The following is a 144,179-nucleotide window of genomic DNA, read 5'->3' on the forward strand; positions in this document are numbered from 1 at the left end:
GGTACTTGAATTTTGGTTTTTTGCCTTTACTTTTACTTTGACTTGAGAAACTTTTTCTCTGTTTCTGGTTTTTGCTTGATGTGTGTGGGATTGGGTAGTTTTTAGATCCTGAATTGTTTTTTGTTTTTTCACGCTTTTGAAAGAGGACTGCACGTTCTGTTTGTAACACAGTGCAGACATCCCCACACTGTTGCTTTACTACACAGAGCGGTACCGCACCTGGTTATACCGGATGCCTGCGGACCCTGTCAAATTTTTGAAAAAACATAAAATCTATTCATCCAGTTAAGCTTAGGATTTGTTTATGTTTTTAGCCTCTGCCCAGATCTGCATGTGTCTTGTCATAAGCTTCTTGTAGGTGAGTTCTATTGGCATTTAGGTTTTAGGTGAATTTCTAGAAGTTTTGCGTGCCTGGTTTGATTTTCGTTTGGTTTTTGTAGTAACTCAGAGTTTAGAAGCCTAAGAAATGTAGGAATTTACAGGGTAAGTTCCACAGAAGAATACCAAAAGGACACCGCTCACAACCAGATCTCAAATCAATACACCAGTATTTTTGACGTGGTTAAAACCCTCAGAGTGCAAGGAGGGAAACAGTCCACGGCCTGTTCCAACGTGGGTACAGACAATTTATTAATCAAAGAATGAAAATTTACATAAGCTTCTCTCATGCACGGATTACCCGAACAATGACCCTCCATGCGCTTTAAATAGAACTCATGGACCAATCGGGTGTCAAGCCACGGATCAAGTGTCGGTAATACCGAGGTGAGAGTGAACCGTCGGATCACTACATATCGTGACCGTCGGATTGTAAGTTACAAAATGTACAACGGTAAAGAAACACACTTTACCTAACTCTAACCTAACTCTATACTAGACCAAGTTGAACTTAACTATATCCTATGTGTCGGAATATCCTAACATCCCCCCTTAAGAACAACTTGGGATAGGATTGAAGGATTTACAAATATGACACAATAGGAGAAGGAAGGAGGCACTAGAGCCTATCCCCCCTTAGTGACAACTTCCTGAACTCCAAGCATATATCGAAGTTTAGTGAACTTCGCCTCTGTGAGAGCCTTTGTGAAGATGTCTGCAACCTGATCATCCGTTGGACAATATTGCACTTCAAGAACATGGTCAAGAATGAGCTTTCTGATGAAGTGCATGTGTAGTTCAATGTGTTTGCTGCGCTGATGCTGGACTGGATCTTTGCATAGCTGAATGGCACTTTGATTATCACACCAAAGTGTGGTTGGATGCTGCTGCTCAAAGCCAAACTCTGATAGGATCTGACGAAGCCACAAGGCTTCCTTACTAGCTTCCACGGCACCACGATACTCTGCTTCTGCTGACGAAAGAGAAATGGCAGCCTGTTTCTTACAAGCCCATGTAATAGGTCCTGAACCAAGAGTGAAGACATAACCGGCAGTAGACTTCCGATCATCAAGGTCACCAGCCCAATCAGAATCAGTGAAACCAACTAACAGAGGAGCTGCTTTGGCACTGTAATGAATCCCAAACTGTATTGTACCTCGAACATAACGAAGTATTCTTTTAGCTGCTTTCCAATGACTTTCACGGGGGTTTTGCATAAAACGAGCAACAAGGCCAACAACAAAGGAAAGATCAGGACGAGTATGGGTTAAATACAAGAGTTTTCCGACAAGTTGACGGTATAAGGTAGCATCAACTTCAGGAGAAGTACAAGAGACTGAAAGTTTGACTCCAGACTGAAAGGGAGAAGGGGCTGGCTTACAGTCTTCCATGTGAAAATGACGAAGAATATCACAAGCATACTTGGACTGGGAAAGGAAAATACCCTCTTGGGATTGCAAGACTTGAAGACCGAGAAAATAGTGTAAGTGTCCTAAGTCTGTCATTTCAAATTTCTTTTTAAGGCTGGACTTCACATGGTTTATAAGGTTGGGATCACTACCAGTAAGAATAAGATCATCAACATAAAGAACAAGGATGATGAGAGAGTTGCCCACTTTCTTGGTGTAGACAGTATTGTCAGAATGACACCTAGAAAAGCCAGATTCTAAAAGAAAGCTATCCATTTTGGCATACCAAGCTCGAGGAGCTTGCTTGAGGCCATAAAGGGATTTCTTAAGGCGACAAACGAGGCTGGAGTCTGTTTGTATGAAGCCAATGGGTTGTTCCATATAGATTTCTTCCTGCAAGTCCCCATGCAAGAAGGCAGATTTAACATCCATTTGATGTACTTCCCATTTTAAAGAGGCAGCAAGGGAAAGAACAAGGCGGATAGAGTTCATTTTGGCAACTGGAGAGAAGGTTTCAGTGTAGTCAATGCCTTCAACCTGTGAAAAGCCCTTAGCAACTAGACGAGCTTTATGTTTGTTAACTTTCCCATCTGGTCCATACTTGGTTCTGTAAACCCATTTGCATCTAACAAGTTTGCGTCCCTTTGGTAGAGGAACAAGATCCCATGTATCATTTGTCATCAATGAATGATATTCTTCATTCATAGCTGTTTCCCAATGTGGATGGCCTGAAGCTTCTGCAAAAGTGTCAGGATCATGATTCACTGGAGCTTGAGCCAGTAAAGAAGAGGCTCTTTCAAACTGAGAACGTGTACGTCGCTGATCTGTAGGATCACCGGCAAGATCACCTGCTGCATCCCGAGTAGCACGGACCCATCTTGGAAGTTGAGGATCCTGAGAAGGTGGGGAAGGATTATCATCCTCGCTTTCATCATCAGAAGAAGAAATGTTCTCAAAGATAGAAGAGATGGGAAGAGGTGGCACATCCGCCGGACTAGGCTCGCAGGCCGATTTATTTTCATCAAATTTTACATCTCTTCTAATGATAACATTTTTGGACTTAAATGGAATAAGTCTATAGCCTTTTACATCTTCAGAATATCCAACAAAAGTACATTTCTCACTCTTAGGTTCTAAGGCTTTATGCTTTTCATCTGGAATATGGGCCCATGCTTCACTTCCAAACACACGAAAGTGACTTACATCTGGTTTAATGGAACTCCAAGCTTCTTCTGGAGTGATATTCTCTAGAACCTTAGTAGGAGTGCGATTGATTATATAATTTGCACAATTAATTGCTTCGGCCCAAAAACTAAGACTGAGTCCTTTAGATTGCAGCATACAATTAGCCATTTCCTTTAAAGTGCGATTTTTCCTTTCAGCTACACCATTTTGTTGTGGAGTGTATGGAACAGTATGTTGCATTTGAATGCCATTTTCGGTGCAAAAGGTGATGAATGCATTTTTAACATATTCTCCACCATTATCAGTTCTTAGCTTAAGAATTTGATGTCCAGATTGTTTTTCAACGAATGCTTTGAAGGCCAAAAAGGTGGTAAATACTTCGCTTTTGAGTTTTAAGAAGTATACCCAAGTGCGTCTAGAGAAATCATCAATGAAAGTTAAGAAGTACTTGCAGCCAGAGAATGAAGCAACAGGAAGAGGACCACATAAATCACTGTGCACAAGCTGTAAAGGGGCTGAGGCGTGCCAAGAGGCACGTTTGTCAAAACTGTCCCGATGATGTTTTCCGAGTACACATCCGGAACAAACACCATCTTTGCAAGATACCATAGGAAGACCTGTCACCATGTTTTCTTTACAGAGATGCTGAAGGGAGCGATAGTTTAAGTGACCATACCGCTCATGCCAAAGTTTGCTCACTTCATCATTATGAGCAACAAATACTGAGGGAAGATGGGATGACCCAAAGTTGTGAAACTTATACAACCTTTTGGAATCATCAGCAAGACCAGTAGCTAGAATCTGTTTAGGATCTTTTAGATCCTTGATTACAACATCATGAGGTGAAAATTCAACGATTTTACCTTCACCTGAATGAGTTATCTGATAGACAGATAGAAGGTTGCAGGATAAGTTTGGAACACATAATACATCATTGAACTGACCATTGTCTAGATGAACAGTTCCAGTCCCTACAACATTAAGAGATCTATCATCACCAACATATATATTTTTGGTGTTACAATCATTTAAAGAAGAAAACATGGCTTGGTTTTTGGCCATGTGACAAGAGGCTCCAGAATCAATGAGCCACTCATGAGAATGAGAAGAAGAAGAAGATACATTTAATGCATAACTAGACTGAGATGATTGACGATGACATGCAGAAAATGCCGTTCCGGAAGTTGAAGTTGAAGTAGGCTCCAGATGGATGTTATGTTTCTTCATTGCGGCTTCCAAGGCTTCCATCTTCTTAAAGCATTTAGATTCTAAGTGGCCATCTCGATTACAAAAGTTACAATGTCTTTCAGTCTTCTTCCATTTGTTTTTATTGGGCTTATCATATTGCTGAAATGATCTTTCATCTTGAGGCTGAGTTGGTTTAGGACCATTCCTTTGAGGATAAGACTTCTTAGGATTCTTTGAATTTGGATACTGCTGGGCGGCTAACGCTTTTGTGGAAGAGTTTCCAAGATTAAGAAGACCAAGGTGTAAGAGTTTTTCTTGTTCTCTTATTAAGGAATCACAAAAGGAGTCAAAGGAAGGGGGCTTGTAGTCTTTGCCTTGACAAATGAAAGCTTCCCTGGTAGAATGGAAAGTGGAAACAAATACAGAGTAGGCTGGCCCTAACTTAGTGAGGATGGAATAAATAAGGTTACCATCATCTTTCTTAACTTTAACACCTTCCAAGAGATATCTAAGGTTCTTGAATTTGACAAGAAATCTTCAATGCAAGAAAAATTATTAGGATCCAAAGTAAGCAGCTCATTTTCAAGTTGATGGGATCTAATTTCATTTTTAATCCCAAAAACTTTAGCAAGTTTTTCTAATGCTTCATGAGGAGTTTCAATTTCTGCAATGTGGAATCTAAGATCAGGAGAAACAGACATTCCTATCAAGCCACGTGCTTGATCTTGTCGATTTTCCCATTTTTCGGCCTTGTCTTCATCTTTGGGTTTCTTCTCTTGGTCTGTGGCTATTCTGAAGAGACCTTTACTTCTAAGTAAATCTCCCATGTAGGCGACCCATTGGAAGTAGTTAGTGCTGTCAAGAATGACTTGGCATGGACTTTCCATTTTTGAAAAACAACTGAAGCTGAAGATGCTGAAAGTGAGTGGTCCAATGGATAGATCTCGAAAAAATAGGCGGTTTTAAAAAAAACGGCTCTGAAAAAGGCTTCCGGATGAAGAAGTTATGGCTTTTTGAAAAAAAATTGTTGACGTTGCCGGCAAAGTGCGCGAATGTGCGGGAATGAAAAAAAATCCGCCCCCACAAAATGGAGACTTGAACCCAAGACCTCTACTCTCTTAAAAGGTCTTTGAACCAATTGATCTATACAAAAGATTTGAGAGAGAGAGAGAGAGAGAGAGAGAGAGAGAGAGAGAGAGAGGGGGGGGGGGGGGGGGGGGGGGGGGGGCCTCGATTTGCGTGCTTGCCTTGGGAAGACTCTTTTCCCCTACAAAACACAAAACACAAAACCCAACACGAATATCCAAAGAAAAACGAACCTTACGGCTCGAAGTTAGCTTTAGCCAAAAAACTAGAAATTTTAAAAAAAATCTCAAAGTTAGCTTTTAGCCGAAAAACTAAATATTTTCCTCAATGTTTCTGATTTTCCGAGATCACACTAAGGTGCAGGGAAAAGAGCATACGCATGAGAAAAATCCTTTCTTTCTGTTTCTGATTTGCCCAGATCGCACAGAGTCGCAGGGCAAAGAGCATACGCAGAAATGAAAGGTATAGCTCCGAAAAAAAAAGGCTAAATAAACCGAAACCGAAATAAGCAGAGAGAAAATGACAGTAAACTGCAAAAAAAAACACTGTATACCTCCCGATCTGAAAAATGACGCAGCTAGGGCTACCGGAAACCTTTTCGCGTGAAACGAAAGGGGTTCCTCACTGAAACAGATGCTCCGAATGCAACAGAGCAGTCCTCTCGGCCCGAAAGCAGTCAGAAACAGCAGATCTAGGAAACGACAGCCGCATGCAGTTCTACCGGCTTCAGATTTGGATCACCAACGGACGCGGCCCTCAAATAGCTCTGATACCATGTAGGAATTTACAGGGTAAGTTCCACAGAAGAATACCAAAAGGACACCGCTCACAACCAGATCTCAAATCAATACACCAGTATTTTTGACGTGGTTAAAACCCTCAGAGTGCAAGGAGGGAAACAGTCCACGGCCTGTCCCAACGTGGGTACAGACAATTTATTAATCAAAGAATGAAAATTTACATAAGCTTCTCTCATGCACGGATTACCCGAACAATGACCCTCCATGCGCTTTAAATAGAACTCATGGACCAATCGGGTGTCAAGCCACGGATCAAGTGTCGGTAATACCGAGGTGAGAGTGAACCGTCGGATCACTACATATCGTGACCGTCGGATTGTAAGTTACAAAATGTACAACGGTAAAGAAACACACTTTACCTAACTCTAACCTAACTCTATACTAGACCAAGTTGAACTTAACTATATCCTATGTGTCGGAATATCCTAACAAGAAACCTCAGATTACCCTGGTTTTTGCTGGTCTTCTTTGTGAGTCTGACCGATTTGTAAAATCTGCCTTTGGTGAGGAATACATCTCGTTTTCTCTTTGCAAAGCTTTGAAAGAACCTGTTTTGAGAGTTTTGAATTTCATTTTTTAAAAAAGAAAACATAAGATGGGTGTTTTTTAATTAATTTGTTATTCTGAACGAATTAGTCCTTAGTTAGTTCAAAAACTAAGTAAAATGTCCTCGAAAAGAAATTTTGTAAGCTTTTGCTTCAATTAGATTTTTAGAAGTTATAGATCTCAAGATTAGATTTTTAATAACTTTGAGTGTTTTCTAGAAATTTTAGAATCTCTTTTGAAAAATTTGCTTTTTGTAGTTTTTGAGTGTTGAAAAGAAAGGGATATTTTTCGTGAGCATAATTAGTAGTCTCGTTTTTGAGTTTATTGAAAAAGACAAAAAAAAAAAAAAAAAAATTCATTTCATTTGTTTGTTAAGGAAAGATTTGTTTTTCAAGCAATTGCATTCTCAACTTTTTCTTTAGCTAGAAATTCATTGAAAAAAAAGATTTTTTATCATCTTAGGTGCATTTTTAGTGTTTTGGAGTTGAGTCTTCACACCATAAAGTTTCATCTCCACACCTTTTGAGTTAAAAAACAACCAATAAAACTAGCACTTAAAGTAAAATTTATCTAGCAATCTTTTTATTTCTAGGGCTCTTTATCACCAACATAGCTTAGGCTAGTATCTTGGAGTAGGGATTAATTAATTCTCCAAGATAGTTACAATAAACAAGTAGCTATATCTTGCGGTAGGAGATAAATTCCAATTGTTACATCTATGCTCTGGGAAGCTCCTCTTAAAGGAGTCACGCACGAGATCATATCCGAACCAGTGGGGTAATCAATCCTTCCTCATTGGGAATGATAGAAGATATACACGTATTAAAAACGGTAAACCTCAGATTAACCATTGTCGAGGAGCCTGGGGTCAGTTGTTGGTAAACCTTGGATTATGTCAAGGAGCCTTCAAGGGGATTGAGCTTTGTTACTCAGCCCTTGCATGTGTATCGGATCACAGACTGTTCCCCCAGGTATATTTGTTTCTGTTGGTAACCATAGTGACCATAATCTATAGGATTCTTTCCTAAGGTGACGGTGGAGGGAGGATCCCACTGTACCTGGACTCTCTGGGGGGTTCTCTTCACTCGAGACGGTTTAGTGAAGAAACTTGTGCCAGTCTGTTTCATTAAGCAGGTTGTCGGGGTAACTGTTCCAACCGCCATTTCGGTATTGAATTCTGCGACGTTGGATTTCATCACCAACTAGTGTTTTCAGTACGGAAACTTACTGTTTGTGTGTGGTTTGAACTCCTAGATTCTTTAGGCATGTGATTCAAATTGTTTGGTTCTTTAGAGACTTTAGGTGGTTTTATTGAGATTTTTCTTTGTTTGTGTGTGAAGTAATTAAAGTATGTAATCGTGGCTGAATTACCGAGACAGTCCCGTAGACTTCGGGGGCAACCTCCCGAGTATTCACCAAGCTAGCTTGAAGGGCTACGAGCTCTTGTAACTCCTAGTGATAGTAGAGTTGGGTCACCAGAAGAAGGAGAATCTTCTTTAGTTGTTCATCCTAATTATCAAGTTCAAGCAACAGAATATATTTCCGAACCAATTTCATTTTTCAAAGTTACTGGTAGTGTTTCCTCTACTAGTGAATTAGTTGAAGAACCTGAAATTTCTAAACTTGAAACTGAACTTGCTGCTACTCCATCATCAACATGCTTCTCCAACTTCCAGTGGTCCTGGTTCACCCAGGGTAGGAAGAATCATTACCCAAAATCTTCCTTCTAGACTTATTGCTATTGAAGAACTTGTCACTCTGGAAGAAGGTATATCTATCCCTGAAAATCAACCAACTATAGAACTTAGGGAGCATGAATCGATCTTTTATAGTCCACCTAGGAGGGACGCTTGGTATCTTTCATTGACAAACTTTTTAGAAAACCCCGGTCTAAGTTTTTTGCCACCTCGCATTCCTTTTCATCCAACACCTAGAGGTTATTATCCTCCTTTGAATATGTCGAGACAGACATCCGTGTTTTCTCAATCTCTGGAAACATTTTTATATGGCAGTCCTTCTGTTCCTTCTGGGTATCAGTCACTTACTAGTACTTTTTCAGGAGCATCTCCTCAACCTGTTGAACATGGTTTATTAACTGGCAATAATGGAACTAAACTGTTGAGTGTAGAAAACATTCTTATGATGTCAGGTACCATTCCAAATCCGCAGCCTCAAGGTAGTCAGTTACTGCCTGGGGGGCAACCTCAAGGTCCTTGATTATCACCTGGGGGGCAACCTCAAGGTACCCAGTTACCCCCTGGGGGGCAGCCTCAAGGACAGTACATACCTTCGAGACAGTACATTCCTCAAGGTCAACCACAGACTCAGTACGTACCTCAAGGTCAACCCCAGTATCAATATATGCCTCAAGGTCAACCCTAGTTTCAGTACGTGCCTCAAGGTTATCAACCTCAAGGTCAGTACCCAACCCAAGGTTTCTAACCACCTTCAGGTCAATCATTTGTCCAAGGAGCTGGAAATGTACCGTTGAATTATCAACCCTATCCTCAACCCGGTTATGGTCCTCAATATGCTCAACCTTCTAAGGGTCCATACCCCGGAATGAACGTAGTGTGGGATCCATCTCAATCTTAATAGATCTTGCAACCGAATGCGCAGTTGTCATCTCAATCTGGACAACCCTTGGTTTCTGGTTCAACCCAGCAACCTGTCCAGCCTACTATTCAAAGTTCTGCACCTGCTGTAGTTTCTCAGCCTGGGCCTAGTTCGCCTCGAACTCCGCCTCAAACGACTGTTGCAACTATAGCAGCATCTGTTCAATCTACCCCACCTACTTCTGGAGTATCGGCATCTCCAGTTTCTACTGTTCCTACATGAACTCCTCAAGCATCTTTACCTCAGTCTGGACCTACAATTCAGACTTCAGTTCAGATGCCTATAGGACAACCTAGTCCAAGTACGGTTGTCACAAGTCAACCTCAATTCACTTATTAACCGTACCAGGGACAGTACCAATTCAGTCTTGCTGTGTAGAACCCAGTCTATCAGTATCAACCATACCCTGGATATACTTATCAGCAACCTCAACAACCCCACTACGGTCCGGTTAATCCTGGTTTTCCGGGAGGATATAATATCCCAAATGAAATTCCAATTCCAAGTTATCCTGGATATCCTCCTCCTAGGGCTGGTCTTATGACCCAGCGTTTTTGAGACCCTAATCGTCAGTTACCATTCATTGCAACTTTGGACTTGCCTGATTTGTCGTGCCTTACAAATGATCCAAGTAATTATCTTCTGTTTTGGCCGCCAATGCCAAATAAGTTTCCTAGTGATATCCCAAAGTTTGAAGGTAAATCAAGAGAGGATCCGTCAAACCATGTGATGACTTATCACCTCTAGTGTGCATCTAACTCCATTACAGATGATTCAATTCATTTACATCTTTTTCAACGCACTCTGATTGGTCTTGCGGCCAAGTGGTACATTGAGTTACCACGAGCCACTTTTTATAATTTTAGTTAGCTAGCTACTTCATTCTTAACTCATTTTCAGTTGCCTGTCAGATATAACAATGGCACGGAATTATTAACTTCATTAAAACAGTCAACGTCCACTTATATTTCGGATCACATTCATGAATGGAGACGTCGATGACATTTAGTGAAAGTTTTTATTTTGGATCAAATCTTAGTAGAATGGTTTGTTAAATCATTATTACCTAAAATCACTCAGGATGTAGCTAAGGTAGGAGTTGTTACTGAAGAGCAAGTAATTGCTCAAGCTCAGTACCTAGACCTCGTTTATACGCAGTTGGGTACTTTACATGAGAAAATCCCCAACCTTCCGAAACAAAATCAAATAACTACAGCTCCTTCAGGGTCTCATGCTGCTGACGGTATGATTGGTTCAATTAACACCAAAAGTAAGAAGAAATCTTCAAAGAATTCTTCTCCTATCATAACTCTACCAGATTCCCTGACAAGAGACTCTTCCACTAAAATTCCTGCCGATATTCATGTCGTAGAATCATCTACGGCCAAATCAAAATCCGATGTTAAAAAGAAGGGGAAGAAGAAAAATAAGCAAAATTCGAAAGAGAAATCAGATAAGAATCTACTGATGAGAAACGTAAACCTCATTATCCTTGTCTCATTTGTGACGAAGAGAATTTTACAAGAGACTGCCCTCATTGCGCTGAGGTTGTGAAAATTGTCGAAGGTTCTCAAACTCCTGCTGTCTTGAAGGATCCTTTTCCTAGTCAAGATAGTAAGATGATTGGTTCTTCCTCAAATGCCTCAGAAGAACCCATAATTATGATGTCCCATGTTGGGATTGCGACACGATCGCAAGATTATGGAAGTAAAAGTCCTATTGGTGGTAAGGAAGCAGAATCTTCTAATTCAAACCCATCAACTTCAACTCCTAGTTTTGATCTGCTACAGATCGAGAAACCTAACCCAGACTTAGTAATCAAACTGCCTGCTAAGGGTATACTTTGAAAGAAAGCTTTCAATCCACATGAGAGAGCTGCTCAGAACTATAACATTGTTGAAGCTTTAGCTATTTCACCTTTAGCAATGTCAGCTTTGGAGGTGCTGCAATCATGTCCAGCACAACGTAAATTACCATTGTCGGCTATAGGAGTTGTTGATATTCAGGACTCGAACCTTATAATCTTCAATTTAGAAAATAGTACACCTCGCTTACCTCATCAAATGGCTTTCCAGATTCCAGTGTTAGTCAAAAACAGACCTTGCTTTAGGACTGTGATTGATGAGGGACCAACACTGGATCGACATAATACACATTGAGGAGATCGCTTGGTTCTCCTACACTCAATCAATCCCCGACGATTCTAAAGGATTTTGATGGCCGTGGGTTCCATCCTTTTGGCATTCTATAGGATTTACCTATATTGGTTGAAGACAAAACTGTTAATCTAGATGTGGAAGTGGTTGATGCCCCTCTAGATTACAACCTTCTCTTGGGTCGTAGTTGGTCTTACACTCTGACTGTTGTTGTTTCATCGGTCTTTCGACTTATAAAGTTTCCTCATAATGGAAAGATCATAACTATAGACCAGCTAACTTACTATTCATCCGACCTTGCCTCTTCTGAAAGTATCCAACATGTCGGCAAAACAACTATCCCTTATAAGGATGTTGGGGTAGGATTGGTTAAAGATTCTGGTTTACTAGGAACTTTTTACTTTCCTCCTCCTATCGTATCGCCTTCTATTGCAACCATTCATATGATTTCTTGATACACTATTGTTTATGATGATCCTTGGATCGTACCTTCCGACTCTGAGGTGGATTCATTTGGTGATGCTATGCCTTTGAGTCCCTATGAAATTGCGTATCAGGCTGTACAATCGTTTTCCGACCCTTCTTCAACCAAAATTGATCTTATGAATGTGGTCTATGGAGAATCACTTTCAACATCAAACTCAGAATCAACAAGCTTTTCCGAGATTGTTCATACTGATGAGAAAATTCTTGAAATTTTGTCTATTGATGATTTACCATGGGAAGATCTTCATCATCGATATTCGTTCCTACCTGAGATTGATCATTTTGAAAATGATTTTTCATCTATTTTTACTACTGATTTCATCAAAGAACCTCAAAATCCATTGCAAAATCCTGATTCTGAATTAAATTTGGGAAATATTTCTTGAACGGTTCCTATTGACATTTCAGTTAAACTTGGAATTATTGAAAACATTCATATAGGTGCCTCCTATGTGGAAAATGAACTTCAAACATATAAGGCCCTATTTCAAGAATTCCGCGACATGTTTTCCTGGTCATTTGAAGAAATGCCAGGAATTGATCCAACAATTGTTTTTCATGAAATCAAAACTTACCCGAATGCTAAACCCGTCCGGCAACGTTTGCGTCAGATCCACCCGCGAAAAGCTGCTGCTATTAAAGCAGAAGTTGAAAAATTACTTAAATCAGGTTTCATTTATCCAATTCCCTTAACAGATTGGGTATCGAATATTGTTCTTGTTAACAAAAAGCAAGGAACGATAAGAATATGTATCAATTATAGGGACATTAATCGAGCTTGTCCCAAAGACAATTATCCAACTCCCTATATCGATCAAATCATTGATGATTGTGCCGGCAGTGAAATTTTCTCCTTTATGGATGGTTTTTCGAATTACAATCAAATCAACATTCCACCTGTTGATCAACCAAAAACAACTTTTATTTGTCCATGGGGGACATTTGCTTATTGAAAATTACCTTTTGGGTTGAAAAATGCCAGAGCAACTTTTCAAAGAGCTATGTCTTACGCATTTCATGACATCAAGCACATTGTGCAACCTTACCTCGATGATTTACTTACTCATTCATTACGTAGAGCTGATCATGTCATTCATTTATGAGAAATCTTTATGAGATGTAGGCATTATCGAATTAGGTTGAATCCATAGAAATGTTTTTTCTGTATATAAACAGGTCGTTTACTGGGATTTTTTGTTTCGAAAGCCGGCATTTGTGTTGATCCCTCGAAGGTTGAAGCTATTGTCAAATTGCCTCCTCCTTCGACTCTTCGCCAACTCCAAAGTTTGCAAGGGAAAGCAAACTTTTTACGTCGATTCATTTCTAACTATGCCGAGATAACAAAGGGTTTTACCAAGTTGTTGAAACATAATACTCCATTCTTTTGGGATGAGATAGCTGACAAATCTTTTGATGCACTTAAACACACGTTGACCCATACACCATTATTGCATCCTCCCAACTACAACCAGGATTACTTCTTATATCTCGCCGCCTCTCATTCCACCATCGGAATGGTGTTAGTTCAGGAAGATGAACTCAGTAGTGAACATGTGATTTATTACCTTAGTCAAACTTTGAATCCGACTGAGCTAAAATATTTGCATGTGGAGAAATTGGCCTTGGCAGCTGTTCAAGCTGTCCAAAGATTTTGTCATTACATCTTACTACGCAAAACTACTATAATTTCTGACTGTAACCCTATGATCTATATTTTGACCAAACAATTGCTAGGGGGCAAGTATTCCAAATGGATTGTTATCCTGCACGAATTTGACTTGGAGTTTGAAAAATCTAAGTCAAAGAAATCTTTAGTTTTTGCGGAGTTGATGTGTGACTTCCCGCGTGCTGATACTAAAACTGTGGTAGAAGAGCCCATTGCAGATGAATCCTTGTTTCTTTTCATCACTCTTGATTCATGGTATGTAGATATCATTGTTTATCTCCAAACCCAATCTTTTTGGTCTGAGATTTCATGATCTCAGCGATGGAAAATACATTTCCAATCCCAACAATACAAGATTATTGGAGATACACTCTATCGTCGTGGGGCAGAATTTGTTTTCCGACGTTGTTTAACTCATGAGGAAGCTGAAAAGGTTTTAAATGAATGTCACTCTGGAGCGTGTGGCAGTCATATGTCTGGGTATGCCACAACCCAAAAGATATTGCGCGCTGGCTATTTCTGGCCATCTTTGTTTAAAGATTGTATTGACGCGGTCCGAAAATGCCACAATTGTCAAATTTTTGATCGAAAGATGCGTGCTCCACCTGCTCCTCTCCACCTTATAATTGTCGTCGGTCCTTTTGTAAAGTGGGGTATCGAATTTATTACATGTAACCCTCACTCGGCTAGGGGGCATGCGTATTTCATCCCTGCGATAGATTATTTTACCAAGTGGGCCGAGGCAATGCCTACATTTTCGGCAAACAGCAAAACTGTTGCGATTTTTGTTTTCAATCATATAATTACTAGATTTGGTGTTCCATAAGCGATTATCATTGATCATGGGTGTCATTTTCAAAACATCATGATGACTGAACTAACAGATCAACTTGGCCTGCGTCACGATAGTTCTACTGCATATTACCCACAGGCTAATGGTTTGGTTGAAGCCATCAACAAAGTTCTAGTCATTATGATCTGACGAATCATTGGGATTCATAGGTCAAATTGGCATAACATGTTATTTTCAGCGCTTTGCGCGTATCGAACCTCAGTAAAAACATCAATTGGTTTCACTCCTTTCCAACTAGTTTACGGTTTGGAAGTTGTGTTACCCATTGAATGCAAAATCCCGTCATTGCAAATAGCCATAGAGTTACTTCCAACCACTTCCAAAGAGGAGAAACATTTGTTGTACTTGGCTCAGCTAGATGAAAATCGACGTGATGCTGCACTAGCAATCGAAACTCATGCCAAACATATTAAAGCTCGGTACGATCGAAATGTTACACCTCGTAATTTTTTGGAAGGAGACCTAGTCTTACTATACAATCAAGAAAATGATAAGCTAGGCACTAGAAAATTCGTACCTATGTGGCCTGGTCCTTATGTTGTTAAGCGAAAGCTGATAAAAGGGACCTATGAATTGGTAGATTTTGACGGTGTCTCTTTAGGTAAACCTAGAAATGTTCTTTATCTGAAGAGATATTATACTTAAATCTGGGTGTGGAGATTTTAGTTAGATTAGTTTTCTTTCTAGCTGGTGTGTTTTAGATTAGAAAAGTGTGATTAGTTTAGAGGGTGTTTTTGTCATTATTCCTGCTTATCTTGATTTTACTCTTGATATTGTAGATGTCGACGTCTCTTCAAACATACATTGGTTTTGCTGATGGTGTTTGTCGTAATACATAGAACATTTCTTACGCAGCTTGGGTTATCTATTCACCCTCTAATGAGTTGGTATCTATGCATGGGGTAAGCCTCGGTCAAACAACGAACAACATTGCAGAGTATAGTGCAGTGATTGAGTTATTATCTGAATCCATCTCATTTGGGATTCGGAGTTTGATTGTGAGGTTAGATTCTGAACTTGTTGTATTGCAGCTTAATAGAGTTTATGCCATTAGAAATCTAGCGTTATTAAGATTATTTTTGAGAGTTCGTCTCTTGGAACGTGAATGTGACTATATTGAATATCATCATATTCCAAGATATTTAAATACATTAGCAGATGCAATTGCTTCTTGAATGTTAAGTAGACATTTGCAATAATCAAATCATAAATTTAAAAATAGTCCATAACATGTTTTACAAGATAACTAGTAATAGTGATATAGCATAGCATAGAAGTGTGTCAAATATACATCGTCTTCGATCATAGGTTGAAAAACACCTTATGATCGGCAAAATGATAATACAAAAAGCAAAATTGTCATATGAGTCTACAATAGGCGATCATCCTATCACTGGTGATGATCACGATAAGAAACCACTTCTCGGGCCACCCTACAAAGGAACCTCCTGAAAGGTCCTGGGACCCCAATCACATAGCGCTGTAACCTAAGAGGAATATCATCTATACTAGTCTCTGGAATGTCTTTTGTTAAATGCTCTAGATGGTTTTCCAATTCAGCCAGGGTCTCTGTGGATTCGTCCCATGGGGCTGGTACTGCTGCAGATGGGTGTTTCCTCTCATAGGGCCTAAGAGTGGCTGGTCACTGTGGACCCACATTTGCATTTGAAACTTTTTACTATCAGTTTTGGGACGATTTAAAAAAAAAATAAAAAAAAAATTAGAAAATGTTGAAAATGATTTTACCTGAGTCATCCCATTGCTCTCCTAGTGGAAGAGCCATGTCTGGGTCACCACGATAATCCATCCCAGCATAAGGAAAATCCTGAATTGCGAAAACTTGGTTCTCCAACCAATGAAAATACTCAGGAGGAAATCGAACAACCTCTGAACCCTCCTCAGGATGACGGGCCATAATTGCAACCCAACGCATCAGTTTGGGCTCTCGGGGAAGTCCAGCTCCAATGGAAAGATGCTGTGGGACCAACATTGGGACCCTCTCTAGACCAAAGCTCACAACTAAGAAACCATACCCAAAGTTTTTTAGTTGTCCGTTCTTTGCTCTAGTCAGTTGGCCTTTTACATTAGCCAACACAGCTTCGCACCAGTTGAAGATGATGCCTCGATAACAGTCTACTGCCATCCGCATTTGGGATCCAGTGGCCATATGCAGTGCTGCGCTTCCGCAGAGTCTAGTGACAGTAAATGCAATCACTTCGAGTTCAGGATGGGAGATGGTTTTGATATCAATCCCTTTGTCCTTGGTTTGGTCGTTACAAAACTCTAGCCGGAGACTATCGACAAACTGGCCACCTAGCCTAGTCCCAAATAGAGTCAATTTTTCACCTCTCTTGGGCAAACTAGTGAAAAAGTAAATGTCCTCTGGCTCCATTTCGAGCTAGTGGCAACCAATAATGAAACATTGGTCCTGTATATTCCATCTGTCCACCAGCCATTACAAAAAGTCTACTTGGGCCCTCATGCCAGGTATGGCCCAGACTTTAAATAACACGCATGCCTTCAATGCATCTATCAAAGGTTGATGATTAATTGCGGTGAGGTCCACATCTTCGTGCTCCCGTTCCTGCCAACTAAGCATGGTGTATATCCTACATTGAAAGAAAAGGCGGATTAGAACATTTTAAATCAAAGTTTTTGGGCGGAAATTGAAGAATTTGAAATTGTAAAACCTATGTCACGGGGACCGCACTCTCCAGTTAAAGACAGTGCGTAGGTCCTCACTCTGCCCAAATAGCAGGTGCGGGCCCTTGGCTCTTTCCTGTGTAGGAAAAAGTCGGGGTCCACAGGTTTTGCATGCTGCACCTGCGGACCCCGACGAGCGGTCTTTTAAACAAAATTATTCCTAAAAATCAAAATAGAAACCTAAAAACGAAATTCAAACGGTTGAAATGCAAGATTAAAGTGATGTGGATTACCTGGAGATGACGGTTTTCAATTCCAACGGACGGATTTTCCGCAATCTTCACTGGAAGTTTCTTACCCAAAAGCTCTTTTTTTTCACTCTGAAGTCAAACGGTAAAAATGAATTTACAAAAGCCCTTTTTATAAGTTTTCTTGAATAAATGAATTTTTAATTTTCTTATTTTTCACTTTAAAGAGGTAACTTTTTGATGCATTTTTATCTATTTTAAACAAGTATGAGTAATGTTTGAGTTTTTGTGCAGAATATCAGATTTTTTAGGCAAAATTGATCATTTTCAACAAAAAACATTAGAGTCATCTTTAAGCTCTTTTCTGACTCCTAAAATATGAAAAGATTGCCAAGTTTTTCTTTTTAAGCTCGTTAAAACGGAATTAAAAAGACGGTCCACTTACAACTCTTTTTTGACCATATAAAAATGAAAAGATTTCCAGATTTTTGTCATTTCAAATTCGATATTGGTTATAAAACGACGTGTCATTGATCGCTTTTTTACTTTTTCAGATTAGAGACACTAATTATGAAAAGTACTCCTTGATCGTAATGGTAAAGCGGTTCTCTCAAGTATTATTTTATACTTTTTCGGGCTTGGGAGACACAAATTTACGAAAAAGGACAACCATGGAGTTTTCTTAAGTTTTTCTTCTGACTCCCTAAAATTGAAAAACACCGAGTTTCTCCTATACTGGACTCGTTAGAATTTAACAATAAAGGACTTGTTCAATTACAAACAAGAATGGACCACTCCTTCTTAGGGTTCGAATTTTAAACTAAGTTGGACTCATCCGAAGGATGAGCTTATAAGCAAGCAAATGTTATCCTCCTCAAGCTTGTTAAAAAATAAAGAGGTACTTACCAGAAATGGTGGGGGAAAAGAGAGAAAAATGAACCTGTTTGTTATACTTTGTCTCTCAGAAAAGCATTCAACCACTCTTGAAGACGACACTTTTTGTTCACCTGGGTTGGGAAATCCTTTGCCTAACAGTTAATCAAACCATATTGAAAGTCTTCAGCCGGTTTCTGGGTATTAGCTTTGGGTTAATTGTCACCAAACCATCTACAGTGTCGTTATGTGTTCAAGAGGTCAGTGCAAATAAATCATTCATCTGCAAAATATCTGGCATCCATCTTGACCATCCCTGAGTCAGTCCTTGTAACATATTTTTTCAAACTTGATCTATGATTTCGTGTTGTGGGCTTGCCTACGACGGATCGCTTTCTATCGACTTCATCTCATTATCTAGAAAGATGATCTAGAAATCGTCGGTACCTTGGAATCTGCATGCCTCAATGGCAGGTTTCTCGCCTTCGACGATAGGTTGCATCATTGACCTTCGATCAAAGGATTCCGTGACATGTTCGACATCAACACATCTATTCACATTTCATGGATTGTACTGAGTACTTTGAGAGCCATTGACATTACTGGTGGTTTCTCTCACACTTGTTAACAGTTTACATTATCGACTGGTAATCAAGTGGTTTCTACCATGTTTGACTTCGACACATTCATTCACATGGGTAGAATCGTACTATTTCGGGAAGTAGAAATCAAGACCCTGGATCTAGTTTCCACCATCCAAGCTGTGAGGAATTTTGTTATTCATTATACAGTGGACTATTCATAAACAGATGGCTGCGTCCATACTGTGTCTACATATGTCTATACTTGTGATGTATTACAAGATCATTCCTATATCAGAGCAGTTTTCTTAGTTTTCTAGTCAGTTTTGATCTGAGTATGGGAATGTCTACCTCAGCGATGATATGATCACATATATATATTTTGTATTGAATGTTTTTACAAGTTCCAAATAGGCTCTCCACAGGACGATCCTCAAAATGATAAAGTACTTCACTCTTCTTAGATGACAAATACTATCTATTATAGACTTCGCACTTTAGGGGGAAATCTGTTGCACAAAATATTGTCACCATGACATTCTGCAATCAGTGTGAGTCTATCACAACTCATACTCTCCTCCTATGCAAGTCTTAAACCTCAGCTCTTCATGTCAAGCCTTGAAAAATGAGAGAAAGTCCTTGAAAATCTCTAAAACTCTGGTTCTGCACTTTCTCTTAGCATTACCTGTGGTCCCGCACCTCCTAGTCATGTTCCCTACGGACCTGCCCGCTCTGTTTCTGTGTAATGGGTGTGGACCCCTGTAAAAGTAAAAAAAGGCGCAAGTACCTTCTTAAAAACTCACTTTGGGTTATTTCTGGAAGCTTCTAGAGGGAATCTTGAGGTGGTTAGTTCGCTCCTAGGTGGTTCATGCATCCCATAACTAAAGGAGCTAACCCCTGATGTGAGGAGCTTATCCCTTTGAAGGAGGACTCTATCCCTTTGAAGGTGGACCTGGTCACTTGCTTCCTTTGCACTATAAAATGAGGCATTGGGTTGGTTACTAGGGAGGTTGAAAGTTGAATATTTCTGAGGGTAAATGCTGTTGGAATTTAGACTTCCTAATTGAGCTTGAGAGGAGAGATTACATACCTTTTGATCTCATTAGGAAGAGTGTGAAGCTTGTCAAAGTAGAAGAGATTCTTGCTAGCCCCTGGGAGGAGCTTGTACAACATCAAGACACCAAGGTTGTAAATTTATTCTTTGTTTAAAGTTAATACAATCAAGTTCATTTTTCTCAATAAGTTGTCTTCTATGGTTTATTTCATGAATTCCTTGATCATCATGATAAATATGATTTATTATATTGGTTACGCAGGTGTTATTTGATGTGTGCTTGTTTGTGTTTGCAGGTTCTCTAAAAGGAAGCTCATTTGGATGGTCGAAGTGTGGCTACCACAAACTAGCGTTGGATTTATGGTAGGGTCTAAAACACCTCTTGGCTTTTATTTATAAATCGCAATATTTAGAGAAAGATAGAATTTTCTTGTTTTGCTTGTCGCTAGATATCTGTAGATACTAGGGAGATCAGTCTTGTCCACAAGAACGATTTATCCGGCTGACAGCAAAGGAAAATGAATTAAAAGGTAAAAAGGCATTTTGGTACATTTATTTATGAAAATAATGCAAAATAGGAGAAAATTAAGTTGATAGGTCACAGGTTGCATGTGAGGAGGAAATTGAAGGAAAATAATGGAAAATGAAGAAAATAGAGGCCTCATTCATAAAAATGTGTCCGAGGATCAGTTGATAAGCTTTTGTCAGTTCAAGTTTGGAGCTCTTTCATTATTCTCTCTCTCTCTCTCTCTCTCAATCTTGGTCACATAGAGTTCTCTTAGAGCACTCTAGCTTTGGATCAAGGAAGGAAAAACAAGCAAAGGGAAAGGAAGGAAAGAAAGGATCAAGGAAGAAGAGTAGGATCAAGCATTTTCAACAAGAATACTTTCCTGAAACCTTTTGCATATGTGATTTCCTAACTAGTTTGGACATGCATGGCCTTCCACGTTGGTGTATGGTTCTCTTGTTATTAGTGGAATTGTTTTCTTGGGTTATAATAGTGGTTTTCAGCCTAGCCTTGCCTTTTTTCTAGATGTCATGGTGTTGGGATGTTTATTTCAATTTTGAGCTTTGGTTTTCCAGATGGATTTCAAAATCCAGTGTAGAGTTGGTCTCAAGGTTCATTCCCAAAGGTCTAGGAATCCCTTGACCAGTTTTGGTGGGATACACATAAAGCCTAAGGGCGAAGTATCGGTTTAGGGCCTAGTGATATGGGTTTGCATTGCGATAAATCCCGATAGACTCTTCTCGATTTAGGGCCTAGTGATATGGGTTCGGATTGCGATAAACGCCGATAGACTCTTCTCGATTTAGGGCCTAGTGATACAGGATCAGATTGCGGTAAAGCTTGAGAGACAAGGAGAGATAAAATTCCTCAAGGATAGTGATGGATTTTAGATGGAATTCTAAGTTCGGTTCAGTTGTTGTTGTAGCACCGGTTTTGGTGTGATCATGCTTTGATGAGGGTGGAGGTTGTTTAACTTCTAGATTGCCTTCGTTGTTCTTGGATTGGTTGTTTTATGGGATCCCACATTCATTCTTGGAATATGGCACGTCGGTGACTAGGTGAAAGAGAGAATTGGTTCAGCCATGTCTATGATTGGGTGGTACATGGAAGTACAAAACCTGGTCATATTTTCCTATGATTAATAAAATCTAAGTTCTCTTACTTTCGTACTTGCTTATATGTGGATTTAATGGTTGTCATATGTCTGATATTTATATGGTTTAATGATGGTTATCAGAATGGTTATGTGACTAGTTCATGTTAAGGTTATTTCATGTATTTACTTGTAATTATTAAATGGATGGATGCAAGGCCTAATTGATGGTATGATATTCCAATGGAGAAGGAGGTGATCCTTCTAGTTATGTTTCATAGGTTATTTCAATCATTTAGGCTTTATCTTGTATCCTATACCTATAGGTTGCATTGATGCCATGTTTTTGACAGAATGCCAGTCCCGGTTGGGGATGCTCAAGCCTAATCCTAAGGTTGATTTTGAGTATTCATTATTGTTACCATGTCTTTGTATGATTATTAAAGTTGTATCAAGTTCTGGGCAGATGCTATGCAACCAGCTCCCAAAATAGAAGAAAGAGAGATCAACGACTTCAAAAGTAGCCTCTTCAAGGGGGAAACCTCCTTTACATTACATAAAATGAACAATTCTTCGATGATACAAATGACAAGACCTCCTTTCTATATATAGGACTCTAAGGGGTCACAATATAATTATATTTAACATAATAGTAATAATGTAAGGGCACAACAGTAACAATAAGGGGTATAATGACAATAATAACAAGGGAATACACTAGTATTATAGGGACCTAAAATCCCCCTCTCCTTCAAAAATGTGTTTTTCTCAACACTTGAGTAGTTCTAGATGCTTCTGTATAAAATTCTCATGCTTCCATGTGGAATCTTCAATGGGTAAGTTCTTCCACTTGATGAGATACTCTTAAATTGATCGATTTCGTAGCTATTGAGTTCTTGTTTCTGTGATTGCTTCAGGTTCCAATATCATTTTTACTTCCTCGTCAAGTTATAGAAATATTGTTTGAACTAGGAGCTCGTCATCTATAGCCTTCTTTAAGCATGAAACATGGAAAACTGGGTGCACTCGGGAGGATGCACGAAGTTCCAATTTGTATGCCATAGTACCAATCTTTTGCAACACCTTGTACGGACCATAATACTTTGGTGATAATTTATTATCCTTCTTAGCTTGTTTGAGTTACATTTGTTTGTATGGTTGTATCTGTAGAAATACCCAGTCACCTACATCAAGAATTATTTCACTGCGATTTTGATTTGTTTGTTGTTTCATTCTATTATGTGCCAAAGTGTGTTTATCCTTCCAAACATTTGTTCACTAGCTCATTTTTCCCATCATATTGAGGATGATAAGATGATCTATGAGCTAACTAAGTATCCAAACAAGAAAATAATTTTGTCCAAAAATTTCTGGTGAAAATAGGATCTCTGTCACTCACAATAATCTTTGGGTTTCCATGTAGCATTTGAATTGTTTCCATAAATGCAATTGCAATTGTACCATATTTAAATGGATGAGATAATGCACAAAAGTGTGCATACTTGGTAATTCTATAAACTACCACCATGACGACACTATTTCCTTTGGACTTGGGTAAACCTATGATAAAATCCATTGAAACCTCCTCCCAACGTTGACTTGGAATGGATAAAGGTTGTAATAGACCTGGGGTCTTAATTGTCTCAACTTTATTTTGTTAGCAAACCAAACATTTTGCCACAAACTTTTGAATATCAGATTTAAGGCCATCCCAAAAAAAATTCCTTCTTAACCCTATGGTAAGTTTTAAAAAATCCTGAATTCCCTCCTAAGGGAGATGTGTGCAATTCCAGAAGAATATTTTGTTTGAGTTGGGAATTCTTACAGCGGTATAAGCGACCTTTCTACCATAACAAATCATTTTTCCAGCTAAATGTATTAGATGTACTGGGATCTTGCTGCAACTATTGAATGAGTTCCCACACTTCTTCGTCATTCTTCCATTCATCCCTTGCTTTGTTTATCAAATCTAGCTAGATAATAGAAATGGAAAAAAGAAATGCTTCCACATCCTCATCATTTCTTGAGAGTGCATCTACAACAACATTTCTCTTCCCTTTTTTGTAGATGATTTGAAAGTCATAACCCAAGATATTTGTGACCCATTTTTGTTGCTCTTCTAAAGATAATCTTTGTTCTAAAATGTATTTAAGACTATCATGATTTGTTTTTAACTTGAAGTGTCTCCCCATTAGGTAAGGTCACCATTTCTTAAGTGCATGTAGTATTGCCAACATTTCCTTCTCTTAAATAGATTTGTTTAATATTTTCCTTTGATTGGATGACTTTCGAAAGCAATGGGTCTTTCTTCTTGCATTAAAACAACACTAATTCCATTTCCTGAGGCATCACATTCCACAATAAAGGTTTTTTTGAAGTCTGGCGTAGCTAAGACTATGCTTGGCACATTCCCTCTTTAAGATGTTCAAAGCCCTTCGTTGCTTCTCGAGTTCAAGAAAATTCATATTTCTTTAGTAATGTTGTTGGAGTTGCCACTATTTTCCCATAATTCTTGACAAACTTGCGATACTACCCTATCAACCCGAGAAATCCTTGCAGATTTTTTATGGATGTGGGGATTTTCCATTCCTTAATGGCTTTAATTTTGATAGGTTCTACCTTAACACCTTCATGAAATACAACATGACCCAAATATTCCACCTCTTGTACTCCAAAGAAACATCTGGAGGTTTTTGCATATAATTGTTTCTCCTCCAATAGTTTGACACTTTGTCAAAATGTTGAACATGATTCTTCCAAGACTTGTTGTAGACTAGTATATCATAAAAAAAATACTAACACAAATTTTCTAAGGAAGGGTTTGAAAATGGAATTCTTCAAATATTGAAATGTAGAAGGTGCATTGGTAAGGCCAAAAAACATGAACAAAAATTCATAATGACCTCATGAGTTCTAAATGTTATTTGCGGAATGTCTTCAGTCTTCATTCTAATTTTATGATAACCTAAACGAAGGTCTAACTTGGTGAAGTAAATTTCTCCATGAAATTCATCCAATAATTCATCAATCATAGGAAAAAAATGTAAACTTTGAAATGGGAACTCATACTATTACCCGTTTTGTAGAGATAGCAAAAAAGTGACCCGATTTTGAAAAGGGGTGATGCAGAACACACATGTGTTTTTTAGAGCATAGTTTTTGGCACTATAAATTTTTTTATGTACATCGCATTTTAGAATGGTAGTGTTTTTTATGCTGATTTAAAAACGTGCTAATTCTACACTAGACCCTTTTTTAAAAGACTTTTTTTTTTTTATGTATGAAATGTAAATAATTATTTTGTAAATTTAATAATTTTTTAAGTGTTCTTTTTCTTCATATTTTCTTGTTTTTATTTTAATTTTTTTTTTTTGTAGTGATGTTTTTATTGTTTTGCATATATAAAGAAGAAGGTCGATATTTTGAATTTTTGATATTCTACATATTTATACATCGTTAACTAATTTTTCAATCCACAAGAAATAATTATTTCTAAAAAACAATATTTTTTAACAATGGACATAAAAATAGCCATTTTTAACATAAATATAACTAAAAAACTACACATTTTGATAATTTTTTGCTACAATTGACATGCGAAAATCACAATTTTTATAAGAAAATTTTAACTAAAAATAGTTAAATAATAGTTTCTTTTTTTATGAATTTCATGTCAAAAAAAATCATAATAATCACTTTTTTTTCAAAAAATAATGATTAACTTAAAAATTAATGCAAAAATCACATATTACAAACATTGAACGCATAACAGCCCCCTTTCGGCCTACCCGCCACCCCTACCTCACACAGCGCCAGCATCCCCACACTCCCCCTACCCGCCCCATCCCCCCACACTCCCCTCCCTCACCCTCGCCACACCCTCAGGCCCTCCCCCCTCCGCTCACCCCACCCGCCCACTCTCTCCTCCCCCAACCCGTAATCGGTCGGCCACTCGCTTCCCCCCCCCCCCCCCCCCCAACTCACCACCCTACCCGCCCCCCTCTCCCCACACTCCCCTACCCTACCCGATCCCTCCCCACTCTCACCCCCCCCTTCCCCTCACCCCCCACCCATACCTCACCCCTCGCGCTCCTCCCTACCTGCCTCCTAACCCCTCCCCCTACTCCCCACTGTATCCACCCCCTCACCACATTCCCCTACCCTACTTGCCCCCTCGCCCCTCTCACCGCCCCCCCTTCGCCCCACCCCACCCCTCACCCCATGCACCCCCTCCCCCCCACGCCCCTCCCCCAACCTGCCCCACCGACCCCCACATGCCCCCTCGCCCTACCCGACCTTCACCCTACCCGCCCTACCTTCCCACCCCCTCATGCCCTCCCCATGCACCCCATCACACCCTCCCCACCTTTCATAAAATAGGAGAAGGAAAAAGGCACTTCAATGTTGTATTTTAGTAGCTCCCCAACTTCAATGCACCTTCATGGTGATGAGGGTTAACAATTGGTTATTTTCTTGGCACCCACACTCGTATGGTGATGAGATATGGCCAATGGGTTGTACAATTACTTCCATTCTATTAAATATGATTTCCAGGTTAGAGACTTACTCTTGGAGGATGAGGGCATTGCCAAGCAATAACTCAAACTAAAGAAAAAAGCCTATAAAAATGAAGGAAAACCCTAATCTTCAATTGAGTGCTCCACTTGATCATGAGACTATTTTTGTAAAGAAAGCAGAGCATTGTTTGTGTTAATGGTTTCCACTACAAATCTATGTAATGGCCATTTGTATAATTGATTTTGTTGTTTTAATTTATCCTATGCATAATGTACATATAATTATGCAATATTCAACTTTATGTTTCATATACTTCGAATGTGATTATAAATAGGTTTTGGAATGGACGCTAATTCTATTTTTTCAATATTAACATATGATAAATTTGAGACATCTATATCTACACTCTTTAAAGTGATCCTCATTTATATGGATTACATTTTTTTTATGAGCTCAACATGTCACTTATCAAATATAACCTGAGGGAGAATAGCATTCCATTCCACAATCACTCTAACTAAACCCAATTAATAAATAGATTACACACCAATAAACATCAACCAACTCTCACTTTCCTCAGCAATGATGTAAAAATATATATAGCCTATTAAATGTGTTTACTGACTCTCACTTTCCTCAACAATGATGTAAAAATATATATAAACTATTAAATGTGGACCATTAAAGTGACCTTACGTATGTAAACATGAAACTAAGAACATAATAGATACACATTACTTTAAATTTTAATTTTAAGATTTAAAAGAGGGAACCAAATATAATTATTTAAGGTTACTATTCCATCTATGCTATGTTAGGCACATCTCGCTTCTGTGCTTGTGCCTCTGGATGAATTTTTGAACAAGTGTTTGTAATGCAAATGTAGAATCGGTCCTAGTTGTTTTTACTACAAATTCAGCTAGTTCAAATGCAAAGTTGGTCTTAGTTATTTTTGTTCATGGTTTTTTTTTAAGCATAAATTCCGCTAGTTCTTCTGATAAATCGCTAGTTAGCCATAAATAGCCACAAATATTGAGAGACTTGGTAAATTCTTTTAGCCATAAATCCATTTGCACTTCTGAACATAATTTTTTTCTTTGTCAACAAGAAAATCTTGTAGGGCTTACCCTTTCGAATGCCATTTTATTTAATTGATGACCAACTCTACTACATTCCTTTTCATAAAGATGTGTTCATCATGAACCCTATGAAAAGCTTTTCCTGGCTTTGAATGTCCAAACAGAACCACAGTATTTAACAAGTCATCAATTCAAAAGTTTTAACTACTATTTCAGAAATGTATCACACAATCGAAAATGGAAATTTAATAATCCGACGAGCCCATTGAAAATCATATCCAGAAATGATCAATTTTCATCTTCTATCCAAAAGTCCCCATAATTGCTAGCTCTATAAAAACTGACTCATTTGATTTTCATGGCCACTGAGTTGTGAAAACATATTTTTATAACTAATGGAAATTGCTATTTCAGAAATGTATCGCACAATCAAAAATAGAAATTTAATAATCCGACGAGCCCATTTAAAATCATATCTAGAAATGATCAATTTTCATCTTCTATCCAAAAGTCCCCATAATTGCTAGGTCTATAAAAACTGACTCATTTGATTGTCATGGCCACTGAGTTGTGAAAACATATTTTTCTAACTAATGGTAGAGGTTGCCACCTTCTATCCACCTTCTATCCACCTATATTAATCCTTCGACAGACTGTTTTTGCTTGCAGGTTTATTTTCAGGGTAGATATTGCTTTTGCCTTGGTTCATATTTGGGCAGAGTAGAAATGGTTTACCTAAGAAAGAGAATGATTTGACTTTTAATTAAGAGATTGTTAAAATTTGAATGTCAGATGTGTATATGCAAAATAAACAATTTTTTATTTTTTATTTTGATGGTTCTTGCTCCAGAGTTCGGGAAAAGATTAATGGAGTTGTGTTTTCTCGAATGGGTAGAAGGGAATGGTGTGTATGTATTCGAGCTGAACTCTGTGGTAGATGTGATTCTCCAGAATGCAAACACACTGACTGCAGATAACTCTGAGATCCATCCATGGCACCTGCACGTTCATGATTTTTGGATCCTCAGCTATGGTGATGGCACATTTGATCCCCTAAAAGATCCAAAGAAATACAACTTGGTAAATCCTGCACTTCGTAACACGGTGCCGCTGTTTCCTTACGGATGGGATGCACTGCGGTTCAAGGTAGAGAATCCGGCACAGAATTTGTAAAGAAAAAACCACTCCATCACAATCAAAATTAACTTTGGAATCACAGGTATCATCAGGCACAGAATTTGTTAGTGTGGAGAATGATTCATCAAAAGTCTTGGAAAATACTCCGCCCTTGGTTGATGGCCAATTCTGAGAATCAACCAGCCACCCCGGGTGGGCGAGTGGGCTACCGGGGTGGCACTGGGTGGGCAGCGCTGCCCACCCCGTGCCACCTCAGTGGCCCGCCCACCTGCCCGAGGTGGCTGCCTGATTCTGAGCCGGGGTGGCACCACCCACCTCGCGCCACCCCGGCGGCCCGCCCGACCGCCGTGGTGGCTGGCCGATTCTCAGAATCAGCCATCAACCAAGGGCTGAGTGTTTTCCAAGACTTTTGATGAATCATTCTCCACACTAACAAATTTTGTGCCTGATGATACCTGTGATTCCAAAGTTAATTCTGATTGTGATGGAGTGGTTTTTTCTTTACAAATTCTGTGCCAGATTCTCTGCAAAAGGGAATGGTTCGGAGAAGATTAATGGAGTTGTGTTTTCTCGAATGGGTAGAAGGGAATGGTGTGTATGTATTCGAGCTGAACTCTATGGTAGATGTGATTCTCTAGAATGCAAACACACTGACTGCAAATAACTATGAGATCCATCCATGGGACCTGAACAGTCATGATTTTTGGATCCTTGGGTATGGCGACGACGCATTTGATCCCCTAAAAGATCCAAAGAAATACAACTTGGTAAATCCTGCGCTTCGTAACATGGTGTCATTGTTTTCTTACAGATGGGCTGCACTGCAGTTAAAGGCAGAGAATCCAGCACAAAATTTGTAGTGTAGAAGAAGCTACGGGGAAGTCAAGAATGCACCATAGGTGATGCTTCATCAAATTCCTTGCTCTGTGGTAAAGTGGAGGAAAATCGTCCATAGATCATGTGCTCTATTGTGTGTGTTTTCCCACCATCTCTCTGGATGGGGGGTGCCCACACTTCGCCTGCGCATGTGCTTCACCACTCAGCAAGGGTAGTGGTTTGGGATTTGACTTCACATACATCTCTTTTAAGAATTTTGTATTGTTTAAATGCTCGGACTGGTGTTACTATTCCATCTATGCTATGTTAGGCACATCTCACTTCTGTGCTTGTGCCTCTGGATGAATTTTTGAACAACTGTTTGTAATGCAAATGTAGAATCGGTCCTAGTTGTTTTTACTACAAATTCAGCTAGTTCAAATGCAAAGTTGGTCTTAGTTATTTTTGTTCATGGTTTTTTTTAACATAAATTCCGCTAGTTCTTCTGATAGATCACTAGTTAGCCATAAATAGCCACAAATATTGAGAGACTTGGTAAATTCTTTTAGCCATAAATCCATTTGCACTTCTGAACATAACTTTTTTTCTTTGTCAACAAGCAAATCTTGCGGGGCTTACCCTTTCGAATGCCATTTTATTTAATTGATGACCAAGTCTACTACGTTCCTTTTCATAAAGATGCGTTCATCATGAACCCTATCAAAAGTTTCCTGGCTTTGAATGTCCAAACAGAATCACAGTATTTAACAAGTCATCAATTCAAAAGTTTTAACTGCTATTTCAGAAATGTATCGCATAATCAAAAATAGAAATTTAATAATCCGAGGAGCCCATTTAAAATCATATCCAGAAATGATCAATTTTCATCTTCTATCCAAAAGTCCCCATAATTGCTAGGTCTATAAAAACCGACTCATTTGATTTTCATGGCCACAGTTGTGAAAACATATTTTTCTAACTAATGGTAGAGGTTGCCACCTTCTATCCACCTTCTATCCACCTATATTAATCCTTCGACATACTGTTTTTGCTTGCAGGTTTATTTTCAAGGTAGCTATTGCTTTTGCCTTGGTTCATATTTGGGCAGAGTAGAAATGGTTTACCTGAGAAAGAGAATGATTTGAATTTTAATTAAGAGATTGTTAAAATTTGAATGGCGGATGTGTATATGCAAAATAAACAATTTGTTATTTATTATTTTGATGGTTCTTGCCCCAGAGGTCCAGAGAAGATTAATGGAGTTGTGTTTTCTCGAATGGGTAGAAGGGAATGGTGTGTACGTATCCGAGCTAAACTATGTGGTAGATGTGATTCTCTAGAATGCAAACACACTGACTGCAAATAACTCTGATATCCATCCATGGCACCTGCACGGTCATGATTTCTAGATCCTTCGCTACAGCGACGGCGCATTTAATCCCCTAAAAGATCCAAAGAAATACAACTTGGTAAATCCTACGCTTCGTAACATGGTGCCGCTGTTTCCTTATAGATGGGATGCACTGCAGTTCAAGGTAGAGAATCCAACACAGAATTTATAAAGAAAAAACCACTCCATCACAATCAGAATTAACTTTGGAATCATAGGTATCATCAGGCACATAATTTTTTAGTGTGGAGAATGATTCATCAAATGTCTTGGAAAATACTCCACCCTTAGTTGATGGCCGATTCTCAGAATCGGCCATCAACTAAGGGTGGAGTACTTTCCAATACTTTTGATGAATCATTCTCCACACTAACAAATTATGTGCTTGATGATACCTGTGATTGGGCCAATGTATCTTTCTCATCATGAAAAATGGAAAGAGATGTAATTGACGAGGCAGGACTTTTTTTCCAGAATCCACTTAGATCATCACGAGTGTAGAATTGAGGCTCTGAATACCATTCATGCCTATCAATAGTGACAAGAGCGGAAGTACTTGGATGACCATCTTCGTGTGTCACAAATCCTAGCGGAACACATGATCCTCTAGGTAGCTTGCATAAAACAGATATAAAATCTTCAACTCTTGTGATTTCCTTCCATGTATATTGAGAAATGTGGCATCTAACGCTGGCAACGAAGATCAACTGTAAAGACTGCCCTTATGTCAGACGCAGATAGTAGATATTTTTATATTGAGAAATGTGGCAGATACCATTGGATAAAATGTGAAAACATAGAAATCAGTTTTAAGAATAGAAAATTATCTTTAACATTATTCTGGTTTCGCATGCAGATGTGGGAATTTGTAAAATATCATTTGACTGTTCCTGTACATTAATTTTTTGAAATATTTAAAATCAATATAGCAGAGTTAATTTAGTATTTAGGTCAGCGATTAAGTGTCTTCAGGCATAGTGAATAGTGTGGATCCTTACACCACGATGTCCACAACGACATTGCGTTGGAAATCCGGGAAAGAATCAGACAACAAGATCAATCTCTCGTTGACTTGTCCATCCTTACCACTTTAAAATGTTGGTGGACGCTATTAATTATGAATGGCATAACCTGGAATTTCTGTTTTTTAAGAGAGCAGATCGGTTTCCTCCCAGCCCTGACGAAGCTTACGAGTAGTAGAAAAAAGTCCACGCCACCCCGACAGCCTACCCGCCAGTCCGCCCGCTTGCCCAAGGTGGCTGGCTGATTCTCAAAATCGGCCATCAAAATCTTAAAATTAAAATTTAAAGAAATATTTATCTATTATGTTCTTAGTTGCATGTTTACATATGTAAGGTCACTTTAATGGTCCATATTTAATAGTTTATATATATTTTTACATCACTGCTGAGGAAAGTGAGAGTCAGTAAACACATTTAATAGGCTATATATATTTTTACATCATTGCTGAGGAAAGTGAGATTTGGTTGATGTTTATTGGAGTGTAATCTATTTATTAATTGGGTTTTGCTAGAGTGATTTTGGAATGCAATGCTATTCTCCCTCTCAAGTTATATTTGATAAGTGACATGTTGAGCTCATAAAAACAAATGTAATCAATATAAATGAGGATCACTTTAAAGAGTGTAGATATAGATGTCTCAAATTTATCATATGTTAATATTGAAAAAATAGAATTAGCGTCCATTCCAAAACCTATTTATAATCACATTCGAAGTATATGAAACATAAAGTTGAATATTGCATAATTATAAGTACATTATGCATAGGATAAATTAAAACAACAAAATCAATTATACAAGTGACCATTACATAGATTTGTAGTGGAAACCATTAACACAAACAATGCTCTATTTTCTTTACAAAAATAGTCTCATGATCAAGTGGAGCACTCAATTGAAGATTAGGGTTTTCCTTCCTTTTTATAGGCTTTTTTCTTTAGTTTGAGTTATTTCTTGGCAATGCCCTCATCCTCCAAGATTAAGTCTCTAACATGGAAATCATATTTAATAGAAGGGAAGTAATTGCACAACCCATTGGCCATATCTCATCACCATACGAGTGTGGGTGCCAAGAAAATAACCAATTGTTAACCCTCATCACCATGAAGGTGCATTGAAGTTGGGGAGCTACTAAAATACAACATTGAAGTGCCTTTTTCCTTCTCCTATTTTATGCAAGGTGGGGAGGGCGTGACCAGGTGGGCGGGTAGGGCCGGTAGGGTGAGGGCCGGGTAGGGCGAGGGGGGTGTGAGGGGATGGGCGAGTAGGGCAGGTAGGGTGAGGGCCGGGTAGGGTGGCGAGGGCGTGAGGGGGTGGGTGTGGGGGGGTTGGGGGAGGGTCGGGATGGGTGGGGGAGGGGGAGTGTGCGGTGAGGGGTGGGGTGAGAGGGGGGCGGGGGGGATAGGGTAGGGGAGTGTGGGGAGGGGGCAGGTAGGGTCGGGAGTGGGGGGAGGGAGCGGGTGGCAGGTTGATTGCGGGTGGGGAGAGTTACCCTAAAAAAAAAATTGACCCTAAAAAAAAATCATCGTTGCAGTATCATCACTTTTTCGTTTTCAAGTTGTATTTTGCACGAAAATTTTGTTTTCACTGCCATTTTTAAAACATGTTCAAAATTGTCCCTAAAAGAAAAACATCATTCCAGTATACACACTTTTCATTTTTAGCATTGTTTTTGATGTTTTTTTGGTGTTTTCTTGGCTAGAGTTCCCGTTTTGAGTTTATAGTTCCTGTTTCAAAGTTTACATTGTTGGAATGGGAAATTTAACTTTAATAGTGAGCTTTTTGAGCTCCCTATAATCTGGACACAAGCACAATGATCCATCCTTCTTGTGCACCAATAGTACTAGAGCATAGAAATAACTTTTACTAGGTTGAATTATACCAGTTTCTAGCATTTCTGCAACCATACATTCAATTTCACTCTTTTGGGCATAGGGATATATGTAAGTCCTAATGTTTGGAGGAACACTTCTTGGACTCAAATGAATAGCATGATCATGATCACGAATAGGTGGGAAGCCTTTGGGAGTCTCAAATACACTGAAATGATTGTCCAAGGCCTTTTGGAGATCTTGAGAAATAGATGACTCCAATGTGGGAACCTCTAGCGAACATAATTGTGCAATTACGCCTCATTGTTCTTTCTTTAAAAGCTTTTTCATGATGTTAGAGCTAAATATCTTTCCCAGTTTCCCTGTAATACCCCTTAATTAAACTCCCTTTCTTCTGAAAAAAATTCATGAAAATTTCTTGAAAATTAAAAGCTATCATACCCAAATATTGTATCCATTAGACTCCTGGTACAACATCAACACCACCCATTGGAATCGAAAATATTGGACTATTCAACACATATTCTCCCATGTATAACTTGATATTATTGCACTTTCTAGAGAAATTTATGGTTCCTCCATTTGCAACCATCACATGACACTTTGGTGCTGGATATAGGAAGCAATTCAATTCCTTGGCTATCTTACAATGAATAAAATTATGGGTACTGCCCAAATCAATCAACACTATTACCTTTTTCTTCTTGATATGTCCTTCTATCCTGATAGTTTGAGGAGTGGTAATTCCAACCAATGCCTTACAAGATATGGTTGAATTCATTTATTCTTTCTCTAGGGTTTGTTCCTAGTGTGTATCCTCTTCTTTTGATGTTCCTTGTTCCTTTTCTTCCTCCTCTTCACAATATATGTAAAATATTTTCTTCTCAGCACACTTATGAACTTTAGTGTATTTTCTATCACAACTGTAACAAAGCCCTTTTTCTCTTTTTCTTCCAATTTTTTTGGTGTCAACCTTGTAGGTTGTGGAACGCTAGGGGCAACAACACTTCCATATTTATAGTTTTGAGTGGTAGGATTCCTTGTTGCCATAATTTTTCTTTTAGTTTTTCTTGCCAACCTGAATGCCTTGCCCAATGAATCAGGTTCCCAAAGGAAAACCTCATGTTGGATGTTAGCCTTTAAAGTCCCAATGAACACATCAATCCTATGCTCCTATGGAATATCTTTTACACTTATATTCAATTTTTGGAAGTCGTCAATGTTATGAAACCAACTCACAAAAAGATAGAAAAGATAGATAAACACCTTAGAAATAAGCCTCTTTGAGGGGGCTAACCTTCTTGACATTACACAAATGAACAATTCTTGGATGATACAAATGACAAGACCTCCTTTCTATATATAGGAGTATAAGGGTTCATAATATAATCAGAGCCGACATAACAATAATACTATAAGGGCACAATAATAACAATATGGGACTACATGGGAAAAACAATATAATAAGGGATTTGTACTAATAACAATAAGGGGTTACACTAGTATTATAGGGACCTAACATGCTCCTCTCCTTCAAAAAGTGTTGTCCTCAATGCTTGAGTAGTTCTTAATGCTTCTGTACAAAATTCTTGTCCTCCAGTGTGGAATCTTCAGTGGGTAAGTTCTTCCACTTGATGAGATACTCTGAAATTGATCGATTTCGTAGCTGTCGGGTTCTTGTTTCTATGACTACTCCAAGTTCCAAAATGTTTTTTCTTTCCTCGTCAAGTTCTAGCAATATTGTTTGAAATGGGATCTTCTGTAGCTTTTGAATGAGTGGCCACACTTCTGCATCCTTCTTCCATTCATCCCTTGCTTTTTTTATCCAATCTGGTTGGATAATATAAATAGCACAAAATAATGCTTGCACATCCTCCTCCTTTCTTGAGAGTGCATCTGCAACAACATTTTGCTTCCCTTTTTGTAGATGATTTCAAAGTCATAACCCAACATATTTGTGACCCATTTTTGATGCTCTTCTAAAGATAATCTTTGTTCTAAAATGTATTTAAGACTATCATTATTTGTTTTTAACTTGAAGTGTCCTCCCATTAGGTAGGGTCGCCATTTCTTAAGTTCATGTAGTATTGCCAACATTTCCCTCTTATAAATATCTTGCTTGAGATGTAGCCGTAAAAATACCCAATCGCCTACATCAAAACTTCTTTCACTCCAATGCTAATCTACCTGTTGTTTCATTCGATTAAGTACCAAAGTGACATTATCCTTTAAAAGTTAAAGAACTTGTCGTTGATGCTTGATGTGATCTTTCACTGCTTGAATCTTTTTCTTCTTGTTATGTCCTTCTATCTTGAGAGTTTGAGGAGTGGTAATTTCATCCAATGCATTACAAGATATGGTTGGATTCATTTCTTGATGCTCAATGTGATCTTTCACTTCTTGAACATTTTTCTTCTTGATATGTCCTTCTATCTTGATAGTTTGAGTGGTAATTCCGGCCAACGCATTACAAGATATGGTTGGATTCATTTCTTATTTCTCGATGTGATATTTCACTTCTTGAACCTTTTTATTCTTGATATGTCCTTCTATCTTCAGAGTTTGAGGAGTGGTAATTCTTACCGATGCTTTACAAGATATGGTCAGATTCATTGCTTCTTTCTCTGGGGTTGGTTCCTGGTATATATCCTCTTCTTTTGATGTTTCTTTATCCTTTTATTCATCCTCTTCATAATCTATGTAAAATAATTTCTTCTCAGCACACTTATGACCTTTAATGTATTTGTTATCACAATTGTAACAAAGTCCTTTTCCTCTTTTTTCTTCCAATTGTTGTGGTGTAACCCTTTTAGGTTGTGGAAGGCTAGGAAAAACAACACTTCCATGTTTATAGTTGTGAGGGGTAGACTTCCTTATTTCCATAATTTTTCTTTAAAGATTGTAACAAAGCCCTTTTTCTCTTTTTTCTTCCAATTGTTGTGGTGTTGCTCTAAAGAAGGTGTTGCTCCTTGTATCCTCATAATGTGTTATTATTTCCTCTGTGAAAATTGACCACGTAACAAGTTGTTTATGAGAACAAAGCCCTTTATACCATAAAAATTGATCTGGTTCTAAATATGAAGATGCAATACATACCTTTTGTAACAGTTGTACACCATGTAGATCAAAATATTGCTCCATCTGCAGTATCCAATTTACCAGATCCTTGCCATCAAACTTCCTCATATTGCCTTTTCTTGATTTTAGGAGCTCGGTCTTGAAATGACTGTAACTCTGTAATTTTATATCTCCAAGTTCTTAAATTTATTCTTGTGGTAGCTCTCTGGGTCCTCTTTCCAATGCCACTAGTCTGAACGAATTTGGATTCTCCAAGAATGAGCTATGCACAATCTCCCAAGATGACCTGATTATATACCTTTTCAGAAGAGTGAACTTGTATGAAGTGCCATGTATCACTGTTTTGACCTTCGGATCTAAAAAATATACACATGAAACTAAAATCCGTCCTTTGTATTTAACTTCTTACGAAATTTCAATCAGATGCCCAAAACAAAAGTTATGATGATTTTCCCCAGTTCACCTGTTTGTAATGTAATTCGAGAGTCTTCAAAATGCCAACTTCCTCAAATCATATCTCTGCAAATATAGCAAGACAAGATCTGAAATTTGGACCTAAAGTTTAGAATGATTTTGGCCCAAATGGGTTTTTTTTTTTTTAGCTTCTGAAACGTCGCAGAAAACAAGTTATAGTGAAAATTCCATGATGACCTGTTTGGAGCAGCGAAATCCTAGAATCCAAAGCTCTGATACCAAATTTTATGAAACCAACTCACAAAATGATAGAGAAGATAGATAAACGCCTTATAAATAATCTTCTTCGAGGGGGTCAACCTTCTTTACATTACACAAATGAAAAATTCTTGGATGATAAAAATGACAAGACCTCCTTTCTATATATAGTAGTCTATGGGGTCATAATATAATCAGAGCCAACATAATAATACTATAAGGGCACAATAATAACAATATGGGACTACATGGGCACAAAAATATAATAAGGAGGTTGTACTAATAACAATAAGGGGTTACACTAGTAGTATAGGGACCTAACACTCAATGAGGTCCACCATTGAACCTTGTGTTTGAGATTTATCAATTGGCTAAAAAACGTGTTGCTTTTTGTATCCTAATAATGTGCTATCATTTCTTCCGTAAAAATTTCCCAAGTGGTGGTTTTTACGAGAACAAAGCCATTGATACCATACAAACTGATTGGGTTCCAAATATAACGATGCAATGCGTACCCTTTGTGTGTTTTTCACATTATGCAGATCGAAATATTGCTCCATATATAGTATTTATGTTACGGGATCCTTGCCAACAAACTTCCTCATATCAATTTTTGGAACATTGTGGATCTTAAATCCAATGTTAGAGTCTATGAAATCAAGAATAACATTTCTTTTGTTCTCATCATGAGTTTCCTTTACTACCCTTTTCCCATTAGTAAGAATTTCTTGTAGCAACTTTGTCAAATCTATCTTCAAATCTTCCATGTTGCATTTATGTTTTGCTTCTATACCATCCATCTTAGCTTCCATGCCATCCATCTTAGCTTCCATTCCATTCTTTAATCCATCTATCTTAGCTTCAGTTACTTTTTGTGAGAGCAAAATTTGTTGCAATTGGTCTCGTAATTTTGATATATCATGTTGCATTTCTTCCTCTTCATCATGTGTCATATTAGAGATTTCAGGTTGCTTACTAGGTGTTTCCATTTTCTATCTTTGGGCCATCAATTAATTCTAATTATGCTTCACAATGCCCTTTGAATCACTTCAAACTACTTTCTCAAACAAGACTTACGTAAATTTAAAAAGAACTTAATGAGTTCAATCTTGAAATGACTGTAACTTTGTAATTTCAGATCTCCAAGTTCTAAAATTTATGCCTGTGACATCCCTTTGAGTCCTCTTTCCAATACCACAAGGCTTATCATAATTGGATTCTCAAAGAAATAGGTATGCCCAATCTTGCGTGAAGACCTAATTATAGACTCCTTCAGTAGAGCGAACTTGTATGACATGCCAGGTGTCACTGTTTCGACCTTAGGTTTTGAAAATGATAACCAACAAACTACAGTTCGTCTACTTTCCATCACATCTTATGAATTTAAATAAGACACTCTGAGATAAAGTTATGATGATTTTCCAAGGTTACCTATTTGAGATCGAATTCAGGGGCCTGCAAACACCCTAACTTTCTCAGTTTATATATCCGAAAATACAGCGACACAAGATCTGAAATTCGGTCACGAGGTTCATAACGATTTCATTTGAAATGGGTTTTAAATTTAGCTTCTGAAACATCGTAGAAAAAATGTGATAGTGAAAATTTCATGATGACTAGTTTGGAGGAAAGAAACCCTAGAATCCAAACCTATGATACCAATTGTTATGCAACCAGCTCACAAAATAGAAAAAAGAGATAGATCAACGACTTCAAAAGTAGCCTCTTATAGGGGTAAACCTCCTTTACATTACTTAAAATGAATAATTCTTGGATGATACAAATGACAAGACCTCCTTTCTATATATAGGAGTTCAGGGGGTCACAATATAATTAGAGCCGACGTAACAATAATAATGAAAGGGCACAACAATAACAATAGTGGACTTCTATGGGGCACAATAATAAAAATATGGGGACAACATGGTCACAAGAATAAAAATAATGGGTATAATGATAATAATAATAAGGGAATACACTAGTATTATAGGGACCTAATAGTGGAGCCCAGGATTCTGGGCTAGAAAATGGCTCAAATCTCGAGGTCGCTGGCAGAGGTTTGCTGAGAAAATTCCAAATTCGCTTATGAGAGATACTTTAATTTTTTATTGTTGTCTTTCCTATAGCATGAGAGTGACTTTGGGTTAAAAGGCTTAAATCATCAGTGGGACTCAAGGACAGGTTATCTAAGTGGTTAGCATGTCTCCTAGGGTGCAATTGCCGATGTGGATGGGTTTTGTTTGATGACTTTCATTGATTCCATTTCCTTAAGGTTACCAAGGAGATTGAACCCCTTATAGTAACCTCTCTCATCACATGTGTACCCATCTTGTTGGCTTCTTGGGTGGACCTGCGAGGAGGGGGTGTTACAAAGTGTTACAAGGGCGTGGTTGCGCTCTCCTTGGGTGAAGGTGCTTGGTGATGCATGCATGTCAGTTGCATGTGTGTCTCGTACACTTGCATTGCATCATGTTGGTCATGATTGTAGTAAGGTTGTCATGTGGAGCTTCATGTGATTTTGTGGGATGCATCATCAGAAGTTTATGACTAGTTACATATGGTTATATGTCGCTTACATGTTGATTATATGTCGTTTGCCTACATCCTTGTATTCCAGGTGCATTGTTGAATATTTTGATTACATGTATCAGTCTTGTAAGTTGATTACAAGAATTGATCACTTATGCTCAACTACACGTGTTCATACATATGTGTAGTTGATTAGTTACTTCTTATGCATGTTGATGGTTGCATGTGGAGATGTGTGCAATGGAGTAATGATTGTTTTCATGCATGAGGTGACAACATGCATTGTTGATATGGCCTTGCATTGATGATTGGAACCTATCTAGAATGGTTATTATGCGTTGATACACTTATTTGATATATTTCTATATGCTTTTATGATTATGTTATGCATGCATCACGTTGATTTGATGATTTTGCAGACAAGCTATCCTCGCTGAATTATCCTAAGGTACATTGGTTTATTGTGATTTGGTTTAGATGACATAGCATGCCTTGTAGGAAGGAGATCAAATGGCTAGCAAGCTGGTAGACTACATAGAATCTCCCTATGCATCAGATGGGCAGTGTGGTGTGGGGCATTCTTCTTACCTATCAGGCACAATGAGAAGCTTGAAGGAAGAAATAAGGAGTTGCAAACAAGACAATGACAAAATGATGCAGACACAAGAGAAGCAAGAAGAGGTGAATGCGATACTACTTCAAAGTTTATCATATTTGCAGTGACAGGGACCACTTAAGATCAACCATGGACATGGGGACTTAACTAATGGGGCATATGGCAGTAGCTCTCATAGTAGACACAAGTCAGATAGATATGACACAATCAGAGATGGCCGGCTATTGGACACTCTAGATAGGAGAGGTGATCGACCTGTTAGAGTCGGTCTTTACATCCCTCCGTCAAAGATCATTTCTCTTTATTGCATTTCATTTTTAGGTGTCTCGCTCATTTCACTCAGTTGCATTCCACTAGGGGCATGCCATAATCTGACGGAAGGGGTTGGTCATTCATCACCCCTCATGCTTTGCACTGCTGGCTCAGGTCTGTTCATCAAAATCAAGTTTTCGTGTCTTTTGATCAGTAAGAGTTATTTTTAGTCACTAGGTCTAGGGTTTCACAAATTGTGTCTTCACAATGTCCAATAAAGCCAGCAGGCCAGAGGGAGGTTCTTAAAATGTTGTCATTCAAAGATTTTCATCATCATATGGATGGATTATGACTCTTCTTCAAAACTCTGTTTTGAAGAAAAGTCGACATTTCATTTTTGTAAATTTTTTAAAGTTTTTCAGTTGTTGAATTCTTCAGATGCAGCCCTGGTCGCCTTTGCCAAATTCTATGTCAGCTATCCCTGCAAAAAATAACCGAAAGATTCATCATTCAAGCTAAAATTAAAGAGGAAACAAAAAGACAGAGTTTGTATTACTTGTGAAAAAGTGCCAAAGTGTAAACATTACAAAAATGGGTTTGAGAAAAGAAAAATCAAAATCCATGGCTATATGAGAGATTTTCCATTTTGAGAAATTCATTTGCATGCCAAGAAGCAAAGAGTAAACTATTCAAAGCAAGTTTGGTGCGTAAGAGTGAAATTGGGTGAAGTTGGATGAAGTCGGGTCAGCGCGGTGCATAGAGCAGGTGGCGCAGTGCACTTGAGAGGCGCGGCGCACTGGGAGGAGAAACCCAGTGTAAATTTCCTCAGGCGCGGTGCACTGGGACGGTGTGGCACGTTGGGTATGTGGCGCGGCACATACAGTCCAAAGCTCGAAAACGTTTGAAATTTCTCCAAATTGCCATTTATTTGCGTGGATTTGCCAGGTAGGGTCGACATCTTGATGTTTCATCCATTTTTGTGCTGAGTGATGGTGGTTTATGGATGCTAATGATTGAAACAAAAATCCAAACCCTACTTCAATGTGCCTCAAAAGAAATTGCTGTGGTTTCCACAATTCACTATTTTTCTACCAAAGTCACTCCTCCTTCCCATTCCTCCCTTGTTTTTATCATTCCCTAATTTCCTACCCCCCTAAGCTCATTAATTCCTTCTCCTAAATGCTCTGTCCCAAATTCTCCAATCTCACACCTCAAACCCTACACAACAATTCCTAACCCTATACATCAAATCCTACATCAAATCCCTCAAAACCCTCTTACATTTCCCTAATCCCGATAGTCCCAATAGTCCCTAATCCCTTACTACTTTCCCTCTTCCTAACAGTCCTTTGTTTCATTTGTTTCCCCTTGGTGGCAGAATTTGAACACATCACTAAAAGAGCAGTTTAGCACAGTTTTCCTACACCAGCATCTTTTTCTCCAAGGCAGTTTGAAAAACAGCAGTCATGGCATCTGAGCATTCATCGAATTATGAAATGGAAACCCAAAGTGACTCCCCCATGGAGGAACATGCACCCCGGAGGCCTCATAGAGGAGGTAGACATATCAGAGAAGAACTAGTCATCCTCACTGAATTACAGGCTTTCCCTCTTGCCATGTTTTGTTTCCAACATCAGTCATGCTATGGGTTTTGTCAAAAAGTGGCTAATGTTCAATTTCATCATGAGTTGGCTCGTCTATTTGTGCTGCATTTACATGGAGATCAAGCTACCTTAGCCGGTGTCACCTTCACACTTACACCAAAATCTGTCTCACTAGCAACCGGCATACCAAACATTGGGGAACCATGGACTAAGAGGAAGAAGATTGACCGGCAGCATTATGAGCCATACATTAGAACCGGTTTCTTGAGGCAGCTCAAGATAGTGTTTCCATTCCGATATCTAAAAGATGAATATGCTCCACTAATGAAATTGATCATGAAGTATTTCAGCTGTGAGGGACGGTTCTCTCGTTTATATGCTTATCACATCAGGTTGCTCATGCATTTCACTAGGGTACAGATGATGAACATTCCGTATTTTGTTTGTCAGAACATAGAGAGGATGACCACCCTTGTGTAGCACAAAACCCCTCAGCAGCAACTTAACAGTGTTTATTATTTTGCTCTTATTAAGATTTTGGTGGTTCATCATCTTGGATTACAGGGTATCACTTGGGATGATTTCATCTCTCGTGACTTCTTCAGAGCTTCAAAGGGATTATCAGAGGTTAAGCATGAGACAGGTGGACCTTCTCATCAGTATGAGCGCCATGAGACTGCTAGTGTTCTGGTATTCATCACATATCAGAGGGGCACTAGACATTTGTTTGCAGCAGCGAAGCAAGTGTTATCTCCACCCGGGGTGGAAGGGGCCTCGCTTCCTCCATCAGCATCACAAGTACAGGACAAAGGCAAGAGGCCAATGTAGGATGAGGAGCCTTCAGGTGAACAAGAGACCGACTTCATTCTCATTCATGATGATGATACAGATATGGGCCCACAAAGTGCCAAACTTAGGGAGATCATCCAGAAGCAGCAAACAGAGATACAAGCCTTATCCCCTAACTTGGAGAGACCTAAGTGAACTATGAAATACTTGGAGTAGAGGAACAAACAACTTGAATATCAGCAAGCAATCATGGAGTTACAAAGCATCCGCGAGAATCGCCAAGCCGCACAAAGGAGAAGAATTGAGCTCACGTCATTGGAGCAAGAGATTAATGAGGATTGGGAGTCTAATCTCGAGAGAATCAACATCCACTTGGAGACACTACTGGACAAGGCCGATAAGGACCATGCATTGCTGAGACACATGGCTTTCCACTACATGGCACGGAGCAAGCTTTGCAAGGCACGAATCAAGAATTTAAAGGAAAAACTAAAGAAGGCAATAAGGAAGCAAAAGAGGCAAAGGGAGCTTGATCGTCTTTAGATATTGACCGAAGCCTCTTTAGCCCAGTATGAAACTTAATGAAGAAGCTCCAGCCCAAATTTCAAGAAATTTGGCGCATTTTTGGCATTTTGACAAATTTTGGCACAAAAAACAGGGTTTTTCTCCCTATGTGTCGCGCCACGTGGCGCGCGCTTTTGCTAGGGAGCTCCAAACGGCAAAAAGTTTATATCATTAGATTTGGCATGAAATATCATGACTGTTGGTGCATGGACAAGAAGTTTGAGCAAGTTTTGAGTCCTCAGGAGGTCAAAAACTCTCACAAAATGACCTCTCTGCCCCTATTTTGACACACAGGAAGTAGTCTTGGGATATTGCAGTTTTGGAGGGGTAAATGACATCCAAATTGAAAATTCCTCTTGGGTTGGAAAGTAGACAGGTAGGGCTTTCCAATGAGTTATCTTGGGCTTAGTTTGGACTTCAGGAAGTGCCTCAAACTCAGCCTCAAAGTGGCGCAATGCGTAGAGGATTTGGCGCGGCGCATAGAGGATTTTTGCTCAATTTTTCACCTTCTAGCTCAGAAATTCGGCCAGTTTGACTAGTTTTTCTTTTTGATGTAATTTTTTATCTATCTTGATGTAATTGGATAAACATGATGTAATTTTGGCACTTATTTACTTGTTCTATAGGATTCATTCACTAAAAAGTGAAAATTTAATGAATGAATCAGTTTCCTACCTTATAGAGGCAAGTTGTTTTGATTGCCTAGATTTTAGCGCTTTGTTTAGAATTGGTTGAAACAGCTCCTAGAATGATGAGCTCGACCCCTAGAGGTAAGGGAATGGGTTGGGCTATTCTATATCATGTAATTCCTAAGTCATTTTCAGGGTTGGACACTAGGGATTGCTTTGGCATATCATTGTACATTCTATCTCTGCATTTTTGGCTAAGGAAAGACCAGGGTTTTGCAGCACTATTTGGGATCCATGTGGCTTTATGTTTTTATGGTGTTCTTCTCTAAGTAATTGTAATTTCATTAGTGTTATGTGTATCATTTTCCTGTCTCTTCTTCTAAATTTGAACAAATGAGTGATTAAGGTAGAATCCATTAACTGCTATGCTCTGCCTTTGAATTTGTTTAAATTTCCATGTTTTCATCTGTTTAAGGAGAATTATTGAGACTCTCTTGCTCTCCTTAGCTCCTCACCAGTCTAATCTATCCATTCACTCACTTTAAAGCATCAAAACGATTTCCTTCCTTGCCCCAATCAGAACTCTGCAGAAACTGTGCCTCATCCCCGAGCCCAATTTGCCTTTCCCTGTTTCTAGCACAAAACCCAAAAAAACTCAAATCAAACCCTTGTACTTCATACCTAGCCTAAAATTAGCTTTTATTTCAGTCATATCAAGCCCCATCACTTGTCTTTTGCCAAGATCGACCTAGAGAGAGCCCTCTCCTGTCCTCGTAGGGCTAGCTACGAGGCTGAGCATGGTTTGATGTGGACCTAGACCCTTGCCTTTGCAGCCTGTGGCAAATCTAGGCTCTAACACGACCTAGGTACTATTCCAATTCTGGTTCTGATAGAAATCATGATCATGATCATCATCATCCTTATAGGAGGAGTGATAGGGGATACTTGCTGGATGAGTTTAAGAAGGAAAAGAAACCTAGCTTTGATGGAGAGATGAAGAAATTACAAGATGCAGAAGCATGGTTGCTTAGTATGAAGAAATTATTCCAATTGCATGATTATTCAGAAAACATGAAAGCAAGGATAACCACTTTCAGTCTCAAAGGTAAAGTAGATATTTGGTGGGAAGATGTTAAAAGTGTCAAAGGTATACAGGATGAGGGTTTGAGTTGGCATGCATTTGAAAGGCTCTTCAAGAAGAAGTACTTGTCGGAGAGGTACTATGATGATAGAGCTAAGGAGTTTTATGAGTTGTGGATGGGTTTTATGTCAGATGATGAGTATACTAGAAGATTTTTGGAGTTGTTGAAGATATGTGCCTTACCTTAGGGAAGAGAAGGCCAAGGTTTAGAGATTCATTAGTGGATTTCCAATTGCATACGGAGACCAGATTGAGTTCAATGAGCCTAGATCATTCGAGGAGGCCATCTAAAAGTTGAAGCATTGTTATGAGCAGTCGAAGTGAACCTAAGCATGACTTGAAAATAAATGAGAAAGCTAAAGGAAAATGTATGCCAAAGATAGGAACAAATCAATATGTAAGTGAGAAAGAAAATGTAGTTCCTTACAAGAGATTCAATACAAATGAGAAAGGACATGAAGATTATCAATCTAGAGGCAGTGGTAGGGAACCATTGCAGTATTGGATATGTGGTAAGGATCATCATAAGAGGTCTTGTACATAGTATCAGAGTGGTGGTAGACCCCATACCTATAGTGGTCAGGAGGTGCATACAGTTGGTGATGTTGGTCATAGAATTCCTCAAATCTATGTAGTTGTGGACAAGTGGAAGGTAGATCATCAAGCATCGATCATTGAGATGGATAGTAAGCTTTCTGATCAAGTTGCTTCTATTTTGATTTATCCTAGATCTAACTATAGTTATAATAATCCTGACCTCGAGGATAAGTATGGTTTGAGAAAAGAAGTGCATGCAGAATCTTGGTTGGTACAGTTGGCTACAGGTACGAATAAGTGAGTTCACCATTGGGTAAGAGCTTGTGCATTTGAGTTAAATGGTATGTGTACAATATCACATTTGAATGTATTTCCATTGGGTTTGTATAATATTCTTTTGCGTATGGATTGACTATACCTTCACAGAACCAAAGTGGATTTCTTCGACAAGGCAATTGAGTCTGTGGATGATAGTGGGAAAAGGAGGACTTTGCAAGGGAAGAAGAAGCCTACATCAGTGAGGATGGTTACCACTATCTAGGCTAAGCATAGTTGTAGAAAAGGTTGTGTGATGTTTGCAGTGCACATTTCCAGTGACAAAGGTAAGGAGGTTGAGGATGCAAATGTGTTAAGCAGATACCCAGTTTTGCTACAGTTTCAGGATGTATTCTCTTACAGCATTATAGAGTTTCTACCTAACAGGGAGGTATACTTTTCTATCAAGTTGGTGTTAGGGGCAATCCCAAGATCAAAATCACCTTACATGATGAGCACACCTAAGTTGGTTGACTTAAAGTTGTAGCTGAAGGAAATGTTGGAGAAGGGGTACATTAGGGCGAGTTTATCACCTTAGGGTGCACTAGTGTTGTTCGTGAAGAAGAAATATGGTACTCTTATATTGTGCATTGACTACAGGTAACTGAACAAAGTCACGATCAAGAATCGATACCCTTTGTCGAGGATTGATGATTTGTTTGATCAGTTGAAGGGAGAAACAATGTTCTCTAAGATCTACTTGAGATCGGGATATCATCAGGTACACATCAGGGAAGAGGATACATTCAAGACTGAGTTTAGGACCAAGTATGAGAACTATGACTTTTCTGTTGTTCCATTTGGTTCGAATAATTCTCTAGCTACACTTATGTGTTTGATGAATAGTGTGTTGCATCCTTATATGGAAAAGTTTGTTATTGTGATCATTGATGACATACTCATATATTATAAGAACGAGGAAGAACATGTTGAACATTTAGTAACAGTGTGGAGATTGCTAAAAGATCATCAATTGTACGCTAAATTTAGAAAGTGAAACTTCTTTTAGATTGAGGTATATTACTTGGGGCATGTTGTCTCCAACGATGGCATAGTAGTGGATCCAAAAAAGATAACGACTATCATGGACTGGGCAGATCCTAAGAATGTGGATGAGGTGAGATCATTTATGGGATTGGCAGGTTGCTACAGTAGATTCATCAAGAACTTCTCACGCATTGTATATCCTATCACATCATTGCACCAAAAAGGTAAGAAGTTCAAATGGACAAAAGAATGTCAGGCTAGTTTTGAGTAGCTTAAGTAGTTGTTGACACATGCACCAATGCTAAAGATTGTGGATCCCTACAAGGAGTTTGTAGTGTGTACAGATGCTTGCAAGAGAGGACTTGGTCGATTTATCACGCAAGAAGGGTAGGTAGTGTGCTATGAGTCATGAAAATTGAATGAGCATGAGCAGAACTATCCAGTGGACGATCTTGAGCTAGCAGTGATTATACACACATTGAATATGTGGAGGTACTATCTTCTTGGAAGGAGGTTTACATTGATGAACAATCACAGTGGGTTGAGATATTTGTTTGATCAGCCAAATATGAATGCCAGGAAATCTAGATGGTTGATTTCCCTTAGTGAGTTCGACTTCGAGATCAGATACATCGAAGTGAAGGAGAACCAGGTTGTGGATGCTCTTGGAAGGAAGGTACATGTAAATCATATAGCCACTATGAGCACTTACGGGATAGAGTTACAAGATAGGATCTTACAGGCAGGACAACGGGATGACAAATATATGGAGATTATGCACAGGTTATAATAGAGCACAGGTACAGGTACAGGTGATCGGGATGCAGACTATCATTTCACAACAAATTTTGCTGAGATTTAGAGACATGATCTATGTGCCAAAATGCAATAACCTCAAGAAGCTTATCTTGAGGTAATTTCATGCCAAGCCATACTCGCGTCATCCACGATATCAAAATACAATGAAGGTGGTAAATAATTTTTACTATTCGCTGAATCTCAAGAGGGAAGTGGTATAGTTCATCGACAGATGTTTAGATTGTCAACAGGTCAAGGTGGAATGTAAGCATCCAGGTAGTTTACTATAGCCTGTAGATATTTCCAAATGAAAATGGGAGGTTATTTCCATGGATTTCATCACAGGGCTTTCGAGGAAAGTAAAGAAGAATGACTCTATTATGGTCATGGTTGACAGATTGAGCAAGGTAACTCACTTCATTCCAGTAAAGACTACATATTCAGCTGGTGAGGTAGCACAGGTGTTCATCAGAGAGATAGTGAGAGTGCATGGTGTTCCAAAGAAGATTGTGTTGGAAAAGGATGCAAGTTTCACTTCCATGTTATGGAAGGAGCTATTTTCAAGCTTGGCCAAAGAGTTGGACTTTAGTACAACTTATCATCCACAGATGGATGGACAAACATAGAGGGTCAACAAGATATTAGAGGATATGTTGAGGATGTACATGATGCAGCAGTAGAAGAAATGGGAGGAGTATCTTCCATTGGTTGAGTTCACATACAACAATGGTTATCAAGAGTCATTGAGGATGAGTCCTTTCGAGGAATTGTATGGGTGGAATTGTAACACTCCCATTAGCTGGAGTGATCTAGTGAATATGGTATTTATTGGACCGGGCATATTGCAGACATGGAGCAGGAAATGTGGGTTATAAAGAAGAATATAAATGCAACACATGATAGATAGAAGAGTTATGTGGATCAACACAGAGTGTTCAAGGAGTTTCAGGTTGGGGATCATGTGTATTTGCACATCAAGCCCAAGAAAAAATATTTGAGGATTGGTTCATATGCCAAGTTGGCACCACGGTATTGTGGGCCTTTCGAGATCCTTGAGAGGATTGGACCAGTGGCATATCGACTTACACTACCTCCAAAAGGGAAATTCCATGATTTTTTCCATATTTCATCACTTACGAAGTACATAAGGATGTTGATCATGTTATTGATTGGTCTGTATTGTAGGTGGAGGAAGAAGGAGAGTTTCATTCAGAGCCTAAGTGCATATTGTAGTGGAAACATCTCATGCTCAGGAACAGAGCCATAAAGAAAGTTAAAGTGTAGTAGAAGAAATTTCGGCCTGAAGAAGCTACATGGGAGATGGTGGATCATATGCAGGCCCTATATCCTTCATTGTTTGTCGGTTGAGGCAAAGAAATTTTGGTTTGATGTTGGTATATGTTTGACATATCCTTCGCCGATGCTTTAGTATATGTATGTATATGTATATGGATGTAAATATTTCTATGAGATAAGTTATAAAGCTCCAATAATAGGTATGCATGTCATATTAATGTGGTTGTTATATTGTCATGTTGTCATGATGTTTTTATTTTGAGCAGGTATTTAATTTTAAATACTACAATGAGCTAAGTTATAAATCTCCATGGGCATTATGTCTACTTTTCAGCAGTTTTGTTGAGGTCTTGGTCTGGTTTACACTAAGGACGATGTTCCCCAAAGGGGAGGGTTTTGTAATAGCCCTGGTGAAATTTTCATTAATAAAAGTTATTAAAGGAAAGATAAGACCACAGTTAAGGGACACTTATTCCAAGCTAAATGTTGGGAAAAGTGATCAGGAGCTCAAAATTTGCCAAAAATTTAAAGTTTTAAAAATGATGTGGAACCTGAATGACCACGTAGAATGTGTCATCCTGATTTCAGCACAACTTCTTTCACCAAAAACTGATATCATATGCTCAAGATATCGTGTTCTGTTCATTTTGCCAGACATGTAAATTTAAAGAAAAAAAGGATAGCCTGGTGAGCAATCCATATTGTTGACATGGCACTGACTAGGCAGGTGACATGGCAGGTTGACTGAACAGTGGATTTTCTTTGGTGAATCAGAAGGTGACAAGTGTCTCTCCATGACTGGTGTACAATGGAAGTGTTTTATTGGTCGGTTAATGGCCAAGCACATGCTCCCATGTGGCCCAACCAGAGGCCGCCACGTGGTAGGCTGGGAGGCCACTAAAATTTGTTTCAACGACCGAGCAGAGGCCATACGAATCAAAACCAAAACCTCCCAACACACAACACAACGTCTTACCATTACACTAGACCTTGTTCCTTAACATATATAACTGACCACATATATTTAAATACGATCTGATGAATATTTGGGGGGAGACCGCCACCGTAACCATTGGCAGCCCTCCCATGTGAACACATCTAACAAACATGCAGTTAACGTCTACCAAACTGAAACTGCCAGGGTAACAATTAATGTCACCATGTGACCAGTCCCAGAAATTGCGGAGTTGCAACCATTAGTGGATTGGGTGGGGCAAGATTTAAGAGCCCATCCCTAGTCCCATGCCGCCATGTGACCCAATTTTTCAGAGTTAAGGCCTTGGAGGTGAAATTAAGTTTCCTACAATTTAGCATGCCTTTTATGCAATTTGGCGCTCCATTAGCAGATTTTTTGAGAAAAAGTGTAGGATGTTTATGGAATTTTGGGAAATTGTAGAGCGAATAGTGGGAAAACTATGAGAGGTCATAACTTCTCCAGTTTTCAACCAAACTGGATGCAAAAAGAGGATATATAGCCATATTTGGACATTCTGAACTCATTGGAGTAGGTTTCAGAATCAAAGGATCACTTCTAGATAGGATTTTTTCATATTGACGTTTATGGCTACCATGGTCAACTAGAGTGTTGATTCAGTTTATGAAGGATTTTGAAGATGGAGATGACCTTGTAGGGATTTTCCAGCCTCCATGTGCTTTCCACAATAGCTATTACATCAGTGTTTTAGCTTTTATTCGTCTTTTATCTATGTGTTTGGGAGGAGAGACTTGTTTATGTACTTCAAGTGGATTGTGGTATTGTTGATGCTCTTTGAAGTTGGAGTATGGGGTCTTGGTGCAAGATGCCTTTGTTTGTTGAAATTTTACATGTTTGACTATAGGTTTACATGTATATGGAGTTATAACTCTTGAAGAAGTTTTTTCTTTGAAGGACAAACTAACCATTCCATTTCTCAGCACTTTATGTAATCTTCTTTTTCTAAACATGGAGCATAATGAGAAGGGGTCATGCCATTAGAGTTGATGCAAGGAGATGTAGCCCAGGAGGACTGAACTCCTTCAACAATGGCTGGTGTATTATTGATTGATGCATGCTTCCATTCAATGTTTCGATTTCATGTTTAAATTGTTTCATGAAATTAACTTAAGAAAACACACATAAAAATTCATGTTTTTACTTGCTATTTTGGAGTACAAACCTCAACCACATTTTTGTATTCAGATGAGGATAATAAAATAGAAAAATAATATTCCACATTCAGATTAAGTTGGTATTAGAGCATAGCTTTTCTTTGTGCAAGGAGGAATTGATTATTGTTTGCAAGTGAATGTGTTTTGAAGCTTAGCGAGGAGAAGGTTTTGGAAAGGAGAGCAAGATTATTATGATCTCTACCACCAGTTCTACATCAAGTTGCAATAGAAGCTTCAAGAAAAGCATGTCCCAAGGAGGAGAGCCTAAAAGAATGTCACAAGATGTTAAGGATTTCTTTGACATGGAAGAAATGGTGAAAATCCTCTATGAAGACAGGAATACCAAATTGCAAGGTGAAAGCTCTAGACCTCCAAGAGGAGAATGTTCTCTAAGGGAAGAAGGTAAAAAGAATGGTGATAAAACACTATCTTCTCCACAATCTTCATGCTTTTCTACAACTCTTATGCAAGATGGTAGTGTAGAAAGTCCTTTAGAGAAGGAAGATGGACAAGTCTGTACCCTTTTTCCACATGATTTGGAGGATGAGGTTCTATTAGCACCCAAATTGGAGTTGAAAGAAGAGAGCAAAAGAGTCCAAGAGGACACATCCAGAATCAAAAGAGAGTTTGAAAACATTTTTGTATCTCAATCAAAATATGAGTCAAATGGTAAGGATTCACATGCTTCTTCTTTACATGAAAGTGTTGATGTAAATTCATTTACAGTCTATGAAAAACATGGTAAAGGAATTGGATATAAGCTCTTGACCAAGATGGGTTACAAGGGAGGAGGCCATGGAGTGAACCATCAAGGCATTAAAAATCCAATTGAGGCAAAATAGAGGCCTAAATATGAAGTCTTAGGCTATGTTGCAAAAGAAGAATGGTCTTCTAGCGACAAGTCATGGGTATCATGTTCCTTTTTCTAGAAGAAAGGGCATGAAGAGACAAGATGTTGGGATTTGCATCCAAATTTGGTACCTACTTGGTTCCTCAAGCATAAGGAGGATTTGAAGTGCAAAACATCTCCAAAGAGAGATGAAAAAGTTGAGGAAGAAACAAAACTAAGTTCTTCTTGCCATGCAAGTTCCTCACTCAAGAAGCGTAAGCTGAAGGACAACAAAAACATGTATAATCGTCGTGTTAATTCAAATGCTTTTCACAAGGGAAAACAACATGTTGAGGAATGTGTTTCCATGCACCTTTTGCCTTTCATCTAACCATTTTGTAGATAAGTGCTATAAAAGGAAAGAAATCATCAACAAGATGTTTATGTCTAATAGAATTGAGACCGAAAAGATAAAATCTCATCCAACGTTAAAGACATGTGAGCCAAGAGAAGCTCAAAACAACTTTTGCATTCACTACAATATTAGTGGGAATTGGGTCGAGAATTGTTGGAAATTGTTTCCACAACTTCATCCTGGAAAGGGAAAGAAAATTATGCAAGCACCAAAAGAGGAAGTGAGAAAAGAAAAAGTGGCACAAGATGTGACCATCCCTGAAGCAGATCTAGAAGAAGAAAAAGTTCAAATAGATGGTTCATTTACCTTGTTGGGTAAGAAATGGGCAGACTATTTCTCTAGTTGGAGTTTTTAAATCTTTGTTTTGCACTAGTTTCATATCCCCACAATTCGGCAATTTGTAAACGTGATGTTCATAAATAAATCACTTATATGAAAAAATGTTTTCTTTCTCATTGTTATGCTAGTTTGGTTTGTTGATAGTCAATTTGTATGGAAAATTTGGGAGTCAAGTTCATTCTACATTGTAAAATGCATTTCTATTTGTAGTTTAAGAAAGCATTTTAAAACTATTGTATGAGTAGTTGCTGCACATTTAGTATATTACAAATGTGTTGAGCACTCAATTATAAAAGTCTTCACTATGTGAAACTTGTTTGGTTCATTTGTCAAGGTATTTTCGGGATATTATCCTTGATAAGGATTTTGCAAAAGATCGCCATGGGAATTCTTCTTGGGAAGGATGTTGTTATGGATGGTCATAGCGACATGGAAAATCCGAGAAGAACATTGAACTTGAATTCTTTGGTCAGGTTATACTTCAAGTTTAGCTTGAGAAAGAGCCAAGACAAGTACAAGTCATGGCACTACAATTGTCAATTGGATTGAGTTTGGAAAAGTGAAGGAACTATACCTTCAAATGCTGAACAATTGAAAGTGAAGTTTTGGGGACAAAAAGTTTTGAGTGGGGAAGAGTGATCAAAAGCTCAAAATTTTCCAAAAATTCAAAGTTGTTCGAATGACGTGGAACATGAATCACCATGTAGATTTCACCGTCTTCATTCCAGCGTAGCTCGTTTCGCAGAAACCTAATATCATATGCTCACGATATTCTATTTTGACCATTTTTTCAAACTGAGATGAATTTAAAAAAAAATGACAACCCAATCAGTAGTCCATACTGCTAATGTGGCACTAGCTCAACAAGTGACATGGAAGGTTGACTGGGCAGTTGATTTTCTTCGGAAAATTAGAAGGTCACAAGTGTTACTCCATGACTGGTGTACAATGGCAGTGTTTCAATAGTGGGTTGATGGCCAACCAAAGGCTACCACATGGCCCAAACGGAGCCCACCACGTGGAGGCCTGAGAGGCCACTAAAAGTTGGTTCAACGATCATGTAGAGGCTAGAGGAAATGAAACCAAAACCTTCCACCCAAAAACACAATGCCTTACCATTACACCACACCTTGTTCCTTAACATGTATAGCCAACCACATATATTTCAATATGATCCAGCAGATATTAGGGTAAGATATTTTAATACGATCCACCAAACTGAAATCATGAGGGTAACAATTAATTTCATCATGTGATCATTCCCAGAAATCGCGAAGTTGTAACCATTAGCAAATTGGGTGGGGTGGGAATTAAGATCCCAACCTCGATCCCATGTCGCCATGTGACTCGATTTTTCAGAGTTAAGGCCTTGGAGGAAAAATTAAGTTTCCTATAATTTCGCCCACCCTTTTTGCAACTTGGCACTTTGTTAGTGGATTTTTGGGGCAAAAATGTAGGACGGTTCCAGAATTTTGGGAAATTGTAGAGCGAATAGTGGGAAAACTAGGAGAGGTCATAATTTCTCTAGTTTTTAACCAAATTAGATGCAAAAAGAGGCTAGATAGACATTTTTGGACATTCTGGACTCATTAGAGTAGGTTTCAAAATCAAAGGAGCACTTCTAGATAGGTTCTTTTCATATTGAAGCCTATGGGTGCCATGGTCAACCAGTGTGTTGATTCAATTTATGGAGGAGTTTGAAGATGGAGATCACCTTGCAGGGGCTTTCTAGCCTCCATTTGATTTCTACAATGACCATTACATCAGTGTTGTAGCTTTTATTCCTCTTTTCTCTATGTTTTTTGGAGTAGAGACTTGTTTATGTACTTCAAGTGCATTGTAGTAATGTTAATGCTCTTTAAAGTTGGAGTATGGGGTCTTGGTGCAGGATTCCTTTGTTTACTGAAAGTTTACATGTTTGACTGTAGGTTTACATGTATATGGAGTGATAACTCTCGCAAAATTTGTTTCTTTGAAGGATAAATTAGCCATTCCATTTCTCAGCACTTTATGTACTTTTCTTTTTCTAAACATGGAGCATAATGAGAAGGGGTCATGCCATTAGAGTTGATCCAAGGAGATGTACCGTAGGAGGGGTGAACTCCTTTAACGATGGCTGGGATATTATTGATTGATGTATGCTTCCATTCAGTGTTTTGATTCCATGTTTAAAATTTTTCATGAAATTAACTTAAGAAAACACACATAAAAACTCTTGTTTTTACTTGCTATTTTAGAGTACAAACCTCAAGCACATTTTCATATTTTGATGTGGATATTAGCATAGAAAACTAGTATTCCACATTCAGATCACAAATATATGCTAGTGGGAATCACTGGATGTGTGTTTCTAGCTAAGGAAATTGGAAAAGGCAAAGGAAGATGGATTAAAAGGCAAAAAAGGCATTTTTGATACATTTATTTATGAAAATAAAGGAAAATAGGACAAAATTAAGGTGAAATTTCACAGGTTGCATGTGAGGAGTTAAGGAAAATAATGGAAAATGAAGAAAATGGAGGCCTCATTCATAAAAAGGCTTTTGAGAATCAGTTTTTAACCTTTTGTTAGTTCAATTTTCAAGCTCTCTCATTATTCTCTCTCTCTCTCTCTCTCTCACTATTGGTCACATATGTTTCTCTTGGAGCACTCTAGATTTGGATCAACGAAGGAAAAGAAAGAAAAGGGAAATGAAGGAAAGCAAGGATCAAGGAAGAAGAGAAGGATCAAGCATCTTTAGTAGGAATACTTGTAGATAACCTTTTGCATGTGTGATTTACTAGCTGGTTTGGACATGCATGACTTTGTGTGTTGGTGTATGGTTCTCTTGCTGTTAGTGACATGGTTTTTCCAAGTTATGACAGTGGTTTTTAGCCTTGCATTTCCTTTTTCTGGATGCCATGGTGTTGGGATGTTTATTTTGGTTTTGAACTTTGGTTTGCTGGAGGGCTTTCAGAATCTGGGTGGAGGTGGTCTCAAGATTCTGTTGACGTTGTTGAACTTGCTATCATGTCAGGGGATCTCCTCGGTAAGAAGTCCCAACTGGACCTCAGACCATTTGGAGTAGGAGTCCCAGTAGTTGGTAGTAAATCTATGCCTTGACTGTGATAACGTGTAGAGGTAAGCATGATATCTTTGTTAGAAGCAAGTGTGTGACCTTGCAGCGAGTCAAGTGAGATGCATGGGGATGTTTGAATACACGAAGGGAAAAAAATAGTGTATCCCTTAGAAGCCTGTAATAGTACACAGCCTAAAAGGAACACATAAGATGAATGACATCACAAGCTAGAAAGAAAAATAGTAGACAATCCAAAGTGATGGTTTAAACCAACAACACAAATTCAACAAGATTCATACAATCGTATATGAAATAATTCATACACAAATATGTAAGTCAAACAACATATATTACTAAAGTAAGCAGATTAGTTGAACTACAATAACAACATATGCATGAAGACATGTTGGCTCTATTATATTATATAAAAGTGAAAGTTCCATCCATACATACAACCATGACATCCACTATCCCCAATAGTGGAACGTTATAGTCAACACCGCCTGCTCCTCCAAAGATATGTACTCACTTTGCACTGTAGAGAAGCCAAAGCTCGTCACAATACTCTCCAAGCCCTCTCTAAGAAATGCCTAGAAAAATATTGGCTCCGAAAAACCCAGTCTATGAGTTATGAGGTTCTAATTATAACAAAGGGTGTGGTGACCCTTGACATTCCCTTTTTTGATTCTTGGACTACCCTCATGACTCTTCAACCTCATTACATGACTCTTTACATTACATATGATTGTTTGCATTCCACTAATGACACTTGGAATTTCACTTTACATCATGTTTACAATAATAATACATTTTCCACATATACCCACATTGGACAAAAATAGGCTTTAGTAAGCCAGACAAGACACCACTAAGACTCGAACGACTGTAGAAAGACCAGCTCATCAACATCCTCTCTGTGATCCTCAGTGATGAACTGATGTCATGCTTGATAGTGTGCAATGGTGTTTGCATAATCTTTGATGATGTCTCCCTGGAAACGAACTCTTGCCTCCATTGCTTCTGTGTATATTGATTTAGAACCTCTATCCACATCATCTTGTAACGTGTGCAACTCAGTCCTGAGCAAGGCAGGACTAGCGATGTACACCTGCATGTGATCTGCGGTGACTTGCAAATCTGCGTTGGAGGCCATGAGCATCAACTGATCAAAGTACGCATCAAGCTCCAACCTAACTTGGTTCTTCTCTTTGGCCTCAGTGAGCATACCAATTGATGGGGTGCCATACTTTCTCACCATGACATCCAAACTTCTGAACAACCATGCATACATAGCCTCAACACTGGTGATGAGCAGTGAGAGTTCCTCATAGTTCTAGATTAGACTCCAGATACGTGCTTTGTCCAAATCTAACTACGACTTTATCATCTTGTGAAAGTGAAGCAGGGCTCCCTTGTACCTCATTGTCCATGTCTATACATTATCAACAATAGCATGTATATCTATGAGTTTTCGTGCCATCTTGATCTAATGCTACTGATGACCATGTAGATGGACAACTGCCTTGTGCACGTGATTAACTTGTCATACAGTCTCCATGTGACTATCTGAAAAGTTGATACTTCAGCAAGTATCACTTTCTTCATCACTTGTCTTGCAGATCTTGTTGATTGTTCCTCTCTTTGCTTGGCTACTTGCAACTCCTTAGCCATGCACTCATTTTCTGCTATCAAGACCTTCACACTCGAGCTCGTGGCTTTTGTATAATCCTTTGTAGCAATGGCCATAGTAGCTGGATGTCTTCGTACATCTGACATAATCATTCATTCTTCAAAGTAAGTAGGTGATGCATTCTCATCCGGGGTGTGCACTCTATGTGCTTATACAACTATGTGTTGTGACTCATCAAAGGCTAGGTTGTACACATATGTTCCTGGATTATCCTCAATGAGATGTTAGAAAATTATATATTACGGAGCAATGGAACACATAAAATATTGCAGAAATATAAACGCAGAAAACATATAAAACAAGAGAGACACAGATATACATGGTTCACCCAGTTTGGACTACGTCCACAGAGAAACAACCAGTCCTTCCTTTTATTAACCAGCAAATTGAAGAGATACAACCTACATCAGATCTGCTGTAACACCCTCTTTGCTGTCAATCTCCTCTCTCTTTCTCATTCATAATATAGATCTACATAGATGCAATACAATTCCATCATATATAGTGAGGGGTTGCCTTCTAGGACAAAAAAACCCTAAATTAAACATAACTTCTATCATCAGATCTCTGCCTAATGAACGGCCCAGATTGACTAGAAATTACTATGCTTTTACAAGGCAATTGGGGGGCTCCCCAAAGGTCACAGCCGCCCTCCCACTAGACCTCCCCTGTAGTGAATATTTTATGGGCGGCGTTGCCACATGATTTCGAACTAGGGTCCAATGCGGTGATACCTTTGAATACAGAAGATAATCAGGCTTCACACCCAACAATCTCCCACTTGGATACTGATTATAGCAACTCCACCGCTGCTTCATTTGCTGGACAATGACTTCTCTTTGGACCTAGCTGTTTCTCCTCTTCTTCATCATACTTGAAGACCAATTGAAACTTAGCATATTCTCAGTTTCTCCCTGGTTACAACTTTTGTTAGCGTATCTGCAGGATTCTGGCTAGTGTGTAACTTTTCCAACTTCAACTCTCTATCTTCCAACACTTATCATATCAAATGGTACTTGAGCTATATGTGTTTAGTCCTGGAATGAAATGTTGAGTTCTTTGCAAGATGAATGGCACTTTGGCTATCACTGTATAACGTGCCCATATCATGCTTCTTACCCAATTCACCCATAAACCTTTGTAACCAAATCATTTCTTTACTAACCTCTGTAGCAGCAACATACTCTGCTTCTATTGTTGAAAGTGCAACAACACTTTGGATATTTGAAACCCAACTGACAGCTATTCCACCTACAGTAAATACATATCCTGTAGTGCTCCTCCTGTTATCTCTATCACCTGCCATATCTGCATCAACATATCCCTATAGAGAAATGTTTGAACCACCAAAGCATAATGCTTGATTTGTGGTACCTTTCAAATATCTGAGAATCTATTTCACTACCATCCAATGTTCTTTTCCTGGATTGTTCATGTACCTACTTACAACTCCCACTGCATGTGAAATATCAGGCCTTGTGCAGACCATTGCATACATTAAGCTTCCAACTGCTGATGCATATGGAACTTTAGACATATAATCCATGTATTCTTGGGTCTTTGGGTAGATTTCCTTACTAAGTTTAAAATGGCTAGGAAAGGGTGTATTAACTGGTTTTGCATTATGCATATTAAATCTTTTCAACACCTTTTGTATGTACTCATTCTGAGACAATGTTAGTTTGCAATTTTTTCTGTCTCTAGTTATTCTCATACCTAGGATTTGTTTTGCAGCTCCCAAATCCTTCATTGTAAATGAATTTGCTAATTTTCTTTTGAGCACATTTATTTCCTGCATGTTAGACCCTACAACAAGCATGTCATCTACATACAATAACAATATAATATAGCTACCATCATTTTGCTTTTTTAGATAAACACAATGATCAAAGTGACATCTAGTATAACCTTGTTCAGACATAAACTTTTCAAATTTTAGATACCACTACCTTGGAGCATGTTTTAAGCCATACAAGCTCTTCTTCAACCTGCACACTAGTTTCTCCTTCCCTTTTAGCTCATATCCTTGTGGCTGCTGCATATATATCTCTTCCTCCAAATCCCCATGGAGAAAGGTTGTCTTTACATCTAACTACTCAAGATGCAAATCTTCAGCTGCTACTAGACTTAGAATAGTTCTAATTGAAGTCATTTTAACAACAGGAGAAAATATTTCATCAAAATCAATACCTTTCTTCTATGCAAACCCCTTCACCACAAGTCTAGCTCTGTACCTCTATTTTCCTCCATCTTCTTCCTTCAACCTGTAAACCCATTTATTCTGTAATTTAGTTTTACCTGCAAGCAACCTAACTAAGTCCCAAGTCTGGTTATGCATTAAGGAGTCCATCTCTTCTTCCATGGCTAGCTCCCACTTCTTCCTGCTTTCAACCTGCATTGCTTCTTCATAACATTCGGGTTCCCCAGAATCAGTCAACAATAAATAATATAATGAAGGAGAGTATCGTTCAGGGGGTCTACTTATCCTGGTAGATCTTCTAACACCACTTTCAGGTGTTTGGCGTGACTGTTGCTATTGTGGTGGATGTTGTTGTTGTGGTTGTTGATTATTATTATTTTCAGACACCTTTACTTTTTCAGTGATCTCATCAAGCACTGTGTATTCCTTGTTTTTTTTTCCTGTTTCTTTTCCTGCAACTGATTCTTATACAAGACCTTTTCATTGAATATTACATCTTTGCTCCTAATGATTTTGCTATTTTCATAATCATATAAGCGATAACCAAAATCATTAACACCACATCCAATAAAGGTACATTTCTTTGATTTTGCCGCAAGCTTTGTTCTATTTTCTTTATTAATATGGACAAAGGCCTCACAACCAAAAGCCTTTAAAAAGGAGTGGTTTACCTTTTTACCTGTCCATGCTTCCTTTGGAACACCGCCATCCAAGGAACTTGAAGGCCCTCTGTTTATTAGATAAACAAAAATATCTACAGCATCTGCCCAAAATTGTAAAGGCAATCTTGCATGCAATCTCATGCACCTTGCATGCTCCATGATTATTCTATTCATCCTTTCTGACACACCATTTTCTTGTAGTGTTCTTGGAACTGTCTTCTCTCTATGAATTTCATGCTCTGAACATTACCTATCAAACTCGTTGCAATATTCACCTCCATTTTCTGATCTCAGACACTTCAATTTCTTTCCTGTCTCAATCTCAACCAAAGCTTTCCATTTCTTGAAAGTATCAAATACATCAGATTTATTCTTAATACAACAAATCCAAGTTTTTCTAGTTGCATCATCAATAAAAGTAACATAATAATGAGAGCCACCAAGAGATGATACCTCCGCAGGTCCCCATACATCTGTATGCACAAGCTCTAATTTTTCGGTCTTCTTTTCTTTCCCAACTCTGAGAAATTTGACTCTCTTCTATTTTCCATAAATGCAATTCTCACAGAAATCCAAATCAACATTCTTCAATCCCAGCAACAAATTCCTTGAGTGAAGGATCTCCATCCCCTTCTTACTCATGTGTACGAGCCTATGATGCCATAATGCTGCATCTGCTCCTTTAGAAGTTAAAGTATTAATAGAGTTAGAAATACCATTGCATAAATATAATGTACCAGCCTTTTCACCTTTTTCTATTACCAAGGCTCCTTTGGTGACCTTCCAAGCTTTATCTGTGAAAGTTGTCACACAACCACCGCCTAACTGCCCTTTTGAAATAATATTTTTCTTCAGATCTGGAACATGCCTTACCTCCTTTAGTAGCCATTGGTTTCAGCGGTTCTTCTTCTATGCAATAAAATTTCCATCCTTTATTATGCCATCAATAAAGAATCAAAATAAAGCTCACATCCTGAGAGAAGCTAAGTACCCTAGAGTTGAAGAAGATCTGTTTGCTACAAATTCTAGTGGTTACATTCTAGATCTAGATAACTCATCCAATCCTGGTGAGTCTATTAGAATCTGGATAGGAGCCTTATATCAGATGCAGGTCACAACAAGATTAGACAATGTGTCTATCATGATCTTAGCTGAAAAGAGGATGACAGGAATAGTGTTTGATTGGTGGATGGCAGGATCAGAGGCAGAAAGAATAGCAGTCATGGAAGCAGGATTAGCTACATTTGAAATGCTGTTAAAAACTCAATTCATTCCAGAACCAAAAGATGAAAAGAAACAGCTATTGACTGACCTTAGCCGCATGGAACTTAAAGATCTAAAATATTTAGATCAATTTGGTAAAGAATTTATGGCTAAAGTCTTTAAAGCTAATCTGTTTAATGATATTGCTCAAAAAGTTTCTTTTTTGTCAAAGTTGCCAGGAAACTTAGGAGATCTGATTATGAAAGATCTTGAGGTTCAAATGAGAAGTTTAGAACAAGTTTATTGGGTTGATCTTCTGTTTAGAGTGTCAGAAAAGGTCAAATATTTGTGTTGGCAGAAGAAGGCGCATATGCTTCCGGAGAGTTTACAGCAAGTCAGAAAAATTACTTCATAGCTGAAAAGGAAACATTAGCTATCTTCAACGGGATTCAGCGGTTTCAGGTATATCTAACACCGGTAAGGTTTTTAATCAGAACAGACTCCAAAAATTTTAAATATTTTCTGACAGCAAAGATTTCAAGGCAACTTGCAAAGGGCAGGATTTTAGCCTGGCAAATCTGGTTTCAGCAATTTGATTTTGACGTCGAGTGGATTCCAGGTAACTCGAATTTCTTGACAGACGTTCTGACCAGAGACATGAGCAAAATGTTCATAACCTGTAAATATTCAGTTTTTGAGATCCCAGGGAAAGGCCCTGCAGATGATAGTTTCGCAACCTTTGTAGATAGATTTCGAATCTTAGAAAATTATGCAAGTCTTGTCACAGATGAGATCAAGAAATTATTTCAGAACTGTCCTCAGACAGACGGCCTAGAAGGCTTCGATATTAATAAAAAGCAAGAACAGAATACAAAGCTTATTACAACAGAAGTGTCTCAGAGTTCATTACAACACACATGCTCTCAATCGAACGATTCCTGAACTCATGAAGAATCTTTCTTAAATAGACCTCAAACGAATCTAAACTTAGCTAAGACATGACATAAGGTAGAAATAATTGAGGGTCCTATCGGTATCTTTTTCCACCGACGGTGTCTACTCAATCTTTCTTTTGTACAAAAGATTCCTGTCACAACATGTAACCAACATTATTACATTGCTGACAAGAGATTGTTATGCTACGATCTTCTTTTACCAAGGTCCTGTGGGGCTCCTTGTCTCCCATAAATCTTCTTCGGACGATCCGGCAGATGGCTCGTACTCATCGATGAGTTGTCGATGGTATCTATTCATAAGTCGGTTATACTGTTCTTCCTCTACATCCTAAACTAAAACAGCCGGTGTTAAAAGACTGTGTGACTGTCGGGATAGGAAATGCACAGATTGAAGGTGTACATTATGACAAAGAAACATTACCCGATCACTGGTATATCCAATATAAGTCTTTGGCTTCAGATGATATAAGCAGAAAAATTAAAAGATTGGCTCTCGAAGATGGATGGGTAAAAATCATTCCAAATCAGTCAATTTACCCTAGGATTCCCAAGCCAATAGTTCTGCCAGAGAAACATGTATTACCAGTAGAAAGTCCAGTCCAAAGTGGAAGAAGGTCTTTTTACAGACAGTTATCTATACCAGAAGAACATCCGTCTACTTCCACAAGCACACCCCGGTCTGAAAAGCAATTGTATATACCTGAAGAGAAACCTTTTCTCGCTGTAAATAAGATGTTTAGAACTCATGTAACGAATTATCCACCTATGGAAGAATATAGATATGCAAATAAAAGATTTGTTAGAGGAGGAAAATGGCCACCAAAAACCAAATTCTGTGTCTCTTCTTCAATGTCAAAACAGCCTGCTACCAGAGCAGATTGTGCACCTCTCCTAGAACATGAATCACAAGAGCCCAATGATTTGGAACAAGTATATTTAGATCAATTTGGTAAAGAATTTATGGCTAAAGTCTTTAAAGCTAATCTGTTTAATGATATTGCTCAAAAAGTTTCTTTTTTGTCAAAGTTGCCAGGAAACTTAGGAGATCTGATTATGAAAGATCTTGAGGTTCAAATGAGAAGTTTAGAACAAGTTTATTGGGTTGATCTTATGTTTAGAGTGTCAGAAAAGGTCAAATATTTGTGTTGGCAGAAGAAGGCGCATGACATCACCCCGAGTTCAGATGTCTGCAGGACTGTATTACCATGGATGCCTTTTAAATCAAAGAAAAAGAAATATAAAAGGTATGGTAGATACAAACCCAAAAGAGTATCGAACCCAAAGAGACCTTTCAGAAAATTCAGATATTTGAAAAAGAGAACAGCTCCAAGAAACAACAATTGTTGTTTCATTTGTAAAAAGGAAGGACATTTTGCCAGAAAGTGTCCCCAGAAATCATCTAGTAAACTTAAAGCTTGTATAGATATTGAAGAATTTCAAGATGATTGGTCTGTGGTAGAATCAGATGAAGAAATTTCTGATGTATATATTCTTACAGAAGTTTCAGATAATGAAGATGAAGAACCTGTACAGAAAATGAATATTTGTACAAATTGTTCTGATGATGATTTTTATAGTGAACAACACTATAGTGATATAGAAAGTTCTTCAACTATTGAGTCATCAAGTGAGACAGAAGATGATTCAGACTCAGAATCAATTTCGGAAGAAGGATCAGAAGAAACAGCAGTATCAGAGAGGACAAATAGAGGTAAACAAATTGCATCATCTTTACCTCAATTTAATTCTTTATGTCCATTTGAAAAGAAAATTGCACCATCAACTAGTATACCTCTGCCAGAGATTTCAAGAAATGAACAAAATACTTTGTTGAAAAAGATTGTGAAAACAGAGAGCTTGATTTATATTCCAGTAGAAGTTCAAGTAAGAAATGAATGGATTTCAGTAGATGCATTTGTAGATACTGGAGGATCAAATAATCTAGCTCGACCATCTTTGTTCAAATCTCTCTGGAAACCATTAAAAAATATACTAGTTTCAGAAACAATTGGAGGATCTGTCCAGCTCACACATTATGTAGACAATATTTCTTTAAAAGTTGGAGGGAGTATTGTAAAAATCTCTACAATTCAGCACTATGACCCTTCAGCAAGTCTGATGTTAGGCATGCCATTTATAAATTCTGTGCTTCCAGTCACTATCAGCCAAGATAAGCTGATAATAAATCTGAAGAAAAAAGCTATATCTGTGCCTAGACTAAGCATAGCAAACTCTGAAGCTAGGCATGAGAATAGACAAAAGAAAGTAGGGACTAGAAGGCCGACTAAAGATTCAAATGATTGGCAAGAGGTCCTACAAATCTATGAAGCTAGAGCAGAAAAGATAAACAAAAAATCAGCATGCATTGAAGAAAACTGGTCTACAGAACAGAAAGATATCTACCAGAGACTTCTGAAAAGTTGTTCGGACAACCCACAACAGTTTTGGGAAACTGAAAGTCCGATGCAGGAGATAGTCACCTTACATGACAATGGAGTAAAAGGTAAAGTGATTCCTTGCACACCCTCTAATGAACAAGAAATGAGGAATCAAATTCAAGAACTACTAAAGATGCAGTTAATAGAAATTAGTGAATCTCATTATGCATGTTCTGCATTTCTAGTAAGAAACCATTCTGAGATAGTAAGAGGTAAACCACGTATGGTGATCAATTACAAACCTCTTAATGCAATTACTCGGAATTTTAATTACCCATTGCCAAGACCAGAAGTAATAATGCAGAAGATTCAACATAGTAAGGTGTTCAGTAAATTTGACATGAAGTCAGGTTACTATCAGATACAGATTCAGCCAGAAGACAGACACAAAACAACTTTCATATGTCCAGCAGGATTTTATCAGTGGAAAGTTGTTCCATTTGGGTTGAAGAACGCTCCAGCCTTCTTCCAAAGAAGGATGGATTATATTTTTGCTAAATATGATTTTATAGTTACATATATAGATGATATTCTGATCCATAGTCCAGATGTAAATACTCATTTAAAACATTTAGAAATTTTCCTTGAAGAAGTTAAAAAGCATGGCATAGTTTTGTCAGAAAAAAAGATGTCCTTATTTCAGGATAATATCGATTTTTTGGGGATAAATGTTGCAAATGGTTCTATTCAAATGCAGCCCCATGTGTTAACAAAATTGACACAGTTTCCTGATGAACTGAAGGACAAAAAGGCAATTCAAAGATTTATTGGAGTTCTGAATTACTTGCACAAATACATTCCAAAACTCTCAGAAAAGACAGCTGCTATAAGGAGACACAGCGACGGAGGATGGTCAGAAGAAGCAACTGAAGCAGTGAAGAAACTTAAAGAAGAATGTCAGCGGTTACCAAAGCTTCAACCACCAGGTGATGGTTTATTAATTTTGCAAACTGATGCTTCTCTTAACTTTTGGTCAGCTGTATTGTTAGAACAAAGAAGAAATAGTAAAGGAGAGATTGAAGAAAATCTGTGTGGATATGCTTCCGGAGAGTTTACAGCAAGTCAGAAAAATTACTTCATAGCTGAAAAGGAAACATTAGCTATCTTCAACGGGATTCAGCGGTTTGAGGTATATCTAACACCGGTAAGGTTTTTAATTAGAACAGACTCCAAAAATTTTAAATATTTTCTGACAGCAAAGATTTCAAGGCAACTTGCAAAGGGCAGGATTTTAGCCTGGCAAATCTGGTTTCAGCAATTTGATTTTGACGTTGAGTGGATTCCAGGTAACCCGAATTTCTTGACAGACGTTCTGACCAGAGACATGAGCAAAATGTTCATAACCTGTAAATATTCAGTTTTTGAGATCCCAGGGAAAGGCCCTGCAGATGATAGTTTCGCAACCTTTGTAGATAGATTTCGAATCTTAGAAAATTATGCAAGTCTTGTCACAGATGAGATCAAGAAATTGGTTGGTTTTAGATTAAGAAGGAATTGGTGGATTAGAAAATGCCAAGCATGGCAGTCAAAAAATCTGGGTATATCTCTAGGCCTTGATGAAAACTTGGTTAAAGTATTTTCTTTACCAAATATGAAGGTGAAGCTTTTCTTCAGAAGCTTATCTGACTTATGGTCTAGCATCTACACAGATGAAATGATCTGGACACTCAGAGTCTTGAATTACTATCAGATCATAGGCAGTGTTGACTTTGCCCTTAGTATTTTTACAGGTGCCAAAATTCTGGATCTAGAAGAAATTCCCATAAAAGAAGAGATGGTAAAATATCTGCTTTCTCTAAGAATTCCAGATATATTTGAGGAACTAGAGTCCTCTTTCCTCCAAAGGATAGATGACAATTATGCAAATACTGATACTTTTCCTCAATATGAAATTTTTGAGAAGTTTGCAGATTGGAGATTTCAAGAAGGAAAATGCAGAAAAATTCAGGTGACCAGAGTATCTCAATGCATACAAAGATCCCTCCAGTATTTAAAAACATATGCTTATCAGTGGGATTTTCATAGTTTGAGAATGAGAGACAGCATAGAACCAAATCCTTTTTCTCAAACATTCAGTCATGAAACGATTGGTAATTCTGAATCTGGTAACAATCAAGAGTTAATCAAACAGCATGCTGAATGGTTCCATGAGTTTGGAAATTTGAGGTTGGCTGAAAAAATTCAAATTCTTAATAAAATGGATAGCCTGCAAGGACAACCAAAAGCTTTAAAATTTGCAATTAATCAAAAGGCTTTAATCACCATCTCAATTATATCTCCAAATTGGAACAATAATGTCATCCACATTATTAGTCTGATGATCTCTAAAAGAATATGCACTTCAATAATTTTTGAGTTAGGATGGCAGCATAGAGACTGTTTGAGCGAAAATTGCAGGTTATGGGTACAGCACTCTATTGAAAGTTCCACTAATATGTTCCAGATATTTAAATGGGAATCATTAGATGGGATAGAATTGGCAGTACAAAGGTCACCAACAGCACGAAATGTGTTTAAAGATTCTTTTTTGGATATTGAAATAAGTGCTCTTTCTTTTTTGAACAAGTGGGAAAAACAGGAGTTAATGCATACGCCACTACAACCAGGACTTCACAGAATCAAAACAAAAATCATAAAAGGAGAATCGTCATCTGCAGCATCTCACAGTATGACAAGACCGCCAAAAGAAAAAGGAGAAATGACAGATGCACAAGATCCAAATGAGGGAATCGAAGAACAGTATAACCGACTTATGAATAGATACCATCGACAACTCATCGATGAGTACGAGCCATCTGCCGGATCGTCCGAAGAAGATTTATGGGAGACAAGGAGCCCCACAGGACCTTGGTAAAAGAAGATCGTAGCATAAGAATCTCTTGTCAGCAATGTAATAATGTTGGTTACATGTTGTGACAGGAATCTTTTGTACAAAAGAAAGATTGAGTAGACACCGTCGGTGGAAAAAGATACCGACAGGACCCTCAATTATTTCTACCTTATGTCATGTCTTAGCTAAGTTTAGATTCGTTTGAGGTCTATTTAAGAAAGAGTCTTCATGAGTTCAGGCATCGTTCGATTGAGAGCATGTGTGTTGTAATGAACTCTGAGACACTTCTGTTGTAATAAGCTTTGTATTCTGTTCTTGCTTTTTATTAATATCGAAGCCTTCTGGGCCGTCTGTCTGAGGACAGTTCTGCACGTCTGAGGATAGTTTCTGTTTTCGAAAGAGGTTGAACTATAAGGCGCTGGAGTAAAGACCCGTGGAGAGAGGTCGTGGAAGACTCGTGCGTGTTCCCTGAGGAGAAGAACTAGAGAGTCAGACTTTTTTTTTTCAGAAAGCTGCGAGAATTTAAGAAGTAAGTTCTGTATACCAATAGCTTCGTCTTGTTTATGAATTGCTCTGTTTGAACGGTCAAAATTTTTGGTATCAGAGCCCTGTAACGACCCTGTATAATTCTATAGACAGAACCTGAGAAGAGCCAGGAGCATTTGAAAGGCATCTTTGTTTTACATTGTGCTGAGTAAATAAAAGCTTTATCAGTCAATTTCTGGAATAGAATTATACTTTTCCAAGATGGCCAAATTTTTAAGAACTTTTTCTACCATTGATAAAAGATCCATATCTGAAGTAGAAAATAGATCTGTTGAGTCTGATATAAATGAACATGAACAAGTAGAAGATCCAGAAAGCTGGAATCCCCCTGCATTAGATACTAAAGAGATCTATCCGGTTCCTATGATGTTTAAGCTTTCTAAAAAATATTACTTCAAAGAAGTTGAAGTTAAGATCAGAATTAAGGGTCCACATGTGCAGATAATAGGACTCAATATATTCTCAGAAGATGAAATAAGAAAGTTTAGGAAATATGCTAAGGAAGGAAGATTTTATTATTTACATTTCGGAGCTATAAGGATTGGTTTGGCTCCCCTATTTAGACATGGTTTAAATACTCCCTGCATAGCAGAATTGTTTGATTCAAGGCACAATGAATATGATCATGCCAGAATAGGAACAATACTGGGAAATTTGATGTCTGGTTGTCAGCATGGAACAATTTATCCTGATTATGCTATTAGTCTGACAGACATACATCTTAAAGACTGTTGGAAAGCCTTGATAGGAGTGCAAGGACTGTCTATGGCAGATGAAAGTGAATTCTTGTCTGTAATTGTTCAAACTTCCTTTCAGTTAACAAATACAGTACATCCTAAACTAAAACAGCCGGTGTTAAAAGACTGTGTGACTGTCGGGATAGGAAATGCACAGATTGAAGGTGTACATTATGACAAAGAAACGTTACCCGATCACTGGTATATCCAATATAAGTCTTTGGCTTCAGATGATATAAGCAGAAAAATTAAAAGATTGGCTCTCGAAGATGGAGGGGTAAAAATCATTCCAAATCAGTCAATTTACCCTAGGATTCCCAAGCCAATAGTTCTGCCAGAGAAACATGTATTACCAGTAGAAAGTCCAGTCCAAAGTGGAAGAAGGTCTTTTTACAGACAGTTATCTATACCAGAAGAACAGCCGTCTACTTCAACAAGCACACCCCGGTCTGAAAAGCAATTGTATATACCTGAAGAGAAACCTTTTCTCGTTGTAAATAAGATGTTTAGAACTCATGTACAGAATTATCCACCTATGGAAGAATATAGATATGCAAATAAAAGATTTGTTAGAGGAGGAAAATGGCCACCAAAAACAAAATTCTGTGTCTCTTCTTCAATGTCAAAACAGCCTGCTACCAGAGCAGATTGTGCACCTCTCCTAGAACATGAATCACAAGAGCCCAATGATTTGGAACAAGTATATCAAGTAGGAAATTACTTGACTACTTGGTGTTCTCATGCTGAAAATGTTCTAGACAATTTAGGACAACAAGCAGATCTGATAAATGAAAATTTAAAATTGTTGTATGAAGAGCAACAAGAAGAGAAGAGAGAAAAAGAGGAAAGAAGAAAAAGAAAAATGAAGAAGAAAGGTAAGAAAATCCCAAAATTTCATGTAGATATGACAGCCCCAAATTACTGGGATTTAGAGGAAGAAGTACCAGAAACAAGTGATGGAGAAGGGACTTCCAGAGACACTGGAAAGTTAACCAGTGGTTCTTCTAGAACGTTCAAAGCAGAAAAACCTTTCGAATCAAAAAAGGAAGTCATGTCTTTAGAACAAGCTGCAATAAAATTTCCATCCTTTATTATGCCATCAATAAAGAATCAAAATAAAGCTCACATCCTGAGAGAAGCTAAGTACCCTAGAGTTGAAGAAGATCTGTTTGCTACAAATTCTAGTGGTTACATTCTAGATCTAGATAACTCATCCAATCCTGGTGAGTCTATTAGAATCTGGATAGGAGCCTTATATCAGATGCAGGTCACAACAAGATTAGACAATGTGTCTATCATGATCTTAGCTGAAAAGAGGATGGCAGGAATAGTGTTTGATTGGTGGATGGCAGGATCAGAGGCAGAAAGAATAGCAGTCATGGAAGCATGATTAGCTACATTTGAAATGCTGTTAAAAACTCAATTCATTCTAGAACCAAAAGATGAAAAGAAACAGCTATTGATTGACCTTAGCCGCATGGAACTTAAAGATCTAAAATATTTAGATCAATTTGGTAAAGAATTTATGGCTAAAGTCTTTAAAGCTAATCTGTTTAATGATATTGCTCAAAAAGTTTCTTTTTTGTCAAAGTTGCCAGGAAACTTAGGAGATCTGATTATGAAAGATCTTGAGGTTCAAATGAGAAGTTTAGAACAAGTTTATTGGGTTGATCTTCTGTTTAGAGTGTCAGAAAAGGTCAAATATTTGTGTTGGCAGAAGAAGGCGCATGACATCACCCCGAGTTCAGATGTCTGCAGGACTGTATTACCATGGACGCCTTTTAAATCAAAGAAAAAGAAATATAAAAGGTATGGTAGATACAAACCCAAAAGAGTATCGAACCCAAAGAGACCTTTCAGAAAATTCAGATATTTGAAAAAGAGAACAGCTCCAAGAAACAACAATTGTTGTTTCATTTGTAAAAAGGAAGGACATTTTGCCAGAAAGTGTCCCCAGAAATCATCTAGTAAACTTAAAGCTTGTATAGATATTGAAGAATTTCAAGATGATTGGTCTGTGGTAGAATCAGATGAAGAAATTTCTGATGTATATATTCTTACAGAAGTTTCAGATAATGAAGATGAAGAACCTGTACAGAAAATGAATATTTGTACAAATTGTTCTGATGATGATTTTTATAGTGAACAGCACTATAGTGATATAGAAAGTTCTTCAACTATTGAGTCATCAAGTGAGACAGAAGATGATTCAGACTCAGAATCAATTTCTGAAGAAGGATCAGAAGAAACAGCAGTATCAGAGAGGACAAATAGAGGTAAACAAATTGCATCATCTTTACCTCAATTTAATTCTTTATGTCCATTTGAAAAGAGATTCTTATGCTACGATCTTCTTTTACCAAGGTCCTGTGGGGCTCCTTGTCTCCCATAAATCTTCTTCGGACGATCCGGCAGATGGCTCGTACTCATCGATGAGTTGTCGATGGTATCTATTCATAAGTCGGTTATACTGTGGTTACATTCTAGATCTAGATAACTCATCCAATCCTGGTGAGTCTATTAGAATCTGGATAGGAGCCTTATATCAGATGCAGGTCACAACAAGATTAGACAATGTGTCTATCATGATCTTAGCTGAAAAGAGGATGGCAGGAATAGTGTTTGATTGGTGGATGGCAGGATCAGAGGCAGAAAGAATAGCAGTCATGGAAGCAGGATTAGCTACATTTGAAATGCTGTTAAAAACTCAATTCATTCCAGAACCAAAAGATGAAAAGAAACAGCTATTGACTGACCTTAGCCGCATGGAACTTAAAGATCTAAAATATTTAGATCAATTTGGTAAAGAATTTATGGCTAAAGTCTTTAAAGCTAATCTGTTTAATGATATTACTCAAAAAGTTTCTTTTTTGTCAAAGTTGCCAGGAAACTTAGGAGATCTGATTATGAATACTGTTTTACAAGAACCTTACCCATTCCAACAATTTTACAGGGTTTATCATCACCCAAACGGACTTATCCAAAATCTCCTTGAACATAGTCATGAAAATATTTCTTATTAGGTGTGGCATGGAATGAGGCCCCTAAATCTATCACCCAGGAATCAGTGATAGTTTCGAAAGAAAGAATCAAAGCATCTTGTAACACCTCACATGTCACATTTGCTTCATGATTGTTTTCTTGTTGTGCGTCTCTTTCTTTTCCCTTCCGAGATCTACAATCCTTCTTTAGGTGTCCTTTCTTTCCACATTTCCAATAGACTATCCCCGATCTGGACTTGGATCTGCCTTTCCTTGATTTACTGCAATATCCTGAGCTCTTTCCTCTTTCCATTTTTCTTCCCCTAGACTCTACACTCAAAGCATTACCCGATGTCTCACCGGAGCTTTTCCGTCGCATTTCCTCGCTAAGGATAGCACTGACAACATCATCAAACTTTAAAGTACTAGATCTAGAAATAGAGTTACTAATGGCCATTACTAAACCATTCCAACATTCTAGCAATGAGCACAAGAATAATAGAGCTCTAACTTCATCATCAAAGTTTACCCCTACAGAACTTAACTGACTTGTAACAATATTAAAATCATTTAAATGGTCTGCAACATATCCACCTTCCGACATCTTCATATTAAATAAATGCTTCATAAGAAATACCTTATTTGAGGCCGAGGGTTTTTCATATAGTTTCGCCAATGCCTTAATCAAACCCTCCGTCATTGTTTCCTTCAAAATGTTGAAGGAAACCAATGCTGCAAGGCACAACCGTACTGTTCCGAGTGCCTTTCTATCGAGAAGGTTCCATTCTTCATCTGTCATACCTGTTGGCATCTTTGTTTTTCCGCCCAATGGTAGGTATAGATCTTTCTGATAAAGATAATCTTCCATCTGCATCTTCCACAGCGAGAAGTTTTGGTCATTAAATTTCTCGACCCTAAACTTACCATCTTCCACCATTGCTCCCACTTGAACGAGGAACCCTTATTTCTTGTGAGTTTATCAGCCAAATAGAGCTTCGGCTCTGATACTAGTTGTTAGAAAATTATATATTATAGAGCAATGGAACACATAAAATATTACAGAAATATAAACATAGAAAACACATAAAACAAGAGAGACACAGATATACGTGGTTCACCCAGTTTGGGCTATGTCCACAGAGAAACAACCAGTCCTTCCTTTTATTATCCAGCAAACTGAAGAGATACAACCTATAGCAGATCCACTGTAACACCCTCTTCTCTCTCAATCTCCTCTCTCTCTGTCACTCAGAATACAAATCTACATAGACGCAATACAATTCCCTCATATATAGTGAGGGGTTGCCTTCTAGGGCAAAAAAACCCTAAATTAAACATAACTTCTACGTCATATCTCTGCCTAATGAACGGCCCAGATTGACTAGAAATTACTATACTTTTACAAGGCAATTTTACATCTATTCTTAGCTTCAGGGGCGCTGCCCCCGAAACCCCCTGCCAGGGGGGGGGCTCCCCAAAGGTCACAGCCGCCCCCCCCTTGGACCCCCCCTGCAGTGAATATTTTACGGGCGGCAACGAAACTGGGGTCCAATGTAGCAATACCTTTGGATACAGAAGATAATCAGGCTTCACACATAACAGGAGAATGGTATCCCTTTGTTCTCTCAGCACTTACTCTCCTGCTGGAGCTGGTGAAGCCTATCGGGTGACCTTGGTTGCTTTTGGCATGAGGTTAGTGTCATGATCCTGTTTCGGTTGCTCCATATCCATGTCCATCTGTTCTACTATCAGTTCATCATGCGGAGAAAGTTTCTATTCCTATGGCTTCTCACCATGTTCCTCATCTGTTGTTGGTTTAGAGTCTTCAACCTGTATTGGTGCAGTTTGTATTGTTTGTGCACCTTGCACTTCCTCCTTTCTTGTTACTATTCTTGTTCATGCTGCACTTCCTTCTCTCTTCTGCACAACTCTTTTTCTTCTTTGAGCTTCTGCTCTACTACCTACAACTTCCTCTCTACTTCTTCCAGTCTTTTCTTCTCCCTATTTCTTTATGCTACTCTTCTCTCGCGATGTCACCTCTTTTCATCTATCTCCAAAGCTACTCTTTCCACAATTGGGTCTTCCTTAAACTTGTAGCTTTTCTCCATCTCTCTATTTTTGAAAATCTTCCTCTTGCCTTTGTCTTGCATAGGTTTGTTACTTGCTGCTATTGTTGTTTCTTCTCCCTATGGTGCTACTACCTTGAGTGTTGCTAGCCACTCTACTTCCATGTTGAATGGTTCATTGAGCCTAGAGGCATTATTAAATATCTCCATGGGTGTTCCTCTAGCCAATGACACGTCCCGTGGATCCAAGAATAGTACACTCTCACACAATGTTCCCTTCATAAGCCATGTGGATCATACGTATTGAATTTCTTGGTGTCGAACTTAAAATTCTTGAAGTCCTCGACCTTGACATCCACTTATTTCAAACTCAAGATCACATAGAACCCAAGTCACAAAGGAAGCATTGGCCATGGTGCCTTCTTCTTCCTATGCAATTGAGCTGATAACCCTGTCAAGATGTGGTGCAACCTCCTGGATGACCATCTTGTCTGTGGAAAAATTGTCAACACATGCAGATCTTTCTCCACACTGTACATCGTGATGAAGGTGCCATCGAGTGAGGTGTACCAATCTACAATGTTTAGCAACACCTCCATTGCTGCTTGGGACATGCAAGGCGGATCTTGGTAAAATATCATTGTGTACAGAGGGGAAATGAAGTAGTCAGATATTCTAGACATGACTCCTCGGTAGCTGCAGTTTGAGAGAAACTTGCAATATATATTCATAGCATTCTCTGAAGGTGTCCATGCTCAACCCATGCCAGGAAATTGTTGACAGGCATAGATTGGATCAAGAAGTTAGGAAGACATGAAGAATCTTATTTGTTGATCCTTGGGCAGACTCCAGGCATTGGATACATCCACTTTTAGCTAAAGCCCCAACATGTCAAACCATTTGAAAGGTTTCCCTTCGCTTTCTAGCTAATCCAAAATAGCAACCCAACTTTGCGGGAAGGTCTCCGTACTCCCTTGGCCATACAAGCGGCATGAAAATGTGACTAAGAATTGATAATCCTTCCTGAGTGTCTTCGTCTTGTAGATTTGGTTGGGTGTCGTCCTGGACTTTGATGGCTTCCTTACCCAATTCTTCAAGATGTCTCTTGTATTCGTGCTATTGTTGGGACTGTAGAATGGTGCGTTCATCCTATTCACCAGCTATGGAAAATGGTACATCTGCTGATAATCTTTTGTCTTGAAAGAAGCAAGCTATACTCCACTAACATTACTCATTATCTTCATCTCAGGTGTTTGATACAATCCAGTGGATCACATTTGTGCATGGGAAGGTGGGATACCTACATGAAACCTTATATAATCCTGAGTTATGAATATTGACATAGACTTGTCCCTCCTCCGGATTCTCCTCAAAGATGGCTGCAAAAATAGTGTTGATGTCTTGCCATGTGATCGTGATGTCTTTCTCAATGAAAAAGTGTGTGTTTGTGTACATGAGCAAGCTCATAGACCCCTGCTCAACCACATCTCCAATATTGCTTTCAACTGTGTCTTTTGATCCAACTCTCTTGCAAGACATGATACATGTACTACTAAGAAGCTACTCAAAAACCTGTGGTACCTAGAGATATAGAATACACTCACGAAAAGACAATGTTAACTTAAAAATATAAAGCAATTTGAGAATATATCAAGAAATAAAAGTCTAGTGACTGCTCGGAAAGATTGCGCAACATTGACTCGGGAAGGCTGGCAGACTATTGGCTCAAACTATTCATTGCTCACTCTTAGCTGCTAGAGAGGCAGAGTGTACACTGGAACTACGCAATGCAAAGGCTAGTGATGTTTACTATTGACTAAAACTACATAATGTGCAGATAAGTTACGTTGGGATGCTAGCCGAAACTACGCAATGTGCAGTTCTAGTGGGTAGGACTCGGGAACTACCTCTTAGGATTGTGCAGAGCATAAGTGGGAGCCAGTGGGGGAAACATTTGTACAATTCCTGGAGGAAAGGTAGTGCCTTGAATGCTGAGAATGCCAATTATATACTGAGAGAAACAAGATCTGGTACAAGGGAGCCTAGATCTTCCTAAGGGTAACCTGAAAATCCGAAGGATTGAATGTGTGTGCAAAGTTGAGGTAGATCTGAGTGAATAAACATGCATGCAATTCAAGCAAGTGAAGAAATTAGTCAAATGACAAAACCATGAATCTCATGAAGAGAGTCACTGCAACGACGACTGTTAGAGAGAACAATGTTATGCATGTGATACTAAGGAAACGAAATGCAAAACTTGAAACAACACTTCTACGAGTTAAAACATATTGAAACACCATCATTCATTCAATAAAAGAAGGAAAAAAACACTCATACAAGCCAAGAAATAAAAAAGTGATAGAAAAAGTGGCAAAAGGCATGAAAAGAAAAACTTACCTGGAAAATTTGTGTCGACTGTGCTAAAGGTTCCTAGATGCCTTGGGAATGCCAGAGATCCAAGATTGAATGTGAAGAATGAGCCCTTAGGCATCATTTAAATAGATTTGACTAAGTTATGGTTTATGATGCACATGCTACAAATCTAGGAAAAACAAAACTTGGCAGGGAGTTTCTAAAATCGACTTTTCATGTAACTCTCACTGCTAAAAATAGATCCCTAAACTCTAGGGATATTTTTTTTGCTTTTTTATTTTTTTCATTTTTAGGAAAGGTTGCTTGTCATGTAAGGAAGGATTGCACAGTTCTGGAGATAACCGAGCAACCTACCAGCACATGCAATAGACAGTCACTGAGGGAAAATATTCTACATCATTTCTGGGCTCAATGGCCCTGGCTAGATGGCTAGCTCTACACAATTTTCCAGAGCAATGCTACTAGCATGCTCTAATCATTTCTGCGGAGCTGGCCTGATCTCATCATTTTGGAAGAGTAGTGTGGGTTGTCTTGCTCTGCCCATTTTTTGAGTGCAGCGAAGTTGCTCAGCTACTCTGTGCAATTCCTGAGGGGAAGACAGATCGCCATCTAGGATTGTGCAGTTTTTCCAAATAACCTAATGACTGGATGTGAATCAATTGTTGGGTTAGCTTATGATTGGTCGATGAAACAAGTAAGTGAACACAAGTGTTAAGTGATGGATAAAATAAAATAAGAACAAGTACCTTATCAGTGCAGGATAACTGATATGATTTTAAGGAGGGAGGCTCCAAAACAAAGTGAAGGAAAAAAATTGGAGCGTGGTTGTAGCCACTGCAACAAGTTCATTCCCAAAGGCCTAAGACTCCCTTGATTGGTTTTGGCAGGATATATGGTAAAGCCTGAGGGAGAAGTCTTAGTTTAGGGCCTAGTGATTCAAGTTTGGATTTCACTAAAGCGTGAGAGACTGGTCTCGGTATAGGGCCTAGTGATTTAGGATTGGATTGCGGTAAAGCCTAAGAGACAAAGAGACAAAAAAATCCTCAAGGATAGTGATGGATTCCGGATGGCATTCCAAGTTCAAATCTATTGTGATCGGAGCATCGATTTTGGTGTGATCACGATTTGATGAGGGTGGAGGTGGTTTAACCTCTGGATTCCCGTGGTTGTTCTTGGATTGGTTGTTCTATGAGATTCAACATTCATGCTTATAATATGGCACGCAGCTGACTGACTGAAAGAGAGATTTGGTTCAACCATGTCTATGGTCGGGTGGTACGTGGAAATCCCAAACCTAGACATATTTTCCTATGATTAATAAAAGCTAAGTTATCTTACTTTTGTACTTGTTTATATGTTGATTTAAAGGTTTTCATATCTTTGATATTTATATGGTTTAATGCTGGTTATAAGCATGATTATCTGATTGGTTCATATCATGGTTATTTCATGTATTTACTTGTAGTTTTTAAATGTATGGGTGCAAGACCTAATTGATGATATAATAGTCCAATAGAGAAGAAGGTGATCCTTCTGGTTATATTTCATAACTTATTTTGGTCATTTATGCTCTGTCTTGTATGCTAGACCTGTAGGTTGCATTGATGCCAAGTGTTTGACAGAATGCCAGTCTTGGTTGGGGATGGTCAGGCCTAATCGTGAGGTTTATTTTTAGTATTAAATATTGTTACCATGTGTTTGTATGATTATGAAGGTTGCAGCAAGTTCTAGGCATAGGTCAAAAGTCTAGTCTAGAAAAGTGTCTCAAATCTCGGGGTCGTTGGCACAGGTCTTCTCCAAAAGGTCCACAGTCGTTGCCACAAAGGCCTATGAGAGTGAATTTGAGTTGTTGTTCATTGTATTGTCTACAACATGAGAGAGACATTAGGTTAAAAGGCTTAAATCATCAGTGGGACTCAGGGACAAGCTGTCTGAGTGGCTGCCATGTCTCCTCGGGTGCAATTGCTGATGTGGATGACTTCTATTTGATGAGTTTCATCGATTCCATTTCCTTAAGGTCACCAAGGAGATTGAATCCCTTATAGTAACCTCTCTCATCACATGTTTTCCTAGCTGGTTCGCTGCTTCGGTGGACCTGGGAGGAGGGGGTGTTACATGAAGTTTTTTTGGCAGCTTCGGCAAGTGATCTTCAAGGCCTAGGGCCTAAGTGTTTGATCTCTAAACCATCTTTTTCCTAATTTTTCACTACAATAGTCATATAACTTTCTAATAATGGTGAAAAACACATCTAAGTGGTTTGAAATTAATTGAAAAAATGTTAAATACGTTAATAAGTCACTTATGTTTGATGGGTATCAAAAATTTGGCCTAGATCTACATTTTCGAGTGACTATTATCTCCAAATAATTATGTTTCTGAAGTTTGAAATATAATAGTGGAAAAATTTCATATGGGTTATCCTAAAATCAATTCCTAAGTTTTCTACTACATTAAGGAATTAATTTCTTGATTTTAGAGTCCAACATTAAGCCTATTTCATATTTTAATTGATGACTGCAATAAGCATATCAGATCTGATATAATTCTGGAAATCACATCATAAGAGTCTGAAAATTTTTGATAATTCACGTGGGAAAGTTTGGAAAATTTTCAGTAAATTTGGCATAAAGATAGAATTGATAGCTTATTGTTTTCATTGTCATATTGTTGTTGTCATAACATTTGTTTCTTATTGTCCTAAATTTTTTCTTACTGTTGTCCTAATTTTTTTTTCTTAAAATTAAGTGCTCTAACATCATTGTGAAGGTGATTGTCATAAGTTTTTAGAGGACTGATATATTTGTTTGTAGCAAGAATTTCTTTGTTTTCATAAATATTTTTCTTTTTTGGTGCTCTTATTGTCTCTGAAAAATAATTGTTGTCATAGATATCATCTCTGAAAATAAGTGCTTTTGTTTCATTTATAAGGGCAGTTGTTTGCATAGATTACATCAACAATTTTTAGTTGTTTTTTGGATTTTGGATTCGAGTCTAAGTGTCTATTGTATCTTGTTTTCGTACTTCAAAATCACATATATAAGCTTGCTTCCCTAAAGAACAGTTAAGTTGGGAATAGTCAATATTTATCTTTCTAAAGCATTTCTCGTGCCTTTGTCAATGGTAATTGCATTGAAATATAATTCTCTTTGAGCTAAGTAGAATTGAAAGTGATTTACTCGATTTTCATAATATTGAGTATTCTGAAGATAATTGGATGGTTTGAATTTAATTGTCATTGGAATTATCTTGGAAGAATCCTAATTGTCTCTAGGTAGCATTGATAATCTTATTGATAAATTGTCATTGAACCATAAATTGGATGAATTCTTTAGTTCTCTTTCTTCATATTAATATATTTATTGTCGTGTGGTTATTATAAATTTTTGGCCTATTAGTGATCTTTATTTAAGAGCATATATCTTGTGGTCATCTTGGATATCTTGTGTATCTTATTGGCACTTGAGATATTTGGCACTTTGTCTTGTATAAGATTGTCTCTCTCTTGTCATAAATTTAATCAATACTAAGTACTTGAGACTTAAACGATCTTACCTCAACACTACTCACTTATACCTTTTCTAATCGCATCTTGCATCTCTTTTCATCATAACAACATTTTCCGTAGTAGTAGTTTTCCATCTTGTACTTGGTCCTAAATTTCCTAGCAAGATAGTTGACTCCATAATGCACTCGTATCAATTGTTTAAATCAAATCATTTAAGTGTTGTTAAATCAAAACAAGTATTTGGCCACCCAACTGTGTCTTTCAGATTGGTTGGTTCCCAAATGGTCCTTCTTGATTTTGTTTCTGTAGGGTCTACCCCCTTAATCTATTGTAGGGAAACAACTTAAATGGAGAGATTTTGAATTAGGGTGACAACCCTCGATCTAAGACATTGTCGAGGTGCCTACACATTCTATGTGAAAACAAGTTTCTATGTATAAAGAAACCATCCTAATTTATTTTTGAAATTAATTATGGTCCTAGATATATGAAATTTATGTTATTTCTAAAGAATTCCATATACAAATATGTATTTGATTTAGATAGGGAAAAATTATTTTGAAGGAATAGGGATGTGATGCTTATGGACAAAGCTTAGACATTGATCAATTATTTGCTACGAGCTTAGATTTGGAGTCAGGACTTCACCAAGTGTCTGTTTCTAGGTATCACTAGTAATCATGTTTCTAGTTTTACATTCCATCCCTCCCTTACCACTCATCCTACATTCCATCTGTTGAGAAATGGCAACAAGAAATTCTAGTTTAATTTTTCCTTGAATTAAACTGTGAATTAAATTCGAATTCTATTCTCATAGCAGCATAGAATAGTTAAGTTAAGTTTATTAAACTTACTTAACTTAGGAAATTCGAGCTGGAAGTTTTTTGGAAGTCATGTATATGTTCTCCCTACTTTTTAGGAGCCCAATGTGAGTTAATTGTGAGTTGTAAAATAGAAGACTTGGTTTCGTGAGTCAGTTCAGTTGAATTAGTTCTCAAACTGATTGAGAGAACTAATAGTGAGTTAACAATCAATGGTGACAGTGATGAACTCCACCAGTGCTACTCTAGTTAACTGAATATTTACTCATCAGAAACTCATGCATGTCAACTATGAGAAAGACCCAGTTGAGACTAGAGTGCAGGGACAATGTACTATTTGTTTTTGATGTTCCTCAATTGCACTAACAATGTATGAATTCAGGAAGAAATTCTTGAGGGATGGAACTATTTTTAGAGGCTTTATTTCCCTTTAAATACAAGCTATCCTACATAGGAATTACACATTGGAATAAAGACTTGGAGAGCTTGTGAAGAGGCTAATATTTGGCCTTGAGATTTCTTATGAGTTGGAGATTGAATTTTCTGAGTGTTGGGATTGTTCTAGAGAGAACAAGAATTGTAATTTCATCTTGATTTTCTAGATTAATACAAGACAGATAGTGGGGTTTTGAGTTGTGGATTTCCCTGGATATTTATTGTGTTATGTTCCTTTGATTCTCTTACTCTGTTGATTATTTCATGGTTGATGTTTATGGGCTTCTATTGTAAAGAGTAGAAGTACATTCTTGTATCTTGCTTTAGAAAATTGCTTTAGCCTGTGGATATACATGATTTTCTACATGGTATCAAAGCAAGACTGTTTTTTGGACCAAGAATTGTAGAGAATATCTAGGAATTTTTGTGGAAAACTTTTAGATACAAATTACAGATATGGATTCCTTTGGAAATGATACCCAAATTCAAAAAAATAATTAGCCGAATTGGAGTTCGAATGAGGGAGATATCACTGATTTAAAATCAGCTCTCTAGAGAAGATTTCGAAGTTTTGATTTTCTGGGTTACAGGTGAAAGTCAAATTTGCATACATACTTCAGGATCAACAAGTGGCATTCCATGGGTTGAGGCTTGAGTATGCCTTGGAAGGAAGCTCAAATTTTATACCCTAGAGGGACAGGATGGACGTTGTGCTAGAAGATAATGGCTTGAAGGAATTCATTGATCAAGAAGTCCTCAAGTCAGTAGCTACAGATGCACAGAACTTGGCCGAATGGAAGAAGTGTGTGATGAAGCCAAGGTGGATAATCCTCGAGGGAGTTTGAGACCATATTGTCTTGTGTCTCCATGGCAAGGAAACTCTACATGCTATGTGGAAAACATTGGCAAACTTGTATCAGAATAGCAGTGATCAAAGGAAGTTGGAATTGAAGGATAAACTTCATAAAATCAAGATGGAGAAAGGCTAGAAGAATCCAAAGTACTTTACCAAGTTCACTCAATGTCGGAATGAACTTGGAAGTGTTGGAATCATAGTTTTCAAGGAGGATATGGTGAGCCTTGATCTTCTTGGACTCCCAAAGAGTTGGCATAGTTATCAGGACTTTGTTAATGGTCAGGAGAAGCTACTAGATTGGGAATGACTATGGTTGGATCTGAAGCAAGATGAGATCAGGAGGAAGACCAAGGATGGCTATTCATCGAAGACTAATCATGAAGAGAATTGTGCCTTAGCGATTAAGGTGAGGAATGGGAAAGGTAAAATATCTCGTTCCAAATTAGATTCTTATCATGGAGGTAAGAAGAAGGACATGACGAAAGTTAAATGCTTTCATTGTCACAAGATGGGTTACTTTGCTACAAATTGTCAATTGAATAATCCCAAGGAGAAATCCTCAGGAGGAGTAGTGGGTGAGGTTTTAGCCTCCCAATTCGAATTGGATTTTTCCCTCATTGCATGCATGGTGTATTCAATGATGGGAGGTGTCTGGTAGTTAGGCAGTGGAGCTTCATTCCACATGACTGGCGACAAAGAGGTATTCAGTGAACTGGAGGAGAAATATTTCAAGATTCATATCGAGATGGGTGATGACGGTAAGTATAGTGTTACTAGTGTGGGCACTATTACTTTTCAGAGGGTGCATGCAGCTCCACTCACCTTGAATAACATTATGCATGTACCCAGAATAATGAAGAACTTGGTATCCTTTGCCATTCTTGAGGATAGAGGCTATGATGTGATCTTTTTGAAAGGAAAGGCATTCCTTCGACACATAGCCACAGGTCAAGTAAAGAATATAGGGATTCGAGTTCAGAATCTCTATAAGATAGAGGTAGAAGATTATGTTTCTTTGAATTCAAAAGAGGAAAATATGTTGAGCCGAGATGTCAACAAGTTGTGGCATAGGAGATTCAGCCACTTGCATCATTGGACTTTAAATATATTACAGAAAATCTCTACCGACTTCCCAAAGGTACGCTTGAGAAAGTTGATACATGCAAGGGTTGTACTTTGGCAAAATACACCAAGTCTTCCTTTGGAGATAGAGACAATCGAGAAGAGTCTATTCTAGAGAGAGTCCATTCAAATGTGTGTGGGCTATTCTTGATAGCTGATCTGAATTGGATCCATGAAGAATAATCAAAGCACCATGACTGTATCAAATTGGGACAAAACTTCTAATTCAAGAGCATAGAGCAATCAGGAAGACCCCTTAACAGTGGCAGTTCACAGCCAGCGAGGAACGACGAGGACCTCAGTCAAAGTGCACTAACCGAGGCCCATGGAGACTACGCAGGAGGCCAAACTAGCACCTGGGAAGCCCGGATCGGGAAAATGGGGAAGTTTCTAATGCACGATTTGCGCATTGCTGGGAAAAACACCTCGAGAAGGAGAGGCCCCGAACACTCGGTCACATGGAAGTCGAGAAAACTGTGGGAAAAGTGCTAAAGGCTAAAGGCGAGACCCGCACTCCAAAAACGACGGTATTTATCGAGGGCACCCTTGGGCGGTAACCAAAATTAAAGAAGAGTGAGTGATTCCATTGAGCACCCGACGTGTGGCAAGTGAAGGAGAGAGAAAACCACCACTCATCACACACTAACGATCGAGCAAGTCAACTGTGCAAAATAAGTGAATGGCATCGGATCTGGGGGCTCCAGATCTAATGGCTGAGATCGTGCCCGATGAAATTACTAGATTTAACATGGGATTGAGCTGCGATGTATAAGGATTTGAGGTCTAATTTGACCGCTGAGGTGGCAGACGATTCATTTCCCAATGTAACCGAAGATCCCAATCGACGAGGAAAAGCTGGCACAATTCGTAGGAGGACAGGTGGCCACTTCCTGTGAGTCGTTGATGAAGATGCAGAGACAGGGAACTCCAAGCAAGCAACAACATGCAACCCAATGGGGGACAGGAGAGGAAGCGAGCAGTCATGAGAGCGACTAGCTTTAAAGCCATGAACAGAGAACAAAAGACAGAGAGAGGACACCGAGATGAAGAACCGAGGAAAGAAGAAGACAAAGACAGAGAAAGAAGAGACAGTGAAGCAAAGAGTAGAAAGACAGAGGGCCGAGATGACCTGCAATACAAGGCAGCATCAGGCATCCCTGAGAGGATCTATCAGGAATTCAGCACCACATTAGGCTCCTTCCATTGAAGACCAGAGAGGTCAAGAGCTAGTAAGGAAAAGAGTCTGTGCACTCTAGTGGCTTGGGGAGTCCAAGAACCACCCTGCCAAGCAATTCTATTTTAGGAGACTCAAATTGAGCTCCTCATTGTAATTCTCTACTTTAAAGACACAATAAAAGAAGGCCACCACTAAAAGCTAAACCAGAGATGTAGCCCTGGAGGATAGGGTGAACTCCTTATTAATTTGTTGTGTTCTTGTATTTGCTTGTTGTGTTTCTCTGTTGTTTTCTATTTGCAGTGCCTGTGTATTTTGCAATCTGATTGATCCATTGCATAAAATAACATGGACACACACACCAGCACATGAGTCTATAATATCTTCATTCAATAATTAATTAACTGAGGTCACTCAAGAGTGATTTTCAGATCAAGTGGTATCAGAGCTCTAGTCTGTTAAGGTTAGACAAGCTTGTGTTGGTTTAGTTTTTGAATGCTAACTAGATCAAAGCTCAAATTAGGAGAAGGAGAGTTGGTCGAAACTAATCGTGAAATTGGGAGAGTCTATCCTTGGAAGACAATGTTAGAAGAAGGTTCTGTAGGACTAGACCCTCAATTCATAGATAGTTTCCTAGCCATAATGTCCATAGTAGAAGAAATGTATAGGGACTTTAGAAAGCACAAGGAGGAAGATTCATCAGGCTTAAAGAAAGACAAAGGAGAAGATGAGTCTCATTTCCATGATCACTCAAAAGCAAAAGGGAAAGAGGAAAGATTTCTCACACCTCCTAATAGCCCTGAACACAAAAAGAAAGCATCTTTGATCAAACTAGATGTTAAATTTGATTTACCTATATATGATGGAGAGTTGAATGCTGAAAAGTTGGACAATTGGATTAGAAAAATTGATGTTTATTGCAGAGTGCAGAGTATTGATTTAGACAAGAGAAAGATTCAGCTGGCAAGCCTACACCTAGGAGGCACTGCCTTGGTTTGGTGGGAAGGCAGGACCTAAGATGATATGAATAGACATGGTAAGACTATCTCTATCTGGAGTGAATTTGTTTCTGCAATCAAAAAGTAGTTTAATCCATTGGCCTACATGCAACAAGCCATGATGAGTTGGCAAAATCTTTGACAGTTGAAAGGGAAAAGTGTGGAAGGGTATACTCAAGAATTTAAAGAGAGCATTGATTCTAGGAATCTCATTAGACTCACCAGAGACTCTTTTGAAGTACATTGGTGGTCTACACAGCTACATGAGGCATACCATCCTCATGTTTAATCCCACCAGTATAGATGAAGTATCTATACAAGCTACTCATCTAGAAGCTAGAGGAAAGAATGGAAATCTAGAAGTTGGGGGACCATCCCAACCCACTGCAAGCAAGAGCAAGGAGAAAAGAAAGTAGAAATGGAATGCAAGGAAGGCTAATACTGCACAGAAGAGCAAAGCTTCATGCGCTCACTGTAAAAAGGATGGGCATGATGATGAGCACTGTTGGATTTTGCATCCAGAGCTGAGACCTAAGAAGTTCAAGGGCAAGAAGAAGAAGACTGGTGCAGTTATTCAGAAAGATTTGGGGTCAGACTCAGGAGATGAAACAACTATTGCAGCTACAGGTATAAAAGTTAAGAATTTTGAAGCATCTACTAGTAATTCTGCTCAATCTATTATTGATGAAGAAAATGAGAGAAAAATACATGAGCTTTTCCATATTTGGGTTATTTCCAAACATCAAAAGATTAATACTTTGTTTGATAGTGGCTCACAAGTAAATTTAATTTCTAAAGCAATTGTAAAGAAGTTGGGATTAGTAACAACACCTCACAAGAAACCATACCCATTAGGATGGTTGAATGATAAGGCACAACTACAAGTGACTAGACAGTGCAAACTCAAGTTTTCTTTTGGGTTAGCACTCGTCGATGAGGTTGAGTTAGACATAATTCCTTTGGATATATGTGGAATTATTTTAAGAAGTCTTTACTTGTATGATAGAAAAGCTATTTTCTATAGAGCTGAGAACAAGTATCTACATGTTAAAGACAGAATCAAATACTTTGTAAGAGCTCATGAGCTCAAGAATAATTATACTCTCATAAACTCAAGGCAGATGAAACGAATGATAAATTCATGTAAACAATTCTTACTGATGGTTATAAAGGGCAATAAACCTGATAAAACCAATGTATTTGAGGGTTGTAATGCTAAACATCAAGCTGATTTAGAAAAGGTTGTTTCAGAGTATGATATCTTGTTTCAAGAACCTAAAGGTCTGCCACCCAAAAAGGAAATAGTACATGATATTATTTTGCAGCAAGATGCTTCATTGCCTAACATTGGAATATACAGGTTGTCTGTTTTAGAGAATGTTGAAATCAAGAAGCAGGTGCAGGAGTTGCTCGAGAAAGGGTTCATCAGACCTAGCACGTCACCATGTGGGTCACCAATCATTTTGGTGAGAAAGAAAGATGGCTCGTGGAGAATGTGCATTGATTACTGAGCACTGAATAAGATAACAATAAAAATTGTTATCCCCTTCCTCGCATAAATGATCTTTTGGATCAATTGAAAGAAGTTGTTTATTTTTCCAAGCTAGACTTGCACAGTGGATACCATTAGGTCATATTTGTAGAACAAGATGAATGGAAGACTGCTTTCAAAACAAAGCAGGGATTGTATGAATGGCTGGTTATTCCTTTTGGCTTAACTAATGCTCCTGCTACTTTCATGAGATTAATGAATGATGTACTCAGACCTTTTCTTGATGATTTTGTTATTGTGTATCTGGATTTCATTTTGATTTTTAGTAAAATGTGGGAAGAACACTTAAAGCATGTTAAGTAGACATTATATGTTTTGAAAAGAGAAAAACTTCATGTTAAACTCTCAAAATGTGAATTTGGCAAAACATCTCTAAACTATTTGGGTCATATAGTAGGGGGTGGTGAATTGAAAATAGATCCCTCTAAAGTGGCAGTCATTGTAAACTGGCCTAAACCCAAATCTTCTATAGAAGTGAGAAGCTTCTTAGGGGCAACACAGTATTGGAGGAAGTTCATCTCTAACTTCTCCTCAATTGCAGCGCCCTTACATGCTTTGACAGGATTGAATAAGGTGTTTTAGTGGGGAGGCAAATAGCAGAAAGCCTTCGACAGCTTGAAAGAAAAGATTAGTACATCACCTGTACTAGTACTGCCTGATCTTCAAAGACCATTTCAGATCCAAACAGATGCCAGTGACTATGCCATGGGAGTAGTGTTGACACAGCACGATAAACCCATATGTTATCATTATGAGACATTTAATTCTGCAGTAGTTAACTATCCTACATATGATAAAGAATTGTATGCATTAGTACAGAGTGTGAAAAAGTGGAAACATTACTTAATGGGCAAAGAGACAGTAATACAAACTGATCATCAACCACTTCAATATCTACACTCCCAAACTAAGTTGCAGCAATCAAGACACTACAGATGGATGGGGTTTCTACAACAGTTTCATTTAGTCATCAGATATAAAAAGGGCATACATTATAAAGCTGCAGACATGTTATCTAGACCCATTATAAATGAATCTACTATACTTAAGCATAATTCTGTGCTACATGAAAGCTACATTGAATAGTATGCTCAAGATATAGACTTTAAAGATGTATATGCAGCTTTAAGCCAAGGAAAAAGAGTAGAAGAATTGGATTATCATGTAAAGGACCGACTCTTATACCATTGTGGGAAGTTATGCATTCCACAAACTGAGAGAGTAAAGATAATTAGAGAAGCACACACTTCTCTGATATCAGGTCACTTTGGGGTAAGTAAAATAGTTGCACAGCTGCAAAGATTTTGTTATTGGCCAAAAATGAACGAGACAGTTTCTAGATATGTAAGAGGGTGTACTATGTGTGCTAAAAGCAAGCCCAGCAATAGAAAACTAGGCTTGTACACTCCATTACCAGTTCGTTATCGCCCTTGGGAAAGTGTTTCCATGGATTTTGTTGGAGGACTGCCTAAATCTAGGAAAGGTCATGATTATCTATATGTTGTTGTGGATAGGTTCAAAAAAATGTACATTTTGATACCTTGTAATAAAGATATTACAACTGAACAAACTACAAAATTGTTCTTTGAACATGTATGGGTTCATTTTGGATTACCCGCTTCCATTGTATCTAATCGAGACACCCAATTTGTGGGGAAATTTTGGTCAAGTCTGTGGGAACTGATGGACACCAAACTAAAGAAAAGCATAGCTTTTCATCCACAAACTAATGGCCAGACAGAAGTAGTTAACAAGATAGTAATCTAGTTACTCAGAGGATATTGTAGCAAACATCCTAAGCTTTGGGATGAACATTTGTGTTATGTGTAGCATGCTTACAACAGAGCAAAACATTCTTCTACACAGAGATCTCCTTTTAAGACCTGTTTTGGTTTCACACCAAGGTATCCTTTGGATTTTGTCTTTGGTAAAGATACCACAATTGAGGGACATAGTGATGTGGACAGGGCAACTAGGTTCATTGAACAAATCCAGTAGATCCACCAAGTAGTACAGGAACAGCTGGAAAAGAGCCAAGCCAATACAAGGCTAGGCATGACAAGCATCGGATGGAGCATAGTTTCCAAGTTGGTGACCAAGTCTGGCTGTACATCAACAAGGATAGGATGCAAGGTGAAGGTAAAAAGCTAAAGCTTATCAGGTATGGACCTTTCAAGATACTTGACAAGATTGGTGAAAATTCTTTTCACCTTGATCTACCAGCTTACATGCACATCTACTCAGTTGTAAATGCAGATTGCTTGATATTGTTTGAACCTTCACTGATTGAGGATCCCAAAGAGAAGGGTCAGTTGCCTTCTATTGATGACTTGCTACCTAAATATCTTAATGAATTGTAGGATGACACAGTTCTAGACAGGAAGGTGAGGACAACGCGTAGAGGAGATGTTGAGTACCTTAGAATTGGGCTCAAAGTTTCAAAGCCAAGCAGTGCAAAGTGGATTGAGATTGGACAAGTGAGATAGTTGTATCCTCACTTACTCAATGCTTGAAAACCAACTTTTGGTGGTCCAAAATCTTTTTCAGTGGGAAGGCCGTGATCTGAATTGGATCCATGAAGAATAATCAAAACACCATGACTGTATCAAATCGGGAAAAAACTTCGAATTCAAGAGCACAGAATGGTCAAGAAGACCCCTGAACAGTGGCAGTTGGCAGCCAACGAGGAACGACAAGGACCTTGATCAAAGCGTGCTGACCGAGGCCCATGGAGACTATGCTGGAGGCCAAACTAGTACCTCGGAAGCCCGGATTGGGAAAAGGGGGTAGTTTCTGATGTGTGATTAGCGCTTAGCGCTAACCGTACATCGATTGGCAAAACCCCTCGAGAAGGAGAGGCCTCAAGTGCCCGTTCGCATGGAAGCCAAGAAAACCATGGGGAAAAGTGCTAAAGGCTAAAGGCAAGACCCGCGCTCCAAAACCGGCAGTACTTATTGGGGGCACCCTTGGGCGGTAAGCGGAATTAAAGAAAAGTGAGCGATTCCACTCAACGCCTGACACAAGGCAAGCGGAGGAGAGAGAAAACTACCGCTCATCGCGTGCTAACAGTTGAGCAAATCAACTGCACAAAATGAGCGAATTGCGTTGGGTCTAGGCGCTCCAGATCTAACGGCTGAGATCGCGCCCAATGAAAGGACCACATTTAACAGGGGATTGAGCCGCAATGTATAAGGATTTGAGGTACGATTTGACTACTCAGGTGGCGGACGATTCATTTCTCGACGTAACCAAAGAACCGAACCGATGAGGAAAAGTTGGCGCAGTTTGTAGGAGGACAAGTGGCCACTTCCTGTGAGCCGTTGATGAAGAACGTAGAGACAGGGAACTCCAAGCGAGCAGCAGCACGTGACCCGACGGGGGATGGAAGAGGAAGTGAGAATTCATGAGAGTGACTGGCTTTAAAGCCATGAATGGAGAACAAAAGACAGAGAGAGGACACCGAGAGGAAGAACCGAGGAAAGAAGAAGATGAAGATAGAGAAAGAAGAGATAGTGAAGCAAAGAGCAGAACAACAGAGAGCCGAGCTGACCTGCGGTACAAGGCAACATTGGGCATCCTTGAGAGGATCTGTCAGGAATTGAGCACCACATTAGGCTCCTTCCATTGAAGACTAGAGAGGTCAAGATTTGGTAAGGAAAAGAGTCTGTGCACTCTAGTGGCTTGGGGAGTCCAAGAACCACCCTACCAAGCAATTCTATTTCAGGAAACTCAGATTGAGCTCCTCATTGTAATTCTCTACTTTAAAGACACAATAAAAGAAGGACACCACTAAAATCTGGACCGAAGACGTAGCCCTGGAGGATAGGGTGAACTCCTTATTATTTGTTGTGTTCTTGTATTTGCTTGCTATGTTCTCTATTGTTTTCTATTTGCAGTGTCTGTGTATTTTGCAATCTGATCGATCCGTTGCATAAAATAACATGGACACACACACCAACACATGAGTCTGTAATACCTTCATTCAATAATTAATTAACTGAGGTCACTCAAGAGTGATTTTCAGATCAACAACATCCATGGCCAAACACAGGTATTATGTTATATTTGTTGATGACTATTCTCGTAAATGCAAGGTATTTTTTATGTAGAAAAAGGATCAAACTTTCACAAAGTTTTGTGAGTTCAAAGCATTGGTAGAGAAAGAGTCTAGCAAGAAGGTTAAAGCTCTATAGAGTGATAATGGTGGTGAGTATGTCTCCAATGAGTTGAATAACTTCTGTGTAGTGGATGGGATTAAATTAAAGTTGATGGCACCCCATAACCCTCGACATAATGGGGTTGTTGAGAGGAAGAACAAGAGGATAGTAGGGGAAACAAGTGAGATGTTGCATGATTAGGGTCTACCACTACAATTGTGGGCTGAGGCATTCAACATAGTGGTTTATGTTTAGAACTATAGGCCACATCAGATACTTGAGATGAAGACACTAGAGAAGGCTTATTCCGGTAAGAGGCTAGATGTTGGTCCCTTCAGGATTTTTGGGTCATCGGTTTATTGCCATGTGACCAAAGATGTATGGAAGAAGCTTGGGCCAACAACAAAGTTGGGGATATTTATGGGGTACACTGATACACCCCACAACTATCAGGTGTACATGCCGACTAGTCGGATGACAATGGTTCGCAAGGATATCAGGTTCAATGAGGAGAAGGCCATGCGAGTATCCCTTGAGAGGGAGCTTGACCTACATGCAATGAGGAGATTTTAGCTGCTAAGTTTGAGGGGCCTCAGATTGATGTGGAGCAGCCACATGCAGATGTTCAGAGAGTGGAGACATCCACTCAAGCAGAGTCTTCGAGAGAGGGAAGAAAGTGCACTAGAGAGGTTGATAGATTGTTGGATGTTACAAGGGAGAATGTGGGAGCACCCTCTTCTCAGCACAGATAGAGGAGGTCTCTAGAGAGGTACACTAGATACATGAAACTTATGGGTGCACGTGCTGTGACAGAGCCATATTCCTTTCAAGAAGCAGTGTAGTAGCCGGTTTGGGTTGATGCGATGGTGGAGGAGTATGACACCATAGTTAGAAACATTGTTTGGGATGTGGTCCCGAGACTGGAGGACAAGTCATTTGTGAGCTCCTGTTGGCTTTACAAGGTAAAGAAAGATGCAGATGGTAGTGTGGAGAAGCATAAGGCCAGATTTGTAGCCCATGTATTTTTGCAGGTAGAGGGAATTGACTATGATGAGACCTTTTCTCCTATTGTAAGGTACTCGTCAATCAGATCTATTTTTGCGCTATCAGCACAGATGGGTTGGAAGATCCATCAGATGGATGTGAAGATTGTCTTCCTCAATGGCATGATTGAGGAAGAGGTGTACATAGAGCACCCTAAAGGTTTTTAAACCTTGGATCATGAGTCACATGTGTGTCGACACAAGAGAGAATTGTATGGGCTAAAGCAAGCACCCTGTGCTTGGGACACTAGGATAGATAGCTACTTCACTGGGTTGGGCTTCACTAAGAGTGAAGTGGATGCGAACCTATATCACATAGTGGTGGAAGGTAAGTTTTTGATCATTTTACTTTATGTAGATGATCTCATACAGACAGATGATGATAATATCATCAAATCTTACAAGGAGCACCTTGCAAGAGAGTTTTAGATGAAGGGCATGGGGCTCATGCATTACTTTCTTGGTATGGAGGTATGGCAAGGAGATGGGGATTTATTTGTATCTCAGGGCAAGTATGCCAACGAGATACTCAAGAGATTCAGCATGGAGAGCAGTAAACCCATCAAGAATGCTCTAGGTGGTAACTAGAGGAAGGAGGATGCTACTTCAGGGGAAGTAGTGGAAGCTATTGTTTACAGGCAGCTTGTGGGTTCAGTTATGTACTTAGTGAACATGCATCCGGATATGTGCTATGTAGTTAACCAGATTAGTCAAGAGATGGTTAGGCCTACCAAGCTGTATTGAATGGCGGAAAAGCATGTATTGAGATAGCTAAGAGGCACTACTCAGTTTAGGTTATGGTACAGACAAACAGAGGGAGTGAAGCTTCAAGGCTTCATTGATGTAGATTGGGTAGGGAGTCCATCCGACAGGAAGAGCACATCAAGAGGGATCTTTAGTATTGGGTCTGTGGAAGTTTCTTGGTACAACAGGAAACAAAGATCGGTTACACTTAGTTCGACAGAGGCTGAGTACATGGATGCAAGTGAGGTAGCATGTGAGGCTATCTGAATGAGGAAGATCTTGGTTGGTTTGTTTTATCAACAGATGAATCTGATAGTGACTTATTGTGATAATCAGAGTTTTATCAAACTATCTGAAAATCAAGTCTTTCATGAATAGTCCAAGCATATTTATATCTAGTATCATCATCTCAGAGATTTTGTATTGAGGTGAATCATGTTGTTATATTACATTCCCACGGAGGAGCAAGATGTTGACATCTTGACAAAGGAATTGTCAAGATGTAAATTCCAGTTTCATAGAGACAAGATCGGGGTAGTTGATAATCCCTTTCTTATTGAGAGGGAGGGTTGAAAAATGGCAACAATAAACTCCAGTTTAATTCGTCCTTGAATTAAACTATGAATTAAATTCGAATTCTATTGTCATAACAACTTAAAATAGTTAAATTCAGTTTATTAAAGTTACTTAACTTAGGAAATTTGAGTTGGAAGTACACAGACCCGCGTATACACGCAGGTTGGATATACATAGACCTGCGTATACACGCGTTTAACTCAGGGAAATGTCGCGTATAAGGGATAAAACACTGTTTTTTTAAATTTTAGGACCAGGTCTGGAAGGAGGGGTTGCCCTAGGCCATGAGTACAGCATCACAAATCATAAGAGTGAGATTTGGAGCCATAACAATGTCCTACCTACTTTGTAGGAGTCCAGTGTGAGTTAATTGTGAGTTGTAAAATAGAAGACTCAGTTTCATGAGTCAGTTCAGTTAAATTGGTTCTCAAACTGATTGAGAGAACTAATATTGAGTTAACAATTAGTGGTGACACTAATCAAATCTACCAGTACTACTCTACTTGACTAAATATTTACTCATAAAAAACTCATGCATGTCGATTATGAGAAAGACCCAGTTGAGGCTAGAGTGCAAGGACAATGTACTATTTGTTTTAGACTTTTTTTAGTTACACTGATAGTGCATGCATTCAGGAACTGATCCTTGAGGGATTGTGCTATTTTTAGAGGCTTTATTTCCCTTTAAATACAAGCTATCCTCCATAGGAATTATGCATTGGAATAAAGACTTGGAGAGCTTGTGAAGAGGCTACGATTTGGCCTTGAGCTTGCTTATCAGTTGGAGATTGAATTTGCTAAGTGTTGGGATTGTTCTAGAGATAACAAGCATTGTAATTTCATATTGATTTTAAGGATTAATACAAAACAGATAGTGGGGTTTTGAGCTGTGGCTTTCCTTGGATATTTATTGTGTTATATTCCTTTGATTCACTTCCTCTATTGATCATTGTTTGTTTGATGTTAATGGCTCCCGCTATAAAGAGTAGAAGTAGACTCTTGTCTCTTGCTTTAGAAAATTGCATTAGCTTGTGTCTCTACAGGATTTTCTACACCATCATCCCATTCACACTCGCTACTTGGAAGCGAACCTCAACTATGTCTTCTAGTTTTTAAAGGATCATGCTTCTAGTGAGTTTGTTGTTCTAAAGTTGCCTACTCCTAGACATCTTAGGTTCCTTCATCAGTTACATGCAGGCAGACTATAGATTATAATAACTAAAACAAATCATGTGATACAATATGCACTCATAGTGGTTTGTAGAATCTTCACTCTTTAGTTATTAATATTCATTTGTCGTCTTACATGAAGAAATAAGAATGGGTATAAGGAAATCTTTAGTGTATGTAAACAATTTATAGAAGCCATGGTTGGCTCTTGAAAATTACATGCACACTTCTACATACTCTCAATTAATAGGATGAACAACAATCTCTGTTCCCAAAGAAGATTACCCATAGTGATGACACCAATACAAATAATATTACATGATGGCTTACAAATTATTGACATAATAAAAACTCATTCATTCTTAGCTACAAGTAAATGAATTAATCTACATCAAAACAAACACATATACATCAAAATAGATAGTGGATATGGTAATTAGCTAGAACTGTTATTTTCCTATTTTACTAGATTAGCATCACTCATGTAAGCATTTTCTTCCCTTGTACTTATTTGTATCTATTGCGCACAATTGTCTTTCCTATTCAGTGTGTACATAGTCCAGAGTCTAGGCCATCTACTTTTGGTTATGATTTCATCAGGTTATTACATATTCCTAATCTCTAGTGCAACCATAGTTGGGAAATGCTCTACTAGTGTCTTAGTCTTCTCACTACGAGTCATAGAGTTGATCTTTACAAAAGCATCCTTTTTTATTTCTACATATGAAATTTTTCCCTTATACAGGGTTACTAGTCTCAAGTAGAATTTTCGGCGGAGACATCTGTTGCTTCAACCATTTCTTATTTAGATAATGGCTTTTTGTATGTATGGTAAGGCTATGGAGATTCACAAGTAATTTGTGCCAATATATTCTAATATTGATTTTGATGTAGATAAAATCCGTTGACTGATTGCCACATTTTCCAAAAGATTATTGAAGCCAAATAAACATCAAAACATTTAAGATTCACAATGTTTTATGGGTTTCCCAACTAGTGATACAAGATGACAAAAAGGAAAGTTCCCACACACTGTTATATAATCTCATCTTATTCATTTACAAAATAATATATAGGCACTATTGAGCACCTATTAGTTTTAAATTCGTAAATTTCATGCCTTTTTCTTTAGAAAATATTTGTTGTAAATCAAAATCATTATTTTTGATGTTGGTACACCTGGTTGAACAAATGATATCTAACACATAAAATTAGAAACCTTCTTATCAAAAATCGTCAACAACTAAATTTTATTTTAAGTGCAGTGTGCCTAGGGAAAAAGTGTATGCTCTTCCTTAAGAAGGTAGAATGAGTATATCAGGATTTAGATCCAAGTCTAATTGTAACCTATTAAGTTTTGCTAGTCTTGTTGAACCCATAGTAAATTATCTAGATACCTGCATCAAATATGGCCTTTGTATTCATTTTCACCATGAATGTGCTAATATTGTGGAACTCACAATAAATGTTTGGGACATTTGCAGTGCTAGCTTCTGTAATCATTGTCTTCACAGCTCTATAATCATTCCCTTCACATTTTTGGTGTTACATAAAATGGGATCTCTTTGTCGGAAGCTTAGAAACTATCTGCAAAATATCTCTCTCTAAGTTGTATGGGTTATTGTTTCTCCTCTTCAATTGCACCTCTATCAACTGCATTCAGATTCCTGGCAGCCTCTTATTTTACAAAGGAAAATTGTCATACTGCTGCAGCTTGTAGCTGAAATTTTTCATCCATGCTACAAATGTACACTCCGTTTTGGACCTACACCCATGAAACATGGTGTCAAATTCCATTATATTGACTTTAGTTGTGTCATTTTCCCCCAATTATGCAGGCACCAGATGCAATGAATGTTGCCAGGTTATGAGCTTCAAAATTTCTTACATTTTGAATAGATGCCAAGGTATTGGATAACAATTATTCGAAATGTACTTTGAAATCCACATGCATTCTGAATTACCAATTATGATGACAATCACCAAGTTCCATTAGTACTAATAAATCCCAGTACATCCCAATGCCAAGTCCAACATGTTCTCTTTTTTGTAATATAAATTGTTTTCTGCAACTTCTCTATCACGAATGTCTTGCTTGTTAGCATGATTCTTGGATGATCCTTATCAACCTAAACATTGAACTTTTAGAAAAACAATGAGTGATAACAACATCAAAGAGAGATGGATTGGTATTGAAGAACCCACTGAATCAGTCATTCGTCAAATCAGAAATTAGCATCAAAATTCTTCAATTTGTTGAAGTATACCTATGACTCATTGGTTTTTATCTGATCTTTTCCTGAGATTTTATTGAGTCATTGGTTAAATACCATAGCTGAATTATTCACCAATCCAAACCCTTCAACATTGAAACTGGTCATCCATTGTAACTTATGAAAAGTTTTATTCCTTTTCTTAGTCAAATACATTGTCACCTTTTCACTCTAAGATAACACTTCATTTTACTCCACAATGCTTCATCCATTTTCTTTCTTGTATATGCTTTATATTAGACACTGAGATGTCAAAATTACATTTCCTTTCTGATAGCTTAATCTATTGCCTATATGTCATATCTATTTAAGAGTTAGTGCTTCATGGATGATTCAAAGAAAATGTAATATATATCGATGAAAATTTCTTTCTAATAGCCATCCTTCCTAACATCCATCTAGTTTGCCACTATTTTTGGTTCCTAAGTATGATGAAATGGTTTTTTTAAAGATAATTACAGCCATTTGTTGTACATTAATATAATTATATTGTCTTATCTTAAGTTCTGATTCATGAAACTAGCTTTTGATATTTCTTTTAAATAAATAATGGCCTCTTTATGAATTTTTTGCATCTATTTAATCATTGAAATTTGATACATAAATTTGTCTTCTAATATTTATTTTAATGTGTTATCATGTCAAATGAGTTTAATGTGATCATTGCTATGGTTTTGTGTTTCATTTTTCTTGATAATATACACCTTTTATTGTTAATTAGTTTCTCTTTAAGAATGCTTTTCTCTATGGATTTTTGTGAAGTTCTGATCATTATCTCTTGTTCATGTCCTTCAATTTATAAAAATGAATCTCCAACCTAATGCTAGAGGTCAATATGTGGAAGTTTGAAAATATTTGTAAACCTTGGTCCCATAGTGGACTTTTGTGTTGTTGACATTGAGAGACAAGGTTAGGGTCAAGTAGTATCATTCATTATGCCCTCGTCTTCAACTCCTAGTATTCATTGCTTTTGTAATGTTTATTATCGAGCCTAAGTAGCAAATTTTCAAGCCTATGTCACAGACTTTCCTCATTACCAAGGTGATTGTTAATTGTAAATCTCACTCTTGTTGATGGTTTAACTTCAAATTTATGGAATCTTGTCTATGTGCTTGTTGTAGTTTACATCTTATTATTTTCAATTCCATCATAATTAGCATGATCACACTCTGGGAGTGTCTCTAGATGTATTCTTTTTTATTGCGTGCTTACTTTTTGAACTCATTCCCACCATTTTGTGAACCTAAATTTGATTTCCTTCTCTCTTAGACATTTCCAAATGGAGTTACTTCTCCATTGATCTTTACTTTCACTTTGCAAGTCTCTTGAGCTTTGCAAGAACTCTCTTCTCTTTTGTTGTCGATGTTCAAATTAGATACCAAGAATGATGCCAAGCCATCTATTTCTTTATTATTCAATTCAAGTGGCACTGATTAGAAATGCATTGATTGGTCTCCTTTCCAAACCTCTACTTTGAAAATATTTGCATCTAAATGACTTTCGTGATGTCCAAAAATGTATGATCTCTTTGGATTATCTTGAAGGAACATGCACACAATATTAGTTTAGGTAAACATAATTCTTATGTTTTACATATGGTTTGAGAATTGAATCCTCCATTTCTAAGGGTCATCAATATGCCAAATTCACACCAGTTAACGTTTTTAGAATTCTGTATGCTATATTTCGATCTTGGGTTATGTTTTAACTCTAAATCATGCAACTATACTGAAATGTTGAATACGAAGGTCCCAATGTTATAAGTTTAGACTGTAGAGCATTGAAAATGTAAGCATGGAGCATCCTCAAGCTAGATAATTTCCAATTTTAGTCATTTGAAAGCTAGATCATTGCCAATACTGCTCATTTCGAAAGTATCAATCTATAATTTTTTAAAGTGTAATTATTTAAAGGGTGCTAGCTCAATGGATGAGTGGTGAGCCCCAGTATTGCAACAATAATGCTGCAACTCCTGAGACTCCCTTCTTTAATTTTATCAACCCGGTAGTTTGTAACAAACTTGGAAGCGACGGTGCTGTATGCACAAGTACTAGCTCTTGTCGCGGCTGTCACTTGATCAGCTGGCACGAGTCCGCTAGGAGCTTAAGCCAACTTTTATGAGCCCTTAGAAGAAGCTTTTTAACTGATGGATGAAAGCTAACTCAAAGGAGGCTAATCTACTTGCGGAAAGAAACTGAAAAGCTGAAAGGAAACGTAAACCCTAGCAAACCCTAATTTTACTAGCTAGCCCTACTGATGCAAGAAAGAGGATGCAAGCTACTAAAAGAGATGCCATTGACTTCTAGAAAGGTAAAATGCATGTGTCTAAGCTACTTCTACAGTAACATCTGAAAAAAACATCTTTTTGTATTTTTGAATAAGTTGTCAGAATTATCATGCATGTGCTTTTAACTGGTTTTCGACTGTGCAATGGTGGATTGGCAAGAGGAAATGCTTGGAGGAGGTTGGGAAGGTTCAGAGAGGGCCTATAGGGTCCCTAACACCCTTCCATAGAGTTTCATAGGCTTTGGCTATCAAGAAACCTCATTCGTGAGCTTCTACAGGAAGTCTGCAGGGGTTCTACAGGATGTTCTGGAATTTCTACAGGATGTTCTGTAATTTTCTACAGGATGTTCCGAAAGGTGGATTTTGGACGGTTGATGGAGGAAAAATGGTGGGAAAGTGGAAATGGAGGTTGGATAATGATGTTAAGGGGTTTAAGACCTGGCGCATGAGGCTAAGGAGCGATTGGATTTGGTTCAAGGATGGAGGAAGCGATGATGCACAAGAATGTAGAAATTAGGGCAAAGTGGGAAAAGTATGGAAAATGAAGGGTAGGAATGATGGATTAAGGGTGGGAGCAGATTATCTGATGGAGGAAAGGTAGATAGAGAGGTAATACAGGTGATCTGTACACAATTTTTTTAAAACTGACCAAACAAAGACTATGCAAACCCAAGATCTAGCTATCTTGACCTAATTTGACCTAAATAACAGCAAGGAAAATGAACAACAGTTTATTTGCAACGAAATAATGTGAAATACTATGCAAACTAAGCAATCAAGAATCTAAACATGTAGCCAACTTCTAAAAATAAAAATCGAACACTAATGGTTGCATGGCGAAACAAAGATAGTGTTTTTGCTGGCACCAAGGTCTCCTTTGTCCCAGCTCATGATCCCACTGAGGGAGAGGTGAGATCAGAGGTCCTTGATGGCCTTTTTCTGGAGATATTCCCTATCAATAACCTTTCAACTCAATCTGAACATAAAAATCCTTTTTAATCATCAAAAGCAACCTAAATAACAAAACAAGATCTAAATCTAAATAACAGATTTTATTCTAAGAATGCAACAAAAACACATAAGAGTAAACAAAGGAGGTACTGGGCACTTGAGATGGGCCCAACCCCAAGAGCTACAGCCTCATAAGAGAGATTTAGAGCTGGTGCAAAGCTGGATTCATCTTTATTGATCAAGAAATAATAGTTACATCAAAAACTGTCCACAAGGGAAAGCTTGAAAATGTGCTGAAATGCAAAGCTAATCTACTGACTAAAATCGAACTACAAACTAGCTAACTTCTGCCTACAAAGTGACTAACTGAAATGAGGCCCTAAGCCCTCTTATTTATACAAATTGAGGACCCCAGCAGCCTTCCTAAACTTTAGGAACTCGGCTGCCAAAACTTGTAGTTAACAACACTTTTACTAGCACTTGCTCAGCTGCCCTTGTGATGATTGATTTGGTGGCCCTTGAACTCCGAGCTGATGGTGGAGAATTTGAGGTGAGGGACCATAAATGAAGGGGACACCTTCCTACAAATCCTCTCCCTTGTTCTCCCAAGAATTTGGCTGCCAAGTGCTCATTAAAACCTTTGATTTTGTCTCAAAATTGACTAAAAATCTGCACAAAGCACCCATTAGACTTGTTGGCATATTGACTAACCCAATTCACTCTATTAGCATAAATATAATAAAAAACATGCAATAAACTAATGAGAATGGTGGATTAAGTCGAATTAGGAGGTTAAATGAGCCCATATAATTATCCATTTTTGGGGCTCATCATCACCCCCCTACTGAAAGTGTTGCTCATCCTATGAGCAACCAATCTATCTCCTCATCTTTGATGGCCTTGGTGGCCTCCGTGTCATGCCAAGCTTCTAAAGTGATGTCCTCTTGTCGGTCATGAAACCATGCTTTTCTCTCTGCTTCTTCCCACTGCCTGTGCTCCTTTTCCTACAGAATTCTAAGCTTCCTATAGAACTGTCTCAGCATCCTGTAGAGAGGCCTTTATGTCCAACATTTTCATTCTTTCTCTCCAGGTGGATGTCTTCGGGCTTCCCTGTTCATAGGTGATGGATGCCTTTGAGGGAGACCTTTCCTTTTGTGTAGTTGGGGTGTCTACAATTGTAATTGGCTCTTTTGACTGTGGTTGGGGTCTGCCAGTTCTTATCTGCATGCTCCTTCTTGCCTTCAAATATAGTGGAAGCTCCCTCTTTTGCTTCTCCTTCTGCTTGGGGGATGTGCTTAGGGTGGCCAGCACAGCTGCTGCCTCCCTAGCTAAAATCTCAGCCGATTTCTCCTTCTGTTTCCCTTTCCCCCAGACTTCCTGTAGAAAGTCCTATAGTGGCCATTTTCTGGCTTCCTGTAGAAACAGTCTGTTGGCTTCTTGTAGAACCAGTTTTCCCTGATTTGGCTTGCTTGGCTGGGGGTGCCTTCTCTTTGACTTGTGCTGTGGTTGCCTTGGGTGTGCCTTTACCTTTTTTGACTTTTTCAGTCCTCTCTACCCGGGTTTGCAACCGCTTCTCCCTTGGCGTTTGTGTTTTTACTCCACCCATAGCTTTGGCCTCAGCAGCTTGTCCTTTTTCTTGATTTTCCTCTTGCCTTTCCTATGGCTTTTCCTGTGATAATTTCCTTTCCTCTTTATCCCAGGGTATCCCCAATGGCAACTCCGTGACCCGACTAATGAGTTGTGGAGTGAGTTTTAAGGTCAATCCTCTGAAATTTACAGCTGCCAATGTTTTTGATTTGGGCTGCAGGGACCTTAGGAACTCCTATGTTATTTCATCATCGTGACCTTGAATTCTGTCACAGAAGGTCATCCACTTTGCACGGGTAAACAGGTCTACCACCTCAAGAGTTTCTCTCAACTTCTTGGAATCCGAGGGTTCCTTTCTGATAAACCCTCCTGGCATGGTGAAAATACCCTGTTTTCGGCTTGAGCTCTGGTTAGAATGGTAATCCTAATATGGTTTTCCTCCTTGACTCTCAGGACCGGGTTTCTCCGTTGTTTGTATCTCCCCTTTCACCAATTCTCTAGTTATAATATTGCTTCTGCCAAAAACTCGACTTGTCAAAAGGAATTAAGCTCTCACAGACAGAGTGCAGAGCTAATTTTCACACCAACCATATAGTAGTCACAAAAATTTTATATGTGCATAGGTGAGCCTTACAGAAGTTTATCGTTATAATGGGGAGAGTTTGTTAACAGGAACCATGGAGGTGAATATGACGCAACACCATTTAAAAGAAATTCTGTGTATCATATAAGCAAACCACCATTCTTGACCCACAGGCAGACTGGTTTTAATTTTCCCCACTTCAAACAAGCTAGTTCACCACCTTTCGAAATATCATGCATGGGAATGGTGTTTTTGAGCCTACCTCTCTTCAAGCTCCAAATTTGATGAAGAAAAACTCAGGCTTTTCTGCTCTGGAAGGCTTTGCTGTACTTTCCTGTAGAACGTCTTCCTGTAGAATGCCCCTGCGCCTCTGAGTGAGCCCGATACGCTGGAGAATTGTGAACCAGGCCACAAAGCTCAATGGAGGACGACGGGTTAATCATTTTGTGGAAGCGGAGGATGCATACTTCAGTTGAAAATGTTGCAAGTGCAAGTTAACAGCAGTTTGTGAGTTTCAGCCGAGCGTTCATTAATTGCTGCGTGATTTGTGGTGAGGTGGAAAAAATGTGCGTTGGCTTTATTCGAACTGCAGTGATGTTATGAACTGCATGTTCTCTTCTATCTGTTAATCATTTGATGTCCTGTGCGCTGGAGTTCAACACGTCTACCACTACCTATGTTTTCCAAATTTCACGTGAACAATTATACAGGTATGCTGCGTGATTTTTACCTGGATGAGTGCAATCGAATCTGGCTAGCTTCCTGGATGAATCCCACCATCTCATTTGTTCATGCAGTGCTTAGATTAGATTCATGCAATAGAGGAATGAGTTTTAGTCACATACCTGGAAGTCGAATGTGGCTGCCGTGAGGTGCTGTGGCCTTTCATTTGCTGCATGCATTGGTTTCTGTGGTTGCATGAGGGCTTGGTGGCTGATTCATGGCTATTTTTTCTTGTGCAGGTATCCTCTGGCTGGATCCATGCTGTAGGAGCTGGCTTCACGTTCAGATCTGCACCCTCAAGCTGCTGCTGCTGAATTTTCACAGGACCGAAACTTGTTTTCGCCATTACTCCCGAACGATAGACCGGATCAATCTAAAACTTGTTGAGCATGTTCCTATCATCATTATGCACCTCCCATAGAAAAATTACGATCAATGGATGCACAGATTTAAAGAAAAATGGAAAATGGCTGAAGATTTCAAAGATCAATTTCTCGGAAACCGTGCATCGGAATCGGCTGAAACTTCTTGGGTAGGTGACTATCATCCATGTGCATCTCCCCATGAAATATGTTTTGAAACGGATGCACGGATGTGGAGAAAACGCAAAATGGCTGAAGGTGATGGAGGCTGGTTTCTTGGAAACCGTGCACCGGAATGGGCTGAAATTGCTCGGGCAGGTTTCCATCATCCCTGTAGAACTCCCTGTGTAATGGTTTTGAAAATGGATGCACTGTTTTCAAGCTAGGGAAGAAAACAAATTTCAGCACTAGGTATTTTTGCTCCAAGGCATTTTGCAGTTTTGTTGCATGGTAAGAAAAATGAGCTCGGGCTATAATGCAGACTTGGAATTCATTGATGCAGAGTCTAGATCGAGCTTAGACAGGTAGAGCATGCAAGACTTCATTGCTTGACTTGTCGCTTAAGAATTCTTGCTGTCAATCTGAGGCAAACAGGGTTTCTTATATGACTGTGCAGGAACACATAACCAGGTGGGTGCAATGGAGGCGGAAAGAGATGGAACAGGGCACCACATGGTGTTGGATTGCATAAAGGTGTGGCTGTAGGCCTAACAAACTGATCCCAACCATCAGATTCCCTTTCAAAATTGAATTTGGCTTGTCCGAAGGTTCTACAAGATGTTTCCTGTAGAAATTCAAAACTTCCTGTAGAAATGCCTGGAACTTCCTGTAGAAAGCCCAGAACTTCCTATAGAAAGCCTAATCTTGACCTGAATGTGACCAAATCCTAGGAGAGGTGAGTGGCCATGGAGGGAGTGTCCGAAGGGATGTCCTGGAGCTTGGTACGGACTTCTTTCCTCGTTTTGCGCGCCCCTCTTTTCCTGCAAAGTATTCACTGCAACCTGCAATTTTTCACAAAGATTAGTCTTGCTTTCTTTTTTCTTTTTTCTTTTTTTCTCTTTTTTCTTTTTTTTTTGAAAACAACTAGGGCGCCTCATGGAGGTTTTCACCCTAATTGCCTGCCCTGGGCGCCTCCAAGGGAGGCTTCACCCAGGGATCTTATTCTCTTTTTATTTCCCCTTCTTTCCAACCCATTGACCGCCTCATGGAGGTTTTCAATCAATGAGCCAATCTAAGGAGCCTCCGACGAGGTTTTCACCTTAGATTTTTCCTCTTATTTCCATTTTTTTCGTTTTTTTTTCTTTTTTTTTTTCTTTTTTTTCTCTTTTTTCTACCCTACCCTACTTGAAAAACAAAATTCTTTTCAAGTATAAGAATACTTCCAATGGAGCCATGTGCACATCGAGATTAGAGACAAGATGATGTGGAAGATTGAAATGCATGCTTTGACAACTATCTGGATTTCAGAGACCAAATGATTTGACCTTGAAGGGATCAAACATAGCTGAAGAAGAGAGTATTGCTGCAACTTAGTGACCGTCTGGAACCATGTCTCAATATAGCTTTGATATCCTTGGTCCTTTTGCTGATCTGGATCATTCTCCATATCTTCTTCTATCATGACCTTCACATCTTCCTCTTTGTGCTGATTTTTCTCTTGACTACATGGAGGGTTTGATGGTAACCATGAGGGAGCTTTCTTGATTTCTAATTCTGATGTTTTCTCTTCATCAGGTGCAGCCCATGGTGCTTTGATCTCCCCTTTGGAATCTTCTCTTGCTTTTGGTCCTTCAATGTTGTCAATATAATCTCTGTTTCTCAACACTCTTCCTGAGCCTTGGTGAAGATCATTGAGCTCGAGAGGAGTCATTTGGACATGTTGTTCCTCAGCTTTGCAATTGGGTTGAGCTATTCCAATGTGTGGATTTGGAGATGGTGGTACGGGTAGTTGAGTGGGGGTGTATTTTTGAGATGGTTGTGGTTGGGAAGGCATTTGGGGCTGCCTTGGTGGAGGAGGAGGCGATGGTTGCGGTTGAGCAGGTGGTGGAGGCAAAGGAGTGGGAGGAGAGTTGTACTGGGGCCTCCACCTTTGATGAGGTGCATTCCACTGAGGTTGTGGCTGAGCATAAGAGTGAAATGAATGAGCAGTGGGTAGGGCATAATATGGATCTGTGAAGGAACAAGGAGGAGGTGTGAACTAGGAAGGATGAGAAGGGGGACCCAAGAAGGCATGAAAGTGGCTTGATAGGGGTCATAATAGGTCCCGGATGTCCCTTGCAGTTCCTGCTGGTAAGATCTAGGTCCATGTGGACTCGTTTGGTTCATATAATAGAGTGGTTCAGTGGCTCCTTTGGCCCTCTGATATGCATCTTTAATTCTGGGCAAGGAAGGGCACTGATTCATAGGATGGTATTCTTCACAGATGAAACACACTTCTAGGGAGTGCATTGGACATTCGTTCCTAGGATGCTTTCTAGCGCACCTAGAACAAAATATGTCCAAAGCCCTCTTGGCTTCCTTTTGCTTCCTTTGGATCTGCAAGGTATCCAGTTGCATGGCAAGAAACTGCCTCATATCACTCTTGAAATCTTCCATCTGATTTTCAAATTCATTTTTGGACAAGGTACTGCTCCGAACATTTCCGCTTGTAGCCATTTTCTCCAGAGGAATGTTTTCTTCTTCTTCTTCCCTTGAGGTTCTTCAAATATGTCTTGTTGTCCACCTAAGGGTTCTTTAATCATAGCCATCGAAGAAGAGAGAAGGTTGGTTGTGTGAAGCAGTGGGGGTGTCGTGCAATCATTTTTCTGAATTATCTCTACTCCTACAAGGCATGAAAGGAAATCTTTTTGGTTGATTTTTTCTTTTTTTTTCTACTTGTACCTACACAACTAAAATAGATTGAACTGCAACTAACTATCTTGCTGAAATGAAAATGTGGAATTGAAATGAAAGCAGGAAATGACTAATCTATTTTGCTCAAATGAAATTGCAGGAATGAAATGCTAGGCTACGCTTGCAGAATTGAAATGCTACTCTATGCTTGCAGAAATGAAATTGCGGAATTGAAATGCTAATCTATGAAAGCAGGAAATATCTACTCTACTTTTGCGGAAATGAAATGAAATAAACTACTTAGCAGAAGGTTGTAGTGGAAAATAGAAGAAAAGCAGCAATCACCAATACTTTGATGCGTCCCCGGCAACGGCACCAAAAAGAGTGGTGAGCCCCAGTATTGCAGCAATAATGCTGCAACTCCTGAGACTCCCTTCTTTAATTTTATCAACCCGGTAGTTCGTAACAAACTTGGAAGTGACGGTGCTGTATGCACAAGTACTAGCTCTTGCCGCGGCTGTCACTTGATCAGCTGGCACAAGTCCGCTAGGAGCTTAAGCCAACTTCTATGAGCTCTTAGAAGAAGCTTTTTAACTGATGGACGAAAGCTAACTCAAAGGAGGCTAATCTACTTGCGGAAAGAAACTGAAAAGCTGAAAGGAAACGTAAACCCTAGCAAACCCTAATTTTACCAGCTAGCCCTACTGATGCAAGAAAGAGGATGCAAGCTACTGAAAGAGATGCCATTGACTTCTAGAAAGGTAAAATGCATGTGTCTAAGCTACTTCTACAGTAACATCTAAAAAAAACATCTTTTTGTATTTTTGAATAAGTTGGCAGAATTATCATGCATGTGCTTTTAACTAGTTTTCGACTGTGCAGAGGTGGATTGGCGAGAGGAAATGCTTGGAGGAGGTTTGGAAGGTTCAGAGAGGGCCTAAGGGGTCCCTAACACCCTTCCATAGAGTTTCACAAAGTTTGGCTATCAAGAAACCTCATTCGTGAGCTTCTACAGGAAGTCTGTAGGGGTTCTACAGGATGTTTTGGAATTTCTACAGGATGTTCTGTAATTTTCTACAAGATGTTCCGAAAGGTAGATTTTGGAGGGTTGATGGAGGAAAAATGGTGGGAAAGTGGAAATGGAGGTTGGATAATGATGTTAAGGGGTTTAGGACCTGGCGCATGAGGCTAAGGAGCGATTGAATTTGGTTCAAGGATGGAGGAAGCGATGATGCACAAGAATATAGAAATTAGGGCAAGGTGGGAAAAGTATGGCAAATGAAGGGTAGGACTGATGGATTAAGGGTGGGAGTAGATTATCTGATGGAGGAAAGGTAGATAGAGAGGTAATACATGTGATCTGCACACAATTTTTTTAAAACTGACCAAACAAAGACTATGCAAACCCAAGATCTAGCTATCTTGACCTAATTTGACCTAAATAACAGCAAGGAAAATGAACAGCAGTTTATTTGTAATGAAATAATATGAAATACTATGAAAACTAAACAATCAAGAATCTAAACACATAGCCAACCTCTGAAAATAAAAATCGAGCACTAATGGTTGCATGGCGAAGCAAAGATAGTGTTTTTGGTGGCAGCAAGGTCTCCTTTGTCCCAGCTCATGATCCCACTGAGGGAGAGGTGAGATCAGAGGTCCTTGATGGCCTTTTTCTGAAGATCTTCCCTGTCAATAACCTATCAACTCAATCTGAACATAAAAATCCTTTTTAATCATCAAAAGCAACCTAAATAACAAAACAAGATCTAAATCTAAATAACAGATTTTATTCTAAGAATGCAGCAAAAACACATAAGAGTAAACAAAGTAGGTACTGGGCACTTGAGATTGGCCCAACCTCAAGAGCTACAGCCTCCTAAGAGAGATTTAGAGCTGGTGCAAAGCTGGATTCATCTTTATTGATCAAGAAATAATAGTTACATCAAAAACTGTCCACAAGGGAAAGCTTGAAAATGTGCTGAAATGCAAAGCTAATCTACTGACTAAAATCGAACTACAAACTAGCTAACTTCTGCCTACAAAGTGACTAACTAAAATGAGGCTCTAAGCCCTCTTATTTATAAAAATTGAGGACCCCAACAGCCCTCCTAAACTTTAGGAACTCGGCTGCCAAAACTTGTAGTTAACAACACTTTTACTAGCACTTGCTCGGCTGCCCTTGTGATGATTGATTTGGTGGCCCTTGAACTCCGAGCTGATAGTGGAGAATTCGAGGTAAGGGCCCATAAATGAAGGGGACACCTTCCTACAAATCCTCTCCCTTCTTCTCCCACGAATTTGGCTGCCAAGTGCTCATTAAAACCTTTGATTTTGTCTCAAAATTGACTAAAAATCTGCACAAAGCACCCATTAGACTTGTTGGCATAATGACTAACCCAATTCACTCTATTAGCATAAATATAATAAAAAACATGCAATAAACTAATGAGAATGGTGGATTAAGTCGAATTAGGAGGTTGAATGAGCCCATATAATTATCCATTTTTGGGGCTCATCAAAGAGCACCTTATTTTCAAGCATGAGGTTGGTGGTTCGATTCCATCATGCCCTGATATTCATATGGAATTGAAATGATCAATTTTTGGTGATAGAGGCTCTTTTGACCATCACCAATGAGTTGATGGTGACATTTTTCGGCCCTCACTAAAATATGAAATGGTGAAGGTTACTATCTGTCATTATAATCATTATTCGTGATGATCCCTGAATGTCACCATAACACCTATAGTTTTGGCAATACGACCTTTGGTGATTTTCAATTTTTGGTGACGGAGACTCTTTTGACTGTCACCAATGAGATTATGGTGACAATTTTTTACCTTCACCAAAATATCAAATGGTGATGTTCAATGAGTGCCACCATATACATGCATCAATAATGACGAGGATGAAAGGTCCATCACAAAAAAAATGTTGGTGTTAATATGAAATGACGTAAGTCACTATCTGTCATTATAATCATTATTCGTGACAAATCTTGAATGCCATCACAACACCTATACTTTTAGCGATGCCACCTTTGATGATGTTCAGTTTTTTGGTGATGGAGGTTAAGGTCCCTCACCATTGCTTATATGAAATGGTGATGATCATTATCTGCCATTGTAAATCATTATTGGTGGCAGACTTTGAATGTCACCACAACACCTATACTTTTGGTGATGCAAACTTTGGTGAGTTTTTAGTGATGAAATCTCTTTTGACCATCACCAATGAGTTTATGTTGATATTTTTTTACCCTCACCAATGTCCTTTTTTCTTGTAGTGTGGTTTGTTCATCTCCCTTTGTAACATCCATCATACATGAGATAGGAAGTATGTTGGAGGATTTAAGAGTGATATGTTGCATACCTTTTCCTTGTGAATGGAAACTATGAAAATTAAAAGGAAGCATGAGGAAACATAAAGGGAACTAGCTATCTTATGCCCTAGATGCACTAAGAGACACCTTAGGAATGAGTGCCCAATGAATCTCATAGAAGTATACTATGTCTGTGAAGAGCACCATGCAACAAAAAAATGTCCCTCTTTGAGGTTTGGAGGTTGTATACCAAGGGGTAGAAGGTGGTTCAAAACATATCAACATGACATGAAAGATGCACATTATCCTCATTACAATCCAAATTAGAATGCACCTTTCTAGCCTTGGAACCCTTCCACTCACCAGTCATAGCCCAAAACTCCTCCTTTTCCTTATACTCCTCATATCCTCCTCATCCTATGCACCCGCCTTTCCAGCCATATCCACCCCAATATTCCCAATGGGGAAACCCTTCACAAGTGTGGAAGCCTTAGACAACCCAAACTTCTACTCTACTTCCTCCACCTCAACTTCAACCACTATTCCCTCACCATACCCTACCTAAGAAACCTCAAATTACAGCTCAACCCAATACGAACCTGAACAATAAGCAGACACAACAAGTTTATAGTGGGGGGACATCCTATCTTGCTTATGTTGTGGAAATCCAAGAGACCAACCTTTGGTCTGGGAAGGTGTTACCAGGTAATAAACCGCCTTCTCCACCTAAAGAACTTGAAGAAGTGAAGGAAGTGAGTGCCCCTCAAGCCAATGCACCTCCTTATAATGAAAGGTTGCTCCACCCTAAAGAACACACATTAAAAGAGGTTGAACTTCTGGGAGAATTTAATTCTTTGTGTGTCAATATAACCCTTCTTCGAGCCATCAAAGATGTTCCCATTTACAATAAGCTTATTAAGGAATAATATTTCAAAATGCCTCTGAGAGGAAGAAGAGATACCCATACCATACATCCCTCTACCCATTCTTCACTTTAGATATTGTTATAGGGGGGGTTGAACTTTATGAAGATTACCATATCGACCAGTAGAATCAACCCCCCACTTCCATGCCAGTTAATGAACAGATGAAAGAATCTGAGAGTAATACTTGTACTAATTTGTACTCTGCTAACTCCATCCTAAAACATGCCAAGGATGTGGATATTTCCCCATCCAAAACCCTAAATATCAACCCCTCTCTCTTAGTCGAGTAGGGAGAACAATTATGCAGTGTGTTGATGTAACACCTGGATGATTTTCCTTAGAATTATAAGGATATGAAGGGAGTGAATCCCTCAGCCTATACTCATCATATCTGCATCAAATAACGATGCAAGCATGTTTTCCAACCCGAGGGAATGATGAAACCAACTCTTAATGACATTATGAAAGAGAAATTAAAAAAGCTACTAGATGCACGGTTCATATATCGCATTTCATATGGTGAGTGGGGTCCCCTCTCGTTTCAGTCCCCAAGAAAAATGGGAAGTGGAGGATGTGTGTTGACTATTGAGAACTTAACAAGGCTACAAAGAAGGACCATTTCCATTTCCTATTCATTTCCCAAGCCCTAGATGGCCTTACAGGGAAGAAATTATTCTCCTTCTTATATGGATTTAGTGAGTACAACCAAATACATATCATCTGTAAGGAGCAAGATAATACCACATTCACATGTCCTTAGGGTACCTTTTCCTATAAGGTCCTTCCATTCAGTCTATGTAATGCCCCTACTACTTTCCAGAGGGAAGTTCTAAGTATCTTTGCTAAAGAATTTCATAAGACTCTTGAGATATACATGGATGACTTCATTCCTTATGGATGTGACTTCCAAGAAGCTCCTTCTAATATGTGAAAAGTATTAAAGAAATGCATTGAAATGAATATTTCATTGAGACCTGAGAAATGTGAACTTTTGATGAATGCAGGGACTATCCTTGGCCATTCCATCCAAGGAAGGGATACAGGTTGATCCAAACAGAATTGCCATCATTAAAAGGGTCCCTATCCCTAAAAAACAAAGAGATGTTTGAAGCTTCCTTATATTAGCTAGGTATTATAAAAGGTTCATTAAAGACTTTACTAAACTGTATTCACCTTTTCTTGGACTATTGGTTAAAGATTCAAAATTTTGTTGGACAAACAACTGTCAAGAATCCTTTCAAGTGATAAAAGAAAAGATGAACACTGCACCCATCCTTAGAGGTCACAACTGGGAATTACCTTTTCATATACACAAAAATGCATCAGATAAAGTTGTAGGGGATGCCTTGGGACAAGTGGAAGACACATTTACTTATGCTATCTATTTCATCAGTAAGAAACTTTCTAAAGATGAGCTAAATTATACATTCACTGAAAAGGAACTCTTGGATTTGGTACATGCTTTGAAAAAGTTTAGGAATTACATCACTGGTTATCAAACTTTTGTTCACATTGATCATGCAACCATTTAGTATTTAATGAATAAACCTAATCTCAATTCTAGGATACTTGGATGGTTTTTATTATTGTAACAATTTTATTTGACTATTATTGACAAACAAAGGAAAGAGAATGTGGTCACAGATTTCTTGTCAAGACTAGCCTTGCCCTCAGAAAAGGAAGAAATGGTATATGATCAACTCCCATATGAACACCTCTTTGCCATCTCAATCTTTTATCCTTTGTTTCCTTATATACCGAACTACTTGGTTGCTAGGAGGTTCCCTCCTAATCTATCCTCGAAGGAGAAAAGAAAGATTGTTAGGAAAAGTGCCCCATTCACTTGGATTGGGGGAAATATTTTCAGATTGGTGATAGATTAGATCCCTAGGAGATGTGTGAGGGAAGAGGAGGTCTTTGACATCCTCTCAGCATTCCATGATGGACCTTATGGAGGCCACTTCACTACTAAGAGGATAGCCTTCAAAGCTATACAAGAAGGTTGCAACTAGCCCACTTTACATCAAGATGCAAGGATGCACACCATCATGTGTGATCAGTGCTAAAGGATGGGTAAGCACACACCTAAAGATGAAATTCCCTTACAACACAAAGTGACACTAGAGCCATTTGATATGTGGGTCATGTATTTCATTGGCGCATTGATCCGCCATTGGGGCAAAAGAAGTATATAACTTTGTACACTAATTACCTAAATGAATGGGATGAAACAAAGGTAGTTAAGGTAGAAACTAAGCAGAAGGTGGCAAAGTTTCTGAGGGAGAACATCTTCTACAAGTTTGGTTTTCCAAGAGAGTTAGTCACTGATCAAGGAGCACAATTCACATCAAATCTAATCGAATATCTCATGAAGAAGCACCACTTCAAGCATAGGACATCGACTTCATATCGCCCTCTCGAAAATTGGCAAGTGGAGGTCACAAATAGAGAATTGGACAAAATTTTGACTAAGATTGTTAGCAACAATGAAAAGGATTGGGCAGATAAATTTGTAGAAGACAGTTGGGCCTAGAGCACCACTTGGAAGACCACCACTAGATTTACTCCATTCGAACTAGTCTATGGGAAGAAGGCCATGTTGTAAACTAAATTTTAATACACTACCTTAAGGATGGAAGCTCAATTATACTTGGACTTCACTGCAACACAACAAGACAAGCTGCTCCTACTCAATGGTTTAGATGAATTCAGGTTGCAAAATCTCCTTCACATTGAGGTAATATATCTACATAGGCATATTTGACATGATAAAAACATTAGGGATAATAATTATCAAGAAGGAGATTGGGCCCTGTTGTATGATTCTAGATTCAAGGATTTCAATAGAAAACTAATGACAAGATGGTTGGGTCCCTATCTAGTGGAAATATGTCATGAGAATGGGTCTGTCCAAATTGGAACAATTGATGAGGAATGTATTCCCTTACTTGTCAATGGTTACAGGGTGAAGTTATATAAAATACCTCTTTCCAATGAAGATTTTATTAGTTAAATAAACAAATAATTGAATGTGATTGGGAGGCTCATAACCCTCAGTCCACAAAGCTTATAAAAAAAGGAAAAATAAAGTGCCTAGACAAAAACCACCATGAGGCATCTAGGGCCGATTCTATGGTTGAAATATTTGTGAGGAAAATGATGAGGCTAATCAATAGGTACATCATAAGGGTCATAATTCTATCCTCCAACTTTAGAACTATCTCTTTCTCATATTTATTTACAATTTTTGTTATATTATTCTTAGTGAGAGGGGTAAAAGATGTTTTTCTATGTCATGTGGCCTAGTATGGTTTAAATGCAGGAAATGGAGCATTTTTTAGATGATTTCAATGTAGGAGTTCATAGTAGACAATAGGGAGAGATTCTAGGAGGTTTTCCACCTTCTTAAATACCTCAATAATCCAAGATCACCACACTCTCTCTCATTAGCTTGAGGTCATTGGAGACCAAGAAAGATGAGGTCATTGGCACCCAAGCAAGCACACTTAAAGAAGATCAAGATTCATCATTCTCGAGTTTTGGGAGAAAAACATTCCTATTTTCTAGGGAGATTCTAGTCGATACACTCTTGTACAAATAAACATGCAAAAGAGATCATTAGGCTTTGAACTTTTTTTTCAGCTAGCAAAGTATGGAGCTTAAGCACTTGATATTGTTACTTTTCACTTGGTTATGTGATTTATTTGAAATTGATGAAATGATAATGAGAAGTTTCTTATTGGTTAATAATTGAGTTATTCCTAGAGGGATGAGGATCTTGGGTTTAGCCCCAACCCCAGTAGCTTAGGTCCCTCTTATGTATTGGTATTTTTTTTAGCTTAGGATGCTTATTAGTTTTTTGCATTTCATTAGAACATAACCCCTCAAAAATATTTTGATTGAAACCTCTATCTCATCTCTCTCATGGGAGCATGAATGGAAGAATCTACAATCACAGTCCAAAAACACTATGTTTATGATTTCTTGGAATAAGGTCTATGTTAGTCATATTTTTTTTCATATGGTTTTTGTAGCTTAGGATTTGATTTATTGACTCGATCAATTTTTTGGCATATATTAGATGGAATTTAAATTTAACTCATCTTTTCCACTATTAATTGCTTAATTTTTTCAATGATAAAAGGGTCTGTGCATGTGATGTTGTAGGGTTGTTTGGATATTCAAGAGAGGAGCCTCTCACCATATCCATATTGGACTTCTTCACCTCTTTGATGAATCCCAAATTTTGTTCTTGAGATCATTCCCATAGGTCACCATGAGCAACTCTCCTTATTCAAAAAATTTCTTCTGAAGGTTATGAGATTAAATAAGGGTGTTGAACACCTTTCATCCATATACCATAACCTCCATCCACCTTACCATCCCTTGAAATCATCATTCCTACCTCCCAAACCTTCTCGACATCCTTCTTGTAGCATTACAGTCCTTCCTGTACCAATACAGGGTACCTGTGGCAGCCTCCTGTAGCACACTTGTAGAAGCCTATTTCACCATCTTTTTTGACCTATGATACAATTTTGACTTAGTTTATAAGTTGGTTGACCCTCAGTTATGACTCCATGACCAAGAGAAGCACCTACGCCATTCCAACCATCCTTTTCCTTCAGTACACAATAGAATAGAATTAGTATCTTTATCACAAATTTAAAACAAATAGAACATTCATATATATGCAAGTGTGAGTTAGATAGATGATGCATGAAATCTTGAGTTATGATTTGATAGGTTAGTTTCTTGTCTGCAAGTAGATTTGGTAGCTAGATGGTGGAATATAAGATAATGTAGTTCCCATTATTCATGTAGTGTAGCTCTTGTATTTTCATGAAATGATTCAATAGGATTTACAAGTTGAGGTTTAAAGAGAATTTTCCTTTTTATCATTAGAGATAGCTTCTAAATTACACCTTCATTCTTTAGTTTCCTTCTAATTCAATAAAAAGAATCATCTTGGAGCACCATTGGTCAAATTTCCTAATCAAGGGTGGCATGAGTAGAATCCCATCTACTGTGTATATATCATTGTCACCTTGAAGTTTGTGTGAACCCCAGGTTGATAAATAGAGTTGGGGAGACCTTGGGAGTTTCACTACTCTTGGTGAAATACCAGGGCTCACCACATTTTGGTGTCGTTACCGAGGAGGTGTCTAGGTAGATGTTATTTCTTCTTAAGCATTATTTTCTGTTTTGCATTAATTTTTGAAAAAATCACATAAAAGAAGAAAAAAATTTCTTTCATGCATTGGGAACATGTTGGAGAAATTTAAAAGTGAAATCATGCATACCTTTTCTAGGCAAATGGATGTTGTGCAAAACAAGAGGAGACAAGAGGAAGCATAGAGAGCCCTAGCTATTTTCTACCCCAAATGCACTGGAAAACACCCCAAAAATGAATGCCCATTAAATGTATACCAAGGAGAATAGGGTGGGGTTGAGAAACTCTTCTTTATAACTCAAAGGAGGCCTCAATAACCTCGACCATACCAGCAGGGCATGCAAAGTGCATCTTACTCTTATTACCATCCCAACTAGAATGCACCCTTGCCACCCTGGTACTCTTCCACTCATTCATCTTGGTCCATACCTCATTCTTGACCTTATGCTCCTCAATATCCTCCCTAACTTGTCAGTCAACCATTTCAGCCATATGCTTCTCAACCTCCCCCATGGAATAACCCATCACAAGGGTGGAGGTCTCAACTCAGCTAACCTCCTTCTTTACCTCCTCCACCTCCACCTCAACCACAACTCACTCATCCTACTCCAACCAAGAAACCTCAAATGTGCGCTCAACCCAATTTGAACCTAGATAACAAGCTAGCACAACACGGCTACAATTTAGAGACATCTTACCCTACCTATGTTGTGGAGATTAAAGAAATAAACTTTAGGTCTCAAGGAGTGCTTCTAGATAACCAACCTCCATCTCCACCTGAATAACTTGAATAGGAAAAGGAAGAAATTACCCCTCAAGTAAGTTGACGTCCTTTTCTTGAGAGATTGATCCATCCTAACTAACACACCGAAGAAGAGACTGAACTTCTGGGAGAAATGAAGAATCTATGTGTTAAAATACCCCTCCCCTAAGCTATTAAGGAAGTTCCCATCTATAATAATATTATCAAGGAGAAATGTTTCAAACACCCTGGGAGGAGAAAAAGATACACTCCCACCATCAATGTTGTTGATCAATTATCTGATTTGATGTTAGGGAGAGTGATTTGTCCAAACTATTTAGACCCTAGAAGTCTAGTGGTACATGTGCACATTGATGTAATCGTTGTCCCTCATACCCTGATTGATATTGGGGTTAGCATCAATGTTATGACTAAAGAAACCATGCTAAAACTAAACCTACAAGGAACCTTAAGAAACACCACTACAATGTTGCAACTTGCAAATAGATCCACTGTGGCTTCTGAGGGAGTTTTTGAGGATGTAATGGTCTCCATTGACTCCTCCAAGTATCCTACTGACTTCTTGGTTCTCCATCCTAAAACCAAATTCAATGATTATCCTATCATCTTGGGAAGGCCATGGTTAGCCACTGTTGATGCTTACATTAGTTGGAGGTCCGAGAACATGACCATTAAGAATGGGGATTTTTCTAAAAAATTGGTATTGTACCCTCCTATTCATTGATCCATTGAACATGACTTAGCCTTGTGGCTAGAAGAGGAGGAGGACAATCAAGTGTATCATACAACATCCCATCCAATATGTACCCTAGATGTTGTTATAGGAGGGGGGAAACCTGATGAAGATGACCTCATTGACCAGATCCTCCAATACCATGCCTCTTGACGAACTTGTGAAAGAGTCTGAGAGTAGTACTTGGACTGATTTATTCTCAGTTGACCCAAGTCTTGCCCATGTCAATGTTGTATAATCTGGTCCATCTAGAACCTTGAATATTAACCCCTCTCTCTCAACCATCCAAGAACATAAGTTGTGCAATATGGTACGAGAATGCTTAGATGTATTTGCTTGGAACTATAAAGAAATGAAGGGGTTGCATCCCTCAATTTGTAATCATCAGATATACATCATAGAGGGATGAAAACTTATGCACCAACCTTAGAGGAGAATGAACCCAACCCTCGAGGACATAGTAAAGGAATAATTGCAAAAGTTGCTAGATGCAGGGTTCATATATGCCATCTCAAATAGTGAGTGGGTGTCCCCTCTAGTTTTGGTCCCAAAGAAGAATGGAAAGTGGAGGATCTGTGTGGATTACAAATAATCGAACAAATCCACCAAGAAGGACCATTTTCCTTTATCTTTCATTGACCAATTTTTAGATGGTGTTGCAGGGAAGTATTTCTTCTCTTTCCTGGATGGGTTCAGTGGTTAAAATCAGATCCAGATCAGTCCTGAGGATCAGGATAAAAGTACATTCACATGTCCTTGGGATACCTTTAATTTTAGCCCCCCCGCTTTCAGTCTATGGAATTCCCCTACCAATTTTCAAAGGGAAGTTCTGAGCATCTTTGTTGAGCTTATCCATGACTCTATGGATATATACATGGATGATTTCATTCCCTATGGGTGTGACTTACTTGGGGCTCTCTCTAACTAGGGAAAAGTCCTGAGAAAATGCATTGAAATGAACCTCTCACTTAGTCCTAATAAATGTGAATTCTTAATGAATGCAGGCACTGTCCTTTTCCATTCAATATCTTAGGAGGGAATACAGATGGACCCACACAAGATTTCCATCATCAAAAGGGTCCCTACTCCTCAAGAGCAAAGGGATGTTAGGAGTTTCTTGGGCTTAGCTGGATAATATAGGAGGTTTATCAAGGAATTCAGTAAAGTGGCTTCACCATTGTTTGGATTTTTGTCCAAGGACACACGATTATGTTGGACAAATAGCTACCAAGAGGTCCTTGAGATTTTGAAAGAGAAATTAACTACTCCACCCATACATAAGGGCCCAAATTGGTCTCTGCCTTTCCATATCCATGTTGATGCATCCGATAAAGTTGTGGGGTTAGCCTTGGGACAAATATATGGTAATTTACCCTATTCCATTTATTTCATTAGTAAAAATTTGTCTAAGGCTGAATTGAACTACACTGTAACTAAGAAAGAAATCTTAGCTATTGTACACTCCTTAAAAAAATTTAGACACTACATCACTGGATACCACACTTTTGTGCATACTGACCATGAAACTATTAAATATTTGATGATAAGCACGATGTGAATTCTAGAATCATTAGATGGTTTCGATTGTTACAATAGTTTAATTTAATTATGATTAACAAGCCAAGAAAAGAATATGTAGTTGAAGATTTTTTGTCTAAACTTGCTTTGCCTGCAGGTGATGAAGGGATGGTCAATGATCAACTTCCATATGAGCACATATTTTCTATCTCAGTGATCTCTCCATGGTTTTTTTACATTTCCAACTACCTAGTTGCTACAAAATTTCCCCCTAATTTTTCGTCTAGGGAGAATAGAAGAATTGTAAGGAAAAGCACCTCTTTCACCTCGATTGGGGAAAATCGCTTTAAGCTAGGACAAGATCATATACTAAGGATATGTGTCAGTGAAGAGGAAGTCTTTGACATCCTCTTGGCCTACCACGATGGGCTCCGTGGAGGTCATTTTTCTCGCAAGGGAACAAATTTGAAAGCTCTACAAGATGGCTATTATTGGCCCACTCTCCACCAAGATGCAAGAAGGTATACCCGCAGATATGATCAGTGCCATATGATGGGAAAAACCACACCCAAGGATGAAATCACCCTACAACATTAGGTGGCCTTGGATCCATTTGATAAGTGGGCCATGGATTTCATTGGGCCTAATCCACCATGAGGGAAAATTAAGTACGTCATTGTGTGCACTGATTACTTGAAAAAGTGGGCTAAAACAAAGGATGTCAAAGAAACAATACAGGAGAAAGTAGTTGAGTTCTTAAGGTAAAATATTTTCTACAAATTTGGATACCCCAGGGAGATAGTCACTGAGTAGGGAGCTAAATTCACATCACATCTGATCAAGAATATTCTAAGTCATCATCATATCAAACAAAAAACATATACTTCCTATCACCCTCAGGAAAATGGGCGAGTATAGGTTACAAATAGGGCATTGGAGAGAATCCTCACCAAGGTTGTCAGCAACAACAGGAGAGATTGGGATGACATATTAGTGAAGGCCACTTGGGCCTATAACACCACTTTGAACACAACTACTCGGTTCACTCCATATGATTTAGTTTATGGAAAGAAATCTCTTCTTTCTATTGAGTTTTAGTATAATACTTTGAAAATGACAGTGCAATTGGACTCAGATGTCACCAAATCACAGTAAGAGAGGTTTCTCCAATTGAATGGCTTGGATGAGTTAAAAATGTAGGTCATCCTACACACTGAAGTTATAGAATTATAAAGGAAGGTCTGGCATGATAGGCATATCAAGGAAAAGGTTTTTGAAGAAGGGGATTGGGAATTATTATATTATTCTAGGTTCAAGGATTTCAAAGAAAAACTGATGACAAGATGGTTAGGCCCATACCTGATAGAAAAATGTCATGAAAATGGATTTGTTCAAATCATTACCATTGATGAGTAATGAATTCCATTTCTTGGCAATGGCTACAAGCTGAATACAGAAAACCTATGTCTAAGGAAGAATTCATCAGTACAATCAGCAAAGAAGTCAATGTGATTGGAAGTGTCATAGCTTCCAGTTCACAACGTTTCTAGATATTTTGGAAAAAATAAAAAAAAATAGAGGCTTGGATGAAAACCTTTATGAGGCATATGAGGCTAACTTCTAGGTTGAAAACCTCTCTAAGGTAGTCCAGGAGCAAAAAAAATAGAAGAAAAATAATAAAGATCCCTAGGTGAAACCCTCTCTTGAGGAACCTAGGGAAGGCATATAGCCTGAAAACCTCCTCTGAGGTAGCCTGTGTGTCTCAATAAAAAAAGAGAGATAAAAACAAACAAACAAACAAACAAAAGCAAAAGAAATGGATCTACACCATGTGTGCTAATATTTTTGTCATTTTGCAGGATTAAAGACAGTGGCAGATTCCATAGCTACAGTGCCAAAATTCTCAAGGTTCCCTTCACTCCTCCATCCATCCATTGCATATCCATCATCAACACTCATGTTATCACCCCTCTCCGCCATCCCATTAGCACAAAATTCAAGTTTCACCCCCTCTCTGGACTACTACAGGAAGGACCTATCATTGCTACAAGAAGGTCTTGTAGTGCTACAAGAGGGTTTTGAAAAGATACAGGAGGGAAATCCAAGGAAAAGGAAAACCCAAAATTACCTTCAAAATGATGAATAAGGTTTACCCACCATGGTCCACCATCCATCCATCACTCATTCATCACATTTCATAAAAAAATTATTTTCACATAAATTCCTCCAATCTATCCCTGTTAGTTTTTTTTTTGGAGAAACGCACATATGACATCCTCTTCATTTCTACAAATCTAAGCCACCAACTAAAAGTCATATAATTGTCCTCAAGACCTTTTACATCCTCTCTCATCATGCCCATGTATATTGAAGACCCCAGAGGAAAGGAAGAGGACAATTACATGAAGAAAACCTCCTCCTATAACAATGCATGCAAACATTGATGAAAGCACTAATATTATTTTTTCTCATCAGTAGGGGGGCGATGAAAACTTGTGAGGCCACTCTGCAGTAGTGATATCACTCCCAACAGGACTCTCCACCAACAATAGCATCTTGGACATGAAAAATGTACCTAAACACGCAACAAACACAACAATCAAATATCATGAGGAGAAATGAAGAAATACACATGAAAGAGACATAGAAAGTCAACTCCCTATATGCCAATAATGTTGTCCAGCTCTAGCATCCAAATCGCTACATAAAATCGATCATGAGGTAGGTATAGGTATGTCAAAATCTCACCTCCTCCTTATGTGTGAATAATAAAAATGTGTAAATTTCAAGAGGAGATGTTTTAATAAGCTGGAGGTGGCCAATTAACTTGGCCACCCTCAGCTAGTAAACTAAAAGTGATGGTAAGAACTCATGCAATGTGGAGGTGTCACATCAACTAAGTTGGGATCACAGATAGTGTGTGGTGATTACAAGGAAAGAGGGGATCATTACTTCGAGTGGGGACAATGGTACAAAAGAGGAAACCCCATGTGACTTCCAGGTCACCACATCACTCCAAGCGTAAACCAAAAATGGCATATTATGTACTGGGGCTCGAATTCCTTTGCATAATCTATCATTTCAAAAATAGTTAAGGATAGAATGAGATCAGGGTGCCATAGAGGAGTTTCAAACCCTTTTCTGCCATTGCTATAGGAGGAGGCTATAGGCAAGCCTATAACTGCTATAGGAGGGTCGAGACACTGCTATAGGGAGACTGAAAGGGTGAAAGAACGCTATATAGGGTCAAATTGGTCTCCAAATTATTACCTTCTTTCGACACGACTTGTTAAAAATTAAGTGTCACCATCTCCTTCATCCATCCATAAGATTGTATGCAAAGTTCACTTCAAATTCTACAGGTAGTAGCAGTCTAATTGTGAAATTGAAAGATATTTTTAGCCTATAGAGTAAAGGGAATGTAGAGAATTATCATCAACAAGGAATATTAACTCACTGCTACCACTAAATTATACACTAAAGCTATCAAAATAAGTATCTCTCCTTCTCTATGCCTACCACTTGAGATTACTTCATGAACTCATATTTCAAGTAGAATTTCCTTTGGCTCAAAGACTTAGTGTGACATACTCCCTCCTAGAGTCCATCAAGGACTTGAGTCAAAAAGTGAGAGAGGGAAAACATCAACACCTAGACAATCATGGCCACATTAAACTGATAGTGATAGATGCCTTGAAAAAATTGAGAATCCCTATCCTTTGGTCCAAATTCATAGACATGGAACAAACCATCACACCAGGTGATATCCTAACCTTTAGTGTTAGGGGAAGAGAGGGAAAAATAGAGGAAGAAGAAGAAGGGGCAAGGACAATAGAGGAATAAGCAATCTGGTTAGAAGAAGAGGAACCATAAATAGATGCAGAGAGGATGATGGGAGAACCAAAGCTAGAGGTAGGAAAAGAACAAGATGAAGAGGAAGAGGGGGAGAAATAGGAAAAATCAAGTACTGAGAAGACTACTGAGCCTAAAGAAACATATATATACCTAAAGAAAGCAAGTTTGTCTCCAGGACCCACTGAAAAAGAGGAAGATTCAACTTTAGCTACCTTGAGCACTCTAGTCAAACCTAAAAGGAAGAGACAAAGGAAAGACCCCCTATACTTTAAGACCAGGAAAAGCACCAGGATCACGTAAGGGAGGCCACAAACTCACAGAAAGACCCCTATCACAATTGAAGAGTCCCAGAGAAAGAAAGAGAAGGCGGGGCCCACTAAATCAAAAATCAAAGAGGTCACCTCTCCAAAGCACATAAAAAAGAATCCTATAGAATATGTAAGGAGGCCCACCACCAGAACAACCTCCTTCAAACAAACCAAGACACCTACCACCCTCAAACAAGAAGAAAAGGGGAAGTTACAAGATGGGAAGAGTATGGCATAAGAAAAATAGAGTCTGGTACATGAGGAGTGGAGGATGCTACAAGAGGGGCAGAATGAGCAACATGAGGGGTAGAATGAGAAACAGGAGGGGAAAAATGTGACACAACAACTATAGGAGGTAGCAACTTCCCCAAAAACAATTGGGAAGGACTTCCTAGAGCTCCAAGAGCCTATTCCACAACCTAGCCTAAGCTCCTATTATAAATTTATTGAATGGGGTCAAATTATTCCCAAAAAATTTATTGTCCCACTTTTCTTTGACCTAGAAGTAGAAAGAGGAAGAACCCATAGATGAATGCAAATTTCTAAGTCTAATAAGGTGGAAGATGTGGGCCTCATGGAAGAAAAGGTCCTTGAAATGGGAAATGAATTAAGTGAGCTAAGAGATAGGGAGTCCGCAATGAAGGATCAACTATAGGAAGAAAATAGGTGGTTTATGGAAAAGTTGCATAAGAAGGAAGCCCAACTTGCCACAATTGCAAGCCACTCCATGGAGGCATTAAATTGCAGACAAAAATCCAAGTCTTATGCACTCTTTCTCAAAGAGTAGTGGATGCAATTACAAATCAAAACCTTAGCACAACATGGGTCTACGCCATTTCAACATTAGAAATAGTTCGTTGATTTTTGCAACCAAGTTAGCATGGAAGATAGAGTGAAATTGGCTGAGTTTTACATTCATAACCTCATCTTGAGTTATATGAATACTTGGAATCCCAACGAAAAATTGGGGGATACACAGTTGATGGCCCTAGCATCCTGGATGACTCATGAGGAGGCAAGAGCTATGGAATTAAAGAGAGTCATGGAAAAGGATGAAAAGGAACCATTATATATCAGTGCAGAGTTAATGAGTGCAATTGTTATCATTAGCAATCACAACATCATCTCCAATGATGTTAACCTAGAACCCAAATACCTTTCCACCCAGGAAAAATCCATCTCACACTTTGAAGACACACTTTGTTTGTTGGGAACAAAAAGCTAGCGATCCTACTAGAGGATATGGAATGCATTACACCACAGTCTCCATATCAAAGAATATCACTCTCCTGAAACATTGGGGAATGCATTAGAGAGGAAACCCCTATATAGAGGAATCCTGAAAATATTAAAAGTCAATTGGATTGGACTCAATATTAGTCCACCCTTGTTACTAGGCCTACAAGATGGAATAAATGAAGCAGAGGAGAAGAAGGAGTGGACATAGAGAGAAAAGAATGTAGGATTCTCTCCCTAAGAAGGCACACCATCTGAGGAACCTTGGGATGTCAGGGAGGACACCAAGGCCATGAGAGACATGGAGATAGATGAATGAGTTTCTCAGAGGATGAGGAAAAATTTCAGTATGGGGGTGATGATGACGCTCTTCAATAGGTACATCATAAGTGTCATAATTCCATCCTACAACTTTAGAACTATCTCTTTCTCACATTTATTCACAATTTTTGTTATATTATGCTTAGCGATAGGGGTAAAAGATGTTTTCTATGTCATGTGGCCTAATATGGTTTAAATGTAGGAAATGGAGCATTTTTTAGATGATTTCAATGTAGGAGATCAAAGTAGAAAACAAGGAGAGATTCTAGGAGGTTGTCCACCTGCTTAACTCTCTCAATCAACTAATATTTCCACACTCTCTCTCATCAAATCAAGGTCATTGGAAGTTGGGCAAGTGCAGTTAAAGAAGATCAAGATCCACCCTTCTCAAGTTTTGAGATACAAACATTCATATTTCTAGGGATTTGCTAGTAACTACCCTCTTATATAAATTTTCGATGAGTGTTTCTCATTGATTTCAACCCAACCAACACCAAGGGCTACCCTGATATTGCATGGGCCTTTTGACTTGACAACTTACTCTATTATAATTCAAGGATCTTCTATATGTTTCCATTGATATATGGCATGCCACGTAATTCTTCATGGTTTGAGAGATATTTGTGTTTGAAGTCAGTAAGCCTAGTTAGTGGGTTAAAATCCTATCGGGTTGTGGCATGGCACTCATAATTGGTTGTGGTCATTAAATAGTCAATAATTAATGATATTTTTTTCTCCTAAAATCCTTCCAACGTTCACTTGTTGAGGACCCTCTCAACTCAAGACATTCATATAAATAGTGACCCTCATATCCTCCTCTAGTGGGGATTTTGTGGTTTCAAACAGGTCATCGTGGAATTTTTGCTATAATGTCTTTTCTGTGAAGCTTCAAAATATGAAATTAAAACCCATTTGAGCCAAATTCTTGATGAAGCTCGTGACTGAATTTCAAATATCGGTTTGACATACTTTCAGATATATGATCAGAGGAAGTTAGTTTTTGCAGGCTCCCAAATTCCAGGTCAAATAGGCGATGTTGGGAAAATCAACATAACTTTCCCTCTGAGGAAAAACTTTCATTTGTTGCATATCATTTTCAGGGCTGAAGGTTGCAAAAGTGACATGTGGCATGTCGTACAAGTTTGCGCTACTGAACAAGTCTATAATCCAGTTTTCGTGGGAGATTGGGAATAACTCTTTCTTGAAGAATCCATTTTTGATCATACATATGGGGTTGGAAAGAGGACTCAGAGGGCTACCACATGATGAAATTTAAGATCCTCGAGATCCAAAATTACCTAGATATGATAGATTCAATATCGAGCTCCTAGAAGGCAAGAAAAAGCATTCATTCAAGGATCACTACAATAAGGACCACATATCAATAGTCAAGGGTAAGTCTCCTACAAAAAGGTATGTATGATTAGGGTTTACATTTTAATTTTGAGTATCATCTCTGACATATGTTTTTTAGGAAATTGTAAGTATATACGGGTCTCGGTTATATCTCTATGTCTCTATATGTCACAATTAGTTTTTCAGATTTCCTATTCTTACTACTACACATTTGATGTTGCATATTCTTGATACTACAGCAAGTATGCTAAATCTATAGGATGTGTTAAATTCATGTTACTTGTCTTGTCATAGTTCATAGAATGGTCTCTGTTGATGTACTTAAAACTTGGTCCATCACAAGTCTAGGGTTTGTCACTAGTTTTTATTGTATATATATTTAGGTCAGTTGTGGATATAGTCTTGCATAGAGTCCAGGCCTATATCAAGAGTGGGAGTCTTTGTCTACTGCTGCAACAAGTCAACAACAAAAGTGACAAGAAAACTTCAAGTATGCATTTTAATTTTAATTTGTATTTATTCGTTATCATGCACTTACATGTGTTTTGCAGGAAAAGGTAAGTTGAAGGGTATTTTTTTTTTTTTGGGGATTGGTTTCACTGGGAAAATTTTGCATGCAGGTATAAGAATATTGAAGTACAACATCAAGCAATAATTAAAGAGCCAAAGTATCAAACTGAAGGAAGCATTGCAGTGGGACATCCTTGAAGACATGACAGCAATCCAGATATCATGAAGTATTGTTAAGGCTAGGAGTCATCATTGTAAAGTTGTAAAAGGTTCATTTATAAAAGAGTCATTTGTAAAAGAGTCATCATTGTAAAGTTGTAAAAGAGTAATTTATAAAAGAGTAATCATTGTAAAGTTCTAAAAGATTCATTTGTAAAAGAGTCATCATTGTAAAGATTGTAAATGAGTCATTTGTCAAAGAGTCATTTTGACAAGATTTGAAGAGGAAGTGTTGGGAGGTATAGGAGTCATTTCTGGGATGTTTTCATGGATTGGTTGCAGGACATAGAGTGATTGGGTGTTTGGTCAAGTACACAAAAATCATTGTACATCTTATTGTATTGTGGATTGTTGTCCCTAGTTTGGGAATCCGTGGTATTGTCTTATTTAAGTCATTATAGGGTGGCAAAGAGGTTCTAGGTAGGTGTATGAAGTCACCTACAGGTTGGGGCCTATGAGCACTTTAAGGTGGTAGGGTAGTGCTAGGGTGATTTGTTGCTCACTAGGGTGTTGGGGAATCCATTCAGTTGATTAATGAAGAAACCAGAGTGTTGGGGCATCCTTCCAGTGGGAGTTGGAAAGGAATGATTTTATAGAATTCTAGGAAGTTGTTGCTTTCATTTTAGTTGGGGCTAAAGATTAAATAATTTATTAGAAAAGTGTTCAGTGGTTTTTGACCTAGAGGGGACTTTTAGCCTAAAACTCTTATTCCTACTGTGTTCTTTTATTTACGATTATTACTACATAAACATTAATAATAATTGAATATTAACTAATGCTCTGAAAAGATTTAAAAGTTTTAATTGCTAAGGAATATTGATTCACTCCCCCTCTTAGTATTTCCAACAATTGGAATCAGACCTTGGTTCCTTCAATGACAGTCTAACAACTGGCAGGAGATCATGGAGTATGCTATGAATAGAGTTCCTTTGTTCAATGAAAATAACTATGTACTTTGGAGTGGAAGAATGCAGGTTCATTTGCTGGCGCAATGATACGAAGTATGGGAAATTGTTGACAAAGGCTTCACATTGACCCATGATGAACAAGGTAAAAAAAATGTGGTGTATGATGCAAAGGCTAAAGATCTTATTATCAATGGGCTTATCAAATCTATTTATCTTAAGGTATTGAGTTGAAAAACTACTAAAGAGGTATGGGGCAAGCTTGAAAATATATATGCAGCTGACTCAAAGGTGAAAGAATCAAAGCTTCAAATTTTCAGCTCAATATTTGAGCAACTCAAAAGGAGGGAAGATGAAGATATTATTGCATAATTTCAGCATGTTGATGAAACAACAAATACAATGGAAGGTATGGGAGAACCTGTTGAAATGAAAATTGTTGTCCTAAAGATCCTCAGAACCTTACCAGCAAGATTTAACCCTAAGGTATCTATCTTGGAAGATAGATAGAATTTGACCAATCTCATCGTAGATGAATTTCATGGAATTCTTACGGCATATGAAATGAGGATTGAAGAAGAGGATGGAACTTCTTAGTTAGAAACAACATTTTCCGCATCCAAGAAGAATGGTAAGGACAAGCAGACTCAGAAAGAAAAAACTTGCAGTTGTAAGGATGAAGAAAAGGAAGAAGAGGAAGAAGAACTCTCATATAAATAATTCACCTACTTCACATGGAAAATGAGAACAGGCATGGGAAAATTCAAAGGTAAAATTCCATTAATATCTTTTTACTGTGGTGAAGTTGGGAATTTTGTAGCCAAATGTCCTCACAAAAATGAGGTTGTTACGAATGGAAAGAAAGGTACTAGGAAGTTCAACAACAAAGGCAAGAAGAAATGGTTTAATAAAAGTTTCTCCACTAAAGAAGATAGTTCGTCATCCCAAGAAGATAGTGATAACGAAGAAGAATTCAATGGAAGAGTATTTTTTATGGCCAAACACAATAAGAAAGAGGCACCTGACAAAGAAGGAGGCGAAGAAGAAGAAATGACTGAGGTTTAATTTCAAAACGAAGTGATTAGGGTTATCAAAGAGCTCAAAGCCAATAAAGGAAGCATTGAAAAGCAGTCTCTATGTGAAAGTGGATCAAGAAAATCTAATGATTATCGAGAAATATTCATACATCAAACAAGTACATCAAGGAAATGATCAATAAATTCAAGATGAAATATTGCAAGCCTATCCTTACACCCATGGTAATAGGTTACAAGACGATTCAGTAATAGATGTGGACCAATGGTTGTATAGATCCATGATTGGTAGTCTCCTATATGTGATAGTCTCCCTCCCAGATGTGATGCAGGCAGTTGGACAAGTAGCACGATTCAAAGCAGCACCAAAAGAATATCATATTAATGGCATCAAAAGAATTATTCGATACCTTAAAGGTATAACAGAATATGGTCTATGGTATCCCAAAGGAAATGATATGGTTATACAAGCTTATATATATGCAGATTGGGTAGGAAGTGTTGATGATCATAAGAGTACCAGTGGAGAAAAATTCTACTTAGGTGGTTGCCTTGTCTCATGGTTAAGTAAAAAGCAGTCTTTAATCTCGCTATCCACAATGGTCGCGGAAACAACTTGTTGTACTCAAGTTATCTGGATGAATCAAACCTTGCAAGATCTTCAAGTTAAGTTTGATGAGCTTATTCCCACATTTTATGATAACACTAGTGCCATCAGTATCTCCAAAAATCCTGTGATGCATTCCAAAACAAATCACATTCCGATCAAATATCATTTTGTTAGAGAGTAGGTCACCAAAAAGAATATCAAGATTTAATATGTTGGCACAAGGGAACAAATTGCTGACATCTTTACCAAACCATTACCTCATGAAGCATTTGAGTATCTTCGACAAAAGCTTGGGATTCTCCCAAGTTCTAACTATAATATTTCTCTTATCTAACTAAGTAGAAAAGGGGAGTGGAGGTGTGTACAAGTCCACACAATTATAGTTTTTCAGGGGGAGTTACCCTTTGCCATTGATGACAAAGGGGGAGAGAAGGCAATAGGAAGAGGTGTCGTGATCGTAGGGGGATTACTTGTGTTTCCATCAATGCCAAAGGGGGAGATTGTTGATAAGTGGTTGCCATTAATGTCAACCCGAGCAGCATGAGGGGCTACCATGATCTTGCATGGGAATTTTGACTTGACAACTTACTCTATTCTGAGTCAAGGATATTCTACATGTTTTCGTTGATATATGTCATGCCACGTAGTTCTTCACGAATTGAGAGACATTCGTGTTTGAAGTTAGTAACCCCAGTAAGTGGGCTAAGACCCTATGGGGTTGTGGCCTGGAAGTCATAATTGGTTGTTGTCAGTGAATAGTCAATAATTAATAATAAAATTTTTTCCTAAAATCCCTCCAACATTAACTTGTTGAGGACCCTCTCAAATCAAGACATTCATATAAATAGTGACCCTCATATCTTCCTCTAGTAGGGATTTTGTGGTTTCAAACAAGTCATCATGGAATTTTCGCTATAAATTTTTTCTGTGAAGCCTCAAAAGATGAAATTAAAACCTATTTGAGCCAAAATCGTGATGGACCTCATGACCCAATTTCAGATCTTGGTTCACTATATTTTCAGATATATGATCTGAGGGAGTTAGGTTTTGTGTAGGCTCCAAAATTCCATGTCAAACAGATGATGGTCAGAAAATCGTCATAACTTTCACTCAGAGAATTGGATTTACATTTCATAAATAGTGACAAAATGAGGACAGATTACAGTTCATTGGGTATCATTTTCAAGGTCGAAGGTTGCAAGAGTGACACGTGGTACTTCATACAAGTTTGCGCTATTAAATGAGTCTATAATCAGGTCATTGTGGGAGATTAGGCATAATGCCTTCTTGAAGAATCCAATCTTGATCTGACCTATGTGGTTAGGAAGAGGACTCATAGGGCTACATCAGTATGAAATTTCAGACCCTGGAGATCTGAAATTACATAGATACAACATATTCAATAACAAGCTCCTAGAAGGCAAGAAAAAGCATGCATTCAAGGATCACTACAGTAAGGACCAGACATCAACAATCAAGGGTAAGTCTCCTACATCAAGGTATGTATGATTAGTGTTTACATTTGAATTTTGAGTATCATCTCTAACATATGTTTTTGCAGGAAAATGTAAGTATATATAGGGTCTTGGTTATTTCTCTATGTCTCTATATCTCACAATTAGTTTTTCGGATGTGCTATTCTTGATACTACACATTTGATGCTACATATTCTTAAGGTTACACCAAATCTACCAAATCTATATGATGTTGTAAGTTAATGTTACTTGTCTTGTCATAGTTCATAAAATGTTCTTTGTTGTTGTACTTAGAACTTGGTCCATCACAATTCTAGGGCCTATCATCAATTTTTATTGTATATATCTTTGTTGGGTCCCTATAATACTAGTGATTACCCCATTACTATTGTAGTTATACCCCTTATAAATATTGTTGTGCCCCTATTGCCCCCATATTGTTATTACTGTGCCCCATAGAATCCCTCTATTGTTATTGTTGTGGCTTTATATTATTATTGTTAGGTCGGCTGGATTATATTGTGACTCCTTAGACTCCTATATATAGAAAGGAGGTTTTGTCATTTGTATCATCCAAGAATTGTTCATTTATGTAATGCAAAGGAGGTTTCCCCCTCGAAGAGGCTGAATTCTAAGGCATTGATCTATCTTTTCTATCTTTTCTTGAGCTGGTTTCATAACATTTGGTATCAGAGGCTTGGATTCTAGGGTTTCGCTGCTCCAAACAGGTCATCGTGGCATTTTCGCTATAACTTTTTTTCTGCGACGTTTCAGAAGTTGCAAAAAACACCCATTTGAGAAGAAATCGCGTTGAACATCGGGTCTGAATTCCAGGGTTTTTCGCGCTATATTTGCGAAGATATGATCTAAGGAAGTTGGTCTTTTTGCAGACTCCTGAATTACATTCCAAACAGGTGACCTGGGGAAAATCATCATAACTTTCTCTCTGGGGATCGGATTGAAATTTTGTAAGAAGGTATAGAAAGAGGACGGACTCTAGTTTCTTGTATGCACTTTTCAGATCCAAAGGTTGAAACAGTTACTCGTGCCACGTCATACAAGTTCGCTCTACTGAACTAGTCTATAATAAAGTCACTGTGGGAGATTTTGTATAACTCTTCCATGGAGAATCCAATTTGGGTCATACTTGTGGCATTGGAAAGAGGACATAGAGAGCTACTGCAGGTCACAAATTCAGAACTAGATGATCGAAAAGTATAGAGATACATTAGAGGCAATATCGAGCTCCTACAAAGTGAAAAAAGGTGTGTAGATTTTCTTAAATTTTTGCTTAAGATCATTTGAAAATTATTTTGAAGGAATTATTATCGGTAACTGATGCCCCGAGGAAAGAAAATGTAAACACCTAGTAAGGAACCTGAAAGCTCTAGCATGACTCATGAAGAAGAGGAAGAAATGCTACATGATATATCAAAATTACAAGAACAAGTGCAACAAATGTCACGCTCACAAAAGCTAACAGAAGCTAAGATAAATGGCATGGAATCTAAGATAAAGGGCATGGAAGCTAATATGGATGATTGGAAGATAGATCTGAAGACAAACATGGAAGAATTGAAGATAGATTTGAACACAAACTTGAAGACAGGCATGACAGATATGAAGACAGATTTGACAAATTTTCTACAAGAAATACTTACTAATGGTGAAAAGGTAGTAAAGGAAACTCATGATGCGAACAAATGAAATGTTAATCATGATATCATAGACTCTAATGTTGGATCGAAGACTCACCATATTCCAAAAATCGATATGAAGAAGTTTGATGGCAAGGATCCCGCCACATGGATATTACAGATGGAGCAGTTCTTCGATCTCAATAATGTGCAAAACACACAAAAGGTACGTATGGCAACTTTATATTTGGAACCAAATCAGTTTGTATGGTATCAATGGCTTTGCTCTCGTAAACAATTTATCACTTGGGCAATTTTTACAGAAGAATTGATAGCACATTATGAGGATACAAAAAGCAACACTTTTTTTAGCCAATTGATAAGTCTCAAACAAAAGGGTTCAATAATGGAGCACATTGAGGAGTTCCAAAAATTGAACATAAGGGTAAAAGATATTCCAGAGGAGCATAGGATTGATGTGTTCATAGGATCTTTAAAGGATAATATCCAACATGATGTTCGCCTTTGGGAACCTGATTCATTAGAGAAGGCATTCAGGTTAGCAAGAAAAATGGAAAGCAAAATTATGGCAACCAGGAAGCATACCACTCACAACTATAAAGATAGAAGCATTGTTGCCCCTAATCTTCCACAACCTATAAGGTTGACACCACAACAATTGGAAGAAAAAAGAGCAAAAGGGCTTTGTTACAGTTGTGATAGAAAATACACTAAAGGTCATAAGTGTGCTGAGAAGAAATTATTCTACATAGATTGTGAAGAGGAAGAAGAAAAGGAGCAAGAAAGGTCAAAAGAACAGGATATAATCCAGGAACAAAGCCTAGATGAAGAACAAATAAATCCGACCATATCTTGTAATGCATTGGCGGGAATTACCACTCCTCAAACCATCAAGATAGAAGGACAAATAAAGAAGAAAAAGGTAATAGTGTTGATTGATTCAGGAAGCACCCAGAATTTTATTCATTGTACAGTAGCAAAAGAATTGAATTGCTTCCTATATCCAGCACCAGAGTGTCAAGTGATGATTGCAAATGGAGAAACAATAAATTGCTTTGGAAAGTGCCATAATATCAAGCTATCCATGGGAGAATATGTATTGACTAGCTCAATGCTTTCCATTCCAATGGGAGGTGCTGATGTTGTACTAAGAGTCCAATGGCTACAATCCTTGGGTAAAATAGCTTTTAATTTTCAAGAAATTTTTATCAAATTTTCTACGGAAGGAAAGGAAGTTGAATTAAGGGGTATTGCAGGGAAACCAAGAAAGATAATCAGCTCTAATGGTATGACAAAGCTTCTAAAAAAGGATCAAAGAGGTGTAATTGCACAATTATGTTCGCTAGATGTTTCCACATCGGAATCATCTATTTCTCCAGATCTCCAAAAAGTCCTGGACAATCATTCCAAGTTATTTGAGGCTCCCAAAGGTCTCCCACCTATGCGTGATCATGATCATGCTATTCATCTGATTCCAGGAAGTGTTCCTCCAAACATTAGGCCGTACAGATATCCCTATGTCCAAAAGAGTGAAATTGAACATATGGTTGCAGAAATGCTAGAGGCTGGTATAATTCAACTGAGTCAAAGTTCTTTCTCTGCTCCAGTAGTATTGGTGCACAAGAAGGATGGATCATGGCACATGTGTCCGGATTATAGGGAGCTCAACAAGCTCACTATTAAAGATAAGTTCCCCATTCTTGTCATTGATGAATTACTGGATGAATTCCATGGATCAATTTACTTCACCAAGTTGGATCTTCGTTTAGGATATCATCAAATCAGAATGAAGATTGAAGACATTCCGAAAACAGCATTTAGAACTCATGAGGGTCATTATGAATTTTTGGTCATGCCTTTTGGCCTTACCAATGCACCTTCAACATTTCAAGGTTTGATGAATTCAATTTTCAAACCATTCCTTAGAAAATTTGTGTTAGTATTTTTTGATGATATACTAATCTACAGCAAGTCTTGGAAGGATCATGTTGAACATGTTGACAGGGTGCTACAACTATTGGAGGAGAAACAATTATATTCAAAAAGATCCAAATGTTTCTTCAGAGTCTAGGAGGTGGAATATTTGGGTCATATTGTATCTCATGAAGGAGTTAAGGTAGACCCTAGCAAAATTAAAGCCATTAAGGAATGGAAAATCCCCACATCCATAAAGCATCTGCGAGGATTTCTTGGGTTGACAGGGTATTATCGCAAGATTGTTAAGAATTATGGGAGAATAGCAGCACCGCTAACAACATTATTGAAGAAAGATGCATTTTCATGGACTACGGAAGCAACAAAGGCCTTTGAACATCTTAAAGAGGCTATGTGCCAAGCACTGGTCTTAGCTACACCAGACTTCACAAAAACCTTTATTGTGGAATGCGATGCTTCAGGAAATGGAATTGGTGCTGTTCTAATGCAAGATGAAAGACCCATTGCTTTTGAAAGTCGTCCAATCAAGGGAAAGTTTTTAAGCAAAGCTATTTATGAGAGGGAAATGTTGGCAATACTCCATGAACTTAAGAAATGGCGACCCTACCTAATGGGAAGACACTTCAAGGTAAAAACGGATCATGATAGCCTTAAATACTTTTTAGAACAAAGATTATCCTCTGAAGAGCAACAAAAGTGGGTCACAAAGATGTTGGGTTATGACTTTGAAATCATCTACAAAAAAGGGAAGCAAAATGTGGTGGCAGATGCACTCTCAAGAAAGGATGAGGATGTGGAAGCATTGTTGTGCACCATTTCTGTTATCCAACCAGATTGGATAAACGAAGCAAGGGAGCAATGGAAGAATGACGAAGAAGTGTGGGCACTTATTCGAAAGCTACAACAAGATTCCAGTAGGTCTGATACATTTAGCTGGAAAAATGATTCATTATGGTACAAAGATCGCTTATACCTCTGTAAGAATTCCTAGCTAAAACAAAAGATTCTTATGGAATTGCACACTTCTCCCTTAGGAGGGCACTCAGGATTTCTAAAAACTTACCAGAGGGTTAAGAAGGAATTTTTTTGGGATGGCCTTAAATCAGATATTCAAAAGTTTGTGGTGGAATGTTTGGTTTGCCAACAAAATAAAGTTGAAACAATTAAGACACTGGGTCTATTACAACCTTTATCCATTCCAAACCAACGTTGGGAAGAGGTTTCAATGGATTTTATCACAGGTTTACCCAATTCTGAGGGAAAGAGTGTCATCATGGTGGTAGTTGACATACTTACCAAGTATGCACACTTTTGTGCATTATCACATCCATTTAAAGCCAGTACAGTTTCTACTGCATTTATGGAAACAATTCAAAAGCTACATGGAAACCCAAAGATTATTGTAAGTGACAGAGATCCCATTTTCACTAGAAATTTTTGGACAGAATTATTTTCTTGTCTTGGTACTCAGTTAGCTCATAGCTCATCTTATGATCCTCAATCTAATGGGCAAACTGAGATAGTAAACAAATGTTTGGAAGGATATCTTCGTTGCTTTGTATCTGATAAACAAACACAATGGGTCAAATGGTTGCCTCTGGCTGAATGGTGGTATAACACTTCCTTCCATACAGCAACAAAAATGACCCCATTTATGGCACTTTATGGGTATCAACCACGATCCATCACATCATATTTAAGAGACAATTCTAAGGTTCAGGCAGTGGAACATCACATTGAACATCAACAACAAGTCCTCCAACTCTTAAAGGATAACCTCATGTTGGCACAGAATAGAATGAAACAACAGGCAGATCAACAACGCAGTGAAAGAAGTTTTGATGTAGGTGATTGGGTATTCCTACGGCTACAACCATATAAGCAAATGTCCCTCAAGCAAGCTAAGAAGGATAATAAATTATCACCAAAGTATTATGGTCCATACAAGGTGTTGCAAAAGATTGGTACTATGGCATACAAATTGGAGCTTCCTGCAGCTTCTCGATTGCACCCAGTTTTCCATGTTTCATATTTAAAGAAGGTTATAGGTGACAAGATCCTAGTTCAAACAATATTGCCAGAACTTGACGAGGAAGGAAAAATTATATTGGAACTGGAAGCAGTGATAGAAACAAGAATTCGACAGCTACGAAATCGATCAATTTCAGAGTATCTTATCAAGTGGAAGAACTTATCCGCTGAAGATTCCACATGGGAGGATGAGAATTTTATGTAGAAGTATCCAGAACTACTCAAGCATTGAGGACAACACTTTTTTGAAGGCGAGGGGCATGTTGGGTCCCTATAATACTAGTGATTACCCCATTACTATTGTAGTTATACCCCTTATTAATATTGTTGTGCCCCTATTGCCCCCATATTGTTATTATTGTGCCGCATAGAATCCCTCTATTGTTATTGTTGTGGCTTTATATTATTATTGTTAGGTCATCTGGATTATATTGTGACTCCTTAGACTCCTATATATAGAAAGGAGGTTTTGTGATTTGTATCATCCAAGAATTGTTCATTTATGTAATGTAAAGGAGGTTGCCCCCTCGAAGAGGCTAAATTCTAAGTTGTTGATCTATCTTTTCTATCTTTTCTTGAGCTGGTTTCATAACAATCTTTAGGTCAGTTTTGGATATTATCCTGGATAGATTCTAGGCCTATATCAATAGTGGGAGTCTTTGTCTACTGCTGCAACAAGTCCACAACAAAAGTGACAAGCACACTTCAGGTACACATTGTAATTTTAATTTGTATTTATTCATTATTATGCACTTACATGTGTTTTGTAGGCAAAGGTAACTTGAAGGGTATTTTTTTTGTTTTGGGATTTGTTTCGTTGGGAAAAAATTTCATGCATGTAGAGGTAGATTCAAGTACAGCATCAAGAAAGAATTCAAGAGAAGAAGTATCAAATCAAAGGTAGAATTGTAGCGGGACATCCTTGAAGACATGAAAACCATCCAAATATCATGAAGTATTGTTAAGGCCAAGAGTCATCATTGCAATGTTGTAAAAGAGTCATTTATAAAAGAGTCATCATTGTAAAGTTGTAAAAGGTTCATTTATAAAAAAGCCATCATTCTAAAAGAGTCATCATTGGAAAGATGTAAAAGAGTCATCATTGTAAAGATTGTAAAAGAGTCATTTGTGAGTCATTCTTCCTAGAGTCAAAGAGGCAATGTTGGGAGGTATAAGAGTCACTGTTGGGATGATGTCATGGTTGGGTTTTAGGTCATAGAGCAATTGGGTATTTGGTTGAGTACACGAAAATCATTGTACATCTTATTATATCATGGATTTTTCTCCCTAGTTTGAGAATCCACAGTCTTGTCTTATTTTAGTCATTATAGGGTGCAAGGAGGTGCTAGGAAGGTTTATGAAGTCACCTGCAAGTTGAGGCCTATGAACACTTCAGGGCAGTTGGGTGGTGCTAGGGAAATTTGTGTCTCGCTAGGGTGTTGGGGCATCCATTCAATTGATTACTGAAGAAACTAGGGTGTTGGGGCATCCTTCCAGTGGGAGCCGAAGAAGAATGCTTTTCTAGAATTCTAGGAGGTTCTTGCTTTCATTTCAATTGGGGTTGAAGATTAAAGAATTTATTAGAAAAGCGTTCTCTTTTTTATGACTTGTAGGGGGTTTTCCACCGAAAATTCTTGTGCCTACTTTGTTCTTTCATTTACTGTTATTGTTGCATAAGCATTAATAATAATTTAAGATTAATTGATGCTCTAAAAAGATTTAAAAGTTCTAACTTATAAGGAATAATGATTCGTCCCTGCTCTTAGTATTTCCAACATAAATAAACATGCAAAATATCTCATTAGGATTCGAATTTTGTTTTCAGCTAGGAAGTTATCAAGATTAAGCACTCGACACTGTTATTTATGACTGGTTATGTGATTTATTTGACATTTATGAAATGATAATGAGAAGTTTCTTATTGGTTAATCATTGAGTTAGTTCCAGAGTGCTAAGGCTCTTGGGTTTTGTTGCAACCCCAGTAGCTTAGTTCCCTCTTATGTATTGTTATTTCTTTTTATCTTAGGATGTTTATTAGTTTTCTTCATTTCATTAGAACATAACCCCTCAAAAAATTTGTGATTGCAACCTCTATCTCATCTTTCTTATGGGAGCATGAATGGAAGAATATAAAATCACAATCCAAAAACACTATGTTTATGATTTCTTGGAAGAAGGTCTATGTTAGTCATGTTATTTTTCATATGCTTTTTGTAGCTTAGGAGTTGATTCATTAACTAGATTAAAGTTTTTGACATAGATTAGATGGCATTTAAATTCAACTCATCTTTTCCACTATTAGTTGTTTAATTTTTTCAATGATAAAAAGGTGTCTGGATGTGATGGTGTAGGGTTGTTTGGATATGCAGGAAAGGGGCCTTTCACCATCTCCATCTTGGACTTCTTCACCCTCTTTGATGAATCCCAAATTCTGTTCTTGAGATCATTCCCTTATGTCACCATGAGCATCTCTCCTAGTTCAAAATGGACATTCCTAAGGTTTTGAGCTTGGCTAGGGGTTTTTTGGTCACCTTTCATCCATCTACCAAAACCTCCATCCAACTTATCATCCCTTGAAATCATCATTCCTACCTCGTAATCCTTCTCAACAACCTTCTCGTAGAAATTGAATGCACCTGTAGTAGCCTCCAAGGGCATACCTATAACAACCTGTTTCACCATTTGTTTTGGCCTGTGATGCAATTTTGAATTATTTTAGAAGTATTTTTGCCCCCATATATGTCTCCATGATCAAGGGAAGCACTAGGCCATTCCAACCATCGTTCCCCTTCACTACAAAATAGAATAACATTAGTCTCTTTATCACAAATTTAACACAAATAGAACATTGATTTATATGCAAGTGTTAGCTTGATAGGTGATGCATGAAATATTGAGTTATTATTTGATAGCTTAGTTTCATGTCCGCAAGTAGATTTGGTACCTATATGGTTGATTGCAAGATAACGTAGTTCTATTGCTATAAGCAGTGTAAGTCTTGTCTTTTCATGAATTGGTTCAATAGCATTTACAAGTTGAGGTTTAAAGATAATTTTCCTTTTTATCATTAAAGATAGCTTCTGAATTGCACCTTCATTAGTTAGTTTCCTTCTATTTTAGTTGAAAGAATGGTCTTGGAGCACTATTGATCAAATTTCTTGGTCGAGGGTGGCATGATTAGAATCCCATCTACTATGTATATAGCCTTGTCACCTCGAAGCTTATACAAAGCCCAGATTGATAAATAGAGTTGGGGATCCCTTAGGAGTTGCAACACTCCTGGTGGAATACCAGGGCTCACCAGCAACCTAAGAGAAGAAAAAAATTATAATAATAATAAAGAGAAGGAAAATAAGATGAAAAATCCCCTGGTGAAAACCTCCTTGTGGTGCATAGGGTACACGTGCAGGATGAAAACCTCTCCAGAGGTAGTTTGCATGTATCAAAAAAGAGAGAAAAAATAAATAAGACACAATGAAGGAGTCCTTACATCAATTTTTCTAACATTTCTCTTTTGTAGGACTCGAGACACTTAGAAGGACAATGGTTACAAAACATGTTCCACAATTTATTTCTCCAACATTCCTAGCCATCCATTTCATTTTAATCCTCTTCATCCACCTCCCTATCATCTAACCAATAATTGAACTATGTTTTGCCTCATTTTTAAAATGCTACAAAACTGTCTTGAACTGTTACAGGATTGTCCTGAATTTCTACAGGAGAAACCTGAAATGATACAAGAGGCATATCCAATTGGAAAAAGGGGTAAAAATGTCATATTTTCCTAGGAAAATGTTGGGATAGATCCACCAAAATTCCTTCATCACTCATCCACTCCATTTAGTCAAATTTATCCTTGAAATTCCACTTCTCCCATACATAAATAACACTATAAAAAGGACTCTCCCTTCACCTTTGTCACCAAGCTCTCATGATTATAATCTTATCCCTATACCCCCTATGATTTATCCTAATCCTTGAATGAAATATTAGGTCTTGATGGTGAACTAAGTGACTACTACAGGAAGGAGGTCCATCCTGTAGCATATTGCACAATTCCAACAAGATCTTGAACCTGGGTTTTTTTTTTACAGCTCTAGAGTAGAAGATCCATCCAGCCTGAGGCATCATAACGCCATTCCTAATTCTTATAAAGGTCACACCACCCCTAAAGAACAGATGTAAGGTCATCTGTCTAGTCCAACAACAACGGATCAAAAACTGGAAGGAGGCCTGCATGGAAAAAATATTTCATCAGTTGACTACATCATCATGTTGTGAAGACCTATGCATGAGTAAATAAGGAAAGTTAGCACCTATAGGGGGAAGTTAATCAATCATAAAATCAGCAACAACCTACATGCATCTCCAACATTTTGACACCACAAGTAGGCCTAGGTATGACATCCCTCACCTCTTCCCTATGCACATAATGGTAAAAACAAATGTGTTTAATGACCAAGAATGGAGTTTTTATGGTTTGGAGGTGGCCAATAAAGTTTTCCACCTTCGATTAGTAAAATATAGTTCACTCAGCCACCCATGCAACGTTGAAAAGCTGAAAATTAAGTGGGGTGATGATTATAATTAGTGGGGGCAATGGTTAAAAAAGGAAATTTGTGCAAGAGCCAAGTCACCAAAGTGCTCTGAGACATTACCACCAAAGGGAATAAAATTACAAGGCTTGATTCCACTTGCATAATTGCTCATTTTTATAAAATAGTTGGAGAGACCCACCAATGTACTGAAGGACGAGCTACATGCTACGAGAGTCTACCTAGGGTGCCACGAAACTGCTACAGGCTGGGTTTGCAAGTGCTATAGGAGGACCTAAATTGCTACAGCAGCATAGAAAAGAAGCTATAGGGATGAATTTAGTTGATAAAGGGAGCCAAAACCACTAGAAGTTTTCCTCAAACCCTCATTTACATGAGAGAGTCATCTTGGAAATGGTAAGTGGCCTCCTCCCTCTCTAATTTCCATACACCTGAACGAAAAATTCTGATTAAATAGGGTACCTTATAGAAACTATTATGTAGTAATTTCCTTTGAAATTTTATCATATAAGAAGGAAATATATAGATAGATAAAAGTTTCTTTTTATAGTAAAAAATATATTTCTTCTCCTCTATAAAAAAAAACTAGCCACTATCTCTAAACTCGAGACTACCTTGAGGAGAATATTTAAAATACATGTAAGGTAACCTGGAGAAGGAGAAGTAGGAGAAATGGGAGGAGGTTTCCACAGAAGAGAACCCATAGACGCAAAAATAATCCATCAGCATCCGCTTGTTATGGACATTTTTCTGAGACATAAATGGATGGGATTCCTTGAGCAGTTAAAGGGATATGATGATGAGATAACTCAAGAATTTTCCATGGCCCTCAATTATCAAGGAGAAAATACTACCACTATTGTTGTTATAGGACTTTCCATCCCGTTGAATGCACAAATCATGATCAGAGTAACCATCGTACCCTTTGGATTTCGTTGGAGAAACGAAGATAAGGTAGTAGGTGTTACAACCATGAAAAACTTCTTCCTTCATAAAGAGAAGCCTCTAGAAGATAAAAATGGAGCGAGAAGGCAGAGTCTCCCTCACCCTTGGTATGAAGTGGCCTATCACATCCTTAAATACATATCATGCAGGGGGAAGTGGAGCATTGTGTATTCCTATCACTGTAGGTGTTGAGTAATAAAAGGTGTCTTATAACCCCTATCTATCCTACATTAATTATCAATCCAGGCATGATTTTTTATCTCAAGAGTGTACTCAGTCTGAGGTAGTCACTTGTTCAAGAGTAATGTTTGCAGTATAGTGCTTGCAAAGGTAAATGAATGCTGGAAACAAAATCTAATTGTAATGGCAAGAAACTTAAATGCTTTGTAACTAAATCGTTTATTCAGTAGCCATTAGTCATGGATTCAGTAATGATAACTCTTTCCCCTGTAAACTGATGTAAATGAAAATCAATCACAGACAAGATCTCCAATCTGAGAACCTATACAACAGTAGTCAATGTTCGTTATAGTTGTATATCTTTCTATCCACACTAAAGTAAATACTGGAAACAACAATTCAATTAGTAGAAAAGGAACAACAACTAAATCTATTGAAAAGGTCGAACAACAAAGCTTAATCTACAGAAATGAATTGAGCAACAATCTTAACCAAAATGAATTGAACAACAATCTTCAACTAATAAAGGAACAACAAACCTAATTAAGTGTAACCACACAGTGACTATAGAGTAATTGAATCAATAATCTTATTTTAACATAATGGACATTAACCACAGGTATAAAGGAATGACAACTGTAGTTATAATTGAACGATAGTTAAATGAACAACAATCACAATTGTAAGTGAGCCATAGTTAAATGAACAACAATCGCAATTGTAAATGAACAGTAGAATCCGAATTAGACAGTGCAATATTGTTTTAGAATGAACAACATGAAATTTTAAGTTATGAATAATAATCTTGCTATCCAATTACAATTTCGATATAACAGAGCAATACAGTGAAATGTTTAGAAACAGAAGATTACTGAATAAAGTGAATTAAGGAAATGCAAAGGAAATCAAAACACACACGACTATAATTGTAAAATAGTAATACAAGAAATAAGTGGATCCACTAGGGCTGGGCCCTTAGCCACCAGGGAAGCACTGCTGCATTTACTCCAGGATCAGATAATGGAATAGCAACTGAGTTATATATTAGTCATATATGGTAGAGTTAAAGCTATCGCTCTTTAAAGAGAGTCGATGATAAAAGTTGATATTACAACAGTAAGTTGTACAAATTTATTATAATATCTGCCCCCTGGGCTACCAACGCTGTCCCTTTTTATAATGGCCAGGTGGAAGTATCAAGAATACAAATAAGTCTTGAAGTAATGACCCCTCGGGATCAAAGGATCTTGAGGGATTTTCTATATCTTTGATCTCTAGTTTATCATTTTGTCTTCTTGCACTGATGTCGCGTTTTCTCTTCCTTTTCCTAGACTATGCGCTTTGATCTTGATCTCCTTGTTTGGATATGGCTTCCTGTTGAAGGGACAACAATTTCTTCTACTTTGTCTTATCTTCCTGAATAGTGATTTTCTATTTCTTTCACTTTCTATATAGAAAAAGACAATAATTAGTTATTTTGTATCAATCACAAATATCCTTAATTATATCATAATTATTTAGCATATTAGCATCTTAGAATGTAAAGGAGTTATGACTCAAAGGAAAAGATAAAGAAATAAATGGTAATACATACCTTTTCCAATGCTCAACAAACCCCCCTGCTTACCCTTTTTCATGCCCTCATGAAAACCACGTAATTTATATGCAAGGTAATTAGGGAATAGGCTGGAGAGGGATTTTCATGAAGTGGTCTAAAACCATGATGTGTAGCTAAAACTTAAAAAATACGCCTTGTCTGGCCTTCAGGTAATTCATATAGGGCCTTATACCTTGCTGCAGGATACCAGATAATTGGACTTCGAAGCCTACAACCTAGCCAATACAGGCCTTCTCTGAAGATGAGGTTACTATAAGTAACCAGGTGATCAGCAACTAACTTAAAATTTTCGTAATTGAATGGTTCTCTGTCCTGCACATTCCAATTGGAAGTCTTCCATCGGAGTTTAGCTGCTGCTATGGCAAGGTCTTTGATGGATAGGAAGTATTCTACCCCTTGCTGGACAACTGCTCTGTGAATGGGTCCCAATGTCTGGATCACACCCTTCTTTGTCATTAAGCTTCTATGCTTATCCCACAGTTGTAATGGGTTTTTCGGTTCACCCCTTACCCAAAGTTCTAACCTGTTTTCTTGTCTTTGAAAGGCGTTATAGGCCTTGAGCCACTTTAACTGGTTAACAACAAAAGAGATGAATGCTTGAATCTGGATATCACCCACAAAAGCACTGGGATTCTTTTCCGTTTCATCCTCCAACAAAAAATTATGCAAATATAACTCACATAGCAATCACTGGACTTTCACCCTGTAATGTTTACAATAGTTTATAAAATCATCAATAGTTTTTAACTCTATAGGGACCCCTGCCTTGATAGCCTTAATTTTTAACTTTAAATACC

This window comes from Pinus tabuliformis, chromosome 5_2 (genome assembly GCF_031772625.1).
Source record: "Pinus tabuliformis cultivar Carrire ecotype Pingquan chromosome 5_2, CPIR1, whole genome shotgun sequence".
NCBI lineage: Eukaryota > Viridiplantae > Streptophyta > Pinopsida > Pinales > Pinaceae > Pinus > Pinus tabuliformis.